Raw genomic sequence first — 144,179 nt, forward strand, 5'->3', positions numbered from 1 at the left:
AAGGTGTTTATGGAAGTGCATAATCTCAGAGAGATGCAGTTAACAGGGCTACTAAAATAGTGGCTTTGTCTGAATGGAGGGATTTTTTTTTTTGGATTTTGGCTCTGTTCTATAAGAGAATCATGATGTTAGGATTTTACATTATTGACTTCCTTGTATCAGATATAAGGTGCATGATTATCTTGTTATGTGATTCTGTCATTCTTTCGATGACATTAAAACTCTCTGAAACCCCTGAGGAAACATTGTGTATTTTATTTTGTTTGAGTGTGCACCATTTACTATCTTGTGATACATACTCTCTCCTGGGCACGGGCGGCATGGTGGCGCAGTGGTAGCGCTGCTGCCTCGCAGTTAGGAGACCTGGGTTCACTTCCAGGGTCCTCCCTGCGTGGAGTTTGCATGTTCTCCCTGTGTCTGCTCCGGTTTCCTCCCACAATCCAAAGACATGCAGGTTAGGTGGATTGGCGATTCTAAATTGGCCCTAGTGTGTGCTTGGTGTTTGTGTGTGTCCTGCGGTGGGTTGGCACCCTGCCCAGGATTGGTTCCTGCCTTTTGCCCTGTGTTGGGTGGGATTGGCTCCAGCAGACCCCCGTGACCCTGTATTCGGATTCAGCGGGTTAGAAAATGGATGGATGGATGGATCTCATGGGCACCACTTATATCCAATGCATACCACTTACTATCCCATGATCATCACATACCGTCTTGTGGCCACCACTAACTATCTCGTGTGCACCACTTACTATCTCCCAGCCACCATTTACTATCTTGTGTCCACAGCTTATTGTAGCCTTAGCACCACATACAGTACTTTAAGGTCTCACCAGCTGATACTTTCAAATGATCACTAAACACCATAACATAAAAATGTACATCATTTTCTATGAGCAGGAAATATTGCTTAACATTTTGATGTTACACACACACTTACACTCCACAGAAATGGATTTTGGTAAGTTTATAGAAGTAGACTAGACATTCAAACCCAGGTTGTTGGATTCACAAAGCAGCAGCTCTAACTGTTGCACTACTGTGCACTAAATGGAAATGACATTAGTTAGCTAGCTACTCACAGCTGTTTACTAGCTCACAGCCAGCTTCCTATTTGCACAAGTTACTCACAAATAAGCAAGTGTGCCAAGTTTACCAGAGAATTAAATTAGTGTACCCGCATTGGACTGGGCAAAATTCATATGCAATCAAAATGTGAAATATGAATTCTTTTTGTAAGTGGAGCACACAAAGAAAAGTACCTTCAGGGTCTCTGTACCATTCCAACATCCTCAATGATTTTTATTTTTTTTTTTTGCCATTGTGTTAGTTTATTTAAGATGTCTACATACAGTTTTCTCTATCCCTGCTTTACATATAAAATAATAATAATAAAACCTTCTGTAGTGTTAGTCAGGGTTAACTACCTAAGTCAGTGTTAGGATCTTTCAGCAACAATTCTCTCTTTCATCCAAGACTCCATTTCTGGTTTTGCCCTTCATTCACAGTGTTTAATTGCTCCTTATGACTTTGTCCTCCTCCTCCTTGAACAGTCACCTTATCGTGGTGGAGGGGTTTGCGTGTCCCAATGATTCTAGGAGCTATGTTGTCCGGGGCTTTATGCCCCTGGTAGAACCACCAAGGCAAACTGGTCCTAGGTGAGGGATGAGACAAAGAGCGGTTCAATAAACCTCCAATGAAAATAAAACTGCGGACGTTTTCCCTTGCCGGGCCTGGTCACGGGCCCCCTCTGGAGCCAGGCCTGGAGGTGGGGCTCGATGGCGCCTGGTGGCGGGCCTGCACCCATGGGGCTCGGCGGGCACAGCCGAAGAGGTAGCGTGGGTCCTCCTCCCCATGGGCTCACCACCTATGGGAGGGGCCAAGGAGGTTGGGTGCAGTGTGAGTTGGGTGGTGGCCGAAGGCGGGGACCTTGGCGGTCTGATCCTCGGCTACAGAAACTGGCTCTTGGGGCGTGGAATGTCACCTCTCTGAAGGGAAGGAGCCTGAGCTAGTGCGCGAGGTCGAGAGGTTCGGCTAGATATAGTCGGACTCACCTCGACGCACAGCTTGGACTCTGGAACCAATCTCCTTGAGAGGGGCTGGACTCTCTACCACTCTGGAGTTGCCCCCGGTGAGAGGCGCCGAGCAGGTGTGGGCATACTTATTGCCCCGACTGGAGCCTGTGCATTGGGGTTTACCCGGTGGGCGAGAGGGTGGCCTCCCTCCGCCGGGTGGGGAAGGGTCCTGACTGTTGTTTGTGCGTATCGCGAACAGCAGTTTGGAGTATCCACCCTTTTGGAGTCTCTGGAGGGTTGCTAGAGGGCATACCTTCTGGGGATTCCCTCGTTTTGCTGGGAGACTTCAATGCTCACGTGGGCAATGACAGTGAGACCTGGAAGGGCGTGATTGGGAGGAATGGCCCCGATCTGAACCCGGCGGTGTTTTGTTATTGGACTTCTGTGCTCGTCACGGATTGTCCATAACGAACACCATGTTCAAGCATAAGGGTGTTCATATGTGCACTTGGCACCAGGACACCCTAGGCCTCAGGTCGATGATCGACTTTGTGGTGTGTCGTGGACTTGCGGCCATATGTCTTGGACACTCGGGTGAAGAGAGGGGCGAGCTGTCAACTGATCACCACCTGGTGGTGAGTTGGCCGATGGTGGGGAAGATGCGGTCAGACCTGGTAGGCCCAAGCGTGTTGTGAGGGTCTGCTGGGAGCGGCTGGCAGAGTCCCTGTCAGAAGTAGCTTCAACTCCCACCTCCGGCAGAACTTCAACCACGTCCCGAGGGAGGTGGGGACATTGAGTCGAATGGGCCATGTTCCGTGCCTCTATTGTTGAGGCGGCTGACGGAGCTGTGGCGCAAGGTGGTGGTGCCTGTCGTGGCGGCAATCCCGAACCCGTTGGTGGACACGGCGGTGAGGGATGCCGTCAAGCTGAAGAAGGAGTCCTATAGGACTTTTTGTCCTGTGGGTCTCTGGAGGCAGCTGATAGGTACCGGCAGGCCAAGCGAGCGCGCTTCGGTTGTTGCTGAGGCAAAACTTCGGGCATGGGAGGAGTTTGGAGAGGCCATGGAGAGCGACTTTGGACGGCTTCGAGGAGATTCTGGTCCACCGTCCGGCGTCTCAGGAGGGAAGCAGTGCAGTGTCAACACCGTATATAGTGGGGATGGTGCGCTGCTGACCTCGACTTCGGGCGTTGGGTCGGTGGGAGGAGTACTTGAAGACCTCCTCAATCCCACTAACATGCCTTCCAATGAGGAAGCAGAGCCTGGGGACTCTGAGGTGGGCTCTCCCATCTCTGGGACTGAAGTCACCGAGGTGGTCAAAAACTCCTTGGTGGCAGGGCCCGGGGTGGATGAGATCGCCGGAGTTCCTTAAGGCTCTGGATGTTGTAGGACTGTCTTGGTTGACACGTCTCTGCAACATCGCATGGACATCGGGACAGTGCCTCTGGATTGGCAGACCGGGGTGGTGGTCCCCTCTTTAAAAGGGGACGGAGGGTGTGTTCCAACTATAGAGGGATCACACTCCTCAGCCTCCCTGGAAAAGTCTATTCGGGGTTCTGGAGAGGAGGGTCCGTCGGATAGTGAACCTCGGATTCAGGAGGAACAGTGTGGTTTTAGTCCTGGTCGCGAACAGTGGACCAGCTCTTCACCCTTAGCAGAGTCCTGGAGGGTGCATGGGAGTTTGCCCGACCGGTCTACATGTGTTTTGTGGACTTGGAAAAGGCATTCGACCGTGTCCCTCGGGGAATCCTGTGGGGGTGCTCGGGAGTATGGGGTACGGACCCCTGATAAGAGCTGTTGGTCTCTGTACAACCGGTGTCAGAGCTTGGTCCGCATTGCGGCAGTAAGTCGAGCCCGTTTCCAGTGAGAGTTGGACTCCGCCAGGGCTGCCCTTTGTCACCGATTCTGTTCATAACTTTTATGGACAGAATTTCTAAGCGCAGCCAGGGTGTTGAAGGGGTCGGTTTGGTGGACTCAGGATTGGGTCACTGCTTTTGCAGATGATGTTGTCCTGTTTGCTTCATCAGGCCGTGATCTTCAGCTCTCTCTGGATCGGTTCGCAGCTGAGTGTGAAGCGGCTGGGGTGAGAATCAGCACCTCCAAATCCGAGCATGGTCCTCAGCGGAAAAGGGTGGAGTGCCCTCTCAGGGTTGTGGGAGAGATCCTGCCCCAAGTGGAGGAGTTCAAGTATCTCGGGGTCTTGTTCACGAGTGAGGGAAGAATGGAGCGTGAGATCGACAGGCGGATCGGTGCGGCATCCGCAGTGATGCGGGCTCTGCATCGGTCTGTTGTGGTGAAAAAGGAGCTGAGCCGTAAGGCAAAGCTCTCAATTTACCAGTCGATCTACCTCCTACCCTCACCTATGGTCATGAGCTATGGGTAGTGACCGAAAGAACGAGATCTCGAATACAAGCGGCTGAAATGAGTTTCCTCCGCAGGGTGTCTGGGCTTTCCCTTAAAGATAGGGTGAGAAGCTCAGTCATCCGGGAGGGGCTCAGAGTAGAGCCGCTGTTCCTCCGCATCGAGAGGAGTCAGATGAGGTGGCTCGGGCATCTGATCAGGATGCCTCCTGGACGCCTCCCTGGTGAGGTGTTCCGGGCACGTCCAACCGGGAGGAGGCCCCGGGGAAGACCCAGGACACGCTGGAGGGACTATGTCTCCCGGCTGGCCTGGGAGCATGGGATTCTCCGGAAGAGCTGGAAGAAGTGGCGGGGAGAGGGAAGTCTGGGCCTCTCTGCTTAAGCTGCTGCCCCCGCGACCCGACCTCGGATAAGCGGAAGAGAATGGATGGATGGATGGATGGACTTTGTCCTCACTTTGTTCTCTGACTTGGTTTCTTGCTAACTCCTTCTGATCCAACATCTCCTGGGCAATTTCCTTCTCATATTGTGGATCTTTTGTTTCAAAGTGATCATAATGCATAGCACATGTTGGACTAAGGCCTAACCAAACAGGTTTTAATATAAGTTAGATGGTAGGGAATTAGTATTTGTATTTTAAGGAAATTCCAATAAATCAACTGGGTTAGGCAGCAGCTAAAGCGCGGGAATCTAAAGTCACTTGTACCAAAAACAAGACATAAACCAAAGTCAAAAAATAAATGAATGTTACCAAAGTAAATCCTGTTATATATTTGTTTTATGAACTCCAACACTGCTAGTCTTTTGTGAGATTTTTGCTTTGCTTTGATCCAAAGTTCAGATTCTGGCCTTAGTGTGCTGCCATCTTTTAACGCAGTAACATGTTGACATCATATGCCACACAATATGTCATTGGCAATAGACATTTTGGACAACAATATAAACCTGAATGACAATAAATTTAGGTAAAGACATTAAATAAAGTGAAGCAACTCTACATTTAACTGGTTTGGATTGTCACAAATGGGAGATAACTGACAGACCAGAGAGTTTATAACTGTTAGTACACTCAAATGGACATCACTAAAACTTAACGAATTTCTAGAATATTCTATGCATGTGTGGTGATTATGAAATGCAGATGCATAGCTGGCACACCTTGTTGTTTTGCTTAAAGCTTCATTATTAGGAGGTGTATGATATTGAAACAGAGACAACTGGTGATATACTGCATGAGAAGGTGAAAAGGTTGGAAAACAAGGGTGTATGCTGAGGTACCTGATAACAAAACCAATCAAACACGCTACATGCAAGGACCTTTGTCAATTTACTGATAATGGTAGGTTAGGACACTAAAGGACACTGCTGTTAAAAAGGTGGACTTTCTAAGAAGTGAACGTTTGTATATGAAATGATTAATCAGGATTAATGGATTGACATATTTTGTAATCTACTGAATAGCTTGGAAAACGCGTGTGTTGTCAATTGCATTACATGTGATGCTGGAAGTGGTTTGCATTTTCTGCCAGACACATTTCGACGTGGCGCTCCATGTTCCTGAATGTATCAGCAAGCGTCTCGTGGGGTAGTAACAGCAGCAATTTCACGTAGGATGTTTTACTTCAAATCTTCCACAGTGTGAGGCTTGTTCCGATAGACTTTTCTTTCGAGCATACCCCAAAGAAAGAAGTCTGGTGGTGTCAGATCCAGTGACCAAGGTGGCCAACGCTCCTTTGAAATTACCCAGTTGCCAAAGAAGGACTCAGTTTCTGCCATGCTCCTTGCCAACGTGTGACACGTTGCTCCATCTTGCTGGCAGTAACCTTCCATTAACGCACGATCATCCAGTTGATTCAGACATTGCTTAAACGAATTGGTCAACCAATAGGTTTGCACCATGAAGATGCACTGCTCAATACTGTACACCACCATCCTGATGAGAAGTCGAGTGACTGAGTGAAGGGGTACGGGCGGTATGCACCCAGAAGTTGCAAACGGAGGTTAAATGTCACGACAGCTGTCCCGCACCTACCTCATCATTCTGACACAGGGGCATCATGGTTTGTTCAAAGCTCTGAGGAGCACATTGCACATTGTTTTATTCAGATTGCTTCATCCTAGAGAGATATTACAGAATATTTGGGGCCTCTTTCGTGTGAATCCCCCTCTATATTTTATGGGGTAAAGACAGCACATGTTTTGGAAAAACATAGCTGCAGCTAAACAAAGAGATGCAGCTTGTAGAAGATAACAGCTATCAGCCTCCAAGCAAACCGCAAATCTAAATTTGAAGCAGAGCACCCCATGCCACTTCCTGCATGTGGATGTATATGTCTCCCTTGGCTGCTGTATATCCTTTGGGGATGTATACTAAAATATTTCACTGCTCTTGTTCATTAAATGTCATACTTTGCTATGTTTATCAGAAGTGTAATGCTTAATTCTATTAACAAATTTGAAGGTCATAGATGAATAAGGATGGATAGGATTAAGAACGAGTACATTAGAGGGTCAGCTCAAGTTGGACGGTTCGGAGACAAAGTCAGAGAGGCAAGATTGCATTGGTTTGGACATGTGCAGAGGAGAGATGCTGAGTATATTGGGAGAAGGATGCTAATGATAGAACTGCCAGGCAAGAGAAAAAGAGGAAGGCCTAAGAGAAGGTTTATGGATGTGGTGAGAAAAGACATGAAGGTGATGGGTGTAACAGAACAAGATGCAGAGGACAGAAAGATATGGAAGAAGATGATCTGCTATAGTGACTCCTAATGGGAGCAGCTGAAAGATGAAGAAGAAAATGAATAAGAAGATTTAAGCTCTTGTCTTGTGAGAGGGCACTCACTATAAACATAAAATTATTCAGGCTAAGTGGTCCAGAAGGTATGACTGAGTGTCAGGTTAAAGGTAAGGTTAACTTGGTGCCTGTCGGAGGGATAAGATGCTATCCTTGGTAAGTGAACTGAGCAACTCTTATGGTCATGTTACATTACACATTTTTCTAGCTGTTTTCAGTTTTAGTCTTCATTTACATAATCTCAGGGAATTTGAAGGAATCGGCACCTCACTTCCATGAAGGTCATTCGCATAATTTGACATAATCAGTGGACTCACTTCATCTAGTCCATGATCAGCTCAGATTAAATCACACATGAGGAAGACATGTACATGTTTTGGACCTCTCAAACAGAAGAGAAGCTCATCTGTCTGATGTCAAATATTTTAAGCATCACAACAGAATGGGAAAAAGATTTAAAAAAAAAAGGATAGAGATTGCAGCCAAACTCGCTATACCTGTAAACCCTTCATACAATACAGGCTCCGTCAGGCAGCTCACTATTAGCCAGTAAGAAAAAAGTCTAAGCATGACTATGCTAGAAGGTCAGCACATGATCATTAATGTGACATGTCCAGTGATTTACAGTCATTGAAAAAGACATGGTCTGTCAACAAGACTGACATGCAAACAGTGTTGTGCAAGCTCACACCTCACAAGAACTAGCTCAAAGTTCAGTTCACACAGGTTAAAATGAATACATTCACATTCATAGTTGACCATTTCAACTTTGAACTAGTTAATGTTCAGTTCATTTTGTATTTTTTAAGGAGTGAGAATAAATGACCCATGAGTTTAGTCAATTTTGCATGCCTTATATTAAGCTACTAGCAAAATACCGGCACTTTGCAGCGGAGAAGTAGAGTGGTAAATAATTAATGTATAAGAAAAGGAAACATTTTAAAAATAATGTAACATGATTGTCAATGTAATTGTTTTGTCACTACCAACACTGGGTGTTGCTGTCATATATATATATATATATATATATATATATATATACATATATATATATACATACAGTATATATATATATATTGTGGACTATGCCCGGCTGTTTATCCCGGTCAAGACCCCCAAGCCGCTAGATGGAGCCCTCCCTACAATGTGGAGATGCCCCAAATTCCAGCAGGGCATCATGGACATTGGAGTTGTAGTGCACAGCCCTGCTGGATAACGTCGGGGCCGCCAGGGGTCGCTCCAGGGAGAACCAGGGACTGCTATTTGCCCTATGCCCCGGGTGCCTATTCCAAGTCACATGAGCGGAAGGGATGATGTACTTCCGGGGTGAAAAAAAGGACTTTTATCTGACCCGGAAGTGATAAGGAATTATGGACTGAAGGATGAGAAACGCTTCCGGGTCAGGAATTATAAAAGGACTATGGGAGCTCCCAGACAGCGAGCTGAGCTGGGAGTAGGAGGGCAACGCATCTGGGAGTCGGAGGATTGGTTATTGTTATTGTATTGTGTTATTTATGAGTAGTGTGGAGTGGAGGGTGCTTAGTGCACATTATTATAATAAAAATAATTATTGTAGCACTTTTACCTGGTGTTTGGCGTGGTACCTGAGGGTTCAAGGTAGTGCTAGCGCCCCCTACTGCTACTATATATATATATATATACACACACGCACACACACACACACACACACATATATATATATATACACACATACATCCACATATATATACATTGTAAAAAGAACACAACAACAAGCATAAAGGTTTGGGGTTTTCCGGCCCCGTATACTGTAGAAATATCAAAATATATGGAAAAATACATCCACAACGGTCAATGTGTGAATACATCAGAGTTGACCGCCCAAAGATGGCGGAGGAGGAACATTTATGGAGGAGGGACCGGAAGAAGAGAGGTATGCTGGGTAGGAGCCGAGTTGAATGGTGGGATTGCTGACGTCACAGGTAGTATACTGAGGAAGGGCGGAAGTAACGTAGTGCGGGTAATTGTGCAGGCAGATTCATGGCGGCAGTGCATCTTTCTTTCTGTGAGAAACAAAGAGAGAAAGGTTAGTACCCCGCCACTCCCTCCTGACATATGATTTCGCGATATCATTTGGGTCCGTCCGCGGCCCCCCACTCGCACGTGCGTGACAACATATATATACATATATATATATACATATCTACATATATACACACATACATATTGTGGAGGACTGCCGGCTTCATACTCCGGTCCTCACCCCCAGGTCGCCAGGAGGAGCTCCCCCGATAGCAGGATCGTGCCCCGACTTCCAGCAGAGCATCATGGACCTTGTAGTGTTTATACACAGCCCTGTTGGATACCTTTGGGGCCGCTGGGAGTCGCTGTAAGGGGGCTCGTGGGCTCATATGTGCCCTATAACCCGGGACTACCCGGTCATGTGACAGGAGGAAACGACGTGCTCCCGGGTTGAAGAAAAAGGACTGTCTGCCCTTTGTAAGTAAGCTGTAAGGAATGAGCCTGCCAAATTTCAGCCTTCTACCTACACGGGAAGTTGGAGAATTAGTGATGAGTGAGTGAGTGAGTGAGTGAGTGAGTGAGTGAGTGAGTGAGTGAGTGAGTGAGTGAGTGAGTGAGTGAGGGTTTTGCCTTTTATTAGTATAGATTACAGTGTTCTTGAATAAAATACAATAATTATGAAGATTTTTTTATTTGAATACACTTTATTGAGTTATAACCAGCAAAAAACATGTATAACCATATATGCTAATATCCTCCCAGTCAAAAAAGAAACTAAATAGATGCAAGTATACATATACATTACAGCTCTGTTTCCAACCATGTGACATAAAATGGTGACTGCGGAACCATCATGTAGGTGAACTAACCGATTACGCTGCTGGTCAAAATTCTCGTCACATATTGCATGTCCAACGGGAAAAATATAAAGTGGTATCATGAAGTACAATGTGCAGCTTAAGCACAAGCAGACAGACACAGACAGTGCCTATTTAATTTCATGTTATTTTCCTGAATACAAATAAATGGAAAAACATTCGTATGAAATAAATATTTGTAAAAATCCACTATTTCTGCTTATCCAAATACTGTATTTGGATTTGGCTCCACCCCTACATTACAGGGTAAGGGAAAACGTTTATTTTGGACCTAAACCAGATCCAGAATGTCACGTAAAACTGAAGTAACTCACGTTCAAGTTCTTCACTTGCATATACGTTACGTTAAGTTCGCCGTTCTTATAAAAATGAGCTTGTTCGATGAATGTGGTCTTTTGAACTAATTTATGCTGAACACTACATGCAACACCACTTAAAGTCACATAATGTGACATCAGCTTTAGGGACAGAGAGGGGGAAAATCACTGCTGTGATTTACATTTACCTCAAAATAAAAATAACACTTTTTAAACTACTATACTATGCCAGTAACAGACAGCTAGTATAACGAACATTCTGGGCATAGATAGGTATATAGCATAAAAAATATTGCTTTAACCCTTCAATAATGAAAATCAGATGAGAGATTAAGTGTTAAAATAGGATGAAGACAGTGAAGTTTTTTTAGACACAATATAATACCTGAAAACAATGAATAGTTAATTGCAGATAAAATTCTAAGCTTAACAAATTTAACAAACTTATTCAACCATTGAATAAAAAATTTTGATAGAAGTAAATCAATGATAAAATGAACAGGAAGATTAGTCCCTAGAAATGAACCAATAAACTATTTTTTTCAGATGTTCTGCACAGTTCCCAGGTTTATTCATATAATTTTATATCCTTTCCACTCTTCAGTTATTGAAGGAAAACAAAAAAAGGTACTGATAGTCAGATTCATTCTACATACCACTGAATGTCCACAACAAGAGATCTGAGCCGCACTTCAGTGACCATTGACGGTTTCTTTGTTATGCCAAAGCATTTTTCTTTGATCATGCTTAGCAGTTGCCATTTCACAGCACTAACCTAAGGCTTGTTTAAGCTCTCAGCCTCATTATTCATACTAGCTTCTGGCCATCGTTCAATGCTCAGTCATTTCTGTCTTTTATCTAATCTCGGCATATTCCTGAATTTTTTGATCTCTGTTACATTTTTGACTATGCTTTTAATTAAGATTTTGCTCATGCTCAGCATGTGTAGCTTATAAACTTTATAGTTGCATTTTGACTATTTCTTCACCTCTTCCATGTATTTAGTGAATTTATACTTCTTAAATGCTGACTTTTATTTCATTTCTGCCATATGCCTTTGTTCTCCAGCTGTCAGCTTTATTAACATTAATCACTCCTTTAACAGTTTTGGGAGCTGTCTCTGTCATCTCAGGTACTATTAAGTCTTCCATCCTCACGAATGGCCCCACTGCCAGTAAGTACCGAAGAGCAAGTGAAGATCTGTGGGCAGGACTAAGCATTCAGCCTACATGACATTTCTCACTTGATACGCTTTACCAGTGAGCACAGTCACAAACCAGTTTACACAGCAATCTAGAGCATTTTTTAATTAATTATAGTGAATAAAATCAATTATCTACCAATGTTCCTAATTATCAGTACTACACAGAACTTTACACAGCAATTTAAATCACTTACAGCACAACCAATCATTGTTAATTGTGAATACAATTACTCATCTTCTAATAAGAAATACTACAAAGGAAATTACAGAGCAATTATAGCTCATAGCGCTTGTCATCATTTTGGACTTAATAAAAAAAAATTCTGTATTATTTTAAACGTTTTCATTTTTTTCCTGTAAGATTTTGTTATGTGCAGAGTCTAATTCTTTAATTAGTTTTTCAGTTTAAATCATTTTCACAGCTTAGTGTGTCACAATAATGTTTAATACTGCTTGTGATTGCTACCCTGGACAACTGGAAATCACTGTCATAACAGCATAAAGGTCAATGTATGCGCTTGATGTTGAAGATTCTGGGTAATAAACAAAATACTTTTCACATCTGGTGTCTGCTTGAACAAAGGGTTTGAATTTTTTTCCATGTTTTCTTAATTCAATTTCTGGCTTGCATATTGGGCTTAGTTCTTTCAGTACATTAGACCTTGAGATTGACACTCCATTTATGCTTTTGACGCTGTTAGATTGTTTACCTCTCTTTTAATTTTTTGTCCCTGCCCAGGCAGAACAACTTCATAAAAATGCTCAACAATCATTAGTATGAAATATAGATTTGGAATTTTAGAATAATTCAATTTATTCTCCCAACCTTATGTAATGAAAACTGTCTCTTTTACAAAATTACTAGAGTGCTAAAAATGGATTAGATAGATTATTTTAACTGCAATATAGATGATGGTACTTCATTTAAAGATTTCATTTCACATGTATATATACTAGCCGATGGGCAGCATGGTGGCGCAGTGGGTAGTGCTGCTGCCTCACAGTTAGGAGACCCGGGATCGCCCTGCATGGAGTTTGCATGTTCTCCCCATGTACACCGGTTTCCTCCCACAGTCCAAAGACATGCAGGTTAGGTGTATTGGTGATCCTAAATTGTCCCTAGTGTGTGTTTGGTTTATGTGTGTGTGTGTGCCCTGCGGTAGGCTGGCGCCCTGCCCGGGGTTTGTTTCCTGCCTTGCACCCTGTGTTGGCTGGGATTGGCTCCAGCAGATCCCTGTGACCCTGTAGTTAGGATATAGTGGAATGGATGTATGGATATACTAGCCTTTTCATCAACTAGCCAATTAGTCAATCATCCACCTTAATAAAAGTATCTGTGTGTGTGCATCTGTGTGACCGTCCATTGCTATGTCTCTGTTATATGCCATTTGGTATGGAATTCATAAAATCAGTGGTAATGTTTGTGAGGCACCACCTGTTAAATGAAAAATGCAATGCATTTTACTACAACATGCATTATAAAATACATTCAAATAGATGGTGCACAGTAAAAATTAACTCTGAATATTCTGAGGTCTTTAATTACTTAGATTTCAACCTATCATAGACAGTTAGCAGGACTAATTTTATAATCAGGCATATAATCAAGAATAATTAAGCATTTTTTCAATATGATCCCATTTATCTGGTCTTAGTTAAAGATTGTGTTATTGTTTATATAGAATTACTAGCTTTTCCTAATTTTATTTAATCCACCTGGAAAGTACTGCTCAGTACTCCATAAATATTTCACAGTGCATTTTTTTCTGTAAAACAATGAATCACAGTGGATTTAATTGAGCTCTTTTGACACTGATCAACAGAAAAAAGACTTTTCATTGCCAAAGGCAAAGTGAAAACACATCTATGAAAATGAGGTAAATTAAATAAAAATATAAAGCAAAAAATAATTGAATACATAAGTATTCAGCTCCTTCTAATCAGTTTTTATCCTGCAGTTAGTAGTAAGTCTAAGTAAATAGGACTGGGTGAGCCTCTTTTGGGTTTGTCTGTGGAGTTACTGGTCAACTCTGTGGCTGTATTTTGGAGACCTCACAACCATCTGCCATGTTTGGAACTCCATGTCACAGCAATAGTTAGATTGTGCTGTTTTTGATTTGCATGGAAAAATTAGCCTTGAGCTAAGTGATAATGATTCTTTCCATTTCCTGTGTTTTAAGAATCTGTATCTGAAAATGTCATGCCACATACTGCTAACTATGTACTCATTCTGGGAAAGAGGACAGGAGAGTGGATATCTTTTTTGTTGTAAAAGAAGACGCTTTTCTGTCCTGTCAGCTGACTGACACTTGTTAGTAGACATTCTCTCTCTGCTCCTGAATGCTTTCCAAAGGGCTCTATCCCCAACCGAAAATCATTTTCTTTTTCTTTTTTGATTATCCATCCATCCATTTTCTAACCCGCTGAATCCGAATAGGGTCACGGGGGTCTGCTGGAGCCAATCCCAGCCAACACAGGGCACAAGGCAGGAACCAATCCTGGGCAGGGTGCCAACCCACCGCAGGACACACACAAACACACCCACACACCAAGCACACACTAGGGCCAATTTAGAATCGCCAATCCACCTAACCTGCATGTCTTTGGATTGTGGGAGGAAACCGGAGCTCCCGGAGGAAACCCACGCAGACACGGGGAGAACATGCAAACTCCACGCAGGGAGGACCCGGGAAGTGAACCTGGGGCTCCTAACTGCGAGGCAGCAGCGCTACCACTGCGCCACCGTGCCGCCCTCTTTTTTGATTAAGGATATGTAATTTGCAATCAAAGGAATTGACCCACGCTAAATAAAGACTTGACCCACCTAGGCTGTACAATTCTTTGTACTGCTTTATATTTGGTTTTGATGCAAATAAATATAATATTTTAAGTGAAAGTTTCAAGTGTCTCTTTGACTGCTACTACAGATTGATCATTCCTTGTCTAAATGCAATTCCTTATGGGCATGAGAAGACACTTCTGAGAATTCCTCTATTGGTGGTAAACCATATTAAAGTAAAGGAGTGAAACAAAAGACAGTTCTGGTCGGCAAGCTTCCTGCAATTAGAGGTCTGCGATGGGGCGGGTTGAATCCATGTTCCCACTCAACTTTTTGGAAACCACTTGAACCTGCATCACCTGTAACGTAACCAAGGTCTGACCTGGGCAAATGAGGCCACACATTTATGGCAAGGGGTAGATACAAAAAGGTGCTCTGTGTCTTTATTAAAACAAAGTCAAACCAACAGTAATCCAAATAAACAGTGCAGTGCAAACATTCTTAAAAAATAAATTATCTTTAAAAACTGGGATGATCCGTGAGTTTAAAATCCAGAATTAAAATGAGTAAAAACCAATAATACAGTCATTGGGTCCTTGGTGTTCCTTCAGAAGAGCTCAGCACAACTTTAACTTTGTCTCCCTGGCTCACCCATCGCTTGCTCAGCTGGAGGAGACACTAGCAGCCACAGTCCTCACCACATGACCCCCATCTTAGCTGCCTCACGCAACGTCGGTCAGACCGCTCGGGGTCGGTTGTTCTCCTGTCATCCTTCTTGCTCTCCTGGTATGCCTTTGGAGGACTCTGCAATGATCACGCACACTCCTCGACAAATATTCAGTTAGGATGATCTCCTAGAGCACTGATTCTTCAGTCATTCACAGGGCTTACAACTGGCTTACTACTTATCAATAGCACCTGATGACCCCGATTCTATTGATTCACTAACACAATGTCTGACTAGTATCTCAAAATGGATGAATAGTAATTTTCTCAAGTTAAATAAAGAAAACTGAAATTTTAGTGATCAGCAATAATGGATACAATGAGGCTATTAGAAATAAACTGGATACATTAGGATTAAAAGTCAAGACGGAGGTAAAAAGCTTAGGGGTGATTGTTGACTGTAATCTGAATTTTAAATCACATATTAATCAGATCATTAGGACAGCATTTTTTCACTTAAGAAACATAAGTAAAGTTAGACCTCTTTTATCACTGAAAGATGCTGAGAAATTAGTTCACGCGTTTGTTTTCAGTCGACTAGATTACTGTAACGCACTCCTCTCAGGACTACCCAAAAAAGATATAAATCGTTTGCAACTAGTGCAGAATGCAGCTGCTAGAATCCTAACTAGGAAAAGAAAATCAGAACACATTACTCCAGTTTTGATGTCACTACACTGGTTACCTGTGTCATTCAGAATTGACTTTAAAATTCTGCTTATGGTTTATAAAGCCTTAAATAATCTCGCCCCATCTTATATATCGGAATGTCTGACACCTTATATTCCAAATCGTAACCTCAGATCCTCAAATGAGTGTCTCCTTAGAATTCCAAGAACAAAACTTAAAAGAAGTGGTGAGGCGGCCTTCTGCTGTTATGCACCTAAAATCTGGAATAGCCTGCCAATAGGAATTCGCCAGGCTGATACAGTAGAGCACTTTAAAACACTGCTGAAAACACATTACTTTAACATGGCCTTTTTATAACTTCATTTTAATCGTAATTTAACTTAATCCTGATACTCTGTATGTTCAATTCATCATAACAACTATTCATGGTGGCTCTAAAATCGGTACTCACCCCTACTCTCTTTTCTGTTTCTTTTTCCGGTTTCTTTGTGGTGGTGGCCTGCGCCACCTCCACCTACTCAAAGCTTCATGATGCTCCAACAATGATGGACGGATTAAAAGGAAGAAGTCTACGTGACCATCATCATCATCAAGCCCTTCCGTGAGAACCCTAAATCCAAAGAGGACTGTTTCATTTATGTTAGGTAGAATGCCCAGAGGGGACTGGGCGGTATCATGGTCTGGAATCCCTACAGATTTTATTTTTTCTCCAGCCGTCTGGAGTTTTTTTTTTCTGTCCCCCTTGGCCATTGAACCTTACTCTTATTCGATGTTAATGTTGATTTATTTTTTATAATTATGTCTTTCATTTTTCTATTCTTTAATATGTAAAGCACTTTGAGCTACTGTTTGTATGAAAATGTGCTATATAAATAAATGTTGTTGTTGTTGTTGTGCTGCCTCTCCCATGCTTGCTAGCTGGACCATTCTGTCTCTCAAAACAATGCTCTTCTTGCTGCTCTGTTTCTGTTCTCTCTTTTCTTTTATCTCTTATACAGGCTCTCCCTTATATGCCACGGATGGTGCATCAGCTCATTTGCGGACCACAGAAAGCCAACGGAGGAATCAAGACAGACAACACCCTCATGTGCAGGTGTGTTCCGCCTCAACTACCCCACCAATCTCCTGCAGCCACGGAGATCGAGCCGGCTATTTAATTATTTATTTATTTAAAAACGAACCCCATGCTGCTTAGCCGCGGACCCACTATTCCAAGACGTTACGAATAACAGTTACAGCTTTTGACATTTCTTCCTATGTCCCATTTAGAATAAAACTTAAGAGGTTGGTTGGTTCCTTTAGTGTTAGTTGCATGTCATAGATTATCTGAATATTTATTTATTTAGCTCATGCCTTTATTCAATGTGACTTACAATGCAAATGAAGTTCTGAATATCTGGAAACATTAGTTGTATGAAAATATTGCTTTTACAGGAAGCAAACTGCAATAACAGTGATTGAAATGTGCATTCTTCAGGCATATTTCACCTGAAAGGTAGAAATGAAGCACTCTGACACTAGGCAACTAGAGGATTGTCTGCACCCCGGACTACCAAGGGTCATCCAGGAAAATCTTGACAATCTGGAGCAGCAGCTGATTTTATCAGGTCTGTTATCAGTATATAATCATGATATTCAGGTGTTCATTTGCTTCATTCCCCTAAAAAACTTGTTAAAACAGCGCTGTGCATCTAAGAAGATAAATTACATTAATAACTGGGACACCTCCTGAGTGAGACCTCAGCTATACAGGAGGAATAGTCTTAATCTGTTAGAAGAAAACATGTCAAAGTTTTTCAAGTTTTTATGACTACAGAAGGAGTAGAATATTCAAGGTGCATGTGCTATTACTGCTGAGACTGCTAACCACTGTAAGAATAACCGTATTGTAGAAATAATTTCAAATAGGTTTCCCACATAGAAGAATGTCAGAGGTAGGAAGAACTTGAAAACTATTTCAACATGTCTGAAAATTTATGTACTTTTAAAGAGTCTTTTTTGAACATCAAATCTATTTAAAAAAAAGCTTTTATTAACCGACTGATTACTAATACAAAATTTTGATATGCTGTGTTTGACTGACCAACAGTTCTTATTGAGGCTACACCTCCCAATTTTAGGTTTTTGAATAAGAACATATGAGCAAGGAAAGATGACAGCATGACAGATATTTTTCTGGAGGAATTTAAATGTAGTAATGTTGACCAAGACGCTTTTACATCTTTTGAGTATGTATGTGCTATAGTAAAAATTAAACCTCCTTCTGTGTGATAAATGTTTATCTATACCAAGTTTATTTTAAACTTTCATGAATTAATTCTCCAATTTTTTTAGCAAGGGTGTGCATTAAATTTGATTGATTAATTATTTGTAGTGAAGTTAGTTTTCACATGGATGATGTTTTAGTCCGTATGGCAAATGATTTGAAGCATCTCCTTGGTTATTTTAACTTTGTGCAGCATGTAACTGAACCGACGCACAGCCATGGGCACATTTTAGATCTTGTTATGTCAAAAATTATTACTGTAACAATTGAAGACTAAGCAGTATCAGACCACTTAATGGTGCATTTTGATGTGAGTACATTTTAGAAAACAGAACATAGAAAAACATGAAACAGCACAAAATTGATTGTGTGCAAATCTTCAGAGGTCATTGTCACTAAAGGTGGGAAGCAAATGATGCACCCATACATGATGCGACGTTAAAATTTAATAGTACATTAAGAAATGAATTGGATGAATTGGCCCCAGAAAAAAAAAATAACATCAGGATATAATAGTACTGTTCACAGTACTATTATATATACTGCAGTTAAAAGGAAGGAATATGAAAGCTGGGAACTCGTGGAGGAAAACAAGATTGGAAGTCCATTGAGATATATAAGGACAGCATTTCACTGTATCAGAGGACTATCAGCAAAGCATGACAGGACCACTTTTCAAAAATCATCACAGTGAACAGTAACAACACTAAGTTCCTTTTCTCAGCAGTCAACAGGCTTCATGGCCCTCTATCACAAACAGTAAACAAACTCTCTGTTGCTTAATGCAATGAATGTGTATACTCTTTTAAAAACAAAGATTACTGATATTTGCGCCACGATAATACCGCTCACAGAATAATAAGATTGATACCAACATAGCTACCATTAGAACTATACATATCGATTGACTAATCAAAGTTGTTTTGCAATTACAATTGTCAACATGTTCCTTAGTGCCTACATCTGCTGTGATGTTCAAGCAAATGTTTTCCTTATTTACTGAATGGGTACTTCATATTGTTAAGACATCACTCATTAACAGGCATTTTCCCAGAGGCATTTAAATGTGCTAAGGATGGACCAGTACTTAAGAAAGCTTCCTTAGATAACACTGTTCTTAATAATTTTTTGGCCAATTTGTAACCCTCCGTTTTAAGTGAAACTTTAGAGAAGGTTATTTTCCTCCAGATCACTGCATTTTTGCATAATAATTACATTGCTGAAAAAATATGGTTAAATTGTAGAGCTTGCCATAGTACAGTAACAGCATTATTAAAGGTTGTCAACAATCTTAGGTTAATAGTGGTTGCAAACAAGACATCTATTTTAGTTTTATTAGATCTTAGTATATTGCCTTCAAGCACTGGAATTTTCTGGATTGGTTTTAAATTGGTTTAAGACACGCATAACAGACAAAACGTTTTCAAGTTACAACAGGTAGCCATACATCCACTGTAAGAACTTGCTATAGAATAGCACAAGGTAGCATCCTTGGCCAGATACTGTTCTCCCCTTATATACTACCACTAGGCAATATCATTAGCATCTATGTGGTTGATTTTGACTTTTATGCAGATGATATTCAATTGTATGCATCAGTTGAGGATAGATAGATAGATAGATAGATAGATAGATAGATAGATAGATAGATAGATAGATAGATAGATAGATAGATAGATAGATAGATAGATAGATAGATAGATAGATAGATAGACTTTATTTGCCCCCAAGGGAAATTTGGCTTTTTACATAAGCTCATTAAATAAATAAATACACACACACACTATAGTCTGAACAAATACCAGAATGACTAAAAAGGAAAAAAAATCACACGAAAGAAAGGTTCTGACTTGGTTGTCACAGTCCCAGTGAGGCATAATGCAGACATTTTGTTGTTGGTATAAAGAAGCCCCAGTACCGTTTCTTGACACACTCCTGGAGAATAATTCTTTGCCCGAATGTACTCAATGTTAGTGTGTCAGAGAAAGGATTTGCAGCATTGTTCTGATAATCTCTAGATCAGGGGTCCCCAACACATCGCACATGAGCTACCAGTAGCTCGCAAAACCCTTTCCAAGTAGCTTGCCAAAGGGTTAATGAATCCTACATAAATTTGAAAACTTGATTAGTCAAATTAGGGGTGGGAAATCTTTCCAAAAAATCATATCACGATCCTTTAAACACAAAATCACGATCCACAATCTGAATTGCAATCTATCTTTTCAATGTGGCATACACTTAAGAGAATAGCCGGACTCAAACTCATCAAGACCTAAGTAACACTTTATTTTAAATATTAAACACAGTTGAATTCAATTGTTCTCTCATTCGTTAGCTAAGCGGAGTTAATGAACATGCCCCAAAGCTGGCTAGTGAGTGAGGAAGGCCCCTCCCCGCTCGGCCAGCCACGTGTTTCTTGCATTTGCGCAAATAAATTGGTATCGCAAATGAACTATGGTACTTAGTACGATGAAAGAAGTCACAGACGTAACCAGAATATTCAAGCAAATTATAGAAAAAAACCTGATCTAAATCCATTAAGTAATTCTCTTGTAAAAAGCGGACAGACATACAGACAGAGAGACATTGGATTTTATATATTATATATTAGTAAACTGTTAAAATAATGTGCAGTTGAAGTCTCAACAACATTCACATCATTTCTGTAGCTTAGCAGAGCCAGATAACTATAAGAATCTTCACCAAGCAGCTCTGAAAATGTCTGCTTTGCTTGGGTCTACATACCTTTGTGAGTCTGCCTTTTCTGACATGAATGTCTTGAAATCAAAGTTCAGAACAAGACTGACAGATGAACATTTAAATGACTCCATAAGAGCGAACCTAAGTGGCTACACTCCACCATACTCCTCTGTTGTTGACTCCATGCAGTGCCAGTCATCTGACTAACTAAAAAACACAAATCACACATGCAACTGGACATGTGAAGGGAAACAGTGACATGTAACAAAATGACAAATGAATAAGTAATATCTGTGTATTTGGAATTGAATTGTCCATTGCATGCTTTAATTCAATAGTATGAGATACACTAGAAAATGCATACAGTCATACAAAATGCACTTGCAGGTGAACTAAATATTTTTTGTAATGTTTAAATGCAAAATGTGAGTTGTGGACACCAACATTTTGTAAATGTTCAGGCAAAAGAAGCTTATTCAGTTTGTTTGGTTTGAAATAAGCTATGAGAGTAAACGTTAGAAAATATGAGTAGCTCTCGGCCATTTTCATTTTGTAAAAGTAGCTCTCAGGGGAAAAAAGGTATGGAGACCCCGACATAGATGGAATAAATAATGTTGAACAGTGCTTAATTGCTATTAATGAATGAATGTGTAACAACTTCCTAAAATTTAATGAAATGATGGTTATGGGAGCCCGGGTGCTGAGGGATAATCTGAAGTCAAGGCTTGACAAGTGGTAACACAAACAAAAACTCATGTTAGAAATCTTAATTGTGTAATTCTTGATTGTGGACTGAGTTTTAAAAACCATACTCAGCATATTACAATGACAGTAAACAATCATCTGAGGAATATAGCAAAGAACGAGTGTTTTTATCAGTTAATGTCACCTTGGCTGTTTAAATTCTCTTTTTAGCAGCTGTCTTATGTTGACCATTAATAAGTTATAAATAGTTCAGAAGGCTGCTCCCAGAATATTAACAGGAATGAAGAAAACAGAACATATTACACCAATCCTGTGTAATCACTAGTTGCTTCTGCTATCTTTTAGAATAAATTTTAATAATCTATGTATCACTTACCAAGCATTAAATGGACCAGCACCTTCTTATTTGGTATTTATATCCCCAAACTTCTTAAATGTCATAATCCCACTGGAAATCTGAGATCCTTAAACTCTTGGCTTTTGTCTATACCAAGGGGGAAACATAAATACAGTGCTGAGGCAGCTTCTAGCTATTATGCTCCCAAACTGTGGAACACACTGCCAGAGGAGATTAAAGAAGCTGAGTCAATTAACATTTTAGAAAGTTATTAAAATGATGTCTTCTTATATTGGCTTTTTAGCATTTTATACTTTTTATCTACCATTTTATTGTATTTCATTTCATTTCATTGTTATTTTATTTTCTTGTATAAATGTATTTCTGTTTTATTATAAGTTACTTTATGTGTTAGTGATTTATTTCTACATTCTACATTTTAATAATTTTATCTCCTCTTTGTCCCATTTTTGAAATACTTTGAGTAGCATTTTAATGTATGAATGAGGCTATATAAATAGACTTTATTATTATTATTATAAACCCATTCATCCAGAGCAGGATCACAGTGATGGTGTTAACACATGGTGATTTTGTAGTAGCTCTACTAGTAGTACACAGAGTATATTAAAATTCCTACTTGCCTGTCTGAAATGGGACTATTTATAATTTTACACATTTTATTTTGCCTTTATGTATATTGATTCATTTCATTATAATTGCCATATTGTAGGGTTGTCCTTTAATTAGATAGTGACAGAATATGTCACATGGCACAAATATAATCACCGAAATTAAGAAGTGGTTAAAAAATATGTACTGTATAAATGAAGTTGGGGAGTAGTAGCTTACTTACCTGTTTGTAGCAGTCCACTAATGATCCAAAAGACGGAATGTCTGGAGTTTCCAAAGGGCACTATAGAGTCATGAAGCTGTACAGTAATGGGGCATCAAGTGGGAAGTTAGTAATCAGACTATGGATGCACTTCATCCCTAAACTTGCAGACATCCCTGCTCTCAACAACAACAACATTTACTGTACTTATATAGCACATTTTCATATGAATACTGTAGCTCAAAGTGCTTTACTTGATGAAGAAAGAGAAAATAAGACAAAATTAATAAGAATTAAAATAAGGGAACACTAATTAACATAGAAAACAATTAAGGCCCGATGGCCAGGGAGGACAAAAAAAAAAACTCCAGACAGCTGTAGAAAAAAAAAATCTGCAGGGGTTCCAGGACACGAGACCGTCCAGCCTCCTGTAGGTATTCTACCTAACATAAATAACCTCACAATCAGTCCCCATTGTATTCAGGATTCTCATGGAAGAACTTGATGATGACAGTCATTAAACTTCTGGCCTTTAATCAATCAATGTAGGGACATCACATTGGCGCAGATCGCCACCGCAGAAAACCAAAAAAAAGAACAGAAGAGAAAGTAGGGGTTAATACGGAATGCCAAGAAAACCAGGAATAATCATGATTATTAATTGAATATACAGAGCATCAGGATTCAACTAAGATGAAGCTATAAGAAAGCCATGTTAAAGTAATGTGTTTTCAGCAGTGTTTTAAACTGCTCCGCTGTACTAGCCTGGCGAATTCTTATTGGCAGGCTATTCCAGATTTTAGGTTCATGACAGCAGAAGGCCGCCTCACCACTTCTTTTGAGTTTAGCTCTTGGAATTCTAAGCAGACGCTCATTTGAAGATCTAAGGTTACGATTTGGAGTGTAAGGTGAAAGACATTCTGAAATATAAGATGGAGCGAGATTATTTAAGGCAGTGGTTCTCAACCTGTGGGGCGGGCCCCCCTAGGAGGGCGCGAAGTAACAAAAAGTGGGCGAAGATGTGAAAAAAGAAAACAAGAATCAAAAATATGAAAAAAACATCTGTTGAAACCAAAACAAATTAACTTAAACTACATTCTGATACTAGAACAATAAATATAGAGTTAGATAAATGTCGATAAAAGTTAAGTAGGTATAATAAAATATGCATCTACATTTCAAAAAAATGGTAGGGGGGGGTGTGATTAAAACTGTTATGAAAACTCGGGTCACAAATACTTAAAGGTTGAGAAACGCTGATTTAAGGCTTTATAAACTATAAGCAGTATTTTAAAGTCACTTCTAAATGACACAGGTATGTAGTAACATCAAAAGTGGAGAGACGTGCTCAGATTTTCTTTTCCTAGTTAAGATTCTAGCAGCTGCATTCTGCACTAGTTGCAATCGATTGATGTGTTTTTTTGGTAGTCCTGAGAGAAGTGAGTCACAGTAATCTAGCTGACTAAAAACAAAAGCGTGAACTAATTTCTCATCATCTTGCAATGTTATAAGAGGTCTAACTTTTGCTATATTTCTTAAGTGGGAAAATGCTGTCCTAGTGATCTGATTAATATGTGATTTTTAAAGTTCAGGTCAGAGTCAATAGTTACCCCTAAATTCTTTACCTCCATCTTGACTTTTAATCCTAATGCATCAAGTTTATTTCTAATAACCTCGTTATATCCATTATTGCCAATCACTAAAATTTCTGTTTTCTCCTTATTTAGTTTGAGAAAATTACTACTCATCCATTCAAGACTTACCGGGACACCTTATTTAATGAATTGTAGCACAAAGTGTCCTCTGTTGGTGGTATCCATGTCAGCTATAGATATTAAGCACACTCTACCAGGGCTTATTATAGTTTCAAGTCAATCCTGTGGTATATGGGTCCTCTGCGCTACTGGGGGTCTACATAATGCCTCACTGTGACTGTGACATCCAAATCAGTTTTATTTATTCATTAATTTTTAATTTTTATGCTTATAAGTCATTTTGGTGTGTATTCTTATCATAGTGTGTGAGTGTGTGTATATAGAATACTTAGATAGTTTCCTAATTCCTAAAAAAGAGAATTGAAAATGAGTGGAGTAGACACCAGGCCAAACAACACTGAACGATGAAAGTTGTCATATCCACTAGCATGTTTACTAGTAAAATTATCTGTTAAATACACAGAACATCTGAAACAGTAGAGTCAAAAGGCTAAAAGCAAAAACACACACACACAAAATACCCCTATGTAAAATACATTCAGTATATATACCCCAAAAAGTTAACCACGGGAATGTTTACTTTATATATCTATTTTAAGTTCAATTAACTTTAAAAACATCATGTTTGCTGGTATTATGCAGCTGTTTCTTGTTATACTGACATAAATGTCTTAGATGTCACATTAGCAGAATTAATTGACTTTGAAACAAAGCCATCAGCTTATTTTCTTTTAAATACTTTGCATCGGGGACTTGTGTCATTATTTAACTATTTTATGTTAATTTTACTCAAAACTAATACCTTTTCCTACTCAAAACATGGTATGCCCATTTTCTTTATATTACAAAGTTGAATTATGGTACACTAATTTAACTTAAAATAAACATGTTTTATATGAAAGACTATCCTGTTTTTGCATAAAGTAGGATTATTTGCATGAACAACTGCTCTTTTGCTGACTGCGTGCTGCAGGTGTTCTAAGGGGTCCTTACACTTTTCTACAGTTGGAAGGAAAGTTAAAGACTTTTAGTAAACTGATTTTCTCTGAGCTTCATGTGGTTGTGGAAGCTGATCGATGATACTTTTTAATACACTGGTAAATCTAATATCATAAAGCAATTTTTCTTCTTTTCTAGTGTAACATGGCAATTAATTGTAGGAGTATGTTTAAAGTGTAATCAATGAAAATATATCATGTTTACCTTAAACAATAATGTATGAACCATTACACGGTTTTGAGTAAAAAAACAGTCGTGTATTCTTTCTTTCTGTAATTTTAATAAATCAATTAAATTAGCTGAGTATGAATATATTAAGTTAATTAAAATATAAATGTCCCTTAGGGTTAAATAAATCAAAGCATTTTAAAGCTACAAAACAGCACAAACATAGACTAATATGTTTACCTTAAAATTGCAACAAATGCATTTTTACAAATTAATTATACTATTAATTTCAATTTTACATTACTAATTATGTGGACACTACTGACATACTGTAAGTAATTCCAACATTTTGTGTTCCTAAGAGTGAGTTCTGAGCGTTTTGTGATTTTCTTTAATTCTCTCAGGCACATCCTGCCTCACCGGTATGAGAACCCCCAACCACACACACACACATACATATGACGTTCCATTTGACTTCCTGATGTCTAGATATGGTAGACGTTCAGCTTTTTGGGTTTCCATAGTAGTTTTATTAGATCTTGGTGTTGCATTTGACAATATTGATCATCAAATTTTAATATATTCCCTTGAAGCATGGGGATTTTCTGAGATGGTTTTAAATTGATTTAAGACATACATAACAGACAGAATGTTTTCAGGTTACAACAGATAGCCATACATCATACCCTGCAAGGACTTGCTATGGAATAGCACAAGGCAAAATCCTTTGCCAAATACTATTCTCCCTTATATACTACCACTAGGCAATATCATTAGGAACTATGTGGTTGATTTTCACATTTATGTGGGTGATATTCAATTGTTTGGTTTGGTTGAGCTTAAATAGATAGATAGATAGATAGATAGATAGATAGATAGATAGATAGATAGATAGATAGATAGATAGATAGATAGATAGATAGATAGATAGATAGATAGATAGATAGATAGATAGATAGATGATGTGCAGCATTATTCTGATTTCTCTATATGGAATAAATAATGTTGAACAGTGCTTAATTGCTATAAATGAATGAATGTGTAACAACTTCCTAAAATTTCCACATCAGCACAACCCAGAGACTAAGATCCTAATGGGATAAGAGGAGTCAAAACTTTGGAAAAAAAAAAAAGGATCGGTAATATAAGGATGTAGAGTGTTATTTTGTGGTACTTAGAGGTTGCTGATCACTAATATAATAATATTAAAATTTGATTCATTACTGGTGGTGGGTGGCACGGTGGCGCAGTGGGTAGCGCTGCTGCCTTGCAGTTAGAAGACCCGGGTTCACTTCCCAGGTCCTCCCTGCATGGAGTTTGCATGTTCTCCCCGTGCCCGCGTGGGTTTCCTCCCACAGTCCAAAGACATGCAGGTTAGGTGCATTAGCAATTCTAAATTGACCTGTGTGTGCTTGGTGTGTGTGTGTGCGTGTGCCCTGTGGTGGGCTGGCACCCTGCCCAGGGTTTGTTTCCTACCTTGTGCCCTGTGTTGGCTGGGATTGGCTCCATCAGACCCCCGTGACCCTGCAGTTAGGATATAGCGGGTTGGATAAGGAATGGATGGATTACTGGTGGTCATAGCCCTCTAAGAGCCTCTAAGGCAAATTTCAAACATACTGTAAGCATGTGGAGTATCATTTTAGGCTATTTCAATATCAGTAAATATGATTATGATGTGATTTTAAATTCTTTACTACCAATATAGCTCTCTTTGGCCTCTATCAGAGGGTGAAAAACTGCTAAATGTTATGAAATTGTGAAAATGTAGACTCTAAACATTTACACTGAAGCACATATTTTAATATCTGATGCAACTATTCTTGTTTATTTTATACCTTATCATTACAACTCTTATGAAAGCCCTGAATTATAATGGCTTACACTATTTCAGACTTTTTACTTTGTCAGTGTATTCCAGTAAAAATTCTTCCGACCCAGTTTTCTAATTAGTGAATTAAGATCAACACACAGAAACTTGGAAATATCAACTTGCTTACTTACCTAAGAGGCCAATTCAAAGTGAAGTTGGGATGAAAACCAATGGATCCCTGAGACTGAGCTTGAGAACCACTACTCTAGGCTCACTCTTCTGACACTTTCTCATCAATTAAATGTCATCTTTCTTTTACAAGCATATTGAATAAAAATAGGTTAGAACCATACAAGCACTACTTTTGCTCTGGCTGATGAGTTTGTTTTTGTTGGATTTTTTGAGGTTCGGGCAACTACATATAAGCACCTTTGTTCATAACACTTGAATCTGTAAGTGTGGGATAAAGTTTCAAGGGTGACACCTGCAATCACTGCACTTTCCCATCAGCAAAAGACAAAGCATGGATGCTCTCAAATACATAAAAAATCTTTGAATTGTCCTATCATCATAGGCTGGTTTTGTGATAACTGCTTATATTCTATATATTAAATATTTTCTGTGGGTTTTCCCCTGAATACAGTGACAAAGAAATGGTTGCTCAGGATGACTGGCATTTCCTTTGAAACTTGAAAGAAATGGGTCATTAGGCACACCAGTAAATGAAAACAGAATGTGATGTAGTGAGCAAGAGGTACAATCTGTTTTACCATTAGACCACTCGGCTTATCCAGTTATAGTACCTGCTCATCATCAGTCTCTCAGTCTAAGTGGGTTAAATAGCCACAGGTTGAAAATCTTCACACTTACACTTTACACTTATATTCTGTCTATTAAACAAATGGAAGAGGAAACCATTTCTAACAAGTCACAGCCCTATGTGAACCATTAAAATGAAGGAAGCTACAGTCAGCAATGTGGCTTCCAGGCCAGCAACCATGCCAAGCACCTGGAGTGTGCTTCATTTAGTTATTATTTATGGCCACTTAATATCCTATCGACATGGAATGAATAGTGTAGTAAGTCATTTAAATAAAAAAAAACTATAAATAATTATACGGATAAGAAAGAAAAAAATGTAAGGGGGTCGTTCAAAATGTTTCCGCTCTTTTTTTAACTCTGTTTATTAAGAATTTCAAAAACAAATCACATCAGTTTTCTACATACCGTATATACTTACGGATAAGTTCTCACGTGGATAAGTAGGGACTTGATTTTATCATATAATTTCTGGTATTTTATAAAGTCGGTCGTATAGTTCGAATATGGAAAACTCACGCTATTGGTCCAAGAGATTATGATATGCTAACACCCACCTGAGAGAGTAACCACGGAGCACACTGCCTTTTATTTCTATGTGGGTGTGGCAATGCGCTGTATCTCTGTGCTCCTAACCTCTCTCGCTCTCTATTGTGCCTATGCGACCACACAGTAATACCCAAACTATTCCGAAACAGCCTTTGCACTGATTTGTCTGTCTCACACCCTCATACACCTTTATGTTAAGAGCATCCCTTATCTATGATGGAGCAATCGATCAGAAGAAAATATGAAGCTGACTTTAAATTAAATGTCATTGAAGCAGCGAAAGAAATCGGTAACTGAGCTGCTGCAACAAAATTCAATGCATCTGAGAAACTGATGCGAGATTGGAGGAGGCAAGAAGATATAAAAAAAAAATTAAGTGTCGCATTTTTGAACAGGCGTATAAGTTGGGGTCTGATTTTATAATTGATTTTTTGGGTTTCAACTTATACATGAGTATATACGGTAGTCACCTTCCTTTGCAATGTCATTGTCCAATTACTACCCCCATCTTCACCGTTTCCAACGAAAATATAAAAGTGCAGAAACTTTTTGAATGTCCCTCATATAAGAAAGCTGTCAGAAGTTAAGTCCTGTTGGTTGGATGTAGTAGTTATGTTATTAATATTAGTTGTATTAGTATCACTATTATTGTATTTTAGGCAGATGCTTTTAAGGTATACATTGTAAAAGAGGAAGGCACAGTATATATTATTCATACTTCATACTTGTTGCTTTACATTTTTTGTACCTTTAAATATTTACCTCTGCTACTTTATATTTTTCTAAAAACATATTAGACTGAGCTGGATACTTCCATCATTTCATCAGCAAACAACTTTTTACAAATCATGGCTGCTCCAGAGATCAGCACTGTCTTTTGAAAGCGCTTGTTCAAGACCATACCCATGGGAACTCCATGATCTCTGCAGTGCTATCCCAGCAAACACATTAAAATATGGTATTATTTTACCAGCCTACAGTCATACCACATGCACATGTAATCCCCCTGAAACTAAATATGTTCTTAGAACTTGGAAGGGAAAACATCTAGGAAAAGCTAGAGAGATCAACAGGGGGTGTTTCCCCTGTGGTCTTCATCTGGTTACTTGTGTCCCAGTGCATGGACAGGGACTCTCTGCTGTAAAAATGGCGCAGTGTTTCGGATGAAAAACCAAGGTGCAGACTGTCTGTGGTTATAAGAGATTCCTAGGTATCCTTTGGTACAGAGCAGAGGGTATCCTGATGTCCTGATGTCCTGGTTAAATTGCCCTCCATGGCTTAGTCCTTCTGGACCCCTAATAATCCCCTATGTCTAATTGGCTATCTCTCTCATCTCTCGCCTTGACTACTTAATAGTTACTGTTTGGTGAGAGTACTGGCGCAAAATGGCTTCTGTCACATCAACCAGGCAGATGCTACACATCGGTGGTGGCTGAAGTGGCTTCACGCTCACTGTGTATATTGCTCTGAATAATGTGAAAAGAACTATATAAATGTTAATAATTATTATTATTATTAGATATTTTATTCAAATAAGATTAAATATAATACAAAGGTATTATTAACATTTTCTTTTCTAAAACAGACCTACTAGTTTAGAAGTATATTAATGTAAGAGGAGGCCATTCAATTTATATAGCACTAGTGTTCTCAGTACTGGCCAGGATGCATCCAGATTTTCTAATTATGGCATATGCACTACTATAAAAAAAAAAAGGAAAAGAAACTCCTCATTAGTGGTAGGGAAAAATGTTAGCTAACAGTGTACCTTATTCCCAGGGTAGACAAGAGCTGTAAGTATACTTTGGACTGGAAACATGTAGTGTTTATAGTGGAGGAATTGTTATCAAAATGTCATTGGAGTACAAATCTGAGCACAGATACAGTAGCTTCAGTTTAGAATGGCAGCTGCTGCCCGCCTCTAGATCAGAAAGAGCCAATGCTGACCCCTGCTGGAAGGCAGGGATCCTTGTTCACATGTTTTTATTACAGGCAGCTGCTGGATTGTGTGCTTCCCAATAATAAACACCTAATGAGTTAAACCTCAAAGAGTCTGCTAAGGCCTGTCGTCAGTGTATTTATTACTGGCACTTTGAACGTCTGCTATAACTGATTTTTATTAGGACAATATAATCTGCAATTCTTGTTATACCGTATACACTTTCTGGTTAGAATAAACTACCCTTATAAGAAAACTGTTATATTGAAAGTTACATTTTGGTGAAAAGTGACAAATTACTAGTAATATCTCCTTATAATGCATCAGTGACTAAAAGAGAAACATTTGGCCTTCCTTTTGAAAAAGCTGATGCTTCAAGTCAGAGGCCACAAGGGTTTCTACTGGGTTCTTGTGGATCATCATCTCTAAGGGCCTTTCTTGGGCAACAGACACTTCCAGTCTGGTTAAAAATGCACAATGCCGAATTTACTCTCTATGAAAGCTAAAGAAAGCCTGCCTGTCTCTTTGGATTCTGTTGAACTTTTGTTGCTGCTCTGTTGAGAGCATATTGACAAACTGCATTATGGTATAGTATGACAACTGCTCCATAGCTAGTGGTGAAAACTGCCTAGCACATCATCAGTATCCTGCTGCAGACTATTGCTGACCTGTAGCATACACGGCATCTGTGACGGGCTCAGAGTATCATCAGGGATGCTATTCTCACTCGAACCATGGACTGTTTACCCTTCTCCCATCAGGGAGGCCCTACAGGAGCCTTTGGGCCTACACCAGCAGGCTCAGGAACAGTTTCTTTCATAACACCATCACCATTCTGAACTCTCAACCCTTACCACTCAATAGCTGACCCTTCTAAAAATCAATAACTTCTGATTGTACTCTATGTTGGGAGCATGCGCTGTTAGCGCCTTCCACACCCACCACACGATGAACCACCTGGACTGGGACCTGTTTGTAGCGGGTGACACCTCAGGACCATATTGGAACAGTGTGAGGTTTTTTTATGGTGGCTGGAGTGCCAATCTTTCTAACAATACCTGAGTTACCCTGTAAGCTGGAGGACCTGCTTACAGGACTGGATGCAGGTTAACATCATACCCAATACGAAGCAATTATCTATTCTGTATATAAGTTCCTGCCTTGTGCCCTGTGTTGGCTGGGATTGGCTCCAGCAGACCCCCGTGACCCTGTATTCGGATTCAGCGGGTTAGAAAATGGATGGATGGATGGATATATTTATTTCATTTGTATGACGCCTTATTGCTCCATACTGTTCATTGCACTTTAATGTACTATTTGCCCACACTGTTTATTGTACCTTATTCTATTATTTGCACTTTCTGGTTAGATGCTAAACTGCATTTTGTTGTACTTGTACAATGACAATAAAGTTGAATCTAATCTAATCAGTGTGACACATGGAATGGTTGGAAAAGTGAAAATTAATTGAACAATCTCAATAGAGACTTCTTTTCATATTAGAAAAGCATTAAAAAAGTAAACAAAAATTCAATTAACACTTTCGAAGTGCATTGTATTTTTGAATTTAAATAGAACTAGGAATCATTTACTGTATATAAATCAAACATACATATATTGTATAAGACATTATAGAGTCTTGTGTATTGAGTTTATGAGATATTATGGGTATGGGAAAAGAAGGGCTTTACCGATTTCATTATTTTATCAAGTAATGCAAAAATAATTCAGGACAGCATAATTTAAAGTGAGTGTTACTTTCTATACTATGCAAGGTGTGAAGATTATTATTAAAATATTAAAAAACACAAATAGAAGGTTAGAAGCATATATTGACTGCTGAATTTTCATCAGATGATTGCCTGGAAAGGAATCGGCAGGGAAAGGGCAACAACAGGGAAAGAAATTGAAAAGAATGAAAGGGCAAAAGTGAGTCCACAAACCAGGCAGAGAGAAGATTAAATGGCTGGACGGTTGTTTAATGCTGGAGGAATATGTGATCCACATTTGGGATTGGGCTTAGCTTCTTCTGTGTTTCTCTAAATTGTGTCTTTGAAGCTTACGGAAAAAACCTGAAAAGAAAATTCAGTGTGATTATGGTCAACCCAGGTAAAAATAAAATAAATTTAATGATACTAAAATATTCTTTAATTACTTAAATTACATTTCTAGCATATTATTGTTTTTGTGTGCTAAAAATAAGTGCAATGAAAACATAATACAAATGTGCTAATGAAAGGTACATTTGTACCTCAGTAGTATTTCAGTGCTGCGGTGGGCTGGCGCCCTGCCCGGGGTTTGTTTCCTGCCTTCGCCCTGTGTTGGCTGGGATTGGCTCCAGCAGACCTCCGTGACCCTGTAGTTAGGATATAGTGGGTTGGATAAGGGATGGATGGAAGATAAGCTGATATTTATTGCATTCTGATATACTACCTTGAAAAAGTGTATTGTTAGTGTTACTTAATAGTTGGCTCTAAAAGCTTTAACGTCAAGTTGAATTTTAGTGGATTTTCATATACTACTATCAAGTCCTTTTTTTGTTTGTTTGTTTGTTTATTTTTTAATATTCAAAATGTAGTAGTTACAATTATATTTCTACCTTCATAATACTTCGGTGTACTTAAAATAAGCACACAAAGTCGATTTGGACACAAGAGTTTGTATGAATGCATGAAATGTAATTCAAATCCCACTGAAGTGTTACGACAGAACGACTGTTTAGATTGTTATTTGGCGCTTATGTACCAAACATAAAATGCAGAGCACTTTATTGCACTTACTTACGCTTATCTGCAGAGACCTGGGAAAAACGTACACTGAAGTAAACTTAATTTAAGTGGGCTTCCATAATATACCAAAAGTGTGCTATGTCTGAGTTGTAAATACATTTGAAATATATCACAAATGTGTTTTCAGTATATTATCCTCACATTTTGATTGAAATATAAATCTATGTCCTATATAAATGTATTAGGTATCTGAAAGCTGGATTCAAATATACAAAGTACATTTATGAAAGTACAGAAATAATAAAATAGTGTGCTTAAACATATTTCAGCAGATCTTATTGGTGTCTCAAAACAACACATTCAAGTACACTTAGCTGTATTTAAGTATATTTTAGTTACGCTAATGACATAACATTAGCACACTAAATACAAATTTAGTGCTTGAAAATAGCACACTTTTAATGCAACAAGTGCACTTAAATTGCAAAAAGTGTATTTTTTTTGCATGTTTTTTTTTTTACCTGGGAAGAGAAGTAAACTTCCACATTAGGCTTGGTAAGGCCTTTGACCCAAATAATTCAGCCATGTACTATAAGAATATCTGCAAACTATCTGCCTGTTATGCCAATATAGATTGTAGGACACTATCTGAAGGTTAGTTAGTTAAATACAGGAGTATCAGTAAGGGATATTGCAACATCCAAAGGCACAATATGTGGCTCTATTAATGGCAGTATGTAATGTGTGTTCTGGCGTCCCTAATTTATCCCTAGCCCATCTGGACCCTCATGTTCTTTTGTCTCAGTCTTTGTGATCACCTTGAATGCAATTACTTTGACCTGGCCCTTTTTATTTTAATGCATTTCAAATATTCAGTTTACATAAAATAAGATACCCCACATGTAGTTGCCCCATACAATGTAAAATGAGCAAGTTAAGCACACATTTCTTATTCTAAGTGTACTTTTTAGTTCCAAACTGTACACGAAGCTTTCCTGTTACTTTCTTATGAGTCCATTATACTGTAACAATACACGAGTACATGGTAGCTGCTTATGTAATGACAGTTGTGTCAGTGTACCACACTCGGGCCAAATGATTCTGGATCTTCACCTTCTCTTCAGCACTGGCAGCTAACCTTCTATGTGGCTAATAATGAACATGGAAAATTAGGTCAAAATGTTGGAGTGCAGGGATGGAGAAGATTTGTGAGCTATGTACATATTCAAACTGATAAGATCAGTAAGCCAGTCAAGTGGCAATAATAAGAGAAAGGAAAAGGTGTAGTCCAAAATATTTACAGTAAGCTAAAGGCTAGTAAGAAAATGTACCAAACTCTTAAAAAACCTGTAAACAAAAACTGAAGCAAAATCATCGTGAAATAAGAATTCACAAAAGTGTGCCACGATTAAATGTCAAAATTCTCTTAAGGACACCACCTGAAAGTGAGTGCTGTGTAGGATTTTAGAAATGGATTGTGAGATGAGAATGCCAAAGTGGGAAGACAGACAAACAGACTCACTGAGAAACACTGAGAAAAAGAAAGCAAAACAAATACCAAAACCCAATAGGCAAAGCAGAGCCAAACTCAGAAAAAGAAAGATAAACCCTAAGACAAAAGTTTTTTTAGGAAGTCCCATCTAGTTTTCTCTAATGCTAAAGACAAATGTAAAACAAATAATTTGATCCAAAGCAGTGATGCTAAAACATGCACTTTTAAAGAGAGGGATGTGATGACATAACACATTAAGTGACTTGTGCGTTTTGTAACCAGCAACAGAAATTGCTAAAATATGCCAATGCATAGAAAAATGCAAAACATAATGGATGATATCAAACAGAAAGATAAAAAATATCAAAATTCCAAATATCAATTAGAAATTAACAACAAATGCAAGTGGTTAGAAAATAAGAGACCAGAAAGGCTGATTAGGATAGAAACAGAATGATTAGGATTAAAAACAGAAACAGAACAGAACAGGCCAAAACAGTCAGATGACTGCCGGGTACATGTAATAAACTTGGAAGCTTCAAAGAGGAGAAACAGCTAAGTCAAGCAGCAAGTAGATGATATAGCCTTAATATTATTATTATTATTATTATTATTATTATTATTATTATTATTATTATTATTTGTTTTTTCATCTTTACAATTAATTTCTTTGAATATTTTGAACTTTGATTGCTTTTCTGATCAATATGCTGTATTGTTATTTTGGCGATGTTAAAACTCAACCATACATCTATATTTTAATTAGGATGACTTTTGGCTAAAGAATAACACCACCCTAAGAAAAGACAGGATGTCATAAGTGCCAGCAAGGTGCATGACTTTACAGTACCCATCTTCCGAAAGCTTTTGCTTTTTTCATTTTAGCCTTTGGAAAGGTTTATGTCTACTAAAGGACCAATTATTGTCTGTGACAAAGAAACAGACCAAGCAAAACCCTCCAGTGTCTTCAAGTAGCATCTTGCAGAAAAACTCCATTTTAAGCTTCCATCCATCCATCCATAATCCAACCTGCTATATCCTAACTACAGGGTCACAGGGTCTGCTGGAGCCAATCCCAGCTAACACAGGGCGCAAAGGCAGGAAACAAACCCCGGGCATGGCGCCAGCCCACCACAGCCATTTTAAGCATCCATCTATTATCTTTACCTTGTTTTGTCCAGCTCATAGCCTATTCTGCCAGACTCAGGGTCACAAAGCAGAAGCCATTGCTAAAATGTTTGGTTTAGTAGATTCTTTGTGTTTTGTTTTTTTTTTTGTTTGCAGCTTCATTCACCCTTTAGGACTATTTACTTGCTCTCATAGTGAAATGTACCCCATCTGTCTGTCTACTCTTGGATCTCATTTTTAACAAAATATTTAGAAGAAATCTTTTCCCGTCTCACTGTTTCTGTTCTGCAAAAGCTCTTCAGATTGCTAAATTGGCATGGCATCAGTTTCATCACAAGGCACATTTGAGGCTATACCCATACTTGTTCATACTTGACCAATTTCATTAATGATGGCATTTATTGGAGGCTGTATCTGAGCTAGGGTTCGGGCAACAAATTAATATTTGTAAATAAGAACTGCCTTCATAAAATTTAAAATGTCTGACCTCCCTGTTATGATCTCTTATTTTCAAAAATGTTTATTTATTATACAGTATATTGATTATAGAATTTCGAAAAACAGAGATTCCAAATCCAAGTTTTGTTTTTGTATTATTTATACCTTAACAAAGATTAAAATTTTTATATGATGTCATTTTGTTTTTGTTTTTTTCTCGGGTGCGTTTTGTGAATCCAATTGCCATGATGCCTCATCTGGATGCTGAGGGTGTGTTCTCAGAGGTCGTGGGATTTAATGATAAGGTTTGAATCCCTTAAATGAATGTTGCTTTTGATTTTTCAAAGTTAATGAATCCTTGGGTTTGTCAAAAGAATTTTTTGTCTTCCTGGTTGCTGAATACTTGATCTTGGTTCTCTATCCATCCATTATCCAAGCCATTATATCCTAACTACAGGGTCACGGGGGTCTGCTGGAGCCAATCCCAGGGCAGGAAACAAACCCCAGGCAGGGTGCGCACACACACACACCTCCAGCACACACTAGGACCACCTAACCTGCATGTCTTTGGACTGTGGGAGGAAACCGGAGTACCCGGAGTACCCCCAAACAGACACAGGGAGAACATGCAAACTCCATGCCAGGAGGACATGGGAAGCAAACCCAGGTCTCCTAACTGCAAGGCAGCAGCGCTACCACTGTGCCACCGTGCCACCCTGCTCTTGGTTCTGAGTTCTAATTTTTTGATTATGTCCCAGTTTGTTTGAAAGATAAGGCCTACTTTTTATTTCTATCCTCAGCTTCCTTTTGATTTCATATTCCTCCTGGTTGTTACTTTTTCTGTCTTCCTGTGGGACAGTACACTGTCTATTTGTAAGAATAAGGAACAATGGGAAGCAAAACCGTCAATTATTATTAAAGGTAAGTGAATTAAAACTAATAATGAGGTAAGATCTATCAGTATCCCTTGCAGTTGAAACTAATACAATGCAATGCAATACAGCTTATTTTTTGTATAGCGCTATTCACTAATTGCAGGCACAGAATGCTATGAACAATTTTCAGTTAAAATACAAGTATAGAGTATACTAATTACTAAATAAATCACTGGTACAGATATAAATGCACATTTGCTAAAACACACAAAGAACAGAGTAGAAACAAATTAAACATAACTGAAATTAATCAATATCTGCCCTTTAATTAAATGATGATCTATCAGAAGTTGACAACAGTAGAGATCAAAATCAAAAAACAAAGACAAAATAACACTCTGCTTCCAACACTTCTTTATCTGAGAAGAATTTTCCAGCCTGAAAAATAGTGACTTTTGAGCAATGCAGTACCTCTGCTACCTTTTATAAAACATGTCCTCATTTTACTAAAGTCAGATAGTGTTGAGCGAAACAATTTATGTGAAATTGAACTTGGTGTCTTGCTTACTAATAAAAAATTAGCAAAATGAGTTTTGATTTGTTTCCAGCGAAATTTAAGTCATTGACACAAGAAGTAAAATGTTTAGTCCTGTCTGGAAGCATTTGCATGCTTTAATTCTGCCTTAATGTACCTATTATATAATATTTAAATTAAGCTCTTTAGTAAATAAAAATCACCTGTGAGAAGTACACATGTAGTACTGGTAGTACAATCCCAGACTTTGCCAGTGTGGACCACGGGGGCACATAATTCTGCCCTAACCCAGCACAGACAGACAGAGGCACAAGGATTGCACAGCACACACGTTTTATTTACGGTTCTTCTTCACTCCCCCAAAATACAGCACAATGTTCACAACGCCAGCACCAAATATACAGTTCAGCACAAAAAGCTTTCCTTCTTCTTTCTCTCTTTCCCCCTCTACTCCTCCTCCAGTAAGCTTCTCTGGATCTCCGAATAGAGTAAGGCCGCACCTTTTAAGCTGTTCCTGGGAATGTACCTGGAATCACTCCCAGATGTGGTGAGAGCCCAATGTAGGACTCTGCAGCTCCCCCTGGCAGCCCCCATGGAACCCAACAAGCCACAGCTGCCCAGGAGAGCTGCCCTCTAGTGTCCTGAGGAAAGTATTGCACTGCCAATGCTCTCCCCCCAGGTCTTTCCACGGCGTTGGCATCCCGGCCAGGTAATGGCTGTGGCTGCCTGTCACACTAGTTATGATGATAGTTTTGGTGACAGAAAAGAAACTTGAAGTCCCACAGTGTATCCTCAGCCTCTTCTGCAGGAATCAAGAAACAGGCAAATGGCTGCTACTACATAACATCCACGTGGAGGAGGGTGGTGGGGTGATACGGGGCAGCTTCCCTTGAGTGAGTAAACACAGTAAAGTGAACAGTTATGCATTTCTGTGTATCATTTTGCAGAAAATAACACAGCACGACACAATCTTAAAAATGCACTGTGCTCCTCTGTGGTGATGCATTCAAGAGGCATAATCAGAATCAGATTACACGCAGTATTGGAGCCACAGACATGAATCCTGGCAAACAAGGAAATGTGAATAAAGCTTTAAGTAGTACTATTCCCATTTCCCAGCCCAAAATACTTTAAAACTTCCAGAAATTCTTTTTTTACTGAGTTTCCTAGTTTTAAATTGCAAAATCACATGCAAAACAAATTTTAATATCAGTTTTACATAACTGTATGTGAATCGAAATTTGCCAGTTTCATTCCTTACAAAGTCATGGAAACAATGTCTTCTCTGCTGAGATAAACGAGTGGAGCTACAGACAGAATTAACAACATCACTTCAGATCTCAGTAGAGCAGGGCCAATCCGTAACCTTTGTTTACACTCACCTCTGCCTAAATTCAACATTTTAGAGAAGGTTATGCTATTCTAATTTTAAATATTTGAAAGTCTAACTTTGGAAAAATGGGCAGTGTATCCTATAATATTAATTCTCTCTTTATCTGTCATTGATGCAGATTAATAACTTCTACATGTTCTGAACAAGTCAATGAACAGTGTTTAAAAAGATTTGGTCATCATTCTAAATTCATTTTAATTATCGAGAGAGCAGTATGGTAAAGCTGGAAGTGTGCTGTGGTAGCTAAAACTTTAGGCATTTAAAAGTAAATATAAATGACTGACCTGTGACTTTTTATTACTAATACACCTTTTAATACTATTCACTATAGAAACAAGAAGTATCAAATAGAAGAATTAAAGTAGCACTGCTTTATTGTGCAGTAAAAGAAAAACAAATCTAGAAATATGTTCTGGGGATTGACCCTCATTAGTTGTTCTGTTTCCATATGCTAAGAAACTTATCACAGTCACTTTCAAAGCAAAGACTTATTAATTACTTAACAGGTTTTGCTAAATGTCAACTCCAGCCAGTCAACACAAGGAATGGATTTTCATGGAGGTCAGCTGTGCTTGAAGCTCTAAAAACAGCCTGAACTGTGGCTATTCCCATGCCCCCATAGGTCATTAGCAACACAGATGTCAGAAATGTAGGCAATGTGAAGGTCCTCAGAATCGGCAGGTGATGACCTTCCATAATTAATTCCTCCAAAGAAGAACAGAACTGATATAGATCTGATAACAGTTTGTTATTTTAAATTATGTTAGGGCAGAAATCATTAGAGTCCACAGACTGTTTTGTGGCTAAGCATCTGTAGTCCAGGAGCGAGTGGAATGCTGGATATCAGACATTGACTCTACGTCAGTGTGACAATACAAAAGACCAGTAATGTGCCCTACGGCTATGGGGTCTTGCTAAAAGAAGTTCCTTAGAGAAGAGACCAAACTGCAAGCTTTGAGAGGAAATATATAATTCCCACTTAATTAACAGTTTGTTGTGCTCTCTGAGTTGTGAGCAGCCTTATTGAACATGATGCATTGTAAAAAGGCCCTGGTCATGTGGTACATTTATTGATATGGCTGAAAATAGTTAATTAATGTTTCTTCAGTTTGGTTTATTTTTATGCACAATTATAAAAAAAAACAACACGAAATATAAACAAGAAAATATAATATATAAATTGTAAAAAATTATTGAGGATCAATCAAATACTGTATAAGCCATATTATATACTGAATGAACTAAGAATTCATTCTGGGTTTGTGGAAATGTGTGGCAAAAACTCCAGTGTTCCACCTTCACTAACCCATTGCATTAACAGGAGCTTTGAATCGCCAGGGATCAGGACTTTTCTATATCATAATCTCTTTTAATTCAAAGTTGACCTCCTAAAAGTAACATTTTTCAAATGAGCCTCAGTATTAGCAAACTTTTCAATGCAGATTAGAGGATATCATTGTTTATCACTCTGGGCTGTTTTTTCCAAAAAATGAAGAATCTCAGCAATGAATGAGCAACTTTATGATACACATACATAATTATGATTAACTTTTCATACATTTCTCAAAAGTCTTCTTAAGCAGCCTCTTCACAAGCCATTACTCAGTTTACCCCGTCTCTGGAGTCACGTACAAAAAAGCATCATAAGTTGATTAAAAAGCAGTTAATTGGAAATAATATCATTCTATGTCATTGCAATTTTTCCTTCAGTGGAATGAAATAAGCTTGTGTGTGTTCTTCGTTTTGATGACAGTAGGGTGGTGTTTTTCACTGGGACATGCATCAGCAAAACAAAATTGGGGTGATAAAATGAAGAGAATAAGTCCGCACATCACAACCTATTTAACTCTGCTTTCAGGCACACAGACAAAACCCGTACAGCCTGGTGTACATTTCATTTATGTAATCTTTCATTTTTCTAGAAATTAAGTTCATAAATTCCATTATGCATTAAAAGTTCCCATACTACTATAGACACTGCACAGTGTGTCTGAATATATTATATTATACTAGAAACAGGACAAACGTTAAAAATTAATAAACAAAAATGTATTGCTACCTAAGCGGAGGCAAGTTATGCTCCAAAACAAAGAGGTAGACTGACTCCCCACTCCTGACGTCACGATTCCCCTCCACTCAGCCCGCAGCCTCTCTCTCGGATTAGTGTAAATATATTGCTCCTGCAAGCAAACTATGATTCTTAGCACAATGATAGAAAAAAAACAATCAACCAAAATCAACTGGAATATTCAAGCAAATTCTAGAAAAAAAAAAATCAGTTACCTAGTCCTCTCATTCGCTAGCTAAGCAGATGTAAGATACGCCCCGAGGCTGGCGCATGAGTGAGGAGGGCCCCCCATCCCTCTCCCTCGGCCTGCTGCGTGTCTCTCGGATTCGCTCAAACAAATCGGTACTGCAAGCGAACTATGATACTTAGCGCAATGAGAGAAGTCACAAAGTTAAACGGAATGTTCAAGCAAATTCTAGAAAAAAAAAAAAACAATCTAAATCTGCTCTAGTGAAAAGCAGACAGACAGACAGAAGTTGGATATTATATTATATTATATTATATTATATTATATTATATTATATTATATTATATTATATTATATTATATTATATATTGGATATTTAATAAGGGTGGCACAGGGGGTAGCACTGCTGCCTCCCGGTTAGTAGAACCGGGTTCGCTTCCCGGGTCCTCCCTTCATGGAGTTTGCATGTTCTTCCCATGCCTGAGTGGGTTTCCCCCGGGTACTCTGGTTTCGTCCCACAGTCCAAAGACATGCAGGTCAGGTGCACTGGCGATTCTAAACCGTCCCTAGTGTGTGTGTGTGGGCACACCCTGTGCAACCCTGTGGTTGGCTGTCGCCCTGCCCAGGGTTTGTTTCCTGCCTTGCACCCTGTGTTGGTTGGGATTGGCTCCAGCTGACCCTCATGACCCTGTATAATATAGCAGGTTGGATAATGGATGGATATTTAATAAGAAACAATTCATTATTTACAGAAATGAATATACAATTATAAAGCCAAAACTTTCAATAGGGGAAATGTAAAAAGACAAACTGAAAATAAGAACAGAGCCTTACCACTGGTGTGCACTTTCATGACAGCCCTGAAGAGCTGGAATGGAAAACATACAAGCCAACAATGCCTGGACACACCAAGGCCCAAACAGTGAGTCCCAACAATTAATAAGTAAGAGATGAGTGATGATGAGAACAGCAAGATACACATCTTCCACTTAAGTGCCTTCTAGCAAAGTTACGGCCAGGAGAACCGCTATGTTATATGGGTTGGAGACGGTGGCACTGACCAGAAAGCAGGAGACAGAGCTGGAGGTAGCAGAGTTAAAGAAGCTAAGATTTGCATTGGGTGTGACAAGGATGGACAGGATTAGAAATGAGTCCATTAGAGGGTCAGCTCAAGTTTGACATGTGCAGAGGAGAGATGCTGGGTATATTGGGAGAAGAATGCTAAGGATAGAGCTGCCAGGGAAGCGGAAAAGAGGAAGGCCTAAGTGAAGGTTTATGGATGTGGTGAGCAAGGTTATTATAGTTAACGAAAACTAAAATCAAAACTGAAACTATTATTAAAAAAACATTTTCGTAAACTGAAATAAAATATTTAACAAAATTGAAATGAAACACTAAAACTAAACGAAGCTATTAAGTAGCTAACTGAAATAAAATAATAATTTACTATAATTATTTTAGTTTTTGAATGAATATTCTTGTCGTTAGTCTTTAATCCTTGTAACTTTTAACTCTAAAACAGAAAGTAATCCACCATGAACTGCCCACAAACAGTATACCCAGTATTCATCCAGTGATTGGCGGCTAATGACGGAGGGCGGGTGTTCACACAGCATTGGCGGTGACAGAGCATACTGACTACAGGCATGTAGACCGTGTGAAATAGAAAGCGATTCACTGTGCCGCCTTTCTTTGCGCTTGTTGTATATCAACATGTAAATTCAAATACCTGAAGTCGGAATGTGCTGGTCAACAAAACCTTTACCGTATAGACAGAGAAATACCGAGTAACATTTCAGTTTATTTCTCAGGTGCCTGCATTTTGTTGTCAATAATTCACCTGCCACTTCACGCAGGAGAAATCCTTTTTGAACATAAAATGGCACTGATAAAGAGAGACTGACAGTCAACATACAAGATCAGCATATTGTTGCTGACCAATCATTTTTGCTTTATAAAAGTAGTTTAACAATGAAGCGACACAAACCTACTCTCTACTGAACTACAGATAGGTAGGCGAAGAGATTCTGCCAACTGGTGAAAAAATAAGGATACTAATATTGTGAAAATAATCCAGTAGCAGAATTATGTTTTAAAATATTTGTCACCCTTTTTTCAATTTTTCTCTGTCTCTCTTAAAATAGATAGTTAAAATATCATATTCTTTTTGTTCTTAACATCAGGCATATCATACAAATTGCATACTAGGGTTTTTCCTGCCTTGCATCCAGACCTGCTGGGGTAGGCTCCAGGTTTCCTGTGATCCTGCTCTGGATAAGCAGATTTAGATGATGTATATATTGTTCTTAATCTCAGATGCTGTCTGTCATTTTGTGGCTGTCCACACTCTTATTACCTCTGCTCATTATGGGTTTATTGTTCTTATGTATGGACTATTCAAGTCTTCTGTCTGATTGTGACACAAAACTAAACTCCATAGTAGCTCTTTAACCATATCATAATTATTAAAACTAAACCTGAAACTAATAGATATAAAAATAAAATAGAAATATCTTCGTAAAATAAAAACTAAATTAAAACTAAAAATATATGATGAAGGAAAACAAAAACTAAACTGAATTTCCAAGTAAGGTCAGAAAAAATATAGAAATAAAAACTAATATAAAAAAGCAAAACTATAATAACCTTGGTGGTGAGAGAGGACATGCAGATGGTGGGTGTAACAGAACAAGATGCAGAGGACAGAAAGAAATGGAAGAAGATGATCCGCTGTGGCGACCCCTGATGGGAGCAGCCAAAAGAAGAAGAAGCTGACAGTCTGAGAAGAAGAGTAAAGTGGCTAGATGGAACCACTCTTGAGGGAAAAGGTATAAAACAGCCTGCTTGGAGTTTGTTAAATGACAACTAAAGGACTCAGAGAACATACAGATGAAGATACTCTGATCTGATGACACAAAATGTTGAACATTATGTCTGGCAAAGACCAGGCACTGGCACTGGTAGCATCATGCTATGATGGTGTTTCACAGTGGCAGGGACATGAGGACTAGTCAGAATTGAGGGAAGGATGAATGCAGCCAAATACAGAGAGGTCCTTGAAGAAAACCTGCTGAAGAATACAATCAACCTCAGAGTGGGGCAAATGTTCACCTTTCTGGACAACAATAACTAAAAGAATTCAGCCAAGACAATGTTGTAGTGGCTTTGGTCAAGTCCCTGACTTAAACTCCATTGAACATCAGTGGAGTGACATGAAGATGGAATTTTCCAGAAGCTTTCCATCCAGTCTAACAGAGCTTGAGAGGATCTGCCAGGAAGAATGTCATATGGTGCTGAAATCCAGGTGTGCAAATATTGTAGCGATTTCCCCAAGAAGCTGTAATTGCTGCTAAAGTGACTCCTACAAAGTACTGAATTAAGAGTCAGAAAACTTGTGCGAATGACAGCATTCAGTTTTTGATATTTTAAGTCTGCAAACCTGGCTGAAAATATGTTTTTACTTTTTCATTATGGATTATTGAATGTAGATTGATATGCAAAATTGCCACATTTATCCTTTTAAAATGAAATCTACAACAAAACGAAGTGTGCAGAAATTGAAGGGGTCTGAATCCTTTCTGAATCGACTGTATGTGTGACATACAGTAATGGCTATGCAATCAAATCATTGTGTCCAGCCATAGATCTGCTTATACAGCATTTCACATTGCACATTATACACCAATGAGTTGAAAAAAGAAGAAAAAGCTGTCACAGCCAGAAACACTCGGCATTGCCTTGGATGGATGGTACTCTTCATACTCTCTCTGGTTTCACATTGTGCCACATGCTTCCAATGTAAATGGCTTATATTAATTTAAAGCGATGCCGACAGACTTTCTGAATATTCCGACAACAGTCCAGCAGTCATCGTTCTTATGTTGTCTTCAGTGGTGCATAAACGTCCTAAATTTGGGAGGATTTTTTTATCTTAAATTGAGCATCTACTCTAATAGCTTAAGTGTTGCCTGAGTACTGTTTTTCAAAGTAAAAAATTTAAAATATTTATTTTAACAATTGTTTTTAACAGAGAACATCAGAATTTGCTTAGTTATCTGGTGTGGGCTGGCACCCTGCCCGGGGTTTGTTTCTTGCCTTGCGCCCTGGGTTGGCTAAGATTGGCTCCAGCAGACCCCCATGACTCTGTAGTTAGGATATTTACGGGTTGGATAATGGATGGATGGATAGTTACCTGGCACTTTCAGGGAAGGCAGATTACAAACCTCTAATGCATAATACATTTGTTTACTTATTTCTACTATTTTAGCTGAAATAACTACTATGGGTCACACAATGCACCATTAGCAAAGATTAAAATGGCAGCTTTTGAGTTTACAGCTCTGAAAGACCAACATACACGATTTATGACATGTTGCAACAAAAAAAGAGGAAAAATGAAAACAACTCCAATACTTACCACCCACTGCAAAGGAAAAGGTATGCTGTCGTTTGTGTTTGAATAGTTCAAACCAAGCAAAATGAGCCACACCTTAGTAATTCATAAACTATGTAATTCTGTTAAACTGGGCTTCTTGATTCCTTATTTCATAATGCCAAGTATTTAAAAGTACACTACACTGCATTGCTTATCTCAGATGTGCTCCCAGCCCATTCAATGTACTACAAAAAATTGCATTCTTTAGTTCATTCATAGAAGAGACTGCTCCTTTATTTGTTTAAATCCACAATTCTTCTTAAAGAAATCTGTTTAAGATATGCACAGGGAAGCAAAGAACAGCTGTAGGTGCTACTTTTTTCAAACTTTGTTGGAAAATCGAATTAAACAAATTTAGTGGTACAAAAAGAGTAATTTATCTTTATGTAATAAAATCTACTCTTTATTATAACACACACATTGCAAATGTGCAGTATAGTTTTTAAGAAATGGAATGAGGACACAACACGTAAACATAGGAAGGGGTAGGTGAAACAGTGCCAGTGCTTTCATTCAAACCTTCAAAAAACAACAGTGTTCAAAAAGTGCAGTGCAAAAAAAGTTCAATAAATAAATAATCCAATAAAACATGGAGGTTGAAATGTTCCACAAATAGATCCCATAAAAATGAGTGTTAAAAGCACAGGCAGGAAACTGTAATTTACAATTTTGAGCCCTGGTGCCTTCCTTTCAAAAACTGACGTCTCTTCTATTTGGATCTCACAGCCCCGAGAGACATCATACAACAGGGGCAGACAACCTTTTAACCCAACCCGCACCGTCACACCTTCTTGGTTCTTTCAAATATAGTAAAAGGTAAATGATGTTAAGGGTAAATCTGGGATTAATTTCCCAAAAGCTTTGTAATGCTGAGAACTTTGTTATCTCATCTTTATATATAATACGATACCGTGGCTGTTCATTTGTCTGTCCAGGATTTTAAATCACCTGTAGCTCGCAAACCGTTTCACCTGCAATTTGGTACACAAATAATACGTGACGTCTACTATCCACTATCGGGGTTTATGATTGACCTCCATTTTATTTTATTTTATTGTAGAATCAACTCTCAGCAGCGGCCAGCAGGGCGGATATGCAGCGCATGCACCGTTCTCATCCCTGGCACTTTCACCGTCACATCACATATCTTTTCAAATCTTAAATCATTCTTGAGGCAGATTGAAGACTTAAGTGCTAGCTTAAGTGAAAACTTAAGGATAATGTACTAAGTAATTGCAACACAACAACAACAAAATTTATTTATATAGCACATTTTTATACAAATAATGTAGCCTAAAGTGCTTTACATGATGAAGAAAGAGAAAAAAAGACAAAATAATAATTAAAATAAGAGAACACTAATTAACATAGAATAAAAGTAAGATCCGATGGCCAGGGAGAATAGAAAAAACAAAAAAAAACTCCACACGCCTGGAGAAAAAAATAAAATCTGCAGGGGTTCCGAGACCACGAAACCACCCAGCCCCCTCTGGGCATTCTACCTAACATAAATGACCTCAATCAGTCCTTATTGTATTCAGGGTTCTCATGGAAGAACATGATGATGACGGTCATGTGGACTTCTGGTCTTTAATTCATCAGTGTAGGGAAATCACGGTGCTTTGACCAGGTGGTGATGGCGCAGATCCCCACCACAGAAAAACGGAAAAAGAACAGAAGAGAGAGTAGGGGTTAGTACGGATTTTGGAGCCACCATGAATAGTAATGATAATTAATTGAATATACAGAGCATCAGGAATTAACTAAGATGAAGCTATGAGACAGCCATGTTAAGGTAATGTGTTTTTAGCAGTTTTTTAAAGTGCTCCACTGTATTAGCCTGGTGAATTCCTATTGGCAAGCTATTCCAGATTTTAGGTGCATAACAGCAGAAGGCTGCCTCACCACTTCTTTTAAGTTTAGCTCTTGGAATTCTAAGGAGACACTCATTTGAAGATCTAAGGTTACGATTTGGAGTGTAAGGTGTCAGACATTCCAAAATATAAGATGGAGTGAGATTATTTAAGGCTTTATAAACCATAAGCAGTATTTTAAAGTCAATTCTGAATGACACAGGTAACCAGTGTAGTGACATCAAAACTGGAGAAATGTGCTCGGGTTTTTTTTCCCTAGTTAAGATTCTAGCAGCTACATTCTGTACTAGTGGCAATCGATTTACGTCTCTTTTGGGTAGTCTTGAGAGGAGTGTGTTACAGTAATCTAGTCGACTGGAAACAAAAACACGAACTAATTTCTCAGCATCTTTCAATGATAAAAGAGGTCTAACGTTTGCTATATTTCCTAAGTGAAAAAATGCTGTCCTAGTGATCTGATGAATATGTGATTTAAAATTCAGGTCACAGTCAATAGTTGCCCCTAAATTCTTTACCTCCTTCTTGACTTTTAATCCTAATGCATCAAGTTTATTTCTAATAACCTCATTATATTCATTATTGCCAATCACTAAAATTTCAGTTTTCTCTTTATTTAGAGAAAACTTCAGTGGGCTGGCATCCTGTTTGTTCCTGCCTTGTGCCCTGCGTTGGCTGGGATTGGCCCCAGCACACCCCCGTGACCCTGTGTCAGGATATAGCGGGTTGGATAATGGATGGATGGATAGACAGTTTGAGAAAATTACTACTCATCCATTTAGAAACACAAGTGAGACATTGTGTCAGTGAATCAACAGAGTCGGGGTTATCAGGTGCTATTGATAAGTACAGTTGCATGTCATCAGCATAGCTGTGGTAGCTCACATTATGCTCCGAGATAATCTGATTACATGGAAGCATGTAAATCGAAAATAGCAGTGGACCCAGGATAGAGCCTTGTGGAACACCATATAGAATATCATGTGTCATAGAAGTGTAATTACCACAACTAACAAAGGATTTTCTACCTGTCAGGTAGGATTCAAACCAATTTAAGACACTGCCAGAGAGGCCCACCCACTGACTAAGGCGATTTCTAAGAATATTGTGATCAATGGTGTCAAATGCGGCAGTCAGATTTAAGAGGATGAGTGAGAACAGATAAAAGGCCTCTGTCTGCTTTTACCTGCAAGTCATTTACTACTTTAACAAGTGAAGTTTCTATACTGTGATTTGTTCTGAAACCCTACTGAAACTTATCAATAGCAGGTTTATTGAGATGTTCATTAAGCTGCATAATGACTATCTTCTCTAGAATTTTACTTAAGAAAGGCAAGTTAATTTTCAAAAGCAGAGGAGTCAAGATTATTTTTCTTGAGTAGGGGTTTAACTACAGCAGTCTTAAGACAGTCTGGGAAGACCCCCATATCTAATGACAAGTTTACTATGTCCAGAATACTATCAATTAGCACGCCCGATACTTCTTTGAAAAAACTTGTTGGTATTGGGTCAAGGACGCAGGTGGAGGGTCTCAGTTGAGAAATTATTTTACATAAATCAGGTAAATCTATCCTGGTGAAAGAATTTAATTTGTTTATAATGGAGTACTGGGGCTTAAGAGGATCAGTGTTGGGGAGATATACTATATTATTTGTAATATACATTTTTTTATTAAAAAATACAGCAATAGCCTCACAAGTTTCACTCGAAGTATTTTGGAGGCATTCCATTGAGTGGCCTGGGTTTAGCAGACAATCAATCGTAGAAAATAAGACTCTGGGATTACTAGCAATGTTATTTATAATTCTTGAGAAATAGCAGTGCCTCTCAAGATAGACTATATTGTTGCATTCTATTATTTTAACCTTCTATATCTCATAGTGGATAGTTAGTTTAGTTTTTCTCCATTTACACTCAGCTCTCCAGCATGTTCTCTTTAAATCAGACACACTTTGGGTCTTCCATGGGATAACAATGCTAGAAGATTTTTTAACTGTGTTTCCAGGTGCAGCTCTCACCTTGAAAATTTTCCACCTTACTATTTACATTATCCTCGCTTTTGTAGTTAGCACTACAAATGGACTGGTTGCTTAGAACGTTAGTAAATTTTGAAGCTGTTGATGAATCAAAGAAGCATATTTTAATATATATGAATATTTTCTTTCATTATTTCTATATTAAATAGTAAGAGAAAATGGTCTGATAGACCAATATCAACAATCTGCTTTACATAAACTTTTAGTCCTTTAGTAATTACTAAGTCTAACGTATGACCTGCTTTATGTGTAGGCTGACTAACGTGCTGTCTCAAATCAAAAGAGTACACAAACACTGACTTAATCATTTTTAACGCATAAAGATGCAGATGAAAGAAGAGAAGAAGCGGGCTGTTAGAGTGGAGAAAAGAAGAGCTGCTCAGTAAGCAGCAAGTGCATCAACCTCTGAGCAAACGAATGCTAAACATACAGAGAAAGAGGATGAAAACTAGGAATGCTCAAGTCAAGTGTATTCACTGCACGTTATCGTTAATGGTAATTGAGATTGTTCATTAATTAGAAAGTGTTTCCTGAAACCCTTTATGTCTAAAGTAGTGCATAATTCAATTCAGAAATTAATAAGTTAACCAACCCGTTTGTTATTTTCAACATCAACCTTTATTTGGACTTTTGCTTGTGATTCTGTCACTCCATTTAGATCATAAAAAACACCCTGACTCTGTTATTTGGAAATTGTAATAATAATAATAGTTATTATTATTAATAATAATAATAATAATAATTCCATGTTGCAATATAAATATACAATTATAATGTAGGCTATAAATTATCACAAAAAGGGGATCTTTGTAGCTGTAATCCCTTGTCACACACGTGCGCATGGGAAGCAGCTAGAAGGACAAAAAGAAGGTAATTCCACTGCAGGCCAGGGGGTGGTGGGGTACAGTAACCGTTTCTCTGCTATCCTTGTAGACCAAACACTGGGAATTCTGCCTGTGTCCAATGACGTCACTTCTGGTCCCAGCCCCGAAGAAGTCACTTCCAGTGGTCTGCTTTAAAAGCAAGGCAACCTCCATCAGTGCTCAGTTCTGTTTTGAACACATTCTGTACAATACTGTACTACTATTTCTTCAACTTTTCAGCCTGATTCAAGTATACTGGTGGCTGTCCCAAACCTTTTTTTCTGTGTCAAGGTGCTTTATTTTCACAACCTATACAATTTGAGCACATAATGAGTTAACCAAACAAACTCAGTAATTTACTGTCCTTTGAGTCCCATGATGAGGTCCACTTCTTTCTCTATCAGTGAGTTCTTTGGTAGCTGAATAGTCCTATCCTGGGCCCACAAGTCCTATTGCAGATTGTGGTTGCAACAACCATAGCTGTGTTCCTCCTGAGTCTTCTCTGCTGTCTTCTGGCTACACTTTCCTTCTCCTCCATACGTATCCCATCCAAGTACACCTGCCTCCAGGTGTTGCGGTCAGTAGCAATATGCTCCAGGTCCTCGGGCCTAATTTTACAGCTTTTTAACATGAACTTCAATTGACCCTGATAGTGCTTCTTCTGAACCCCAAAGCAGGAGTGTGTCTTTCACAATGTAACTGGCCACAGAGCACTCAGAAAGGCAGCCGATTTGGGGACATCCTTACCACATGTCACAAACATTGTAGCTGGTGCTGTGTGATCTTGGCCTCAATACTTTTGCAGTTGGATTTTCTGAGTATTTCATAGTGAGACAAATGATCATGTCAGCTAATTCCCAAGATGCGCTGTGGGCAGCATTTATGGCAGTGCTCCAGAAGCTTAATATGGCAGCTGTGAGTTACCTAAGCTTCACAGCTGTAGAGGAGGGTGTTAATCCAGATTATTTTGTAGATACAGACCTTTGTGCAAAGATGCAAATTCTTGTTTTAAAAGAGTCGGCACTGAAGTCTGCGAAGGCAAAAGTTGCTTGCTGTATTCGGTTCTGGACCTCATTGTCAATGCTGCTATCTTTGGAGAGAATGCTTCCCAGATATCTGAAAGATGAAACTACTGACAGATGTTCATCAGCAGTAGTGAAAACTGGTGGTATTGGGGGAATGTCTTTTGTTGTTAATGGTCAGTCCCATCCTGCTGTATGCTCTCACTGCTGCATCAAGGAAAGACTGGAGGTCTTGTATGATGTGAGAAACAAGAATGCAGTCATCTTCATGCTGCAGCTTCCAAGAATCCTCACTCTAAGCAATTTGGTAGTTGCTTGGAAACTCCTTATTTTGAAGAGGTTACCATGCAGAAGTCCACTTCCACACCACTGCTGTCCTCAATCTCTTTGTGCAGAAGCTAGGTGACACATAAGAAGAAGCTATTAAAGAACACAGGCATGAGCACACACCCCTGCCTGACCCCTGTATGTACAGGGAAAGGGGAGGACTCGTCCTCCTATTGTCAACTGAGCAGTCATTCCATCGTGAAATTGGTGGAGTATGTTAACAAATTCTTTGGAGCATCCAACCCTAATGAGGACTTCCTACTCCTACTGACATTCTCTCTGGACAGTGTCTAAGGCTTTGGAGAGGTCAGCAAAGGCAATAAATAAGTGTTCACATTGTTCCCAGCACTTTTTCTGAAGCTGTTGGACTGTAAAAATTATATCAACTGTCCAATAACCGTTAACAATCAAACTCAATACAGTATGTAGTCACATCCTTTAAAGTAGCAAGGTGAACAAAAATGGTGTCTTTCCAGAGATGCCATTTGAGACAGTGCTATCCAACTGTCCAAGAAGCCAAGGCGTGGGTCTAAATGCTCTTTTACAGGTGGACATGAACCCTTTGGACAATCTCAGTAATTAACAATTAATAGAGAACTATAGGCTGCCCGGGGATTAAATGATAACTCTCATTGGCCTGCTGCACAATGAAATGGAAAGAGGAGCACACTGGAATTTTGCTCTAATTCTCACTGAAGCTTCTGGCAACTCTCAATTTCTGCGTTAACAGTTGACTCCTGCAGAACATCAATGGTGCACATGGCCTCAACAAGGCAGTTGAGTCTAAATCTGTGCATGCAGTAAACAGATTACTATTGTGCTATTGTGCCATCCATGTAACGACACACAATTTCCAGCAGAAGGGGACACCTTGCATGACACCAAAATTGGTTTTAATGCCATTGCAGGAATATATTGCAGGTGCAGTTAATGGAACTTTCATCCTTATTCATACTTTCAGCCTCATGAATGCCATCTACACATGTCAAAAACGGTTCTCAGCGCTAAATGTACAAGTGATATCCAACTGATGATCACATTGTGACTAAGCAGCCTGGGAGTACATCTGGTTCAACTCTGGAGTGTGTCACATGGAAGGGGACAGTGAGTCTGCTGGTGGCTTGCACTGCTAACTCCAGTCTTGAATCCCCAAACCGTGATTGCAATATTGCAACTCCGCACACCAAACCACATGCACTGATGTAGAGTGCACTCTGGCATGTGGATGATGGGATTCTGGTGCCTACATATGTCCTCTGGGGCTTCCAGAAACTTTGAAAAACAACACTTCCTTGTTTTTAGACTCCTCCTCCTCCTCCTTTTATGTGAAGTATTGCTTCCCTTTCCTATTACTGCTTGGCATTGTTCTTTATTTGCAAGGAAGCCACGTCACATTTTAAGCCCACTTATTGATTTTCAAGTAGCAGGTTGATTTAATTTGTTCTTTATATAGTGTGGTTTTACGTGTTTCAATTGATTTTTTTTTGACATGTTGCTACATTTGCACACGTCTGGTGAGACAATATAATGCTTTTTAATCATTGAAATGTGTGGGATTTGTTTTCTTGTTATCAACAGTCTGTGCTTTTCTGATGTGATGCTGTGGAGCAGCCAAAAATGAAGAACCTTAAACTCGTTCATTATATGTCAGATAACAAAGGGCTTTGGCAAACACTTGCTAAACTCACCCGTTCTTTACCTAAGTCATTTGCTATCTTGTTCATTATTCACTAATATTGATCATTTTCTGGAAACAATTTTGGTTGGAATTTTAAACAAACCTATTTTTTGGTATCTTTTGAATCTTCTTTAATACAAGGGGGCTTTGCCCCCTGCTCACTTCGCTCGCCCACCCCTGGGTTTGGTTTACTGGATATACAATTTAAAGGGATATACATGGGAATTATTGCATTAATGCATATGCATTATTTTCACTTTTACTTTAAAACTTTAGTATAAACAATACTTGGAATTTACTTTTCTTCATGATCGCATTTAATCTTGATTCCGTGTTTGGACATACATCGTGACAACGCAACGTACAGTATAGCTGCCTGTGAGTGAATATCGTTTCTTTCTCTCTAATAATTAAAATGACTTTCTCGAATGTTTGTCCATGCTCTTTCTTCTTCTAGAACGTATAAATTATTTTTCCTGATAAAATTTATAAGAACTGAGAGCGCAGGAAGTGTGTCTAACAAAAGCATTCACATGACTGAGGTTAGATGACCGTGGTCTTGTTTAAAAATATTTGTAAGTGGGGCGTGACTTGAAAGAATCTCGTGTTAAAAGTTTCCGTCTCACGGGACTTCATACTGTACCAACATTTTTGGAATCTTTTAATTCTTGCTAGCAACACAAATTAGACAATCTACAAGTCTCCAACTTAAAGTTTAAATCTGAACAATATATTCGATATACTCTTTTCGCTGTTCCGTAATTTCCGTTTATTTGCGCTAATGCGATCTTTCCTATGCTTTTTTTGAGACTGGAATTTTAGTACTTCCATTGTCTCTAACCTGTTGTGCATGTGTACTGTGCCAACATTTTTGAATTCTTTACAACATTCTACTTTGTCATCTACTCTTTTTTTCTTTATTTCCGACCTCTGACGTGATTAAATCTCTTTCTCATGGGATATATGAACGCACACTAAGGAGATGCGGTTGGATCAGCTGCTGGCGAGCTGCATGTTCTGCTTGTTGTGCTGTGTGTTGATCATTTAAAAGCCTGTACAGCAGCTGTCCTTTTGCCACTTGGCATCTCTGCTGCTCGCATTGTTGGGGGGAATGAACACACGCTATGTAGATGTGGTTGGATCATCTGCTGGCTTGCTGCTGCTGGTGAACTGTGTGTTCTGCTTGTTGTTCTAGTCGATCATTTAAAAGCCTGTACAGCAGCTGTCCTTTTGTCTCACTTCCTTGTCTGGCGTGAAGTCAAATTGTCTTCCGAGAAGATCACGTCTCGTCTCCCTTGTCTCCATCCCAAGATTTTTTTTTATAATTGAGAGACATATTTTAATATTAAACAAACTTGGGCCAGAGGTTTGTTTATAGTTTTCCTCATCTCTCCCTTTCATATCTGAAACTGAAAAGCTTTTGCCCCATTTTTGGGCTTTCACAGTTGAAATCCTACCTTTTGAGTTTGGAACCAAGCTGTCTAAGGTTTTGAAGGCTAATTGTTTTACACAGACTTGTAGAGTTGATACCAGATCTGGTTTTTGGTTTCGGAGCTTTAAACCCATTTTTAAACTTTATGAGTAGTGGGTTCACAACAGTTTTGTTCTGTTACTTCCTGTTACAGAGTAGATTTGATATTTATAAATCTACCAGAAGATGAATTGCAAGTCTTAATAGCCAGAAAAGGATCAAAATACTATTGCCATACTCCAAACACTAACCAAACTCAAAGTCTAAAGGGAAATAGTCATTTTTTTAGGACCAAAAAATACTATTAACTAATGCACCAACAGTCTTTAGAGTGGTGCTTATTCCTAAGCAACAGCTTTTATACCATCACCTTCATGATGAGATCATTGTGCACATGTCGAAGCCATGCCTATTTCAACAGGCACATCTTGATGATGGCCCCATTTAATGGAAACAGTAAATATTTAATGAAATGAAAATAAAAATCAATATTGATAAATAATCATCAAGAAGGAAAGTAATAAAAAGCCTTAAATCTCAATCATCAAGAAAGCCCTAAAAGTGCCTTTGTAAGCTTGGAGAAAAATGCAGCTGCCCAATTTTAAATTTCACATGGCTGCAAGGACAAGACAAAACCTTTATTCTGCTGGAATCCAGACACTTCCATACAGGTGGCGCAAGTGCATTGAGAAGGGTGGAGACTACATTGAGAAATGACATTATCAGTTTTGTTAAGGTTCGTTCAATTTTCTAATAAATTCCATTTTCTAACTTTAGCTTGACTCCCCCTTGTATTAAAATTACTGAAAAAAGTTATTCAGTAAAACAAGTTAAAAAACTAAGAACACTGGAAATTAACTGATTTATTGTAAAATGGGAACAATTATTTTAAAGATTTTAATTTTAGTCTCAAAATACACCAGAGGCAAAGCTGCTTTTCAAGCCGTAACCCCAATTCTTTGCAGATGTTATACCACTACGTGTTTCTTTTAACATGTAGTTTTGCTCCATCTTTGCTATTTGTGGCACAATCATCCTCTTCATGCAACACAAAAACTGTTAAACACCATGCACACCTTACTTTATGCCATACAACCCAGATCTTAAGCCAATATTATTATATTTATATTATTTAGGGGAGCTGCACCTTCATGCATGATTAATTATTTCAAATACCTTTTACTGTAGCTTCAGAATGATAGCTTCTGTTTTTTAACAATAATAAGGTGCAGATAATTCAGCTTGATGCAGTTTATACTGTGACATAAATACTGAGGACAGTTAGTTCAATCTGTGCGTACTGAGCAATGCTTATAGAATTTCTTTACTCTTCCATTCATTTCCGGATAGCTGTGTACGAGTGGCTTGAGCGCGCACCTCCCTCAGAGTTTTCTACTGAGGTTCTGAGGTGCAGTCAGAAGAGTAAAAGAGGAAATTAAACAAAATATACAAGTTCATGTAACTGTTCTCAGGGTAAAATTGAAACAGTAAACTGATTCATTCTGTTTTAAGACAGACAGGTTTGCAGATTCACAAATGTGTTTCAATGGGAGATTTAGACATTTCAAAACTCTGAACAGCACAATCTATTTAAAATATCTCACTGAAAATTGAACTGTCTCAACACATTTTCTTGAATTATAGATGTTCCACAGTTTAACAAAATTGATCCACTGGGGGTATGGTTTGCACCTCTAATGTGAAGAAATAAGGGACAACCTCAGGAGTGATGCTACAATACATATGACTTTATTGAAATGTGGATGTCCCCTTGATGTTTTTGATCAAGTCATTCAAAGTACATTGTTTATGAAAACATACAACAAATCATGTTCTGTATCAATTCAGTACAGAACATGTCTTTTACTTTTCATATAGACGATTCCGTATTGTAATGGGACAGTTGGGAACCCTAACTGGAGGCCCAGTCGTTTCATGCAGTCAGACAGACAGACAGACAAGGCTATCACAAAAGGTGCTTCTCACTATTGTAAATATTTCGTAGCCAGGAAATATTTTGCTGTGGATCCTAGAAGATTCCAATATGTATATCTGCTACAGTATCAATAAATTATTAAATTACCCAACTTTTGCTTTACATAGTGTAATCTTCAATTTGAAATAGTTAGTTCTGGAAAGTCAACTAGATAGTCCAGAACTATAAAAATAAAACAAGGTACATGTCTTCAATAAAATATGGGCATGTGTGTGTTTAAGAAGATCTGGGCACTGTTCCATATTTAATTTTCATGTCTGTCTAATAACATTTAACATAAACTGTGAGCAAACCTGTGCGTCTAACAAAAGGATCCCTGAAGCAGAAAGGACTCATCAGTACACGTTTCTTTACACATCACAACAGATACCTGTATTTCTCTTAGATGACATCATTCCTAGTCAACTATTCCTCTAAGACTATCAGTTACAAAAATTGGTATGGCCCATCCTTAAAACGTCGAAGTCCATCCATCCATCTTCCTAACTTGCTTACCCAGGGCAGGGTCACCATGTATGTGGAACCTATCACAGGAACAACACCTGGATATGCTGCCAGTCCTTGGCAGGGCACCCACCCAAACACACATACACACACACAAACATATTCAGGCCAACCTACTATCACCAGTTCATCTCACCTGCTTGTCTCTGGACTGTGGGAAGAAACAGGCACACTTAGAGAAAACCCTGACACAGGCAGAAGATGTCAAAGTCATATGACAGTAAAGATCTTCTCTATTTTTTATGATCTCATGTCGTGTTGATGGGTGTACTCTTATAGAGGCATATATTTGTCTGAGAAAAGTCTGACTTTTCATGAAATGGGACCTTGAGACATAACTGTTTTCTGTAATTTTTTTTCTCTGACTGTTTTTATATTTTCCTGTTAACTTTTAGAGTTTTCTAATTACCTGCCAACAATTTTCATTTTTTGTACTACTTCAGTGCTGGATGAAAAGAAAATAATGATTTAAGAGTAAAAGAGCATTGACACTTGCTTCCAAAAGGGATTAGGGTGGAGACCTTGAGCTTTCAGTATCGTCCAGTCATTTGTGGAAAAGTTTACTGGTGCCACGTGAATCATATGGAACAAGCCTGAACACCACTTTGTGTTTACTGCAAACCAGAGCCGGCACCTTCCAGAGAGCAGACGTTTCAGCCTGGGGCACAGCTCCACTCACACAAGAGCTAGAGATGGCAAGCGCCATCATAGATAACAACTACACCCACACAAACACTCTTAAAAAGTGAATGCTAGTCTGTTTTTTCTTTCTTTCTCAATGGGGCAGTGGAATTTTTATTGAAATCTGAAAAATTCCTGTTATGCATTGCATTTGATTTATATCTTCTTGAACTTGCACTGTTTAAGTTTGCATAAGGTGATTGTGTTATAAAAAATATAACCAGAATCTTTAAAAAGCAAAATGAAGTTGCCTATAAGGCAGTTCCAAGCAAACAAAGCCCAAAAATGCAAATCAAGATTCAAAATCCAAGAACAGAACATAAATGCATGTTAAAAACCAGTAAATCCATAAGAAAACAATACTTTAAAACAATTTCAGAAAACATCAATACTCAATGCTGGGTTTCACTTAATGGCTGGAAAAAAACAGAAGCAAGAGGACCCAGAAGTCATGACATCAGAGTGGCCCCGCCTCCCTGGGCTCCACCCACAGAAAAACAACGGGAAATGCAGGCAAAAATAAAAACTAAATAGCAATAAAGTATGAATTCCACATAAATTCAAACTGGTACATAATAACATACCATAAACATTCTTTATATGCTGTATTGATTTTAAAGTAAATGGTTATATCTGTTATTATTATTATTTGTTTCATTGAGTAACATGTCATTGTAATACTGTGATTTTTGAAAGTAAAATAAATGAAAAAATAAATAAATACAAAGATTTCTTTATATGCTGATGACATACTTACTATCTTACTGACTATTTCCATCTTATCTACCACTCCCTTTCACTTCAGAATATTGTAGTACTAGAATGTTGTACCGTGTTAGCCATTATGAATGTAGTGAGAAGTCAAGCAAAATGACACCTTTTATTGCCTAAATAAAAAGATTACAATATGCAAGCTTTCGAGGCAACTCAGGCTCCTTCCTCAGGTTAGCTGTCTTCATTTATCCTTTGAGCCCTATTTTAAGTTTGTTAGCACAATACTTTTACCGTATCCTCAACTGAAGTATTGGACTGAATTTTCTTTTTGTAATTCCAAAAAGTACATCCATTCTGCCTTGGTCCACAATCCGATCTTAAGCAGGGATGTCTCTGCGAGATCTGGGGCTTTACCACTGACCTTTCACAATTCACCTTCTATGTAACTGGTTTATTGCAGCCTCTAGCCCTCCATCATGGTTTTCCATTGAGTTTAAATTCATTTCACCTAACTCCAGCAATGTTTTCTTCACCGCCCTGAAAAGTAAGCCTCATTTTTGCATTCTCAGACCCTGATCTTTCACAATGAAGCCTTTAGAAATGGAGGGCATTATTAATATTTTCTTTCCTGGGCACGACTGAACCCTGTGTGACATTTTTGACCAATGTCAATGTCAATTTATTTATATAGCACATTTTAAACAACATAGTAATGCTGCAGCCAAAGTGCTTTACAATAATAGAATAAAAGAAAAATAAAAAAAACAAAAACAATAAACAATAAAACATAAATAGTAATAAAATATATGAACATAAAATAAGATAGATAATAAATAGAAATAATGTTATATGATCACAAAGAGGAAACCATCAGTATTACTGAAGGTCACTGAATGCAAGTGAAAAGAAGTGAGTTTTTAATCTCGTTTTGAACTGTTCAATTGTAGATGACTCCTGTATGATGAGGTAGAGAGTTCCACAGACGAGGGGCAGCAGCCGCAAAGGCCCTGTCCCCCTTGGTTTTACATTTGTGCGAGGGACAACAAGAGACAACTGACCAGAAGATCTAAGCACTCTGGATGGCTGGTGTAAAACACACAATTCAGATAAATAGGCAGGAGCAAGCCCATGTAAAGATTTAAAAAATCAATTTGAAAACTGACAGGCAACCAGTGTAAAGAAGCTGAAATAGGAGAAATAGAGTCATACTTTCTTGCCCCAACCAGAGAGCGAGCGGCAGCATTTTGGACCAGCTGTAACCTGTGTATCAGAGATTTGTTAATCCCAGAATACAGCGAATTGCAATAATCGAGGTGAGAAAAAATAAAAACATGAGTAGTTTTTTCAAGATCTTTAGAAGATAAAAAAAGGCTTGATCTTACCTAATAGACAAAGCTGGAAAAAGCAACTCTTGACTACAGAATTTACTTGTTTCTCAAAAGAGAGGTTACTATCAAAGGTAACACCAAGATTGCGGACAGAGAAACAGCCAAGAAGTCCAAGACCAATTTGGGTTTTAGCTGATGGACCCACTATAAGCACCTCCGTTTTATTTTCATTTAGATCAAGAAAATTATTAGCCATCCAGGATCTTAGTTCAGACAGACAGTTGTGTAGCTGATTTATTGCAGAGTTGCAGACAGGAATATAAACCTGAGTATCATCAGCATAGCAGTGAAAAGAAATGTTAAATTTCCTAAAAATCGCTCCAATAGGGTGAAGGTATATAGAGAATAAAATAGGACCCAAAATGGATCCCTGAGGAACACCACATTTAAGAGGAACAGTAGACGAAAAAGAGGCTCCTGACATTCCAAACCTTGAGGCCTACCTGAAATCATGTGGTGTACCTTTGTCCTCCCTGTATCCCCTGCACCTATTGTACAAAGCATGAAGTATTTTATTCTTTCTCTTAGGACAAGAGAAATGGTTTCCAAGCTTTACACAATGCTAGTAAAAGTTAATATCACTCTTGTTCAATTTACACTGTTTAGTTTCGTGACCTTACTTCTCATTCCCCGTTATCTTGGTGGGCAGGTAATTATTATCTTCTTTTGGTTGAGCTTTGTTTTTACACTTTTCTTTTATTCTAAGAAAACATGGGTCCAAAATATAAATAAAAATTTGACTGACATGAAGGTTATCTAATCTACATTTTCAATTGAGTGACTGAACGGTTTATTTTAAAAACAAGAAAAACTGGAATACTTTTGAGGAAACTGTTACATTGTTTGTGTGACAAAATGAGAGTTTCTACGAAGCACCACTTAAACATTACAAAACAGAGAGCAGTTGGAGTGCTTCAGGGTGTTAATGATCTGGGCCTTATTAGATGCATTTGTCAGTTACAGCTTGTCACAATTGTGTTCTGGCTTTTAATACTCAAACCTTGACCATGTTAGACATTCTGAGAGCAGCTGTCATAGCAAATCAAGTGTTATTACTGCAAGCTAAGACAAACTGAAGTTATGTTTCTTAATTATTTATTGGAAAAAGACTGAGTTGAGCCCTTTACATTAAATTGCCCCCAAGACTTGAATTTGTTTTTGCTATTACATTTGCATATCTTACCAGAATTCTTTAACCTATTTGCATAAACACATTCGATAATGCAACACTTGTTCAAAATGCATCATTATTCCTGTCAATTTGTTTAGCTGCTAGTTCAAAAGAGACACCTTTCTAAAGGGGTCTCAACCTTAGCCCACAATGTCATTTTAAAACTTTACTTGTCTCTTTTTACTGGACTTTGCACCTTGTCCTCTCTGTTACATGTAAGCAGTTAGCTTCTGTAGCTTCTCCTCCACTACGACAGCATTGCATCTTATGAGTTATTAGTCCTGTGGCCCCTCATGATCTATAAGGTCCCTGCCTGCATTTGCTTTTCTCCAAACCTTCTGTCCAAAAAAGTGCCCTGTTTGCAAAGGATCTGTTTAAGAACACACTATCACAACTAGTTGTAGCTTCTCTCTTATCTACTGTGGTCTTTGGCCGGCTTGTCATCCTGGCCAATACCCCAGGCCGCCAAATGGAGCCCTCCCTGCAGTATGGAGGTGCCCCGAAGACCAGCAGGGAGTCATGGACAATGTAGTTTTTATACACAGCCCTGCTGGATACCACAGGGGCCGCAAGAGGGAGCTGCAGGGAGGACCGAAGAGTCATATGTGCCCTATAACCTGGAAGTGTGTCACAGGAAGAGCGACAACAGAAGTGACGTGCTTCCGGGGTGAAGAAAAGGACTTGTACCTGACCCGGAAGTGATAAAGAATCACATGGACTGGGGATTGGGAACACTTCCAGGTCAGGGAGAATAAAAGGACTGTGGGAGCTCCCCGACGGCGAGCTTAGCTGGGTGGAAGGTTTGGCAACGCGTCTGGGAGTGGAGGATTGTATTTGTGATTTATTATTGTGATTTATATGAGAATAGTGAAGGAGAGGGTGTTTTGTGCACTGAGGAAGATTAATAAAGTCAACTTGTGGACTTTTATCTGGTGTCTGGAGTCTTGGACAGGGGTTCAAGGGAGCGATAGCGCCACCTATCTGTCACACTACGTATCTAAACAAAACCACAAAATGTCCATAGTCCATTCACTATGTTGTAATGTTGTCCGGTGCCCACAAGAGAGCTGCGATGTCCAATGAACAAAGGTTACAAGAAGCACAAAGAAAGAGGGGCATAAGGGCTACCACATCTGGTGACAAGGCTTCTAAAATATATATAACATGACATTTTGCCATTTTTAAAAAAAAACAAACTTTTTGCTGTGCTAATCTTCTTATATAATACGCTACCGTGGCTGTCCATTTGTCTGTCCAGGATTTTAAATCACCTGCAGCTTGCAATCCGTTTGAACTATTGACATGAAATTTGGTACACATATACTACGTGGCGTCTACTATCCAATATTGTGGTGGAGGTTATTCCACTTTTTATTTCTATTTTATTTTATTGTTGAATCAACTCTCGAAGAGGCCAGCAGAACAGCCGTGCGGCACATGCATTCGGACGCCGTTCTCATCCCTACCACCTTCGCCGTCACTTACCCTACCTCTTCATATCTTAAATCATTCCTGAGGCACATTGAAGACTTAAGTGCCAGCTTAAGTGAAAAATTAAGGGATACGTACTAAGTAATTTTAACACAAACACTGACTTAATCATTTTTAATATGAAAAGATGCTGACTAAAGAAGAGAAGAAGCTGGCTGTTAGGGTGGAGAACAGAAGAGCTGCTCAGGAGACAGCAAGCGTATCAACCTCTGAGCAAACGAATGCTAAACATACGGAGAAAGAGGATGAAAACTAGGAATGCTCAAGTCAAGTGTATTTACTGCACATTATCGTGCAGTGCGCCATTGCTGGTGAGTTCTACAATATAGTTAAAGCTTTAGTCACATAGTTCATTCACCTAAAAGCTACATCTTATCTAAATGATCCTAAAATAACAATACAAAATAAAACACATAAATGAAATATTGAGATTTTTGTTTAAGAGAATCATCCTTATTACACTACCAATGCAGCTGCTGTTTGTGTTTGAAAATAAAAATGTTAAAATACAGTAGAAAGCTGCAAACAAACCGATGGCACTGGATCCTTCTGACTGCAATTTAGCCTCTAAAGTTATACAAGTCAAGCCAAGTTGGGGAGCATGCACTGGTACGGCACATTGCCGCACCCACTACATGACAAAGCAGCTCAGGATCCCAGTTGGCAACCCCCCAGGCAGACATGCAGTCTGATCCCACCCTCCGGAAATGTCCACCTATCTGCCGCAGCCAGGTGTTACGTGAGCGACCCCTTGGCCTGGTCCAGCCACTCGGGTCCCCAACAATGAGGATCTTACAAGCTGGATCACCCCCTGGGAAACACGCTACATGGCCGTAGTGCCGTAACTGACGCTCTCTGAAAATTCAGGTAATATACCTCATTCGGGACTCCATGAGCAACCGCTCATTCAACACAAAGTCAAACCAACAGTACCCAAGATTTTTCAGAGAGACACAGTACCAGAGGAGTCCAGTCTTCATCTCAGGTCACTGGATAGCATCCATGTCTCGCAACCATATAGCAAAACAGGGAGCACCAGGACTTTAAAGACTTGGACCTTCGTCCTTTTGCATAGATATTGGGAGCACACGCACCTCTTTCCAGCGACCTCATGACCCCCCTGATGCTCTCCCAATCCATCTACTGGCTTCATAGGAAGAGTCGCCAGAGACATGAATGTCACTGCCGAGGTAAGTAAACTTCTCAACAAGGTCGACACTCTCTCCAAAGACAGACACACTGCTGATGGCTGTGCATAAGAGGTCATTAAAGGCCTGGATCTTGGTTTTTATCCAGGACACTTGAAAGCCCAGACACTCAGACTCCTTGCTTAGTTTCTCGAGTGCCCCTATCAGATCCTCCATTGACTCCGCGAAGATCACAGCATCGTCAGCAAAGTCAAGATCCGGGAATCTTTCTTCACAAACAGATGCCCCACAGCTGCTGGACCACACGCAGTGGGTAGCGCTGCTGCCTTACAGTTAGGAGACCATGGTTCACTTCCCGGGTCCTCCCTGCGTGGAGTTTGCATGTTCTCCCCGTGTCTGTGTGGGTTTCCTCTGGGTACTCCGGTTTCTTCCTACAGTCCAAAGACATGCAGGTTAGGTGGATTGGCGACCTAAATTGTCCCTGGTGTGTGGGTGTGTGTGTGTGTGCGCCCTGCGGTGGGCTAGTGTCCTGCCCGGGGTTTGTTTCCTGCCTTGCGCCTTGTGTTGGCTGGGATTGGCTCCAGAAGACCCCCATGACCCTGTAGTTAGGATATAGCGGGTTGGATAATGGATGGATGGACGGATTTTAATAATTACTCTGTACTTAAAGTGATAAAAATAAGTGGTCTGCTTTGCAATTGTGGATGCACCTGTTTTGCTAGAAGTGTAAAATAATAATTACAATTTAAAATCAATAAGGCTGTTTTGAGGTTTATGGAGATTTTCTATACAAGTTTTTTTTTTGTATTTCACAGAGCTGGGGGCCTGGATGATTCTCCTGTTAATTTGGATACCTGAAAAAATGCATTGTAACAAGATATGTGTTTTGACGATACTTAAAACAAAGCAAAGAAGTGTTATCAAAGTCACAGAGCTCTGTGTTCTATGCGTGGATGCCCCACAGTGGTTGTTTGGATGTCTCTCTTCCTCCATTCTAGGAAAACAGATGGAACAAAAGTTAGTGGTTATGTCGCACTCAAAACAGGTAAAAGCCCTTAAAGTGCTCATTGTACTTGTGTGTATGAGAATAAACTGTATATAGAGTACACATACTGTATGTCATTAATATGCCTTTTCATAAATAAAATCTATTTTGCTGTTTTATAGAGTTAGGTCCATAAGTATTTGGACAGTGATTGAAGTTTAAACTTTCAGCATTAATTTAAAGGGTTTACCAAAAATATTGTACAAACCATTCAAAAATTCATAGCCATTTTTCTGCATCGCACAAACCCCCAAAATTTCCAGGGGCTCAAAAGTAGCTGGATAATTGACTCACAAGCTGTGTCATAGGCAGGAGTGAGCAGTTCTCTCATTATTTTATTATTATTATTTTTATTATTTAGTATATATAATTTTATACTATTAAGCAGGTAGTACTTCTGCAGTTGATTCCAAGTGTGGAATCTGCATTTGGAAGCTGTCAGTATGAACCCTCAAAGATGGTTAAAAGAGTTGTTCATGCAAGTAAAAATAATGTATCATTAGGCTGAGAAAACAAAACATGGTGGAAATGGTGGACACAAGGAGTGGTAAAATCAACCATCTAGCATATTCCTAAAAATAAGGAACACACTGGTGAGCTCAGCAACACCTGAAGGTCTAGAAAACAACAAAAGGCAACTGTGCTGGATGATTGCAGAATTCTGTCCTTGGTGAAGAAAAAACCCCTCACGACATTTTGTCAAACCAAGAACACACTTCAGGAGGAAGTCCTATCATTACCAAAGTCTACAATCAAGAGAAGACTTCATGAAAGTAAAGACCAAGTTTTTATCAGAAGGTGCAAACCACTGGTAAACCTTAAGCATAGGAATCTGGAGCTATGGACAAAGAAAACTAAGATCAATATATGCCAGAATGCTGGAAAGAGAAGAGTATGGAGAAGACCAGAAATGGCTCATGACTGAATGAATACCACATTATCTGTGAAACTTGGTGAAGGCAGTGTAATGGCATGGGTGGGCATGACTGCCAATGAAAGTCAGTAATTCAGGTTTATTGATGAATGACTGCTGGCAGAAGTAGCAGGATTAATTCTGATGTGATGATAGATAGATAGATAGATAGATAGATAGATAGATAGATAGATAGATAGATAGATAGATAGATAGATAGATACCTTATTAATCCCAAGAGGAAATTCACATACTCCAGCAGCAGCATACTGGTAAAAAACAATATTAAATTAAAGAGTGATAAAAATGCAGGTAAAACAGACAATAACTTTAAATAATGTTAACATTTAACCAACCCCTCCCCCCAAGGGTGGAATTGAAGATTTGATAATAAGATAATAAGAATTGATAGGACAGCACTTAACACTACAGAGGTACAATGAGGCAAAACATACTGCAGAAGCAAACCAAGTGCTTCTCAATGCAAAGAAGTTGAATATTCTTCAATGGTCAAGTCAATCAAGTGACCTCAACCAATTGGACATGCGTTTTATTTGATGAAGACAAAACTGATGGCAGAATGTCCAACGAACAAGCAGCAACTGAAGACAGCTGCACTAAAGGCCCAGCAAAGCATCACTAGGGTGGAAATCCAGCATTTGGAGATGGCCATGGGTTCCAGACTTGGGGCAGCTATTGAATGTAAAGGATTTTCAACAAAATATTGAAAATTATCATTATATTTATGATTATATTAGTCTGACCAAACACTTTTGAGTCACCATAAATGGGGGGACAAGTTTTAAAAATGTCTGTCATTTATAAATGGCTCATATGATATTTCTGGTAATCCCCTTAAATTAAAGTTGTCAGTTTTAAGTTCAAGCACATAATGATTGCTTTATTTAAAATCCATTGTGGTGGTGTACAGAGCCAAAATTATGAAAATTATGTCACTGCCCAAATATTTATGGACCTAACTATACTGCTCAAAAGAATTAAAGGAACACTTTTTAATCAGAGTATAGCATAAAGTCAATGAAACTTATGGGATATTAATCTGGTCAGTTAAGTTGCAGAGGGGGTTGTTAATCAGTTTCAGCTGCTGTGGTGTTAATGAAATTAACAACAGATGCACTAGAGGGGCAACAATGAGTTGACCCCCAAAACAGGAATGGTTTAACAGGTGGAGGGCACTGACATTTTTCCCTCCTCATCTTTTCTGACTGTTTCTTCACTAGTTTTGCATTTGGCTACAGTGTCACTACTGGTAGCACGAGGTGATACCTGGACCCTACAGAGGTTGCACAGATAGTCCAACTTCTCCAGGATGGCACATCAATACGTGTCATTGCCAGAAGGTTTGCTGTGTCTCCCTGCACAGTCTCAAGGGCATGGAGGAGATTCTAGGAGACAAGCAGTTACTCTAGGAGAGCTGGAGAGGGCCCTAGAAGGTCCATAACCCATCAGCAGGACCAGTATCTGCTCCTTTGGGCAAGGAGGAACAGGATGAGCACTGCCAGAGCCCTACAAAATGACCTCCGGCAGGCCACTGGTGTGAATGTCTCTGACCAAACAATCAGAAACAGACTTCATGAGGGTTGCCTGAGGGCCCAAATGTCTACTGCACCCTGTGCTCACTGCACAGCACCGGGGAGCTCAATTGGCATTTGCCATAGAATACCAGAATTGTCAGGTCCACCACTGGCGTCCTGTGCTTTTCACAGATGAGAGCAGGTTCACCCTGAGTATATGTGAAAGACGTGAAAGGGTCAGGAGAAGCCGTGGAGAATATTATGCTGCCTGTAACGTCGTTCAACATGACTGGTTTGGTGGTGGGTCAGTGATGATCTTGGAGGCATATCCATGGAGCGACTCACAGACCTCTACAGGCTAGACAACGGCATCTTGACTGCCATTAGGTATCAGGATGAAATCCTTGGACCCATTGTCAGACCCTACGCTGGTGCAGTAGGTCCTGGTTTCCTCCTAATGCACGACAATGCCCAGCCTCATGTGGCAAGAGTATGAAGGCAGTACCTGGAGGATGAAGGAATTGAAACAATTGAATGGCCTTCACGATCCCCTGACTTAAACCCAATAGAACATCTGTGGGACATTATGTTTCGGTCCATTAGGCGCCACCAGGTTGCTCCTCAGACTATACAACAGCTCAGGGATGCTCTCATACAGATCTGGGAGGAAATGCCACAAGACACCATCTGTCGTCTCATTAGGAGCATGCCCCGATGTTGCCAAGCATGCATACAAGCTCGTGGGGGCCACACAAGATAATGAAAAGCATTCTGAGTAGCAGAAATTAAGTTTTTGAAAAAATGGACTAGCCTGCCACATCTTCATTTCACTCTGATTTTAGGGTGTCTACACAATTGAGCCCTCTGTAGGCAGAAAACTTTTATTTCAATTAAAAGACTTGGCATCCTTTTGTTCCTAAGACATTGCCCTGTCGTTATTTGTATAGATATCCAACTTCATATTGAGATCTGATGTATCTAATGTGTTTCTTTAAAGTGTTCCTTTAATTTTTGTGAGCAGTGTATATATTCTGCTTATTCTTACAAATGTACAGCAAGGATATTTGAGGGCTTTTACTAATTTTTTCCTAAAGTAACTAAATTGAGCTTTTACTGGAGTCATTTTTACAAGTCTAGTGTTTCTAAGTCTTTGTAATGTGTATGTAATAATACTTAAAGAGATTTTTCCACTTCTGATTTTTTGTAATGCAAATGATGTATGAACTTGTACTTATTAGCAAATCAGGCCAGATATTATTAGTTAGAGAAGTTAATGCTGATGTTAAAGACATATCGGAAAATTCATACATGGCACCACCAAATTTTCATGGCTAAAATGCCAATGCAAAAGAAGTAAATCTGTTCCCTTGCCCAAATATTCTCCAAATACCTTACCTAGCAGTCATCTTTCTAAGCTCTGGTTCACAAACCAGGGACTTTTTAGAAACACAGGAACTTTTGTAGCATTCCCAACACAGGCCACTTGCAGTTACTAGTACTTTTTAAGCTCCTACTACAGAATATATGCTTTTTTATTCAACCAGGAACTACCGCAGGTGGGACTCAGGTAATGAATTGTGCTGACTTGATGACCATAAGCACTGGTACCATCTGTTAGTAATCTGGACTTTGGAAAGTTATTGATTAAGATGGAGCCACATCACTTTTCAAAACTAGCTCCCTGGTGCGTTGCACTATGCACAGCACTGAAGAAATATTCTACCCTGTGAAGTTACAGTCAGTTTGAAGCAATAAGGTGGACCCTCTAACAATTGATCGCATTGCATTTTGTACCGTATCACTCTCATAGCTGCCTACACCACATTGAAGCAATAGATACCAGTCCCTGATGAACTACTGAAGGCAATCATCCCACTTCTTTGCACATCGCATATTTCACATAAAAGTTACAGGTCCTGTTGTATGATGGGAATGCAATGCATGAAAGTGGCCAGGAGCCACAAGTTGGTCATTGCCTACATCATACAGGAACTCATTGGTTTCTGAAAACAACAATTATGTGGTACCAAAACACCTTACATCAGGAATGGTAGTTCGCCAGGAAGTGTACTGCTCAGAAGATGCTCGCTTCTGAGTGTGGGTCGACACTTTCACTATGTATCTGTCCAATTATCTATTCATCCTCCCACCTTTCCATCCACTATCAAATCAAATGAAGCCTAGTCTAGCTACACTAGATGCAAAGTAGAGACCAGCTTTGGACAAGTCCATCTCAGTACATGATCAGTGACACTCACACTCATTGTCCCTCTCCTCCTGGCAGTTTAGAGAAGGAAATTAGCCTAAACTCTAGTCTTTGAGATGCAGGAGAAAAGGTGTTGCACATGTATCTAATGTGTTTCTTTAAAGTGTTCCTTTAATTTTTGTGAGCAGTGTATATATTCTGCTTATTCTTACAAATGTACAGCAAGGATATTTGAGGGCTTTTACTAAGTTTTTCCTAAAGTAACTAAATTGAGCTTTTACTGGAGTCATTTTTACAAGTCTAGTGTTTCTAAGTCTTTGTAATGTGTATGTAATAATACTTAAAGAGATTTTTCCACTTCTGATTTTTTTTTGATAAGTGAAAGTTATTTTTTTCACTTATTGATTACATTTAATTTTTTAAATTATAAAACAAAAGTTGCCCAACATAACATAGCATTCTCAAACCTAGTTAACCCAGTTCAGGGTTGTGGGACGTTGGAGCCAATCCCGGCAGCACTGCTCACAACGAAGGAAAGTGCCATGTTCAAGATACCAGCCAATCACAGGACCCATTCACACATATGCGTACAGTCAGACTCTCACATGAAGCCTTTCTAGACTTTTTATCACTGACGCTTTTAAACCCTCTAATAACAATACAATTTCAAATGTTCTTTTTCTTTTCAGCATATGGATTCTCCTTCAGTTGTAATCTCCTCATCTTTCAGCATTAGAGAATATCGTTGTGTTGTTCTGGCTGTCACGCTGCTTTCTTAGACAGCTATCTTTTTTTGCCTGATATATTTTGTGTAAATAAAGAAAACAAGCCAGAAGATAATCAGTTCTGGTTCATTTCATTTGGCACATTAATTTGAAAAAACATATTATGAAAAAATAAAGACGAGTGGCAGTAGGAAGTGGCTGATTGCAACAGATGCTAACTGTAACCGGCTGACTATCAGCTGTGCTTGCCGTATTTTTATTTTCACAGATAACAACACTGTGATGGGTTTATTTTGTTAAGGGCAGAGACAATGTAAAGTGGTGAAGCCAGAAGATTTTCCTTCTTTTTTTAGGTCTGCAGTTTGTTTATTGCAGTCAAAGACCTTGAGAACCTTTATGAACTTGAAATTACACACAGATGTCACCAGATTCCCAGGAAATGGATGAAATACAAGGTCACTTCAGAGCATTCGGTTTCTACTGGCACCATGCCCTCTTTGTGTTTATATTTTGTGGTTTAACCCCTCTGGCCTCAACTTTTTCTGAGAAAAACCTACTGAATGAAATGACAGTTTTTGTTTATCACTTGCAGATTTGCTCTCTTTTCTTCCTGTAGATTCTGTGTCTTTTGTGCTTTTGACATCTGGACACACACAGTGGCTTTTAGTCTGCCTCAGCAGCAGCAAAGTCTAACCCTGCTATGTTGCCCAAGGTGGACAGCGACTAGGAGGCAATGCTGCAAGAGAGAAGGGCTCAATTTGGATTCAAAATGAAAGAGCAGACGTGGACAAAAAAAGTAGTGAACTTGTTGAATTTAATACACATTGTTTCTGAGGAGAGTGTGGGAAGACGGTCAATCACTCTTTGGAAGATAATTCATTTAACTTTATGTTAATTTACCATGTGAAATTCACTATGGCGTCGGCCATAATTTAAAATGTGATTCAGAATACAAGGTTCTTATAAAAAATATCCGAAAATATGACGTGCAGTGCTTGAAGAATGTTGTATTTCAATAGATATTCAAGCCAGAAAATTATTGACCATCCACCCACCCAGTTTCAGACCTACTTATTCAAATCAGTGTTGTGGACCCCAAAAAACAGAAACATCTGATTTATAAAAACTTGCGTGCACACATTTGTATGCAATTTAGCCTTTATAATTCGCAATCATTTAGTAAATGTGCAAACATAAACACACCTCAAATCTTGCCCAGTTGTCACTCACAAACAACCACATATGGACCATGCTAATCAGCCTCATACATATGCAATCATGATCTTCAAGCATTCATTGGCTGATAAAGCAGCCTCCCACCTGATGCCTCCAGACACTACCACCTGTATTTGTGGTGCTCTTCATAACTGAGCACACGTGAGCATGCAAGTCATTACAGCACCTCTCCTCTGTGTTCTGGGGGTTGGAGCAACGGTGCAAGGTGCCAGCGTCTGAGCAGGTAATCCCTATCATCTGGCATATGTAATGACATGCTTGCTGTTAAAATAAGTAGTACAGGCCATATGAGAAACTGAGGATTTGTCCAGTTACCTTACTAACATGCCAGCCATCACGTACAACGCCATCAGCAACTCATCTGCTAAAGCTGTTTTGCCTCACAATTACTGAATCATGAGTTGACCCAGGCCTTGTCTTGGCCTCACAGATGGCTTGTGTGTTAATGGAATGTAACTGTTTCGGTTAACAAAAACAGTTACATCATTCTCGCTAGATAGTACAATATGAGTGCAGTAAAGTGTTCCAGTTACGTTAGGAGAGCCTTCTTAAGTCGGCCTATACACCCACACCCACAAATGAATGTAGTAACTAGCAGTGTTGTGCATGAACTAGTTCAAAAGAGCGCTTTCATTAAGCAAGCTCATCTTTCTAAGTATGGTGAACTTAACGAAACATATTTGCAAGTGAAGAACTTAAACGCAGGGTGGCACGGTGGCGTAGTGGGTAGCGCTGCTGCCTCACAGTTAGGAGACCTGGGTTTGCTTCCTGGGTCCTCCCAACGTGGAGTTTGCATGTTCTCCCCGTGACTGCGTAGGTTTCCTCCCACAGTCCAAAGACATGCAGGTTAGGTGCATTGGTGATCCTAAATTGTCCCTGGTGTGTGTGCGCACCCTGCCCAGGGTTTGTTTCCTGCTTTGTGCTCTTTGTTGGCTGGGATTGACTCCAACAGACCTTGTAGTTAGGATATAGCAGGTTGGATAATGGATGGTTGGATTGAACTTAAACATGAGCTAGTTCAGCTTAATATGACATTCTGTATCTGGTTTAGGTCCAGATTGAATGTTTTGCCATACTCTGTAATGTATGGGTGCAAATAAGGTATTTGGATAAGCACAAATAGTGGATTTTTACGAATATTTATTTTGTATGAAATGTTTTGCCATTTTGCCAAGGGGGAAACACCCTTCTTGTTGTGACAATTGGCAGCAAAAAGGTTTTTTTTGTGTTTTTTTTAACAAAGTGAAGCACATACTTCAACTGCCAGTTCGATTTTGAGTGAATAGTTTTACTCATCACTATTCCAGCACCAGTGAGCACCGATCTACAAGCAGGACTGTGAGTCTGGGCACACACAGTGATTTTATCTGTAATTATCATCTGTGGACAAAATATGTACATTTCTTCTAGACTATCAGTCTGAGACTCAGTCTTTTGTCTATCTTGGAATACTAAATGGCTGGAGGGAATGAAATGGAACATTTTACATCATATTCCAACAAGTGTGGGATATGTCCTGGACACAGACAGGTGGACACCGTAGGTTTAACACCACACACACGTTTATTCATATTATATTTACAAGTGACAGCACACAACCCAGTACTCCCGTACTCTCACTCCCAAGGTCCAGACTAACAACAATGCCTCTCTTCCGGTCTACCTCCACTCCTCTCCTCTGTCTTTCTTTCTCCCGACTCCAGCCATCGACTGGAGGGAAGCGGCCCCTTTTAAACCCACCCGGACATGCTTCAGGTGCCTCCCAATGAGCTACTGCCGGCATTCCCTGGTGTGGCAGAAGTGCCGGCTGTGCACCCGGAAGCAGTACGGGTGTCCCTGGTCTTCTTCCCCCCAGCACTTCCGGGTGCAGAAGTGCTGAGGGTCTGGGCTCCACAGGCATCTGGGTGCCCCCTTCTGGTGACCACGGGCCCCTATAGGGCTGAGCTTCCATGCTCCTTTCCCTTGGTCCCCATAGCCACCAAGGCGGTCGCCCCCTCGTGGTCTGGAGGAACCGTAATCCCTCCTCCGTTCCTTCCGGGCGTCCTGGCTGGGTACCACCTCCAGCCACTCGCCACATAAGCTAGTGAATAAATTAAAGAATTAAGTCAACCAATCCTGTGGGTTAGTGGGTCTGATGCTTGTTAATCAAATGGCAGAAAGATGAAAGCAAAACTAGAAGTAATGCAGCTGTGATAAATTGATACACCAAATTGATTACTGGAACATCACATGCTTGGTTTATGCAGGATAACGTGACATAGATAGATAGATAGATAGATAAATAGATAGATAGATAGATAGATAGATAGATAGATAGATAGATAGATAGATAGATAGATAGATAGATAGATAGATACTTTATTAATCCCAAGGGGAAATTCACATACTCCAGCAGCATCATACTGATAAAGAATAATATTAAAGAAGGTATAATAGATAGACAATAATTTTGTATAATATTAACGTTTACTCCCCCGGGTAGAATTGAAGAGTCACGTAGTGTCAGGGAGGAACGATCTCCTCAGTCTGTCAGTGGAGCAGGACAGTGACAGCAGTCTGTCGCTGAAGCTGCTCCTCTGTCTGGAGATGATCCTGATCGGTGGATGCAGTGGATTCTCCATGATTAACAGGAGCTTGCTCAGTGCCTGTCGCTCTGCCACGGATGTCAAACTGTCCAGTTCTGTGTCTACAATAGAGCTTGCCTTCCTCACCAGTTTGTCCAGGCGTGAGGCATCCCTCTTCTTTATGCTGCCTCCCCAGCACACCACCACGTAGAAGAGGGCGTTCGCCACAACTGTCTGATAGAACATCTGCAGCATCTTATTGCAGATGTTGAAGGACGCCATGCAGCCTTCTAAGGAAGTATAGTCAACTCTGTCCTTTCTTACACAGAGCATCAGTATTGGCAGTCCAGTCCAATTTATCATCCAGCTGCACTCCCAGGTATTTATAGGTCTGCACCCTCTGCACACAGTCACCTCTGATGATCACGGGGTCCATGAGGGGCCTGGGCCTCCTAAAATCCACCACCAGCTCCTTGGTTTTGCTGGTGTTCAGTTGTAGGTGGTTTGAGTCACACCATTTAACAAAGTCCTTGATTAGTTTCCTATACTCCTCCTCCTGCCCACTCCTGATGCAGCCCACAATAGCAGTGTCGTCTGCAAACCTTTGCAAGTGGCAGGACTCCAAGTTGTATTGGAAGTCCGATGTATATAGGCTGAATAGGACCGGAGAAAGTACAGTCCCCTGCGGCACTCCTGTGTTGCTGACCACAATGTCAGACCAGCAGTTCCCAAGACACACATACTGAGGTCTGTCTTTAAAATAGCTCACGATCCATGCTACCAGGTATGAATCTACTCCTATCTGTCAGCTTGTCCCTAAGGAGCAGAGGATGGATGGTGTTGAAGGCACTAGAGAAGTCCAGAAACATAATTCTTACTGCACCACTGCCTCTGTCCAAGTGGGAGAGGGATCAGTGTAGCATATAGATGATGGCATCCTCCGCTCCCACCTTCTCCTGGTATGCGAACTGCAGAGGGTCGAGGGCGTGGCGGACCTGTGGCCTCAGGTGGTGAAGCAGCAGCCGCTCCATGGTCTTCATCACATGTGACGTCAGAGCAACAGGCCAGAAGTCATTCAGCTCACTAGGACGTGATACCTTTGGGACTGGGATGATGCAAGATGTTTTCCAAAGCCTTGGGACTCTCCCCTGTTCCAGGCTCAGGTTGAAGATGTGCTGTAGAGGACTCCCCAGTTCCAACGCACAGGCCTTCAGCAGTCATGGCGACACTCCAACTGGACCCACTGCTTTGCTGGCACAAAGTCTGCTCAGCTCTCTGCTTACCTGTGCTGCTGTAATTGTGGGTTGGGGGAAACTCTTTCCTATGCTGGTATCAGCAGAAGGATGGGTGGAGGGTGCTTTACTCCGAGGTGAGAGTGGGTTAGGGTGGTCAAACCTGTTGAAGAAGTTGTTCATTTGGTTTGCTCTCTCCATGTCTCTCTCAATGGTGGCACACCGCTTCGAGCTGCAGTCAATGATGATCTTCATCCCATCCCACTTCCTTCATGCTGTTATTCTGCAACTTCTGCTCCAGCTTTCTCCTGTACTGCTCCTTCGCCCTGAGCTGGACTCGGAGTTCCTTCTGCATGCGCTTGAGCTCATGCTGATCACCGCCTTTAAAAGCCCTTTTCTTCTGGTTCAAAAGGCCCTTGATGTCACTTGTAATCCATGGCTTGTTGTTAGCATAGCAGAGTACTGTTCTTACTGGAACTACAATGTCCATACAGAAGTTGATGTAGTCAGTAGTGCAGTCAACAACCTCCTCAATGTTCTCACTATGTGACCCCTACAGGATATCCCAGTCCGTAGATCCAAAGCAGTCTCTCAGAGCCTGCTCTGCCTCACGGGACCACTTCCTGAATGATTGTGTGGTTGTAGGTAGCTCCCTCACTCTTGGTTTGTAGTGAGGCTGAAGCAGAACCAGGTTATGATCTGCTTTCCCAAGCGCAGGCAGCGGGGTGGCGCTGTATGCATCTTTAACATTTGCATACAGTAAGTCAATAGTCCTATTTCCCCGGGTGTTACAATCCACATACTGGGAGATGGCAGGTAATGTTTTGTCCAGCGTCACATGGTTAAAGTCTCCAGCGATTAGCACAAGCGCCTCAGGGTGCTGTGTTTGTAACTTAGCAACCACGGAATGGATGATGTCACTCGCTATCTCCACGTCTGCACGAGGAGGGATGTAAACAATAACAACAATCACGTGTCCAAACTCTCTGGGCAAGTAATAGGGACACAGACTTACGGCCAACAGTTCGATGTCCCTGCAGCAAGTGGAGATTTTAATGTTTACATGTCCTGAGTTGCACCACTTTGTATTGACATAGAGAGCGAGTCCTCCTCCTTTCTTCTTTCCGCAGGTACTTACGTCTCTGTCCGCTCTAACTGTGCTAAACCCAGGTAGCTCCACGTTAGCATCTGGGATGGTAGTTGTTAGCCACGTTTCACTAAAACACAGCAAGCTGCATTCTCTGTAGGTCCTGACATTTTTCACCAGCGCAGCCAGTTCGTCGATCTTATTTGGTAGTGAGTTCACATTTCCCAGGATCACAGAAGGCACTGAAGGTTTGTAGCGCCACTTTCTCACTAGACGCTTGGCTTTTATCTTAGTTCCGGCTCTGCTGCTGTGATACCGCCTTCTTACCTCGTCAGGTAAATAGGGAACCACACCGGCGTGGGCATTTGTTCTCAGTGCTTGAAGTTGACTACTTGAATAGATGAGTCTCGGTGTGTAAAAAGCCATGTCCAAGTAGTAAAAAAGTGGAGTCCAGGGAACGAGTCCACATAAAAGAAAGTGTAAAAATAGAGAAAAAAGCTAGAAAGATAAAGTCATACACGGAGCTGCTGGAACGGCTGCCACTCGGCGGCACCTGATACTAGTAAGCAAATATATAATTTTAGGTATTCTACAATGCGTAAGGAAAAAACTTTACTTGGAAACTTGCTTCTGTATGGTGACTTGGAAAATGGGGCATTAGTATGTCAAAAAAAAAACTGTGGTGAATGGGGCATTGGAAGAAACGTGTTTAAACATTCAAAATACGCCCATGTCATCACGTCAAAGCAAGATGGTTGCATACATTTTATAAAAGTGTGTATACCCAAAGATATTATTTATTCTTATGAGATTCCGATATTTTAAAATAAGTCCATCTGCCCCCTTCATTTCATCCTCTCTAAGTGTGCAGTACCTTTCACTTCACTGGTGTTGTTACCTCTAACTAATTTATGGAAGGTTACAGTTGCAATCATACTTTGATACACATTGAAGTACTTTTTTCTGGTGAAATTATTACTTTTCTAAAGATTTAGATAAGTAACCTTGCATATTGATATGCCTAACTATGAAAATAATGAAAAGTTTAATCTTGTTGTTGAAACTTATGTGAAAACACCACTGTGGAACCATAAACAATCAAAGACAAGAGAAAAGAGTCAAAATTCGCTGTCTGGTGTTGAACACATGGAAGATGGAAAAGAATGCCTACTGTGAAGGAATGCTTTTGCTGCAGAGCGTGGGTCTTAATGAGGACACCACAGTAAAATGTAGGCACAGCTTTACATGCCAAACTGTCAACTGGAGAAGACATCAAAGCCGGAAGTACCAAATGGAGAGCATTCATTAAAATAAGTTTGTTTATTGATCTTGTTAGCCGCTGTGGCACATGTAATGTCTCGTATCTCACTGGGCCCTCCAGATTGCTTACCACACACCAACAATAAGCAGGTAATAACTTTGACTTCAATTCTGAAGTCAGAACTTTTTCTCCAAGACACTTAGGACCAGCTTGCATTTAAGTGGTAGAAAATTGTTGTGGGAAATAAATAGTAAATGTTTAATTGTTGTTTGTTAGATTTCAAAATTAAGTTCATTATGCTTTTTGCATATTTTACACTTGTTTTTGGTTTTGCTCCTTCTGTTTTATTTAATATTGTGTTGTTAACTATTATTTTCATAGTATATATATTATTTTTATTTGTTTTTTGCCCCATCCCCATTCTATAGAGCGTAAGAGGGCAATTATTATGACAAAACTGACTTATTGAAACAATATGCATGGAGCCCACTGGTCTGTCAACTTCAGCCTTCATAAAGATTTAAACATGAATTTTGGCTTCTAAATGCACATTAAAGAATTTCATTGCATAACATCATAAACCTCTTTATCAACTTTTTAGAATCATTGGTGTGAAAAGATTGTTGATCTACAGTTCTATGCTATACTTAAATCATATTTTAGGAGAACATGACATACCCCACTGTCTAACATGTTAAGAGTTACACTTTGGCCTGGAATCCCTGCAGATTTTATTTTTTTCTCCAGCCATCTGGAGTTTTTTTTTTGTTTTGTCCTCCCTGGCCATCGGATCTTACTCTTATTCTATGTTAATTAATGTTGACTTATTTTATTTTCTTACTGTGTCTTTTATTTTTCTATTCTTCATTATGTAAAGCACTAGGGATGGACAGCAAATCAGTGGAGGTTTAGAAATGCCAGGGGAGATGAGAAGATGGTGCAGAAAATGGGGCAGAAACCTTACCTGTATGTAAAGGATTGTTCACTGTTGTATTAAGATCGTTTTAAATATTTGGCTGCTTTTTGCTACCTTCATCAAATTGTTATCGCTAGGAAAAACATTTTTTTTGTCAGGAATATGTTTTAATAGTGAATTTATATTTGTTAATGCTTGTTACTGCATTTTTTTATTGAATTTTTAAGAATATAAAACTGCCTCTATGTACTGATAAAACTTTTGCATGTGTGCATGAGTCTTATGCTATACATCATCAAAATCATGAACTATAACCTTCACCTTAGGCTTTCATTGAATGTTCAAGGAGGGCTGGGTGGTTGGTTGATCAGGATTGACAGGCCACATTTTGTTATTTTTATAGAGGCTCAATAAGGGCCGGAGATGTTTATTTTTTGGAATTTGTATAGACTAGACTTCTTTCTCTTTCTTTCTTTGCAGTTTGCTTTTGGTTAGTATATTTATTGATTACTGTTTATATTATTACTACTGGAAGATGAAACATCTAAAAATATATGTTTTTGGTACATATATTTGTTATTTTATTACAATTTGTATGTCTATACTGTCAGGGATGCCAGGGGCCATGACCCAGCCGGGACGACATGAGGGACCGGATGTGGGTCTGTGCCCACCCTGGATCACGTGGGGGTCGCCTTCCTGGTTGCTTTGGGGGCCACGGATACAGGGCATGGAAGCTCCACCCTGTAGGGGTCCGTGGTCACCGCCAGGAGGCGCCCCAATGCCTTGGGGACCTGTTACCCCAGCACTTCCGCCACACCAGGAAGTGCTGGGGGGAAGAATTAGGACGGCGCCCGGAGAGCTGCCGGGAGGACAGCCGGCACCAGAAGAGGAATGCCGGGAACACCTGGGGCTCATCCGGGGTCTGTATAAAAGGATCCGTCTCCCTTCATTCGAGGCTGGAGTCAGGAGGCGGAAGGACAAAGCTCAGGAGAGCTGTGGAGGCGGCCCGAAGAGAAAGGCATTGTGGCCAGGACTGTGATTGGGGTATTTGTGCACGTGACTGGGGTCTGAGTGACCAATGAACTGGGGTCTTTGTGACCATATCATTTGTATATAGTGTAAATAAACGTGTGGTGGTGCTTTAACAACATGTCCGCCTGTCTGTGTCTGGGCCGGGTTCACAATACATATATGCTTTTGATACATACTGTATATGCTTATATTGATAAACATTGCGCTGTTTATTGTGTGCAGCACCGTGGCATAGTGGTAGTGCTTGCTCTTTGCTCTAAAGAGACCTGGGGTTGCATCCCATTCCCTTGCTGCATGGCGTTTGTATTTTTTCCCATATCTGCGTCGGTTCCCTCCCACTGTCCAAAGACATGCAAATTAGGTGAACTGTCGACCCAGAATTGGCCCTGCTGTGTGTTTGTTGTTAGTGTGTGTTCTCCCTGTGATGGACTGATGACCTGTTCTTGCCTTGCACTCTGTGCTAGCTGAGTTAGGCTCCAGAACCCAAACCCCTCAAACCAACCACCCCCATGACTCTGGTCTGGATCAAGTGGATTAGTAAATAACAGACATGACTGTTTCTTGTGCTTTTATAAGCACAGTTCTGCCTATTATGCTTTCTAAAGGTTTGGAAAGTGGTAAGCACTGCTTCTTCAAAGCTACAGAGTCATGGGTTCAAATCCAAGCCAGGGGGGTTAAGTTTGCATTTTCCTGTCAAATTTCCCAAGATGGGTGCATCAAATTAATTAACAATGCTAAATTATCATCTATGCTTTGTGACAAGCTGGCACCCCATCCAGTATTTGTTACTGCCCTGTGCCCAGTTCTGCCTGGATGTGACTCGTGGTGACCAATAAAATAGATAGATAGATAGATAGATAGATAGATAGATAGATAGATAGATAGATAGATAGATAGATAGATAGATAGATAGATAGATAGTGTCAGGGATGCCAGGGGCCATGACCCGGCCGGGACAACATGAGGGACCGGATGTGGGTCTGCACCCACCCTGGATCACGTGTGGGGTTGCCTTCCAGGTTGCTTTGGGGGCCACGGGTAAAGGGCATGGAAGCTCCACCCTGTAGGGGCTCGTGGTCACCGCCAGGAGGCGCCCCAATGCCTTGGGGACCTGTTACCCCAGCACTTCCGCCACACCAGGAAGTGCTGGGGGGAAGATTTATGACGGCGCCCGGAGAGCAGCCGGGAGGACAGCCGGCACCAGAAGAGGAATGCCGGGAACACCTGGTGCTCATCCGGGTACCATATAAAAGGGGAGCTGTGGAGACGGCCCGAAAACAAGGCATTGTGAGGCCAGGACTGTGTTTGGGGTGTTTATGCACGTGACTGGGGTCTGAGTGACCTTTGAACTGGGGGTCTTTGTGACCAGTATTGTAAATATAGTGTAAAGAAACGTGTGGTGGTGTTTTAACAACATGTCCGCCTGTCTGTGTCCGGGCCGGGTTCACAATAGATAGATAGATAGATAGATACTTTATTAATCACAAAGGGAAATTCACATACTCCAGCAGCAGCATACTGATAAAGAACAATATTAAATTAAAGTGATAAAAATGCAGGTATAACAGACAATAACTTTGTATAATATAAACGTTCACCCACCGCAACCCCGGGTGGAATTGAAGAGTCGCATAGTGTGGAGGAGGAACGATCTCCTCAGTCTGTCAGTGGAGCAGGACAGTGACAGCAGTCTGTCACTGAAGCTGCTTCTCTGTCTGGAAATGACACTGTTCAGTGGATGCAGTGGATTTTCCATTATTGATCATAAGTACACTACTTATTACTATGGCTATGTCCACACTACTATATTTTCATTTAAAAATACAGACATTATCAGGGGTTGGACTATTGCTTTGTTAGATTTTGTTTTTTTTATTCCTGTTCTCTCTCTTTGTTTTATTCTTGATTTTTGTTTCTAGAGTCACTTTGAAGTTCTTTGTTGTGTTAGTGCTGCAAATTGTACCTGGTTGACTGTATGCCATGTTATTTTCCTAAAGTTATTAAAAATTAAAGAAAAGACATTAGTCCACTCTAACTCAATATTTTGAACTTTGAAAAATGGAGACTTTTGAAAAAGCTCTCCCGATTTCTGAAAACACCATCTCAGTGCTGTAATGTGGATACAGACTCTAATCACGCTCTGATTTGTTTGTGCTTATTACGTAGCCCTTCCCTAATTAGAGCCTGCTCATTACAACATCTTATTCCCTGATTGCTCATCCTCTCATGGAAGAAAAATCATATTCTTACACAGAAGACATGGAATAGTTCTTTTCAATGATGCCTGTTCTGTTGTTTTCATATATGCGTCTAAATTACATTTTGTAAAGTTTGAATGCTGCATACATGTGCAAAAGGCAAATAACTTACTGGTTCCTTGGCTTAAACCCATTGCTAGTAACATTACTTTGCCAATGCACGCATGCCCAGTGTAGACGAACACCTCTGTCGTATGCATTTTCAGTTTTTTAATTGTGGATGGAAATACTTGCATAAATGGTGAAAACACTTGTGTTGATGGAGATCTTATGCCATTTCTAAATGAAAATGTAGTAGTGTGGCAGTATACTATATAAAAATAAATAAAAAAGAATTGGACCTTCTTGCACCTTTCTCTCTCTCGTTCATTCTGTCTGACACAGAGTCTCGCTATCTTGGCCTTTTGTCCTCCTGCCAGCAAGCTCTTGCAAGCTCTTGCCCAATTCTAGAATCAAAGGGTCTTCAGGCTTCAGGTGTCTTTAAACTCCATCCCTTAGTCAGTCCCAGATATACCCTTCTGAGAGTCAAATGGACATTGGGGAGGTGAAGGCGTTTTTTTCTCTGCTCTTACAAATTTTCTAACTGTATGGTAGTTGTCAATGTTCCAAAGTCAAGCACCCACTCCATGCCACTCCCTGCAGGTGTGGTTGGAAAGATGCCCAGATTTCTTTAAAGATGAAAGCCACTGATATGATTCCTATGATAAGACTAAAGGAATGAGACATTTTGTAGCACTTTTAACAAGAACGAGGTCTCTATGATAGTGTATCTGCAGGTGAGGTCTGCACCTTGGATGGTGGCCACGTTCACCTCTCCTCAGCAGACGGGTTTGATTGTCCTGAAAGTCTGGCCAACATGCAGCCAGCACCTGAGTATAGAGTCAACTCCCAATTCATCTGGAGAGCTCTGACCTGGAGATCAAGTAGGATTGAGCACCAAGAAATCATCCTGCCAGTCATGGCACTGTGGCAAACTTAACCAGATTAAATTAAAACAGAAAGCATGAAAGAGAGAACCGCTTCGTTTGTAACTATTTACAGTGGCTGGGTCTCAAAAGATTTTAACAGGATAAGCATGATGCAATTGACTAATGGACTGGTTTACGTCAGACACAAACACTGATTTCCTAATCCTGTTTAACTGCCAGAAAGGAACACAAGAAGTTTCTTTAAACAGATTTGTTTTTTAAAACAACACTCAGATAGCATTCTGAACTGTAACAGTTGCCTTAAGCTGGTGGGCGATTGTACTTATAGTGCAGGGGCAGGTGGTGTGAAGTTAACAAAAAAAATCTAATTATTTAATTTAATATGTTCTTAAGTATTAATCATGAGTGATTTTAAATCTCCTCATGCTTTTTTTTTCTGACAATTCCTGACTTACCGGTTTGGGAGAAATGCCACTCGTTTTAATATCTACAGTAGTTATGCAAGAGGTTGGGCTTTTTGGGGACCCCCCTATTTTTGGCCCTCAAAATTAAAAAACAAACTCTTATATTAGGCCATTTTTAACAATATCTTGAGTAGGAAATTACACCTTTATGATAAAGAGTAAACTAATGGCATTTCTTCAGCAAAAATGATCAGAAATACTGACCTCAGGGGTTCACCACCTAAATGGATAGGAAGGGTCAAAGTTACTCCTTTTCGGAAAACTTTGAGAAACGGAAATTTTCAACATAGGAATGTGGTTTGGCATTTTATGCTATTTCAAGTTTAGATTAGAAAAAAGTGGGCTCAGAATAGATTCTTGTGTTACGCCATATGCAATATAATATAACCAACATAGAATTGTTACTCCAAAGAATTGAATCATCTGCAACACTATCCACTGCACAAGGCCATGAGACACCAGATCTGGATGGAGGAACACCAGTGATACAGAAGCTAAATGGCAGCCTGGAGGACCTACAATCAATAACAACATTCATCCAAGAGGCTGATGTGTCCTTTTCAGTGAACAACAAGAAGCAGATTTGACTAGCACCTTTAATAGCAAATAAAAGTACTAACTGGTAATTTTAAACAAGTCCAATTGCTCTGTAATTATATAATAATGACTATATTATATTTTAAGTAAAAATGCAGCTTTTTAGTATAATATACAAAGAAACAAACCAAACAGTGATTTCAAAACGAAGACAGTATATTACGTTTTCTTGTGTTGCCTGGATGGTAAGGCGTTTGCAGAAACAGATTTGAACTCAGCTCAGAAAAGTAATTGTGGATAAGAAAAATGTGATCCTCCTGGCTTTAAAGGGAGACAAGAATCACCTAGTGCCTCTTTTTACATAAAAGGATGCAGAGACGAATTACCTCCATGGGGCAATACGAGCTATTATGAAACAGCAATCTTGGAATTCAGGAGGACATTTCTAACTAGATATAACCACAGGGTCCTTTCTGCCAGTGCTTAAAGGAAATTGAAGTTTGAGATGAGTTGTTTCAAGATGTGTAGTCTTCTGACCAGGCCTTTTTTGCCTGTCTGGAATAGGCCTCACCCCAGTGGGCTTAATCCCAGACCCAATAACTTCCCTCAGTTCTTCATTGGCCCAAAAAGGGAATAAGCCTTGTCACAAATGTGTACCTGGGGATCATTTTCCTGGCTCAGCAAAGCAATTATAAGGGGTGTTCTTGCCATGTCTTCTCTTACTCCCGCAGCTCCAAGGAGACACCCCATGGTGCCCATAGCTGGTGCCGCCCCTTCCAATTAGAGTTTTTTTTTTTTTTTAATGAATGACCCCAGAAAGTGGCATTTCATTCTTTACCCAGATCACAAATCGGATAGAACTTCTGTAAACCTTGATGACACACTACAATCAGAGAGTCTTTTGTTTGGGCTGGTTTATTTATCATACATCTTTTCAAACATGTCACAGTGCACACTTGTGTTTTCAGTTGTTTATTAAATAGGGCTACCCAGATGATGCCCCAGTACGTCTTGCTGCATACTTGGGGTCTGTCAACTTGGTCACACACAAAAGCCTCATGATTGGAAGGAATGGGCAATTAATCATGATGAGGATAGGATTTATTAACAAAAAAAGCAGAAAATAAAGCCAAAATATAAAGAGGGCAAAAAAAGGGTTTGCCTAAAAGGCAATCCCCAGCAAAGAAGTCCAGTTCTCAAACAAGAAGAAAAATCTAATAACAAAGCGAAAGGAAATAAAAAAAACTAGTATATCCAAACAGAACACAAAATATATACTGCATAAAAAATGTTAAGGCTTGGGGCACTTCAATCTTCATCATGGTCTCAATGGAGAGCACATGAAGTCCATCCATCCATTTCCTAACCCGCTGAATCCGAATACAGGGTCACGGGGGTCTGCTGGAGCCAATCCCAGCCAACACAGAGCACAAGGCAGGAACTAATCCCGGGCAGGGTGCCAACCCACCGCAGGACACACACAAACACCAAGGCCAATTTAGAATCGCCAAACCACCTAACCTGCATGTCTTTGGATTGTGGGAGGAAACCGGAGCTCCCGGAGGAAACCCACGCAGACACGGGGAGAACATGCAAACTCCACGCAGGGAGGACCCAGGAAGCGAACCCGGGTCTCCTAACTGCGAGGCAGCAGCGCTACCACTGCGCCACCGAGAGCACATGAAGTGACACACGTATTGTGACTTATCATTTAGAGGCATGGGACACCGTCGCCACAAAATTAGGCTTTGTGCCCTTTGCTTGACAAGAAATGCCACAGCCGTGTGCACTGGGTGACTGAAATACAACAGAGGCACAGTCATGCCACATGCACACAACTTTGCCAACAGAAACACCATAGTAACCATAGTGACTGACGCTGAGACAAATTGCACAGGGCAATCATTTTCATGCTGAGGAGAAGACCTACAACTGTGACCACAGTTCTCTGTCAACCAGAATGCAGGAGTGACAACCAACGAAAAAACATAAAATGACAAAACATTGCTACGCATACTGACCAAAAATGCTGAGGGTTGTCTGTCTGTTACACAAAAATGTGTTTATCCCTGAGCTTTGAAGCTTGATCATAGTCTTAATCGAGAGCCCAGATACCTGTGAATTGGTTGGGCATTCCACCACTGATTCCTTCCCACCAGCCCAGTTAAATAACCAGATCACCTAGAAAAGCAGAATAAAAACCATGATGATGATGATGAAAATCTTAAAAGCCAAGTTAAAAGTTATCCCCATTTGACATGCATACATGATTTGTGTTTATTCTAATAAAAATTTAGCAAACTTAGCTTTATTATTTCTACATTGATCCACAAAAATAGGAAACAGGAAATAACAGCCTGGTTAATTAGGTTTGTAGTCCAATTAAAAATAGAAGTTGGTTGGACCCAAAACCAAAACCCACTAGCATAAAATGCTTTTATATGTCTTTGTGCTCACTTTGAAAGGTGTTTTTGTGTCAGGGTACTGACAGGTAAGCTTAAGAGTTTGTCCGTAACGTGCACATAAAAAAACAAAACAACACAAATGAAAGTCTGATAACAAAATGAAATCGAAACCCAAAAAGACCCAGGAATTGAAGTCAAAAGAAGAAAAAGGGTCAAAAACAAAAGTAAACCACAAGGCAAGAGTTAACAAAGTTGATTGTTATTTTTTTTAAAGGTGAATAGTTGTTTAATTGACTAACTACCAAGGCATCTGACTGATTGATTGATTGATTGATTGATTGATTGATTGATTGATTGATTGATTGATTGATACCATGACAAGTACATGTTTTGAACTGCAAAGGTATGCTAATAGAAAATTAGCTTTCTTGTTTAACAATGGTTAAGGAAAAAATAATAATAATATAGAAAGTATTGGCAGGAGCTTATGCAAATAATTTTCACAGCTGGCATTTATTTCCCCAAATAGATTAGTTGCCCTGGAAGTAAGGTCATTGCGCTTATCTCAGTGTGGATTAAGTATTGAATTTAAGTATTCCCCATTCAGCCTAATTATTCCTCATTATCAGTTACACTCATCTATCTGCAGTGTTCATTAGTTCAGACAAGGGATTAGAGGAGAGTTGGTTACATTATTATTGTTAAATCTTTATAGCTGGAGGTATCAGGAAATTCCCATCTTATTATGTGATTCTTCTGATGAATGCCAGTATAGATCTTTGTCACTTGAGTCTGTTCATACTGATGCCTTACAGGCTGTCACAAGCCCCCCATTAGACACCAACAGTAATAAGGATATTCTATTTTGAAATTGTTGAATTTTCTATGTGAAAGGACTATCCTGAAAAAAAAATTAAAATTCAAAATTGGCTCGCAATATACCTCATATTGCTTATACAGCATTATTTGTATGTTTTAAGGGCAGCAAATTACTTCTATTTTAATAGAATGATACTCTGTAAACTGTAAATCACCAGCAATGAGTTGTGCCCCTTTAGGTGGATGATACAGTCAGAACTAGGACTGCATGGGATTTCATTTGGTACAGGATAGCAGTTGGGTCATTAGATGCCATATTAATTTTAAACTAGTAATATTTACTCTGGCATTCATACTAGTGTAACAAAACCATTACCAGAAAGGAATGTTATGGTCCTTATTTATGATAGAATCTCTGGAGTTAAAAATTCTGGAAATAACTAAGTAGAGAAAAAATGGCAAGAGAAGCTAGGAATGAAGCAAGAATTCATCCTTATAGTACAGCAGCTGGTAGATACTCATCTATACTAATAAAAGGCAAAGCCCTCACTCACTCACTCACTCACTCACTCACTCACTCACTGACTGACTCATCACTAATTCTCCAACTTCCCGTGTAGGTAGAAGGCTGAAATTTGGCAGGCTCGTTCCTTACAGCTTACTTACAAAAGTTGGACAGGTTTCATTTCGAAATTCTACGCCTAATGGTCATAACTGGAAGGTATTTTTCTCCATTAACTGTAATGGAGTTGAGCTGGAAAGACGTGGGGGGCGGAGTTTCGTGTGACATCATCACGCCTCCCAAGTAATCACATGAACTGACTGTCAACGCAGTACGTAGAAAACCAGGAAGACCTCCAAAAAGCGCTTAAGAAAACATGCATTATATAATTGAGTAGGCAGCGAAACAATAAGAAGCGAGCGAGTGACATATAATACCATATTCATGAGTGCTGCCACCTCGGAAAGAAAGCAAGGTGTAAACCTAAACTTTAAATTAAGTTCATAGACAGGCTACCGCTGGCGTTTCACATGCCCACAGGTAATGCGGGATACAAGTTTAATGAGAGGGCGCAGGATATAAACGAGAGTTTTGATCACTTTGTAACTAAGTTAAAATTGTAGGTGAAGGGGTGTGCTTATGCAAATTCCGAGAGACTGTGTTTGTGGGGGATTGACACTTAAGGCGGGTGGGGGAGTCACGTCATCATCTCCCCTCCCATTCATCTAATTTCGCTCTGAGCTGAGCTCCGCTAACGCCGTCTTCAAGCAACCTCGTCACACTGCCACCAAATACTCACAGAAAAATCCACAAGTTAATACACACGCTGTCTCTAGAGTTTCTCCACACTGAATCCTCCAGGCATTACTTACAAAAGGTTACATTGACAATCGTGTTACGTTATTTTTAAAATCTTTCCTTTTCTTAGCACATGCACAGCTGAGAAGCTTCGATGCATGTGCTCCATAACGCGTTAAAAATAATGCATTTAATCACACTTTGCATTACAAGCAAAGGGGAGCTTTTGTCAATGCATGATTTCCTGGTACACGGATTACATTGATCAGCGCATCCCGATTCATTTTACCCTCGCACCACCTTAGTTTGAGAAGAAGTATGAAAAAATATGAGGTTAACACAGAAAAACAGATCACCAATTCAAGCTTTATGAATAATCGATTCACCATCAATAATTGTTTTGATAAAGCCATACTCAGTGTAATCCTCCTTCCATTTTATAATTTTTCCGCCACTAGCCATGATTAAATGAACGGTAAAAAAGTAAGAGCGAAGCGAGGGTGACTTATTTAGGCAGGAATATATATGATAGCAACACTCATGACAATGTCAATCATGTTACGTTATTATTAAAATGTTTCCTTTTCTTTTTCATTACTTCTTTAACACACTACTTCTCGCTGCGAGGCACGGGTATTTTGCTATATATATAATATATGAATGACCTCCAAAGAGCGCTGAGACTTTTGATATCATGAACGTGTGTACAAAAGGGGTCTCCTGCCCAGCAAAAGTCGAGCAGCCAGCGCACGTGCATAGCTGTGCCGGCCTTTGAGACGCTGACTGCGCTTCTGCCTTAAGTCAAAGTGAGCACTTTTAATATTTTTCTCCCTCCCCCTGCGCTATAGCCCAGACAAGTGCAAACACGGGACCCCTTTTCTACACCACGGCAAACTAATATTAAGGCAATTCACACTTTCTTTTGCACGTATACGATTATGAGGTCCTCAGCTCGGATTATGAAGGCACGCACAGGAGTGGAGGACTGACAGTGCCATCACAGCCGATTAATGGCGGGACGTCTCATCAGTCTACACAAGACCCACTGCGACTGTCCCCAAAAGGCGATCATAACGCCAGCGAACACATCTCTCCTTTTAATCTAAACCAAAGCCTTTCTCTCATAACACTGCAGAGGACACAAAATAATTTTCTTTAATTGCCGGTAATGCCAGTAAGGCACATTACCAGAGGCACAAATTTGAACGTTCACATAGAAAATGTAATTTCTATACCACAGCCGTCGTGTAGCGCCTTTCAAAAGGGATCTACTATCGAGAGATGATCCATATATATTTTAGCTGCTGTTAGTTACTTATCTGTTGTGTTACACAGTCTTTAAAATGTAGTTTACCCGCAACCACTCTAGTAGTGCTCAATGTACCTGTACTTCTTAAAACGTTAATGTTTTACTGTTTAATAACTTATAGACTATATTTTATTATTTTTCCCTTGCACTCACTGACCAAAGCTATACACACACATATAGACACATACAAACATACACACAAATATATGTATGTGTATATATGTGTGTGTATGTGTATATATATATATATACACACACACACCCCTATCTAGATTATATATATATATATATACACACACACACACACACATACATACATACATACATACATACATACACACATATATATAATTTGTGTGTGTGTATGTATGTATGTGTGTATATATGATGTAGATAGGTATGTATATATATATATGTGTGTATATGTAGATATGTATATAGATATGTAGATGTGAAGATATGTATGTGTATATATATGTATATATATATATGTATATATATATATGTATGTATGTATGTATGTATGTGTGTATGTGTGTGTGTGTGTGTGTGTGTATATATATGACAGCAGCAATCCAAGCTGTGAGAAAACACTAAAAAGGAGGCATGTCAGACGTTGTGGTACATTTTCTGATGCAGCTGCCGAAAACAACTTCGTGACGCTGCCGCCAAATACACTAAACAATTACTTTGACAATCATGTTACATTATTTTTAAAATGTTTCCTTTTCTTTTCATAACTTCTTTAACACATGACATCGCTGAATTGGGGTATTTTGCTATATATATATATATCACAGCGACACTCATAACAGTGACAAAACAATTACATTGACAATCATGTTACGTTATTTTCATAATGTTTCCTTTTCTTTCTCTTTCCTTCTTTAACACACTACTTCTCCGCTGCCAAGCGCGGGTATTTTGCTATATATATATATATATATATATGTATAGATAGATAGATAGATAGATAGAGATATACTGTATATATATAGATAGATATGAGAACAACACTCATATCAATGACAAAACAATTACATTAACAATCATGTTACGTTATTTTTAAAATTTTTCCTTTTCTTTTTCGTACCTTCTTTAACACACTACTTCTCCGCTGCGAAGCACGGGTATTCTGCTATTATCTTATAAATGGCTCCCTGCTAAGGAGCTGCTGTGCAATTTGATCACTTTAAGGAGGATGTTAGGAAAAGGTTGTGGGTACACCAACACATCAAATACCACTGAGTAAAGCGCTAGCCTAGTGGTCAATATTAAGACCAGCCCCTCGCTCAGATACAGTTTTGGAGGGACCAGATGTGACCCCAGGATAACAAAATGGCTTATTTCAGACTACTTTGGCCTCCTTAAAGTCATTCTGAGTTAAGTGAAGACACACTATCTTCCAGACTGACACTTCTTTTCTTAATCAAACCTGATGAGAATAAATGTTTGAGTGATTGCATGTGAACATAATGACAAAATATAGGAAACATAATATTCTCCAACCCCCTTAATCCATTTCAGGGTGGTAGATATTGGAACCTATACTGTACTGTGTGATAGAAACTGTCCCGTCAACAAGCCCCAAACCCCGAACACAAACACACAAAGAGTCCCGGGTTCAAATAATGGAAAGTTTATTAACTTCCAAAGTTGCAAAACACAAACACAAATAACAGATTCTCTCTCCTCACAATATTCTCTCTTTTCTCAACACCACGTTGCTCCACGTCCTCCCAGTTCTGACTCGCCTAGATAAGGGAGTGCAGTCCCTTTTATTAAGGAACCAGGAGTATTTCCAGTTCCAGAGCCACTACATGATGGAAGCATTTCCGGGTCATATGGAAGCCCGTATTTTAGAGGGCACATCTCCCTGCAGCACCCTCTTGCCGCCCCTATGGACTTCAGCAAGGTTGTGCTGCCAGACTACAACTCCCGGCATTCCCTGCTGGTTCCTGAATGAGGGCCGATACGGAGGGCTGCTGCCACCTAGCACCAGGGGGAAATAAACATCTCCTAGGGACAGTCCTCTCGTCTTCTTCTGTCATGGCCAGGGAAGGTATAAAGTCCATGTCTAGTTGGGATGCCTGTCCATTTATTTGGAGAATCCTGCCCAGGTTGGGGATCTTCTGGACTTTTGGCCAGGCCACTCATCCATCTTGTGTACCTCCTACAACTGGCAAAATGAGACCCAAAGCAGGAAATAGCCCTGGACAGGCTTTCTGTCTATTCCAGGGTCCACTCACATGTGCAACTACATCAACATTCAAACAGGGTTCTCAAATGAACATGCAAACTCTAAACAATGTCCAAGTGCAGAATTAAACCCCAGGGAGCATGATCTCAGAAGCAGCCACACTAACCACTAAGCTACTGTGCCACTCTCCAAATTTAGGAAACAGCTATGTAAACATTATCAAAACCTTTGGACAACTATGAGTATGCACAACAGTCTCAATACACCTTGGCTTGGATTCTGTAAATGTTTAAAAGTGCACTGGAAATAAAAAACATTATTCACCCATGCAGAAATTACATAACTGGACAGAGGACTGATTCAGTGGTCTGTGTTAGTGTAAGCAGTATAGGCATAGAAACTTTCTAAAGATGTGCAGTGTAACAGTAAACAATTGCCCCTCCTGTACCTCTACAATGATGAACTTTAAAGATGTGAAGAAGATAATAATACAGCAAGTCACTTCAGAAAATAATTTTGTGCCGAAAAACAAACTATGCTATTAAATTAGTAGAGACAAACCACCTAATCTGGCAAGTTGACAGGCACTGTGCCTGTCATTTTCAGGAAATAGATATATTTGCTTATTTTCTCAACTCAGATTTGTTATCCTCAAATCATAACCTCCAGTAGTACTCCCTGGATTGTTCTGGTTCAATGCCAGTAACTGCTTCAAAGCTAATATTCACAGCTGCACTGGTACCTAACCTACACATACTGTATGCCACCCTGATGCCATGTATTCCTCCTTTACCTATTTGGAAAATTATTTATTGGCTGCCGTGGCACTGTTACTTATGATTAATGGTAGAACCCAATCTACAGTCCAGGCTTCATTTAAACAAAGAGTGAAAAGCCTTCAAGTTTAGAAAAAGAAAAATCTTTTAATCTCAATATTCTTAATACAAATCAAGTCTACATCTCCCCAACTATCCTTGGATCCCCAATACATTTAATCCAACCTAGCACTATAGGCCATTGTTATATGTCCTTTGAAATATCCACTAAATTATCAAAATTTATTTTTGAAGACCCTGCCAAACTTTATGCTCAGCAGCCCTAAATGGGCTTATCTGATCTTGGAAAAAGAAACTGGCAGAGCATTCCAGTTAGATGATTTTTTTTAAATATGAAACCTAACAACCTTGAGGGCACTTACTCACTTATTTCTCACGCTTCAGCCCTCTTCTGTCCCAACCTGTGCACCAAAAACCTTTTCTATCACCTTGGACAGCAGCCAGTGCTGGCGGCAGGGAGGCAACAAGCTAGGGCAGGGCTTGGACAGCTTTAGTACCTACATCAAGGCAGGAGGTGCTGGTGAGACACACTTCAGGAGCTCTAGAGCAGCAGGGCATGATGCAGTTGGAAAGTGGAGAGCTGGCAAGCACCTTTCCAAAGTCTGAGTTTATGGGAGCAAGAGCAGAGCGCCAGTCAGATTATATGTACTACAGCGCCACCCACAGGCCACTAGGAATAAATGCCTAAATTAACTTCTCTTCATTATGCATACTTAGAAATCTGTATAATTTTCCTATATTTTTACCTAGAAAAGGCCAGCTTTGGTGTGGTGCAACATAGAAAGACTATTCCAAATCGATATAATGAACTGCTGAGATCTGCCAAGCTAAAAAGAACCTTGTTCTGCCTGTGTCATTCCAACCTGTTAATAACGTCTATTTCTATATTTAAAGATAAGCTGTTATCACTCCCTCATTCTTCAATTCACTGATGCAATTAATTAAAGACACATTAGGAAAACACCTCTTAGACTGAAGGAAAAATATAGCTGAGGAACACATGAAATGAATGAATATATTTCATAACTATGCCTCCCATGGGAAGCATGAGACATTAAAACCATTAACTGTCTAAGCCCTGAGATAAACCAAGTCCAACTTCAGAACTTAGTAACAAAGTACAAAATTATCAATTCTAAATGAACTATTTTAGTGTTACACTATATATATTTTAAAATGGCTTTTTTCGTAGCTACATTTTACTTGTACCCCTATTACACTATAAGGCACTGAATTATCATTTTCCTCTGGGATCTGCAATTCCCTGCTAATATGTACTATTCTCTGCTGTCTTTTCCATTTCTTCAGTGATGGCGATTTGCACCACCACCACCTGATTAAGGTACCATGCTGCCCGCTGTGTTTATGGATTGAATGGCAGGTTTCCCAGATGTCCACATGATCATCATCATCAATTTCTTCCATGTGAAGCCTAAAAACGATATGGACTGATTTAGACTAAATGTGTTAGGTAGAATGCCCCGTGGAGACTAGGTGGTCTTTTAGCCTTGGAACCCCTGCAGATTTTGTTTTTTCTCCAGCCTAATTAGAGGTTTTTTTTTTTGTTTGCTTGTTTTTTCTGTCCTCTTGGCCATTCAACCTTACTTTTTTCTTTGTTACAAACTGTATAATATTATTGTTTAATCTTTTTTGTTTACGTCTTATATTAACTTCCTTTTATTTCATTTTGTAAAGCACTTTGAACTATATTGTTTATATGAAAACATGCTCTATAAATATATGTTGTTTTTGTTATATATGGAAAGAGTGAACTCATATATACGCATAAAGTGATAAATTAACACTTGACATCACATTTCTGTGGATCCTAAAAGCCAATTTGATGAATATCAACTAAACCATGCAATGACGGTGCCAGAGAGTCCAATAATAATATTCTAGTCTCTCTATTATATAAAAAAATCTTGGGACGAGACAAGACCTGTTCAGAGAGACGAGATGTGATTTAACCACACCTGGGGCTAGAAAAAGACAAAGATGACAAAGTAGAATGTCGTGAACAATTCAAAAATGTTGGCCCGATACACAGGCAGTGCAGGTTAGAGATAATGGAAATAGGAAAATTCGAAAGTCTCAAAAAAATTATTTTAAAGATTGTATTAGCATAAACAAATGGAAATTATTACTCGGTAAAATGCTTGAACAGAGAAAAGAGATTGAATATATTGTTCGGATTTAAATTTTAAGTCGGAGACTTGTAGATCATCTAATTCGTGTTGCTAGGAGGGGACAGTTCCGTCACTCAATTAAAAGAATAGAAAATCTTCCTCTTCATAGGGGCGCACCTTGGGAGCAGGACCCCAACAGAAGCAGAGGATGTCTGGGGGAGAAGAGAGACAAGGTAGTGAGACAAAAGGACAGCTGCTGTACAGGCTTTTAAACCTTTGAAGCACCGCATGAGATGCAGATCATGCGTCACAGCAGCAGCAGCAGCAAGCCAGCAGCTGATCAAGCAAAGAGGAGGTAAAAAACAAAAACTGTATATGTTTCCCATTGTATCACCGTTTAAGAAGGGGTTTCGGAGGAGCAAGTATGTCTCCTTGGGGTGCGTTCAGCCCTCCTCTTCTCAACACGAGCGGCAGAGATGCGAAGTGGCTTGCGTATAACGCAGGCCAGGGGCGGGGGGCTGGGGGGTTGGGATAGGTGACCGAAGCAGCGGGGGACGGATTTGGCGAGTGAAGTGAGTTTTCGTAATGGAAAAAATGTGGTGGTCAATGGGGTCAAAGGCTGCTCTTAAATCTAACTGTATAATACAGTAGCATTTCCACCATTAGAAGACAACGAACACTCCTACCATTTCTGTACTGTAACCACTATGAACTCCATGCTGAAACCTCAAAATGAAGTTTTAATGAAGTTGTGATTGATGCTGCAAGGCTACTACTTTCAGATACTTCAAAGAAGAAAATATAAACTTGAAATTGGTCTGTAATCACTAAATATTGCATTTTTCAGTCTATGTCTGATATTTTTAACAGTGATCTAATCACCAAAATTTTCTGTGTATTGAATGCTGTAATATTCACAAGAGATCCGCTTGTAATAATTAGAATGATTAGAGTCCTGGTGGAACAGTGATAGAGCTTCTTAGTATATTTATTTATTTTTTGCAATGAAATAAGGGGCGGGGTTTCATTTTAGAAATGTAAAGTTAAGGTTCCTGTTTTGTCATTATGCTGAAATTTCTAAGATGGTGAGTAAAAGGAGAGATAAGATTTGACAATGTAATACAGTACTCTTTTTGAGATAACTTTTTACACTGCCAGAGTGGTAAGATGACACAACAGCTAAAGTTCATATGAATGCAAACAGGGAATTTTTCCATATTTTATTAGAAAGAATCACAGTAATGGTTATGTAGTTTGATCACCATGTGAGTCTTTATTTGAGAGTATCTCCTAAAGTTAAAGTAAGAGGAGGCCATGAGAGTGGAAATGTGGGTCAGCAGATGCAAGATTGCTGCACGACTCAGAGATTGGTGAATTATTGTGTGGGCAAAAAAAAAAGGTTTGAAATGTTATCTCATGGTTCTGTTTGGGTCTTGACCTTGAGTTTTGTTTGTTGTATCTTTTGCACCTATATTTTTGTCATTAATGATTGATTGAATTATTCTGTTTCAGTTTAAATTTTCAGTGTAAATTATTTCATTTGGGTGGTAGCGCTGCTGCCTCGCAGTTAGGAGACCTGGGTTCGCTTCCCAGGTCCTCCCTGCGTGGAGTTTGCATGTTCTCCCCATGTCTGCATGGGTTTCCTCTGGGTACTCTGGTTTACTCCCACAGTCCAAAGACATGCAGGTTAGGTGGATTGGCGATTCTAAATTGTCCCTAATGTGTGGGTGTGTGTGTGCTGCGGTGGGTTGGCACCCTGCCTGGGATTGGTTCCTGTCTTGTTGGCTGGGATTGGCTCCAGCAGACCCCTGTGTTTGGATTAAACGGTTTGGAAAATTGATGGATTATTTCATTTATGTTAACTTCTCTTGTTAGTTCAAATAAGTTTTTATAATTTTGTTAAATTCTTCATCTTTAAAATTTATTTTCTTCTGTCATGTGTTAAATTAATTATGAACTACACTCCTTTTGTTGATTTCCTTGTTTTGGTGTGCTTGATGGGGGAGTTGCGAGACCACTTATTTGAATTACAGACCCCAGGTGCTTTAATTGAGAGTTCAAACACTACAGATTTTCAGTGTCATTATTCTAGTTTAGTTTAGTGATCCCAGCTTCATTGCTTATGGTCCCGTTAGAAAGTTTTTCTAAGTATTTTTCTAAGTATAGCTTCTATTAAGCGTTTGTCCCTGCTTTTCGGCTTTCACATTTTGGTCTTTTGTTGGCTGCTTTGAATTTTGTATTTTTGATTAACTATTTTTGTTTTTTGGCTTTTCGACTTTAGAATTTTGCTATTTTTTTTAAAGTTCTATAGTAAAATAAATTAAACTAGCCGAAGCCCGCTGTAGTATACGGCGGTGTAAGAATAGGAATGGAAAACGGTGAAAAAGGAATTCAGTATAACAAAGGCTTAGGAAACCACCATCGCAGTATAACGAAAATAGCAAGGAGCAAAACCAATGCCAATGGTCGAGAGAGTACCTTCCTGTAGACATATATAGATAGACTTCACTGTGTTGCCCAGTCGACATGGTTTTCTGATGAAAAAACAATAATGTTTTAAGCAGTATTGTTTACATACAACAGATTTTGGCAAATCGTTTACATGCAATTATTTATATCCATTTATACACTAATAAAGTCAATTATTAAATAATAATAATAATTATTATTAAATAATTCCTCCCGTATAAGTAACATTTCTCAGACTGCTTTCTTCCATCTCCGAAACATTTCTAGACTTTGTCCTGTTCTTATGCAACACATTACTAAAGAATTGGTTAATGCCCGAGTCACCTCATGTATAGATTACTGTAATGCGATTCTGTCATCCCACAAAAACGTATCCATTGCTTACAATTTATTTAAAATTCTGCTGCCAGGATAATAACCTGCTGTTCTAAATCTACTGAACATATTACAATATATTCTCTCTCAACTTCACTGGCTCCCTGTTAACTACAGAATACAATACTAAATACCGCTCTTAACATTTAAAGCTCTCCACAACCTCACTGATCTCCTACAGACTGACACTCGTCTCACTCACTCTGATTCTCATATGCAGCTTTACTTTCTGTACCACACATCAAACTCTGTGCTATGGGAGCTTGAGCGTCTCTCATAGTGCTCCTCAACTCGGGAATTCTCTTCCCTCTAAAAGCATTACAGCTCGATTCAATAACACATTTTAAAACTACCCTCAAAACTTATCTTTTCAAACTGGCAGACCAATTGTGAAATTTGCACTGTTACTGCCAGTTATTTTTGTTTGTTTGCCAATTATTGCTGTTTGATCGAGAGCAACGGTGGATGCGGAAGTAGGATTAGAGATGGCGGGTGGGGCTCTGTTGTGCGTATCCCATGGTTTTAGAGTTGGTTGGCGGGGCTCTGTGAGTTGGCGGGAGTGGCTTTCTGTCTCGTGGTCTGGAGGAGGCGCAAGAGAATCATCTTTTTTCATAACTTTCTGTCTTCTGTATCTTGCTTCGATATACCCAAAACTTTCATGTCCTCTCTCACCATATCCATAAACCTTCTCTTAGGCCTTCGTCTTTTCCTCTTACATGGCAGCTCTATCCTTAACATCCTTCTCCCACTATATCCAACATGTCCCCTCTGCACATGTCCAAAACAATGCAATCTCACCTCTCTGGCTTTTTCTCCAAACCGTTCAACCTGAGCTGATCATCTTATGTGCTTGTTCCTAATCCTATCCATCCTCATCACACCCAATGCAAATCTTCACATCTTTAACTCTGTCACCTTCAGCTCTGTCTCCTGTTTTTTGGTCATCTCCAACCCATATAACAAGGCTGGTCTCACTATCGTCCTGTAGACCTTTCATTTCACTTTTGCTGATATCCGTCTGTTACAAATCACTCCTGACACTCTTCTCCACCTATTCCACCCTGCCTGCACTCTCTTTTTCACCTCTCTTCCACAATTCCCATTATTCTGTACTGTTGATCCCAAGTATTTAAACTCATCCACCTTCGCCAACTGTACTCCCTGCATCCTCACCACTCCTTAGACCTCCCTCTCATTTATACACATGTATTCTGTCTTGTTCCTACTGACCTTCACTCCTCTCCTCTCTAAAGCAGATCTCCAACTCACCAGGGTCTCCTGAACCTGCTCCCTACTCTTGCTAAAGATCACAATGTCATCCACAAACATCATAGTCCACAGGGACTCTGTCTTATTCCATCTGTCAACCTGTCCATCACCATTGCAAATAAAAAAGGGCTCAGAGCCGATCCCTGATGTAATCTCACCTCCACGTTGAATGCATCCGTCACTTCTGCCGTCAACCTCACCACTGTCTCACTTCCCTTGTACATATCTTGACATTGTGCCATTCTGGCTGGTTCACAAACTTGACAAGGTAAAGATCGGAGTATTACATTCATTGGTCTGAATCTCAATCTGATTATTTGGATGGTTAGCTACCAGGTAACACTTATATATGAAGGTAACACGTCATCCTCACTCATAGAACTTCTACCATTTAAGTAATTCTGCAACTGCAATATGTATGACACGGAAAATTAGAATTCAGGAAGCTGCCAATACCATGAAGATAACAGCGATCATGCGGTCAAGTAGTATGACCATGTTGCTAATACAACAGACTGTGAGACTGCTGGGCAGTCAGTTTAGCATGCCATTGGGTGGACCAGAACACTTTGGAAAGGTGCTTCAGAAGATAAAAATGTGGAGTCCTTGCGATTTCCATCAATTTTTGTCCATCTTCAAAGGTATCAAAAGTGTGTATGGCATCTCATTAATCTAGTTGTAACCGTTGATGCCACTGCTGAAAATGTTAGTGATGAACCATTTTGAAATGTGCTATTTTTTATTGAACAAAACCAGTATTCTACTATGGCATTTAAAACTGTCCAGCATGAAGGCAAAGTGCAATGACTTCAATCAAATCATACAGTGGAACAATTTTTTCCTTGTACATTAAATGGTGGTTAACATCCAGAAGCAGCAAGGAGAGTAGGCCACCTGTAATATATGCACAAAATCATTTAAAAAGCACTCAAATAATAATTGAACCTGACATTAAAATAAGGAGCCAGATGCCTTACTGTTTTCACCAAAGAATTAATTTCTCCTTGCTGGTTTTCTTCTTAACCCTGTCATTAACTGATCAAAGCCCAAGGGCATTAGAGTCTGCCAAATAGCATGCACATTTCATCTTTCAACATTGAGCATAGAAATACAAAATCAAGCTTTATTTTAAAAAATGTGCGTGATAATTGCCCTGGAGTCATTCATTTTGCCTTCAAGATTCCTCCACTTTCAGCCTTCCACTGTGCCAAAACATTTAACAACAAAGCCTCCTCATCATTTAGCCTCTGTTTAAAAAAGAACTTGTTTTATTGAGTTAAAAGTTTGATTCATTTCAATGACTGATTTTTATGGATTGTAGACACTGCCACTCTCAACTAAGCAGTAAAACCTATGGCTTGAGATTTGGTCCTGGCTTTCTTATCAACTTCTCTCAGTAAATGTAAACTGTTGAGATTTTTATAACACTCAGTCAGCTGTGGGTGCCTCTGCTTTAATAAGCGGGCACCGTTTCACCACATCTGCCAAGCAAAGTCAGTATCAGGTTGAACTGCACGGATCACTTAACAATAAAAATATTACCCTGTATCAAGAAAGAAAAAGCACTTCACCCATAATAAATGTTTTCAGAGCTAATTGTAAAAACGGTAATCTGTAAGTTTTTTATAAAGCAAACATTATATTTACTTTTTTCAGCTGGCAAATAGGATGCGAACAATGATAGGATCAGTACTTCTTCTTTAGTGTCCTTGGTTCGTTGGATTTGAGGAAACTTTCCTAATTTACATTTTTACAACTCACAGACTCTTATTATGAGGCGAAAACAGGGCCTTGCATTGTTATTTCGGGAACTGAACACAAGGTGGAGCTGCAATATTTTTAGTAGCCATCTAAGTAATGGGAGAGCCAAAGCACCCATACTGTAATTATAAAGTCAGTCAGTCATTTTCCAACCCGCTATATCCTAACTACAGGGTCTGCTGAGGCCAATCCCAGGCAGCACAAAGTGCAGGGCAGGAACAAAACCCCAGGCAGGGGGCCAGCCCACCGCAGGGCACACACACACACACACACACCAGGGACAATTTGAAATCTGCAATGCATCTAACCTTAATTTAACCTAATTTAATTTAACCTTAACCTAACCTGCATGTCTTTGGACTGTGGGAGGAAACCCATGTAGACACGGGGAGAACGTGCAAACTCTACGCAAGGAAGATCCGGGAAGCGAACCTGGGTCTCCTTACTGCAAGGCAGCAGTGCTACCCACTGTGCCACCGTGCTGCCCCATAATTATAAAGTAAAACAGTTTAACATTAATGCTGTCAACTTTAGGAGTTTAATATACTTAATGACGCCATTTTTATATACCACATTCCATTTTGTAGTTTGTTAATTATACACATGCCACAGTACCATGTGCATTATGTTACCAAAGACAACTGGTAGAAGAGTCTTAACTAACATTACAGACAGGAAGGAAATAGAAAGTACACTGGCACAAAGCAGAATTTTATGAACCCAATTGTATTAAAGAACAAAACAGAGATGTGCAAGAGAGTTGGGAATCCTAAACTGAATACCCCACTTACTGCCAGGAAGGCTATAGAGAAGCTATTAAACAAAGAAAGACAACAAAATGATAAGAGTATGTCAGTTAGTTACCATAGTGTGTCTCGGTCATTCATTGGTCCAAAAAGATGCCATGTTTGTTTGCTGTGAGTCCTGGAGACTGGATAATTTGAAACTTAAGGCTGGTCAGAGGTGCGTTTAAAGGAATTCCGGGTGATACTCTTCTCCGCTGTACAGAGGGAGAGACAAAGAGAACAAACATTCCGTTTGCTGTGTAAACTTCATATTCTTCCCTGGTGTCCCCTTGAAATCGGCCTACGTAGGTTTTGCAACACATCCACACATGTAGAACTAACCTTAAGCAATCAAGAGCATCTACTTCTTCCACAAATGTTGATTATGCTTAACCAACTCAAACCTTAAGCTCTTCAATTTTCAATAATCATGCTCAGAAAATGATCAAGAAATTATTTACCAAGTGTAAAGGTATATTGAAAAATTCAAGTTTCCCAAAAAAAAGCAAAGCTGAAACCAGAATCTGTAAACCATTTCTTTTGATTTGCGACAAAGTTCAGATGCTGTTGTGGAAAGCGGCTGGGGGTGGTACCCAGCCAGGGCGCCTGGAAGGAATGGAAGAGGGATTACACCTCCTCTGGACCATGAAGGGGCGACCGCCCTGGTGGCTAGGGGTACCACGGGAAAGGAGCATGGAAGCTCAACCCTATAGGGGCTCGTGGTCACTGCCTGGGGGCGCCCAGATGCCTGGGGAGCCCTGGCCCTCAGCACTTCCGCCACACCTGGAAGTGCTGGGGGGAAGAAGACCAGGGACACCCGGAGTGCTTCCAGGTGCACAGCTGGCACTTCCACCACACCTGAGCACATCTGGGTGGGTTTAAAAGGGGCTGCCTCCCTCCATTCAATGGCTGGAGTCGGGAGGAAGAAAACCCTATAGGTGCCCGTGGTCACCGCCAGGGAGCGCCCAAATGCCTGGAGAGCCCTGGTCCCCAACACTTCTGCCACACCCGGAAGTGCTGGGGGGACGGAGACCAGGGATACCTGGCATTGTGTGAGGCCTGGACTAAGGGTGATTGGTACGGGAGTACTGGGAAGTGTGCACTGTAAATAATATGAATAAACGTGTGTTTGGGTACAAACCAGCGGTGTCCGCCTGTCTGTGTCCGGGCTGCTTACCACACTGTTTAATGCACATGTCCAGTTCTAGTAACATGGCTGTCATGATGTTATGGGACAGAAAATGGTGTTGTAATGATGTCACAATTGGAATTATAAAATGAAGTATAAGGAAAACTAAAGAATTATGAGTAAAATTAATCAGAAATGATGAGAAAAGTAAAAATTGTAACATTACTGGCAACATTATGTTACCTTATCCTTTCCCTAACTAACTTAATTATTTCATAGTTTTGTTTTATTTTAGGTTATGCACTTTGAATCCAAAACTAAGATGTTGAGAACTAAGCATAACCATATTTTTAAGCCTAAGCGTCATGTCACATGTAACAACTTCATGATCACTTGACTCATAGCAAGAATTGTTGCCATAAACAGTATGGCTATGCTCATGCAAAACAAACAAAACAACACTAAAATACCAGCAACTTTAAGATAAATGCCACTAAAGAATGATGCTATTATTCATAACAATAAAAATAATCAACAATCTTCTGTGATTAATCTCAAAAAATGTATGCAAATGAGAAAGATGAAAAAATACATTGGTTTTCTTATCTCTGGACTCTTGACTTGATAAGTAAATGTGTTTATTTCATGCATTTAATTCCGTCCCTTATTATTATCTGGTAGAGTGTTGTCAGGAGTTGAAGTCTATAACAGCTTTATCAAGTGCAAATATCACGTCTCACCCTCTTATACATTAGTATCAATTCTTATAGCCTGCTCTTTCATGCACTTCTTCGCTTCATTTGACTTCACTTAGCTCTCCATCTAGTGGTCAGTTGAGGAGTGCAGTAGCAACATGCAATATTCAACAAACCAGGCCTCCATATTCCTAACAGCAATAACCAGGTACTTCTGAAGAATTCAAAAGACTTTGTCAGACCTTTCAAGAGATATCATTTGTCCTGTGTGTGTTGTATCTGCCCTGGGTTTTTACCCAATAGGCCATGTCTCTTACAACTACTGCAGGAGCCAATAATGGAGTATCCTCATTCTATGCCTAAAACACCTCAATGAGATCTTCTAAACCTAAAGCAATTCAACTTGAAGTTACTTGAAAATCCTTGATTTTTTTTCACTCTAACCTAGACAATGAGCTAGCCACTTTGTAATGGAACTTCATTTCAACCATTTGTACACACAATGTGATTCTTCTAGTCCCAATATTGCTACCACAGCCCGGTACAATAATCACAAAACTACCCCTATTGCTATTGTTGGTCACTCTCAAAATCACCTTTACCCTCACTCATGAACATGACAAAGAGGTACTTGAGCAACTGTTTCCACCAACTGGCTGAGAGTAAATCACACTTTCCTGATAGTGAAGCAGTTTTTGAGGTGTTAATTCACATCCCTCCCAAAACATACTCAGTTACAATCCTCTCCAGTATGTACCTCAGATCGCTGACTTATGAGTTCAAGAGTTGTAGCCTTCTGGTCTATGTTAGAAATACTTTCGAACCTTCTACTATTCCTTGATTTCCTGTTCATGAAAATAATGAAAATATACACACTTTACAAAATCCTGTATAGATCCTAAAGGATCAGATGTAACTCCAAATATGTAAAAACAACTCTAATTGTGAAAATAAAGGGCATTAAAGGCACACAGCATTAACCCCAAATCCTATATTCTTGTGCTATCTGCCACATGATTCTGGATTTTATGGTCATTAGCCTGAATACATAGAGACAGGACTGATAAAGTAACATGGTCTCTCAAATAGGACAAGGAGTGGTTCTACTGTTCAATGGCTAGGGTGGTGTCCATATTGCTCCTATAGCAGTGGTTCTCAACCTGTGGGGCGGGCCCCTAGGGGGGCGCGAAGTAACAAAAAGGAGGCGCAAAGATGTGAAAAAAAGAAAACAAGAATCAAAAATATGAAAAAAACATCTGTTGAAACCAAAACAAATTAACTTAAACTACATTTTGATACTAGGACAATAAATATAGAGTTAGATAAATGTCGACAAAAGTTAAGTAGATATAATAATAATAATAATCTACATTTCAAAAAAAATGTTAGGGGGGACGCGATTAAAACTGTTATGAAGACTCAGGTCGCAAATACTTAAAGGTTGAGAAACGCTGACCTATAGGATCTCAGGCATGGTCTTTCCTTTGAGGGCTGAGGAGTGTGATAGCTTCTTAACTAGTATACATCCTCTTCTTTAACTTTCTGTAAATGATGACAAAACCTGTCATCTATTAATTTCACTATACATTTTACATCTTTTACATCATAAATTGTCATGTTTAATTCATCCGACCGCAACTCCTGATGACAAAAAGGGATACATGACAGTGTTGAGTGTGCTGCCGCGGCTTGTGATTAAGTGAACCTCTGTCCTCCTTGAAATTGTACCAGGTAAATTAAATAATGTTCATGACCTCAAAAGTTAAGAAAATGCAAGTAACTTAATTTATGTAGAAATGAGTGAAGGAGAAAACAAGCTTCCTCGCAATAGTTTGGTGACACATTATGGATATAGTGAATAAAAGTGTATTCAATATTTATGAAATTATGGTTATTGGCTTTACACCAGTCCATTAACCGCTGCACCTACCCTCTGTATGCTGACTCATTGTTGCTGCTGATGAGACCCACCACAGCCGTGTCATCGGCAAATTTTATAATGTGATTAGAGCTGTGCATTGCTGCACAGTCATGAGCCAGCAGTGTGAACAATAATGGACTGAGCACACAGCCTTGAGGGGCTCCAGTGCTCAGTGTGGTGGTTCAGGAGATATTGTTTCCAATTCTGACTGACTGAGGTCTCTCAGTCAGGAAGTCCAGAAACCAGTTACAGAGGAAGGGGTTTAGTCCCAGCAGGCTCAGCTTTTCCATCAGCTGCTGAGGAATAATCGTATTGAATGCTGAGCTGAAGTCCATAAACAGCATTCAAACGTATGTGTCCTTATTGTCCAGATGAGTGAGAGCCAGATGGAGAGTGGTGGCTATTGCATCATCTGTTGAACGGTTCTGGCAATAAGCAAATTGTAGGAGGTCCAGTGATGGGGGCAGCAGGGTTTTCATGTGCCTCATGACAAGCTTCTCGAAGCACTTCATGATAATTGGAGTGAGTGCAACAGGACGGTAGTCATTGAGGTTGTACAGTTGTGACTTTTTTGGCACGGGAACTATGGTGGTGGTTTTGAAGCAGGTTGGGACAATGGTGTTGTTCAGGGAGATGTTGAAGATGTCAGTAAACAAGTCTGCCAGTTGGTTGGGCAGTCATTGCTTCTGCAGAGGAAGGAAGAGAAAAGGCATTAGACAACAATGGCAACCAGAGTGTAATTACCTTTAGACAAGCCCTGAAGTTGTCTCCCATGCATACACATGTGACACAACGAAAACAGAAATGGAGTTAATCTAATTATAACCAAGGCTTTCTGCTTTGTTTTCTGTGAGGGTAAAAAGTATACTGGGTCCTCAGGGCTTCCCTTTTAATCCCCACCATTACTAAGAACAGCCTGAACAATAACCAACTTAACCTTCCTGGGTTGTTGAATAGGTTGGCCACTCATCCTACCCATAAGCTATCATAATGGCAAATTTCTTGGCTTACCTGCACCTTTCACTCAAATTCAGAGACCCTCATTCTAACATTTTATATAAGGTCTCTTTCTTCAACTTCATCAAATGACCTCATCAATTATGTCCACCTATAGGTCTTGGAGCTTCTACCATGACACCTCCACTACTGAGGTCTTAAGCAAAGCAAATTCAAACTCTGTCCATGATTTCATCCAAGATGTCAAAGATACTTCTGGAGGAAAAAGTTAAACTCATCCTTAGCAGAGTCACCCCCTTGCAATTCCAAACATATTCCCAAAATCTGTTGTGGGGTCTTTCACTTCTTTCCAACAGATGTTTGGTTTGTCTGATCCATCCCACCAGCTAACTGCCACCAGTTGACAGGTCAAGTTCTTAATAATCTAAGTGCTGACATTCTTCTTAGCCTTCCTTATTAAAGTAAAGTGAGCAAAAAACTGTTACATAGGTAGGAAAAAGGGACACCTTGCAAAGTTTTTAAAAAGTGTATCTAGTCTAGTTTATTACCTCTTAATCTAACATCAGTGTTCAACTGATTAGGCCCCCCCAATAATACTTTTCCTATGGCTTGTTTTTTAAATTCTTATATTTTTTAAACATTTTGCCTTACATACTTCCTGATCTTGTCAGTGTTTTGCAGTATATGTTATTTAACCTCACAGCACTGAGAGCTGTAGCCTTGTAACTCCACAAACCAGGATTTGAGTGCTGGCCTGATCAATGTTTCTGGGTACTCTGGTTTCATTTCACATCCTATAGATGAACATGGTAGTGTAAAAGAGCTCAGGTTAGTGATACTGTCACAAAATTATTGAATTACATCCCCTCTTTCAGTCCAAAACCCTAATAATCATTCAGAGAAATGGAGTTCTTCTTCAGCTCAACTGACTATGAAGGCTTGGTTTTCACTAATTTAGGGATAGGGCACAACATCAGCAAGGACTTGCATTAACACTCAACAGTGCCCGTGCCAGTCAAATACAGAAACTGTCAGTGTACACCATATAATGCTAATGAATAAATCAAAACTGGACCAGTACTGAGATTTAGGTGGGCACATAAACTGTGTTGTATGATGGAGTGGCTTACCATAATTGGGTCCAGATGCATTCAACCATGCATAGAATTAGCACACTCAGAAAATGTCTTGAGTCAAGGATCAATTCCTTGTACTTCTTAATCTTGATTGTATCATTTCCCCATCTGAATTCATACTTCATATTGTTGCCAGCTCCATTTGCTCCCATGTTTGGCTAAGTGCTGCTCACAAATGCAAATGCTTTAGCTATGAGTTCCAAAAATGTGAGAAAATCCATTATGAGCCAGATTTATAGAGGTGTGACATTGGAAATAATCCTCAGCGATGGACAAATGTATTTTCATTAACATTTACTCACGCAACTAAACTTGTTCACATCTGTCAAGCTAATAGCATTTCAGTACAGTAAATTTAAAAACTGATATCTTGAGCAGGATATTTATGGTTGTAAGAAACAACACAAACAGTGTAAAGTGTTGGGGAACCCAATGGAAAACCCTGTATAGTTGATTGATAAAGAAATAAAATGCATTTTACAAATGAGCGTTAAATATGTCTTCTCAGGTGGAAGTCTAGTCATGACTGACTAAAAATGACAGAGGGCTTTAGATGGAAGTGACGCTAGTGGTAGTAAAAACACCAATCTTCTGGTCTGCAGAGAAAGGAGAAGAAAAGGCATTTGTACACAGTGCCAACCCCTGTATTAACAGGGAACTACCATCTGTCCGCTATGTGCACGCGCGTGTTGATGGAAACATAAATATTCCACACAGCCTGGGAATGTAACAAGAACCCATTGTACACACACATTGTAATTACTTTGTATTACTGTAAATTTTATTTTTACTTTTAATCTTGTGGTATGAAAAATAAACCTAATTATTGTTTTAAAGTCTATCATTGTTGTCAGAAATTACATTTAAAGAGTTGAGAACTGTTCACCTGAAGATGCGCATTGTTTTCATTTCAATATAAATTATGCAATCCACATAGTTGTTTTTAAAATGAAAAAATAATCCTAACCACTCATGTCTCTATTACAGCCATGAGGCTTATTTTAAAGTACAGTTGTCTGCAGTAACATATAAACTGTTGGTAATGATTGTAAAAATACATTTAATTATTTGGTAACACGTTCAAACAAGAGACTTTCAAGTGAATGTCAACCAAGTAAGTAATCTTTCATTTTCCTATATAAATATATATATATATATATATATATATATATATATATATATATATATATATATATATATATACAGTCCCTGACAAAAGTCTTGTCGCTTCTCTATTTTGTAGAAACTCCTGCTATTAACCTGACTTTTAATTAATCAACTGGTGTTAGAAATAACTCATATGAAAAGCTAAAGCCCTCCCAAATGATGTTTAATGCACTGAAATAAATTAGTTTCACTGAAAAAAGATTTATCATTTAATCAAGACAAAAGTTTTGTCGCCTATACAGAAAATGAATAACTTTACTGCAAATCCAAAAATATGTCAGCAAATTAAGTAGTGGTGCTGTGAGATCCAAATTTAATATCTTGTATGACTTCCATGAGCTTGAAAGTCCGCATCCATGCGGTTTGGCAAGGATTCATATAATTTATTGATGAATTAATCAGGAATAGCAAAGAAAAAAGTCTTGCATGCCTCCCAGAGTTCATCAATATTCTTTGGTTTCGTCTTCCATGCTTCCTCTTTCATCCTACCCCACATATGCTCAATGATGTTCACGTCTGGTGACTGGGCTGGCCAATCCTGGAGCATCTTGATCTTCTTCGCTTTAAGGAACTTTGATGTGGAGATGGAAGTATGCGATGGAGCACCATCCTGCTGCAGAATTTGGCCTTTTTTATGGTTGGGAATACAAGAGGTAGCTAAGATTTCTTGGTATTTTAGACTATTGATGTTGCCTTCCACCCTGCAGATCCCTCGCATACCCCCATACTGGATGTAACCCCAGACCATGGTTTTGCCTCCACCAAACTTCATTGTTTTCTGGGTAAATCTCGGCTCCATGCGGGTTCCAGTAGGTCTCCTGCAATATTTGCGGTGACTGTGGTGTAATTCAACAGAAGATTCATCTGAAAAATCGACCTTCTGCCACTTTTCCAGCGTCCATCATTTTAGCAGGCTGTGGGCCTTGGCAAATGCCACGCGGTTTTTCAATTGTCTTTTGTTTAGTGCTGGCTCATGGGCACTGATTCGACCATGGAGGCCATTTCGAGACAGAATCCGACAAATTGTTTTGGTTGACAAAGGGACTTCAGGTGACCAGGTCTCATGGAGCTCTGCTGCAGTGGAAAATGGGCTGGCCTTGGATTTTCGAGCCAACAAACGGTCCTCTTGTGCAGTTTTCTTGCGGGGTCTTCCTGACCTGAGCTTGTCAAAAACGTCTCCAGTCTCTTCAAATCTTTTTTTTATCCTCTGAACTTGACGCTGAGACACATTGAAGGTGTTTGCCACATCAGCAGTGGATTTGGTCTTCAGCCTCTTGATAATCAATACTTTAGTCTCAGGGTGAATCTTAGGCATGTTTGCAGAGGTCTAGTTGCAGTTGATGCGAAGGTCTAGTGTACTGGGGTTCTTTTTATACACACCTGAGACCTAATTGATCCATCATTAGTCACAGGTGAAGCTCATATGACAAGGTGACAACATTTATGTCTTGCCAAAAATTGACTCAATGGGCTTTACCAAGCTGTGAATATTAGAATACTTTTTGTCAGTTTCATTTTGCACTGAAAAATTATTACAAAAGCTGATGGGATTAAAATGACCCATTTCTTGTAACAAAATCTTGATTAGAAATATATTTTAGCGGCACTTCAGGTCAATTTGTACACAAGCGACAAGACTTTTGTCAGGGACTATATATATATATATATATATATATATATATATATATATATATATATATATATATATATAGTGACAGTAGGGGGCACTATTGCTCCCTTGAACCCTCAGGTACCACGCCAAACACCAGGTAAAAGTCCAATAATTATTATTTTTATTATAATAATAATGTGCACCAAGCACCCTCTCTTCCATAATATTCATTAATCAAATAACTCTCCATAATCAAATAAACCAATCCTCCAACTCCCAGACACTTAGCCACCCTTCCTCCCAGCTCAGCTCAACGCTCTGGTGTTTCACTGTCCTTTTTATAGTCCTTGACCTGGAAGCGTTTCACACTCTCTGTCCATGTGACCTGGAACACTTCCGGGTCAGATAAAAAATCCTTCTTTTTCTTCACCCAGGAAGCACATCGTACCCTTTGTTCCCTTTGTCCACGTGACTCTAACGTACTTCCTGGGCATATAGTCTCTGTGCCTCCCTGCAGCGTCCTCTAGCAGGCCTCAAGGTAGGTATCCAACAGGGCTGAGAATAAAAACTACATTGTCCAGTATTCCCTGCTGGCATTCGGGGCATCTCCATGTTGCAGGGAGGACTCCACCTGGCGGCTTGGGGGTATTGGCCGGGATAAGCTGCCGACCATATCCCACAATATATATACATACAGTATATATACGCTCACCAGCCACTTTATTAGGCACACGTTGCTAGTACCAGGTTGGAACCCTTTTGCCTTTAGAACTGCCGTAATTCTTCTTTGCATAGATTCAATGAGGTGCTGGAAGCATTTCCCAGGGATTTTGTTCCATATTAACATAATAGCTTCACGCAGTGGTTGCAGATTTGTTGGCTGCACATCCATGATTCGAATCTCCCATTCCACCACATCCAAAAGGTGCTCTATTGGATTGAGATCTGGTGATTGTGGAAGACATTTTCGTACAGTGAAGTCATTGGCATGTTCAAGAAACCAGTTTGAAATTATTTGAGCTTTGTTATATATCCTGCTGGAAGTAGTGCTCAGAAGATAGGTGCACTGCGGTCATAAAGGGATAGACATAGCCAGCAACAATACTCAGGTAGGATGTGGCATTAAAACAATGCTCAGTTGGTACTAAGGGACTCAAAGTGTGCCAAGAAAATATTCCCCACACCATTACACCACTACCACCAACCTGAACCGTTGATGCAAGGTGGGATGGATCAATGCTTTCATGTTGTTTATGCCAAATTCTGACCCCATCATCCGAATGTTGTAGCAGAAATTGAGACTCATCAGAGCAGACAATGTTTTTCCCATCTTCTGTTGTCCAATTTTGGTAAGCCCGTGTGAACTGTAACCTCAGTTGCCTGTTCTTAGCTGACAGGAGTGGCATCCAGTGTGGTATCCTGTTGCTGTAGTCCATCTGCTTCAAGGTTAGATGTGTTGTGTATTAAGAGATGCTCTTTTGCATACCTCAGTTGTAATAAGTGGTTATTTGAGTTACTGTTCCCTTTCTATCAACTCAAACCAATCTGGCCATTCTCCTCTGACCTCTGGCATCAACAAGGCATTTTCACCCAGGGAACTGCCGCTCACTAGATATTTTCCCCTTTTCAGACCATTTTCTGTAATGATTGTGCATACAAATCCCAATAGATCAGGAGTTTCTGAAATACTCAGACCAGCCCATATAGCACCAACAACCATGCCATGTTCATAGTCACTGAAATCACCTTTCTTCCCCATTCCGATGCTTGGTTTGAACTTCAGCAGGTCGTCTTGATAATGTCTATATGTTGTGGGAAATAGCCCGGACACAGACAGACGGACATCGTTATGTCACCCAACACACGTTTATTTTACAAGTATTTACAAATGTAAAAGTGCCCAACACAGTGCCGCAGCACCAATCACCCCACAAGTCCAGGCCAACACACAATGCCTTTCCTCTCTTCAGGTCACCTCTTTCCTCTCCCAGACCTCGTCCTCTTCCACCCGACTCCAGCCCTGAATGAAGGGAGGCGGCCCCTTTTATTGCCCCCCGGATGTGCTCCGGCAATCTTCCACCGACACGCCACAGTGTCCCTGCTCCTCTTCCCCCCAGCACTTCCTGGTGTGGCGGAAGTGCTGAGGTCCAGGGCTCTCCAGGCATTGGGGTGCCCCCTGGCGGTGACCATGGGCCCCTACAGGGTTGAGCTTCAAAGCTCTGTACCCGTGGTCCCCACAGCAACCTGGGCAGTCGCCCCCTTGTGGTCTGGAGGAGGCGTGAGACCTCCTCCGGTTCTTTTGGGCATTCCGGCTGGGTACCACTCCCAGCCGCATGCCACAATGTCTAGATTAGATATTTGCATTAACAAACAGTTGAACAAGTGTACCTAATAAAGTGGCCGATGAGTGTAAGTGTGGAAGAGACTCTAATCTACATGCTCCATAGAGCATAATCCCATGTGAACATCACAATTAGGAAAATGGTCCCCGATTTCTCTAGTGTCTTTAACACCATTTTGCCTCATCAACTGGGGAAAAAACTGAAGGCCATGTTTCTTCATGCCTCCACAATCTCCTGGATCATGGATTACCTGACCAACAGACAGCAGCTTGTGAGGCTTAGGGACCGTGTGTTAAAAATGGTGGTGTGTAATATTGGGGCACCTGCTCCTGTTCACCCTCTACACAACAATGTCAAGTATAAAACAAGTACTTGCAATCTATAGAAATTCTCAGATGACTCATCCATCATAGACTGCATTAATAATGGAGATGAGTCAGAGTACAGGAGATTTGTGGAGGACTTTGTCTTGTGGTGGCGGGAGAAGAACCTGCAACTCAACATCAGCAAGACAGAAGAGCTGGTGGTGGACTTACTGCATGCCAAAGACATTTTCAGACCAGTCACCACTGAGAGGGAGGTGCAGAGCTACAAGTACCTGTTGGGTTCACCTAAACAACAAACTGGACTGCCACTGTAAGAAGATCCAAAGCAGGCTGGACTTCCTGAGGAGACTCAGTCTTTTCATGTATGCAGAAAGCAGTCTGTATTAATCTGTGTATAGTTCTACACTGTGCTCTCCTAGAGATGCAACTTGAACTCCAATTCTGCAAACTGCCTGAACAAACTTATTAGGAAAGCCTGTCCCATCACAGCGCTAACCCTGGACACACTGGAAACTGTTGTGGAAACGAGAATGGTGGCAAAATTGAAAAATGCCAGCCAGGGCTCCACAATCATCCGGGCACCCCTTTGTGGTGGCCACAGGCTACAACAGGGATAGGCTTCCAAGCTCTGATCCCGTGGCCCCCATGCAGACCAGGGCAACTGCCCTCTCATGGCCCAGTACTCTCCCGGTCCTTCCAGGCATCTTCGTCTGGGTAGGATCCCCAGCCATCCGCCACACTTGTCATTTAATGTCTATGTTTTCATTTCATACAATTTACCACTAAGTTACACTTTTTCTATGTTGGACCAACATCTATCAAACATAGCTAGTCTTACAGTTTTCCTTCTCATTGTGACAAGTAGTGATGCCCGAAACAGGCAAGTTGTGATTGATATACAGTTTTGCAAAATTGATGCTAAAATTCATTTCAGCATCGATTTAATAACTTTGAAATGTGAAACTCATTAAATGATGTTTTGGGGTTCTGAAGGTTTGTTTTTGGATAGAAAGCAAGCAATACTGCCCCCTAAAGCCTGATTCACACTTCTCTGTTTTCCTGTATTCTTTTCTGCAGCTACATAAACCATGTCATCTGTACCACATTGATAAAATTAATTTTCTTATGCCCTTCGTTCATCACTTCTTATTTTCCACACCATTGTGCACATTAGTGTTTTCTCCACTGGAAAATTCTAAATGTTGCAGCTGCAAACCCATCTCTCCCCACTTTTTTCAGTACAGATCTTTATTTAAATACTAAATGAAAGGCAAACCCATGTGGAGTTAATGCATTGTCATAATTGTGCGTTTGGGAGACAGTTTACGGGCTCAAATAGATGGAACCAGGGTTTGGTGCTTCCCTCTAACTCTTTTTCCTCTCTCCGTGCAGAACAACTAAAAAATCCACACAATCCTCAAGATCCCACTTCATCATGATGTCATTTCCAGTTCCAACCCTCAAGACCCCGCCTCTTTATGCTGTCACTTCCTGTTCCAGAATGTCTTTCACCCGTGACATCACTTCCTGCAGCCAACTATATATATCGCCTCCATTTCTCTTTTTGTCACTTTCGTTTTGAGCCCTGTCTGTTAAGACATTATTTCCTTTGCTTGTGCTACAGTATATGGGGGATTCCCATGAATTTCCCTTGAAGTGAAACACAATTTATTCTGTGTTTTTGTGAATCAAGACACTAAGTTTTGTGGCAAAATCCTTATTGTGCAATATTGTTTCACTAGTGATGACTGAACCCTGTTGAATTTGCTTCACCTTGAGTTCAGCAAAAGTGTTTAGGAACTTTTCCAAACTCAGCAAAATGTATTGAAGTCAATGGGGAAGGATAGGAACAGAAGTAGTTTTAAGTGGACTTTAATGGCGTAGTGGTCTGTTAATTTTTCTTGACAGCGAGAGAACATCTGCCAACTCTGCTGGACCAATTATTCTGGCCAAAAATGTGACCTGAGTTGTGAGGCAGCCATGCTAACCACTGTGCCATCATGTCTACCTGAGATAAAATTAAATATCAGTGCAGTAAAATTTCCTGCAGACAGTGATTCACTAGAAGTATGAATTCACTAAGGCTTGCCTCCTTAACTCTCTCGGACCAGAACACTTTTGCTTGTTCATGGCCACTGCTACCAAATAAGCACAACACTAATGCTGTATTACATTTGAATCGGAAAATTGGCATTTCTTAGTTTCTAGTCAAAATTTTAATTTGGAACACCCCCTTGAGCCAAATTTCTAACTCTGGGCTTTTCTGTTAAATCTGAGTCTGTCCAATTTACAGATTATGATGTACGCCATGAAATTTAGTGAAAGCTGTAGTATTATACTGTTTATTAGTACTTCTGTCTGTTTGTTTCTCATTAAATCAGTCATACACACAGTACTGTCCAACTTCTATCTGTGGACATATTGCTATAGTGTTTGGATATACAAAAAAATGCATAATGTGTTGGTGTCAACTGCTATTTATTCTGATGGAGCAAGCACAACAAAGATTTTCCTGGATGCATCCATACTGTTTTTCTGAATGTTTTACTGGAACACAGGCAACTCGGGGGTGAAGGAACAGCAGAGCTGTGAATGAGAGCAGTATTGGGTGCCTGAGCTGAACCAGCTTGAGACAGATGAGGCAGGGTGGTTGGTAGCCATAGGGAAAAACAAAGCAAGCAGCACTCTAGGGGCAGATCTTTACCTGCTGATTTACTGGAGGAGCAGATACAATGGTGGTGGAGTCCTCCTGAGGGATTTAAAGGATGCCAGGAGAGCGTCAGGGAAGACAGGAAGACAGCCGACTCTGAGCCGTCTGGCAGACACTGATGGAGGCAGCTAAGACAGGTGTCAGAAGGGAAGACTGCATCTGCCAGTGTCTCTGCCAGCTGAGCAACCCCTTGGGTGAGCTGGGAGGATAGGAGAGAGGAGGTTTATGCTGGGCTCAGTTAGAGAGAAAGAAAAGCAAGGATCTGATGACTATGTTGATTTTTAATCTTTGGATCATTCATTGAACATTTTACTCATGGATTTTCACTTTGATTTTATGGATTATTTATGTATGTATAGAAGATCTTTTGATGCACTGCACTTTGGACACTTTTGGTTGGTTTTAATAAAAGCACTTCAAATTTTGCACCAACCTCATGCTGTCTATGTGTGTCGTCATTTGCCCAGCTCATTCTCTGGTACGCTATCACCAGTTTCAGGTACAATTGGTTCCCAGATGTAACCATGGAGCGTGGAGCCAACCTAGGTTATCATCCTCATTTTATATACATGTCACACACAATTTCATAGAAAATGGCATTACCTTTAAGACATGAATATACCACCACATTTCTAGTTTCCTTCTATGTGCACATTTTGTGTTTAAACATAATCACAGGTTTTCTGTACACTATTAGGATCAGAGTTATATAGTTGGGTGGAGTTGTCCAATCCAGCATTGGCTTCTACATCTCTGTGACAACACAATGCAACATGGGGTACTGGGGAAACAAATTCAGCCACACAGCAAATTTCCAAAGTATTTGGCGAACAAAATCACCAGCAAACACATAATATTCACTGCCAATAAAAACTCTTCATCAAATTTTGCCAATCAAAACTATTCCTCTCTAGTGACAAGACAGTGTTATTATTTCTTTCAAGAGAAGTGTGTAGGGAGAGTGGATCTGTTAGGTGACATAGCTGGATAACAAGAGTGCCTTCACCAGAGGGGTGCCGTTTATGAAAGGGGGCTCTATGAACACTGAGGGACACCATTTCCATAACTCAAGTGGTGTGTACTCTGGACACCAAGGGGGACTCCTCCCCGACAGTCCTCAGAGTCTAATAATACTAAATGTGTGCTATGGACACAGTGGAGTGCTGAATACGAAGTCAAGCAGTGTGCGCTCCAGATACCCTCCGTCCTGTCCACACTATAGACACTGAGGGCTGCCATTTTGGTAACTCATAGAGGCCATGCTCCAGCCACCAAAGGGAAACCTCTACCTAAGGCTCCATGAGGGCTTTGAATGGCACTGGACGTGTGTGTTCAGTTTATTCATTGTGTCCAACCTAAACAACATTTTATCCGTGTTTTGTATTAAGGAAATAAATATCTTATGTACATATTTGTTTTAACTGCCCTATAGGTATGTTAATCTCAGACAACACATAAAAATGTGTTGGAGCCCCATGTGTCATTTTCGAGTTCAGTAAATTTTATTACACACTTCAACTACCTCAAATAACAGTTTAATCTTAGTAAAATACCAAAAGCATTTTATTTCTGTTCTGTTTTTGTGACCATGTAATGGTTTCCTACTTCAGGAAATTTTATCTGCCTTTTTTCTAAGCCACTGGTTCAGTGTTTAGCACTACTGCTTCAATGATCCAATGTCCAGGGTTCAAATCCCACGTCAGGTCATTAACTGTAAGAAGTCGGCGTATTCTCCTGGGGTCTGTGTGAGTCCCACATTCCAAAGACATTATGTTGCATCTATTGGAATTCATCAGAAAAAAATGAGTGTAGGTGACCCGTGATGGGTGGTGTTGTTGATTCCCACCTTATGCCAGACTATTATGCAAGTCTGCAGGCCTCAGTGACCCCAAATTGGATTAGTTAGGTCTGAAAATGCAGTGGTGGATGTTTCTACACAGCAGTGTTGGAAACAAAAAAGGCCAAAAAAATTGTGAAAAAGGAGTTTGGGGTGTGCTGATTAGTGGGGAGGTTGTAACGTGAGTTTGTAGCTATGCTCTTGCATGGGCATTTACTGTCTTTATGCATGTAAGGATTAAAAAGATTTCTGAGCTAAGCTCTGCTTTCTACTGGACATCCACAGTCTGTTTTACCCTCTGCAATTAAAACATACAAAGCTTACTTTTCAACTGAAGCTCATTAGTCTTCAGAATGCTATAAAGAATACACGCTCTAGACCGCAAGGACAGTATTTCCAAATAAGGTAAAACCATTTTCTTTGCTAAATCCAGAAGATCAACGGGGATATTGCTGCCAGAGGCTGTTCACTAACTTTAAAAGACATTCCCAATTAATTTCATTTTAGAAAACATTTTTGGCAGGAAGGGGAAACTGGGGGTTACACTCGTGACCTTTAATGCCACAACCATTATAAGCACTGATGGTATCTTTATTGGTTTGGGCAAATGGGGTTAGCTTCAAACTGAGAAGCTTCAAATGGAGTAGGTGTGCAGCAGATGGACACTGGCTGTTTCAAGCACAGGGCACCCAGTTAGCACTCCCTTTGCAAAGGTGTTAAAGGAGCCTTACAGTTTTATAAACTGCATCTCAAGGGCCAAATGAACATAACCCTGTGTGCCTGCCAGTAGAGACTGACAGCAAATTCATAATCTTTTAAAACACCTCCCACCACAAACACACATATTAATGTAAATACACTCCAAAGCTAAGTCCCAAGACAATTTTCCCAGGGAACAGAGCCTACATCCCTCTGCATTAATAAACACCAGAGCAGGCCCAAACCTACAGGGTCTGTGTTTCTTCCAAAGAGAGACTAAGTGAGAGTGAGAGGTCTCCATTTAGAGACATTCTCACGCCCTCAGTCTGCACTCACTCTCGTTTTGCTGCCACAGAGGTGGAAGAGGAATGATAGGCCAATCCACTTCTGACTCCTTTGTTTATTTTGTATTACATATTGCTTCTGCTCTGTAAAAAAGTCACATTTACTTTGTTTTTCTTTCCATAATAAGATACTTTTTTTGAAAACCTACCGGTGTGTTCCTTTTAGACCATACACATGGCAAAGTAGATAGATAGAAAGTATAATAAGAGGTGGGGGTCTGTCATTAATAATGTGCAGTTATGGGGATCATTAGCACTTTATTACAGCACACACCATTGGACAAACAGCTACAGTACCTATTAAAAGTATTCACCCTGCCTAGACATTTTCATATTTTATTGTTATACTACCTTGAATCACAATGGATTTTTGACACTGATAAACAGAAAATGTGAAATCAAATCCCTGCAAAGTGATCTAAATTAATTTACTGTATATATGTAATGCAAGGTTTATACACTCACTCACTCACTCATTAATAAAAACACTATTTCCCATTTATCTAAAAAGCTACATCTAGGGCAATACATATCCACTAAGAAAGAACATTTCGATATATCAATATTTAGGGGTACAGTATTCCAAACCCACAATAGAAAAATGAAATACCCCAAAATCTCAAAAATACCTTGACAGATTTGATTATAATTTGGTGATGTAGAAAAAAGAAAACTAGCCAACACAAGTTTTTTATTTATTGATATTTGTCATTTATAATGCTCTAGTGCAGTGGTGCCCAATGCGTCGATCGCGATCGACAGGTAGATCGCAAGGGTAGTGCAGGTAGATCGCGTTGCATTCCAAAAAAGAAAATTTTAAACTTTAGTCTATATATCCTCCCTATGGCAGTTGCCACTTGATTGACATACAGGGCGGCTAGTCTGAGATCTCCTTTCTTCTAACACACTGGTCATCCTGCACGCACAATCAAACGAACGAGCTACTGCAAAACTCCAGCTTGATCTAGTTAGTCTTCCTTTATATCGACTAAAGAAGGTTTTAAAAAAAAAATTGTTGGGGGAGGGTGTGGGCTGGATGTGGAATTGGAAAAGGATTTTTTTTCTCACAATGTCACAATTGAAGTGCGCTTGTTTGATCTGTCAATCTATCATTGCTGTTCCAAAGAAGGCAAATGTAGAAAGGCACTTTCGAACTGTTCATAAAACTACGAAACTGACTTCCTTCCAGCGATATGAGAAAGAGAAAGGAGAGGGAACTAAAATCGCAGTTAATCAGACAGCCGTCATTTTTCACTCCGCTGAATTCAAAAGCTCCTTGACTGCATTATTCGACTCTACTTATTTATGTGAGTCAGCCTTTTCCCACATGAAGATTATTAAATCCAAATACTGTAGTGACCATAAATGTATTGAATTGTCATTGTGCCATAAAGGTTATTCAGTTATGACTGATACAACAACATATATTTTATGTATAAAGTATACTCAGTATATACATATACATATACATATACATATACATATACATATACATATACATATATATATATATATATATATATATATATATATATATATATAGCATTTTTAATGTAGGTAGATCATTTCGACCTGGTCATTTTAAAAGTAGCTCGCAAGCCGAAAAAGTGTCAGCACCCCTGCTCTAGTGAGTGGGCTGTCTAACATACTTCATCCCCCATTTTGCCACAATACTGACAACAATGGTGGGTGCCAGTTTATGCAAATGAAGGCCATCTGCAGAACCGAAGTTAAAGAAGCAAAGTTCGGTGAAGCTCGAAGAAGGCGCATTTAGTGTAGCGCTTGCCAGTTGCTGTGGTTGTGGGCATTGTCAAGTTTATGCAACAGATCCAATAAGAAAGGTATTTAATGTATAGAGCTATTTAAAATGAACAAGCAGATTTCAAAAATGTATTTCAAACAAACCATATAAGACAGAAACACATTCCTCACATCACTGAATATAGGAAAGTTCAAAGTTTGGTTCTATGGCCCTTGAGGTTGCATGCACTCAACATGAGCACCATGTGTAGCGCAACAAACATCAAAATGGTAGACCATCTCTTGCCACACATGAGTCAACTGGTCCCTAGTTACTAAATTCACAGCTTCCTCAAATCAATGTCACGAATCTTGAAGATTAGCGGACATAGTTGGAACAAACACTCTTTCTTTAATGTACCCTCCATAGATAAAAATCACAAGGGGTAAGGTCTGGAGACCTGGGAGGCTATAAACGATGAGCAAGATTTTGTTGTCCACCACTTCCAATCCATCATCTTGGAATGGTGTCGTTCAGGTAACTCCAGACCTCCAAGTGGAAATGCTACTATACTATAAACAAGAAATAGAGCTCGGTGGCATTCACTGGTACTTTTAAGCAGGCTTTTAAACTTTAAACTTTCTTCTATCCACTGATGTGCGAAATGTGTTTCTGTCTTATATAGTTTTTTTAAAATAAGTTTTTGAAATCTACTCTTTCATTTTGAATAGCCTCATATATTACCTTCCCACTCCTCCTTCATCTTACCTGCAATCTTGTGCAAATACTGATGTAGGGACTACAATTCACATCAGTCACTACGTTGCTCCAGATGATTTCATCAGCACTTACAGTACAATGTTTAAATGAGAACATTGATAAAAGTGGCATGTCTTCACAATTAGACCCTGCTGTGTTCTTTTTTTCTCAACCACTTTGGGATAACAATTACATTGTCTCATTGGATTACAGCATTTATCTTTAGAGCAGTGTTTCTCAACCTTTTTGGCCTTGGGATCCAGTTTTACCTTTTTACGTTCCCTTGTGACCCACAAAGAGCATTTGAAAAGTGGGGTGGTTTTCCTCCTTTGTGAATTGAGTGTGAATAAAAAAGAGCAGGGGGAAGACGCCCTCATAATAAGAAACAACCATAGTTAGAAGAGGGGGAAAATATCGCACAGCATTGCTTCAGTGGATTTTTTGTGTCAAATGTGACAATAAGTCTGATATAAACTGATTACAATACTTTTTTTGTTAGTGAGTAAAAAGCCTTGCATCTTTGTAAAACCCAACACTGCTGTCTCCCTACATATCAACCAATGATTAAGTGATTTTGGATGTAAAAAAAAAAAAAACAAAGAGGGAAAAAATGCTAAAAAGTAACCAATGGAGCCTAACCACAATTAAATAGAATGAAGTACCATTTTTCAGATTTTTGTTTTAAATGTGATAAGACAAGAACAGGACAGCATTTTTTGAGTGAATAAAAATAATTAGTACTTTAGTACTATTTGTTCAGACCTACTGTATACTGAGGCAATACTAATTTACAGTCTTGATGCTTATGGAAAGTCTTCAGCAGTTTTTAGCTTTGAATGAAACAATTTTAAATCATCTTATATCATCTAATATGGAATTCTGCTGTAGTCTCTTTCACTATACAAACACCACCAAGGAGTGTATGTTGTATGGTCAACAGTAAGCTGTTCAAGTGAACTAATAATATTAGCCCCTGGAAAAATAAAAACAAATTCTCTATACAAAAATATACTTAGTCAGTTATATAGTACTTCTGATACATCCAATTAACCAATAGTACAATAACTGAGGAGGCCCATCGACTCTATCACGTGAGTGAAGCCGGGTAACACAGCTAGTTGCTTATGTAAAACACAGAATAACTGATTATATACTGTAAGTATTTACCCCTTTTATGTCAGCATTTTGTAGAGGTACTTTTGGCAGCCATGACAGCCTTGAGTTTGTGTGGACAGATCTCACTTTATCTGCTTTACACATCTGGACACTGCTATTTTTCTACCCATTCTTCTTTGCAAAACTGCTCAAGTTCAGTCAGGTTGCAGGGGAACCAGGAGTGAAAAGCCTTTTTAAAGTCCAGCCGCAAGTTCTCAGTTGGATTGACATCTGGATGCTGACTGGGCCACTCCAGGACATTAACGTTGTTGTTTTTAAACCATTGCTATTCAGCTTTTGCTTTATGCTTGGGGTTGTTTTTCTTGATGGAAAACAAATCTTCAAAGATCAAAGGTGCAGGTTCGCACCCTCCCAAGCCTTCCATGACCTGCTGCAGAGAAGCACTTCCACAGCATATTATTGCTACCACCATGCTTTACAACAGGGATGGTGTGTTTTTAATAATGTACAGTGCCTAGTTTAAACCAAACTTTACGTTTAGTCTAACAGCAAAAAAGCTCAATGTTGGTTTGATTAGGGAATAGAACCTTTTTCTGCTAACTACTGAGGCTTCCATGTTTCTTCTGGCAAACTCTAGTTGAGATGCTGTGTGTGTGAGTGTGTGTGTGTGTGGGTATGTGTTTGTGTGTGTGTGTTTTAAAAGCTTCTTTCTCTTTGCCATTCAGAAATAAAGCTGTGACTGGTAAAATAGTTCTTGTATGTAGTTTCTCCAATCTCAGCCACTGTAAATTATAAAATTTCTTATCATCAGAGTTATCATAGGTCTCTTGGTTGTTTTCCTCATGAGTCTTCTACTTGCAGGATAATGCCAGTTATGGCAGATAGCCTGATCTAGGCTGATTTACAGCTGTGTCACTCTTTCCATTTCAAAATTATTAATTTAATTGGACTCCTATGGATATTCAGTAAATTGGATATTTTCCTGTATCCGTCTCCTGACTTGTGGTTTTCAATTGCCTTTTTTACAGAGTTACATTGGAGTGTTCATTTACCTTTAATGTGTAAGTTACGCCAAGATACTGACTCACTACAACTTGGACCTTTCACATACGGTGTACTTATACTAAATAAAATGTATTGCATTTGTCATTTCAATAGATGCTGCATCACAAACATTTGTAGTAATGCATTTTATTACTACAATTGAAACTTCTTGACTACGGAGAGCGGATCTCCATTTAACTAATTCTGTGACCAAAACCAGTAGTCTACACCACTGAGAATTTAGATCTGCCATATTAAAGGAAGTGAATTCTTATGAAATTATTTTGTGATATATATATTTATAAATGATTTAGGCCACTTTGCAGAGATCTGATTTCACTTTGACACTGTAGCAGGACAAAAGACATCCCGGCCAAATTGGAGGATAGTTCATTACCCGGATGGGAGGCCAGTGCAATGAAGCAAGGGGATTGAGGGGCAGGGCAAGGAAATAAATTTGCACCCATCTGGTATTATTTCATGGATGGACAGAGAAAAACCAAGGATCGGGAGTGGTTTCATCCATCATACGCTAACTGGCATAAGGTAACCTAATCGGGACACCCACAAAGGTGTGTTGGACTTAGAGTCTGGAAGTGCAGTCCTGTAGGGGTCTCTGGGAACTCCCCTCCTTTTTCCATGGCCCAGAAGACCTTCCGCAAGGACACAGTGTGACACTGGAACTATTCCCAGGTATGACTTAAAAGGAGTCTGCTGCGTCACTTCGTTTGAGTCAGAGTCGGGAGGCAGCGGGCAACACTTAGTGGAAGACAGAAGGAGGAAGATTTGTTGGCTTATTATTTATTCATTGAATTTATTATGGCTAATTACTGGAAAGAACATTGTGAAAAGTACTGTGAGAGAATAAAAAAAACTTTTATTTTATTCCAATAAAGTGTGCTGTATTACTGTGTCTTGGGTATGGGGCTCACTGGTGCCCCCTTGTGGTTACAACATTAAAGAGTTGATTGATATCAAAAAACCCAAATTAAATGCACTTTGATTCAGTGCTGTCCACGTTAATGAAAGGACAAGAGTCTGTGGATCTTTGTATCTGTGAATCCGTCTGGTTGATATCTCTCTGTTATTCCAACAGATGGTGCATCACAAACATTTGTAGTAATAAAATTCATAACATTTGTCATTCTATCAGATGACATATCACAAACATGAACACTGCTTTAACAAATCCCATAACAGACGGTGTATCAAAAATGTTTAGTAATAATGCATTTTATTACTACAAAGTTTGTGATGTGTCAACTGTTGAAATGGCAAATGCAACACGTTTTATTATTAAATGCATTACAATAGACATTCCAATAGATGGTGTACTGCAAATATTTAAACTGAGATCTACATTGATCAGTTAGATTTCGTTGTTGACGGGTAGCATAACTACTACAAGAATAAAATGTGAATAATTCCAAGAGGCACTTTTATTGGCACTGCAACACATAAGACAAAAGGTGCTAAGGCTACAACATTCTGACCCAACCAATCCCCATCTTAAATTATCTTTTGAAAAATTTTTAAGGAGTCCCCTCCCCTCTCAACTAATGAATGCATACAGACACACTTTATGTGTAATCAGCAGTTCTAATGTAGGACAACCTTATAATCTTATTACAATGTCTATCCAACCCGCTATATCCTAACACAGGGTCATGGGGGTCCACTGGGGCCAATTCCAGCCAACACAGGGCGCAAGGCAGGAACAAATCCCGAGCAGGAATGCACCTAACCTGCATGTCTTTGGACTGTGGGAGGAAACCCACGCAGACACGGGGAGAACATGCAAACTGCATGCAGGGAGGACCCGAGAAGCAAACTCAGGTCTCCTTACTGCGAGGCAGCAGCGCTACCACTGTTCCACTGTGCCGCCCTTGCAATGTCTACAACACTAAAAATAATAAAGTTAATTCCATATGGAAAAATTTTACTGGAATCACTTAAACAGTGGTCTAGCTTGTGAGCCTTTATTAACCATGTGCCTGAAATCGAGTGACCAGAGAAGCTAAGCAGTGGTACGTGGTGAATGTAAAAAGTAGAAGAGATAACAAAAATGGAAGGGTGTAAAAGAGAGCGATCTGAGAAAGCAAAGGATGAGCTTAAAGGTTCAAGGCTGGGCATCAGGAATAAAGCTGTTTAAGGTTTGCTGTATCTTTGGATGTTTATGCCTCATTTTGTTGTGTGTTTGGAATAATTTTTTATTTATTTTTGCATCCAAATTTATTGTGCCATTAATTGTTTCTTTGAACTAGTTTCTGTGGATACTTTACCCTAAATGAGACCACCAGTTTTGGTATAAATTAGTCACATTGTAGTTAACAGGTTACTTACAAGCAAGGGGTTGCTGTTAGGAAACATCTGAACTCTTCACTTTCTTTGAAATAAAAAAAAAAATTCAAATTTTTCATTCAAATTTGTGGGTTTGAACTTTTGTCTGTCCAGTTTATGAAACAATTGCATTCATCTTTGCCATTTAATCTTTGAAATTTCACGTTAGTGCTTCCAAACATCATTAGGTTCACTATCAGCTAATCCTGGATATTTTCACTAATTAACATAGTTGCTGGTCACACTGGGGGAATGTGTGACCAAATGTCTGCTTTTTTTTCCTTAGTTTCTTCATTTCTTTTATAACTCCTAAATGATGAAATTAAAAGAAATACAAGAACATTCAAAACAAGAAATATTCAAAGGCAATATTGAAACCTTTCTAGAATCCATTAATAAGAGCTGATAGGCTACATAACCCACTTAATCCAGTTTAGTGTCAGCGTTGAAAGTGGCTGTCCTGGCAGAAGAAGGTGGAAGGCAGGCATCAACCCGAAACAGGGCAACAGTTCATCAATGGGGTCATTCACACAGGGCTAATTTGGAATTGGCAATTAACTTGACATGCACAGTATTAGGGATGTAGGAGAACAACTGATGGACCCAGAGACAAACCTACAGAAACACACACAACCAGGTTTGAGGTCTTAACCTAGCACGCTAGATCCATAAGACGGCAGTGCTAACCACATCACTACTCTGATAGAACACATAGAATATAAAAATGAAATATGTAAAAATTTAAAAAACCAAATAGCAGACCATAAAACAAAAGACATAAAAAATGAGATGTGATTGTTGTGATCAAAGGAACCTCACAGGGAGAGTTGCTAGTAAAATCTACAAAGGTGAATTTGCATTGGGAATACTGTAGTGCAACTGTAGCTTTGGGGGCTTTGCGATATAGAGAAAGATATCTTCAAAAGATTTCACATACCTAAGAAGGAATATAAATAAGAAGGAACACATATAATGAGAAGGTGCACTTTACTGTGTAATAGTGCAGTGATTAGTCCTCTTTGAACCCTGGTCTGGTCATTGGAGTCTGCATGTTTTTATTGTATTCTAGTTTCCTCCCACATTCCCAAGACATAATTAGAAAAAACAATCCTCTGGCTTTTAAGCCTTCATCAAGTGCGTGCTGAAAGGGAGTAACAAGAGAATATACACCATGGAGTGTAGGGAGTTAAAAATCAAGAAGAGATAACAAAGATAGAAGAGCGTGAAGTAGAACCATCTGAGAAGGCAGAGTATGAGGTTAAAGGTTAGTCAGCCATTCAGTGCCAGGTTTCAAGATCTACCTCTGTTTAACTTTATTTTCATATTCATAAACCTATGTAGAAACGTGTAATTGGTGACTACAAATAGCTCAGTATAAGTCATTGAGAGTTGTACATGAAAATGCCAAAAGTCAAAGAAACAATTAAGTGTAACAATGAATTTAATCCAAAACAGAATTAAAGTGAAGGTGAGGAAATGTTAACAGTCTTATATCTTAAAAATTTCCAAGATTTTGATTTTTCTTAAGTAAATAATATGTTCTGGTATTTTTACTTTAAACCAGTTGAGCAGTCAAATTAAATAAATAGAACAATTACAGCAAAGAGTGGCTTCTCATTTTAAAAATATTTAACATGGAAACCAGTAGCCACAAGCTTTGCCAGGACCAATGAGAGGATAAATCACATATTTTAGTGTTGTCAGGCTGGTCAGCCCAGGAGGATCAAACAAGTCGAAATGGCAGCAGTTAGCCACATTTGTGTTTTTCTCTGCTTTATTACTATTTTGTAGCTTTCCGACCCGATGGTGAATCCGTTTTTGGATTCTGTGTAATAGAACTTTAGAAAAACATGTTCATATTCAAATCGGTTGATGTTGGTGAAATAAATATGAAGCTATGATCTCAGAGTTCGGTCTGATGCAGAAGCAGAAGCTTTGTTGATTAATTTAGACCTCACATTTCCCACTGTGCTGTAACTCTGCTTTAGGGATGCACCACCATTGCCTCTTCATATCACTTGGATCTTGGATTCAGTTTCCTGCTGAAGTTATCTACATAAGGAAAAGTTTCTGTGTTTTTGCAAGTGTTTGATTTCTGTACTTTCTTTTAAATCTGAAATTCTAAAGACAAGGTGTCAGTTGTACTGGAGAAGCTAAACAGGCATTGCTTGAGTCTATATAAGTGTATGCTCTGCAATGGGGTAGGATTGAGATCAGTTCTAGGTTTCCATTACATTGTTTTCTAAAGCAGTTTAGAAAATTCATGGATAGATGGATAATGGACAATACCAATGAAATGAACTCCATTCAAATTGTGAAATATATTACTGCTGCTGCAGGAAGATTATTCTGCAAGGAGCTCATGAACAAGCCTCCATGACATCAAACTGCTCATTTTAAAGAGGAAGGCTGGCATTAAGTGATGGTAGCCATGGATTCCTTAAGCACATGAAGATCCCCCTCTGAACAAGATAACAGCACTATGTTTTTGATTTCTCATTTGCCTTCAATACCATCCAACCATCCCTGTTACGAGGCAAGGGAGATATGCAGGTAGATAAGCATGTAGTGTCCTGGATAATGGACAATATGTCAGGCTCAGAGAGACTCAAGGACTGCCTCTCTGATGTGGATGTGAGTAACACTGGAGCTGTCTCCTTTTCTCTTTACTCTGTGCACCTCAGACTATAAATATAACACAAGTTCATCTCACTTGCAGAAATTCTCAGAGGATTCTGCACTTATGCTGTGTATTGACAAGGGAGATGAGACAGAGTATAGGAGTCAGATGGGGAACTTTGTTTCTTGGTGCAAAGAGAATTGTTAGCACCTTACAATTAGCAAAACTAAGGATCTGATTATTGACTTTCACCACAGCAAAGAGCCACTATATCTCGTCACTCTTGCGGGGTGTGGGCCACTCCTACAAGTATTTGGGGTCCACATCAGTAACAATCTGCACTGGTCTAGTAACACTAATACACTATATAAAAAGGCCAGAGCATGATCTTTTTTCTTGGGAGACTGCATTCCTTCATGTGCATAGTGACATCTTTTACATGTTCTGCAAGTCTATGATAGCCATCCCAATTTTCCATGTTGTGGTATGTTAGGCTGGTAAAATCACTTCAAGAAAGACCACCAAAGAAACAAGATAGTTAAGAAGGAAGAGTCCACCACTAGAAATACTCTCGACCAATTCAAGGTAACATACCTAACCACTACTTTCTCTACTGTTCTTTTTCTGGTTTTCTGTGGTGGCAATCTACGCCACCACCATCCAATCAAAGCACCGTGCTGTCCCTGCATTGATGGATTGAAGGCCAGAGGTCTATATGACCATTATGATCAAGTTCTTCCATGTGAAGCCTGAAAATCATGAGGACTGATTGAGATCATTTATATTAGGTAGAATGCCTAGAAGGGGCTGGGCGGTCTCGTGTCCTGGAACCCCGGCAGATTTTGGTTTTTTTTTCTCTAGCCATCAGAAGTTTGTTTCGTTTTTTCTGTTCTCCCTGGCCATCGAACCTTACTTTTATTCTATATTAAATAATATTGCTTAATTTTGTTTCTTTTTTTGTCTTCCCTCATCCTGTAAAGCACTTTGAGCTACATCTTTTGTAAATGTTGTTGTTGTTGTTGTTGTAGGAAAGAATGAAAAGAAAACTGAGTGCCATTATGAACAACTCTGCACCTCCTCTCTCTTACACACTGACACTAAGGAGTTTCAGCCAACAAATTATTCAGCAGTAGAGTGTCAGGTAATGCTACTTGGATACTTTATACCAATGGCAATATGCCTTTACAGTATAATGTCTTAATGTAACTGTCCCTGCTCTTTTCATCTTTTTTCTTATTTTTTAATTCTTTGTATGTATCTGAGGAGGGTTATTATAATATTTATTGAGCTTCTTTAAAAAGCTAAATTTCTCTCTTGGAACAAATAAAGTACTATCTCTCTATCTAAATCCTTCTATTGTTTTATCAAGATGGAAGCACCACGTCATTCACCAGATGTGGCAAGTACACATCACAGTGCACAAATACTTCTCTTTAAACAAGGCCCTTCAGCCTAAGGTAGAGCATGATTTTATCCTTAGGGAGAGTTGGCTTGGTTTTTGATATTTATTGGCCAATGCCTAACTAAATAAAATCAAGAAAATCTCCAAGCATTTTCACAGCACCAGAATTTTAGTTAAAACTCATTTGTCTGTAGTGTTAGTACATGATTTTAAACAGGGTACAGAGCAGTCACACACATCATTTCTGGACAAGAGTCTGCATAACACTGTTGGAAAGCAGGAAGCATTAAGAAGTCTGTTTTAAAAAGGTGCCTGACCCCCTATTAACAGAAAAGCGGCCAACAAGTGGCAGCCCCGTGACCCAAACTGGAGAAGGTGGGAACTCATTTCCTATTTAGGGGTGAGGGGGTGGTGCACATTGTCAATGATTAAATGATTGCTAAAGGTCAGGATAGGAAGAGCCCGAGGGATTGAAATGTTGTACTAATTTTGTAAAGTGGTTGGTTCCTAAGAAAAAATGGTTGAATTACAATATACTTTTGAAGCTGCTCATGCCGAAGATCTGGCAGAATGTACTGAGATTTAAAACCAGCCAAAACAAAATTAAAGCAAGATTAATTCTGAAAATTAGCATAGGAACCACAATCTTCATTTTTTCCACAACTAAGTTTTTTATCCTAACATTGCTTTTCACATTTAAAAATGACATGAGCCTGTTACAGCATCCTCTACATCCCAAAAATCTAAAGCAACCTCATTTAACGATTTTCCATATGTATTTACCTACCATGTCTCCTACAGCTCTGATGCAAAACCCACCACAGTGGAAATTCATAATTGTAAACATTGCAATTCAGGTTTCAGACAGCGGTGAGTCTGCTTTGAGTAATTTCTTTGACATTCTATTAAGCCTGGTGTGCTATCAGAGTAAGCGTTTTAACTCGTTTCTGAACATGTCATTGTTGTAAACATTATTTTTCCTGTGTTTGAGACTTTGTCAGTCAATATTTTCTGACAATTTTATCATTTTTAAACTGCATTTTGCCTATTGGATAAAGATTGGAATGGAGACACACTTATCTGTCTGTCTTATTCTCACCTGGACAAAGCTGGCAGCACTGTGCGGATTATGAAATTTTGGTTTCTCCAGTGCTTTCAGTACCATCCAGCCATCCCTGTTAAGGAGTAGATATTCATGTGCATAAGCCTATGGTGTCAAGGATAATGGACTATCTGTAGGGTACAGTGTGTAAGACTCAAGGATTGTGTTTCTGATATGGATATGAGCAACACTGGAGAATCCACAAGGAACACTCCTGTCTCTTTTTCTCTTCAATCTGTACACCTCTGACTACAAATGTAATACCAGGTCATGTCACTTGCAGAAAGTCTATGAGGTGTTTTGGAGAAGACAGAGTATATGAGTCAGGTGGAGAACTTTGTTTCTTGGTGCAGATAAAATTTGTCTGCAACTTAACATCAGCAAAACCAAGAAATTGGTTATTGACTTTTGCCGCACCAAAGAGCCTCTATGTCTGGTCATTATTCAAGAAGTGAATGTAGAGGTAGTGCTCTCCTACAAGTACTTGGGGGTCGACATTAATGACAGGTTGGACTGGCCTGAGCAGGTTCTTTTTTCTTAGGAAACGGTGGTTCTTTTATGTAGATAGTGACATCATTCCGGCCAGTGCCTTTTTCTACCCTGCAGTGAGCTGGGCTGGTAACATCACTTCAAGACAGACCCACAGAATAAGCAAGCTAATTAGAGGGATAGGCTCCGTTATGGGGCACACTCTGGACACCATGAAGGTCATAGCATAAGAGAGAATTAAAACAAAACTAAGTGCCATTATGAGCAATGATGTGCATCCTCTCTTTGACACACTAACACTGAGGACTTTCAGCTAATGAATTTTTCAGCAGAAGTGTGTCGAGCAACACAAATGGGGCTCCTTTATACCAAAAGTAATGCATCTGCATATACCTCACAGTGACTGTGGCAGGCAAGTGAGAAGTTTTCTATTTATCTATTGTCACAGATGGCCGGGATGCCCCTTCACTGTATAGACCGGGGGAGCAAGCCTGGTAAGGACAGTACCTCCGCCGGAATGCTAGATGGCAGCCCCCCTGGGTTGCAGCAGTGCCTAGAACTCCTGCAGGGCATCATGGGAGTTGGAGTTTGGTGCAGCCCTCTTGGGATCCGTGGGCATTGTGAGGGAGTGCTGTAGCTGCTGTTGAGCCCTACAGAGAAGCTCTTCTGCCACGCCCAGAAGTGCTGCCGTAAATAGGTCATCAAGCACCTGGAGCACTTCTGGGTGCATTATAAAAGGAGCCAGCAGCCACTACTCCAAGAGCCAAAGTCGGGAGGAGGGAGATGAAGCTTGCCGAGGAGGAGTGGTGGAGAAAGAAAAGAATTATTACTGTGTGGTATGGTGTTCGGGACTGTGTTGTGTACTCATGGGAATAGGTAAGATGTTCTCCAAACGGGCAGAAAAAAGGAAATAAAAGCCCTGTGTACTTTGAACTTGTGTCCTGCGTTTGTCTGTATCAGGGCTGGCCTTTACACTATCTATCTATCTATCTATCTATCTATCTATCTATCTATCTATCTATCTATCTATCTATCTATCTATCTATCTATCTATCTATCTATCTATCTATCTATCTATCTATCTACAGTATCTATCTATCTATCTATCTATCTATCTATCTATCTATCTATCTATCTATCTATCTATCTATCTATCTATCTATCTGTGTTTAAGTAAAGCCAGTTTAGAACAAACTGAAACTCAGCCAATTGCTTAATCAAATGATAATGAAACTGATGCATGTGGCATTGTACAACCAAACCATCATGATTTGTCTGATGAATTCGGTCATCTGAAGATTCACCATCGTATAAGTAAGTAACGCTACGGAGGCTACAGACTTCCCTCACTCACATACATCTATAACACAGATAAAAAATGAAATTTTATGGACAGGTCTCTCCTGACATGATACTCTTGTACTTTCAGTTTTACTTCATGATTCATCTTCAGCTACCATATTTTACATCATGAATCCCCTCGAAGATCTTTCATATTAATTTCCCTTCAATTCCAGAGAGTCTTATTCAGAAGTTGAAACTGGAAAAATCTCTTGGAACTTTTACTTTTATATTTCTCTTTTGCTGAGTTTAAAGCATCATTACTACTCAACACACCTTTTAATTGGTAGAACTTCCCTACTATCTTATATGTACATTTTTACATTTTTAATAATGACATCAACATTTGGCAGACATCAACATTTGTAGACTATCAGGAGTATGACCATCTTCCAGCAGCCTGTGTACTGAATAGAGCTCATCTCAACAACTTTACTGAGTATACGGCATGGCTGTGACCTAGCCTCCTAGAAGTGCCTTCATTTTATTTAGATGCTGAAGTTATGCAACAAAACACAAAAAAACAAAAACTTAGTTATGCAAAGTTCACTGTCAGAAACAAACTCAAATAAAATTGAATGGATAAACTCAAAGAATGGAAGATTTGGTTTATAACAGATGTGTGTGTGAGTTGTGTGTGTGATGGTTATTGCCTTGCATTGACTACAGAAATCTACCTCCTCTGTGGCTCTTTTGTTATCAACAGAAAAAAGACCTTTCTTAATGGGGACTCTTTCTGCTTCCTTTTAACTGGGTGCGACGGCACACCATTTAACTTGAATGCACATTACAGAGTTCATATTTTAGCAGACATAGATGACAGTTCTTTCAGCTTCACATCTACTCTGAATGTTTCGCTGGAATTGTGAGTGACGGAGAACATCTATAGCCAGCAGCAATACATTGTTCATTTTTAACACTAGTTCAGTCATAGCTTCAAATGCCAAAGTATGACATGGTTTTACAGAATGCTTTTTTCCTTAAAGATAAATAAATATATGTAGGTGGCACATCCATGGTATACAGAGGCTTTGAAACAAGCTGTCAATTGACATTAACTCAATAAGAGTTTAGGACTGTGGAATGAATAAGAATGTCCAAGCTAGGCTTGTCTGTTTTCATCAAAACCCAACATCAGTTAATGATCTGGTCGCCTATCCATTGTATTTACAAGACTTCACCAAGAGTGTTTTGAAAAAATGTCATGGAGGCAGGAGAGCAGCCCATGTTGATTCCAGTTTGTCCAAAGGCTGTCAGAAGGCTAATGGATCTCTACTAACAAAGCTACATTGAACATATTGTAGGTAGGCATTTTCAGATACATAGTGACCTTGAACCACTGCTCAATTGTTTTTTAGCATTTCAATTAATTTCCTTACCATGGCAATCTATGACAGTCTGTTTTGATCTCTTCATCACAAATGAATATAGCAGTGGAGGCAAAAGAGATGAATGTTCTACATTAAACATCCACATCCTTGAAGAAAAGTTGTGAATTGTTGGCCCACATTTTAATATATTGCTGCTAAAGCACTTATAACTAAACACTTTATACCAATAAAATAAACAAACACTAATTAAAAGATGTTAAGTCTCTTCTGGGTTACGATGACAAAGAATAACTTGTTTAACTTGGCAGCAAACAATATAAAAATGGCAGAAGAATGTTAAGTCCTCAGGCAAATAAATATGTTTAATAGCTCTGATATACTGTGTGCCAAATGCCTTTCCCAAAATTCAGTGGGAGAAGTGCCAGAACCAGTCGCGATTGGTCCACAAGTGCATCACAGAGCGCAATCTCACGTACTCACACTGGCCTGATTAAAGAATGCCAGTAAACGTGGTAGCATGTTTTTGTAAAGATTTCAGACAGAAAACACCATGGTCAGAAGATGAAGCACAGTCAATGTGCTAGGAGGAAAACTTCTACCTAAACTTTAGCTTTTTTGAATGTCCTTCCTTTTTTATCTTGTTTGCTTAACGTTACTGAAGTCATTAAATCTAGAAACAATGCATTTGTTTGCATTTTGTATCATATTACAGATTTTATTTAGGCAGACTGTGTCAGAGCTGGGTCAGGTCACAATTGGTTAGTTATTAGGTATGTGGTTTGTGGGTCAGGTTGGTTTTATTATTTTTACTGGGTCAGGTGCAGATGTATAAAATGAAACGTGCACAGCACACCTGAGCATCAGCCATCTGCACTAAAATGCCCATCAAGCCATTCTGACAAAACTACATGCTCTATCACTCCCTAGGAGACCTAGTACCTCCTTCCATGGCCTGATAATTGTTCACAAATTTAAATTATTAAAGAAAAACACTTGATTTACCCTTTGAGACTTGACTAAATGTGGTGGGCAGTTATTGATCAAGTATGAACATAAAAAATGCAACAGAAGAAGAGATACAGAATGTTCTTATTTGTATATGCTGAATGACCCCCTGTCGAATTTGTATGGAACCTTCTAGTTTGTTTTTGTTCAGATGTAATTGGGCATCCTTGAAGAGAAATGACCAGCACTGTGACTCCTAGCTTCAGAGAACTGGGTAGAAATCCTATGGAGTTTATACATTCTCACCTGTGTGTTTGTTGGAAGGGGCTCATTAGTGAGATTTGCATTTTGCAATTTTTAATTTGCCTGCCAAATTAATTTTAGTGTCAGTTTTGTGAAACTGTGAATGAATTGAAACTTACTTGTTTCACTCATCACGTTTTGTTAAGAGTCACACTTGAACCTACAGTTTTATGTTTTCAGAGTGAACACATTAGTGATCTGCTGTCTAAACCAGTTGATTCACATAAGGTAACTCATAGACATATAAATGCACAATGGCATCTTTTCCATCTTTTTGTAGATGGAAGTTTGTGTCCTGACTCATTTATGTACTTAATATTCCATCCTTGCACTATACTATTTATTTGGCTTTCCTAATATATTCCTATCTAAGTACACTTCATATAAAGTCATGACCATGCAGTGTAGGATTTGGACTTTACCAAGAATGGGTCTTGTCTCCTCTCCTTTCTTTTCCTGTCTTCTTCTCTTCATGGTTTTCACACACATGATATCAAGGCACAACTGAAGTGTACTCTGGAACAGTTTGAAACAGTGTGATGTTGTTGGGATGTGAATTAGCACCTCCAAATCCAAGGTCACAAATGGGTGTAAAACTGATTGTGAGACTGACCAATGAATTGGTGTGGTGGTGGTTTCACAAATGTTCTATTTGATTGTGGTAATGAATCATGAAACTATCATTGTGAAGGATTGCTCCCACCCTTCACACAGTCTCTTTGTCACTATTCCATCTGGCAGAAGGTACTGTAGCATCCAACACAGTTCTGCCAGGTTTGACAGCAGCTCCTACCCCTTGGCTATCCTAACTGTGAACTCTGTGCTTCTCTCCTGATTTCAGATCTACCTCTAGTAGCTTATTTATGTGCAGTACATTTGTTGCAAATGTTACTACTGTTGTTTTTTTATATTAGTAGTAGTTATTGTTATTTTTTATTTATTAATATCTATTTCAAACTATTCATATCTATTCACTTAGCTATTATTTATATTTATTTAATTATCTAGTTATAGTGTAGTATAGTTCATTACCTGTCTTGCCCTGTGTTTATGTATATGTTACACCATGGTCCTGCAAAATGTTATTTTGTGCTACTGTATGCTGCAATACCGTGTATGGATGTTACAACAATAAATCGTCTTAATTTGACTAGATTGTCATTATCCAAATAGTGACTGAACAAACAAGAACATGACAGTAGGTGACCATAGTGAGGTTCCTGGGCAAGGCTCCCATGACAGGATGCCATGGATTTCTTTTAAATAAATGTTCTAAAGTCACACTGCAAAGCATTCAGTGTATATACTTTAATGGCAAAAGAGAGGAGTCAAATATAGGGTTTAAGTGCCACGACAGTAAACTCCATTTAAAGATGGTTGTTAGAAAATGGTTGGAAAGAAAATATGCACACAGGTACAAAAATATGGCTGGTCCAAAAGAAAGAAGTGATTCTCTCAGCCACAGATATGGAATGAATACCTATTTCTGACGGCATCCAGGTCCTTAACATTATTATTAGCTTCAGCTAAGGATGCAGAACTGAGGTCACTCGTCATACAGCTGGCATCTCTCTGACCTGTAGGCAAAAAAACAGATTAGATTAGATTGTGTTGGCAGCAGAATCCCCTCTCGACTCAGGGTGGTATTGCTTAACTTTTCAGAGCACTGAAGCACACATGCTTAAAGATATATATTTATTTTCATTCTGTTGGAGAGCAGGAAGCGAATTCTCTGTTCTACTTAAGCCACCCTGACTGGACAAAGAGATGCTTAAGCTTATGTTGACATACAAAAGAAAACAAAGGTAAAAAGTAGTAAATCTTCCTACAGACTGTAAAAGGAAAGTTAGAAACTTAAAGTTCACAACTCCTCACACGATTGAAGCTACGCCTTATTTTAGGTGAGGCTAAAGTAATGAGAAGTCAAACAAAATGGCTAATGTCCTATAACAGAAATATATATATTGTAACAAGAGGGGACCAGAGACGTAGAAAGGTTTGGGGCAGCCACCCGTTTAATTCGGTTTCCCGGCTGCAAAAGTCTTTGAGGCATAATTAACAGTTGTTACACAACAGAGTCCAAAACAGAACTGCCTGCCTAAGCAAGGCAGTGAGCTTTATAGCACAGAGGGCGGAAATGATGTCGTCCTCTGGGCCGGAACTGGAAGTGACATCATCCTTGGGGCGGAACCGAAGTGACCTCATTCTTGGGGCGGAACCGGAAGTGATGTGTCCTTCCTGGAAATGGCGGCTCCTGGTGGGATTTCCCGGGTAAGACCTGCAGAGAACTCAGAAAGAGCGTCAGTGTACCCCGCCCCCCCCTGGGCAGATGTATAAACAGTATTTCCTAAGCCCTTCAGCTGCTTCCCATGCACACGTGTGTGACAAGACTCCCCCCTCAGCCCAGACCCGTGGGTGGGCGACCTGCACCGAGAGGTCGTGGGCCGGGAGAGGGCATCGGCGTTGGCCTGAAGAGACCCCTGTCGATGAGCGAGCGTATACTTGTACTGCTGCAGGTCAAGAAACCACCTCGTGACCCGTGGATTCGCCTCCTGGTGAAGGGCCATCCACTTCAGAGGTGCATGATCCGTCACCAGAGTGAACACGCGACCCAAGAGGTAGTACCGCAGCTGAGTTACCGCCCATTTGATCGCCAGAGCCTCTTTCTCCACCGCCGCGTACCTGGTCTCCCTGTCCAACAGTTTCCGGCTCAGGTACATAACGGGGTGTTCAACACCGTCGACGCTTTGGCTCAACACGGCACCTAAGCCTGTGTCCGAAGCGTCCGTCTGGAGGATAAAAGGAGAGAGAAGTTAGGGGAGATCAAGATAGGTGCTGAAGTCAGAGCCCTTTTAAGTCACTGAATGCAGCCCCGCTTTATCAGACCATACCACCGTATTAGGAGCTCTTTTCTTTGTCAAATCGGTCAAGGCGCTCTCGGAGAAGCGAGGCACAAACCGGCGGTAGTACCCGCCAAACCGAGAAAGGATTGGACTTGCCGCTTGGTTTTGGACGGGCCAGGCCATTATGGCTTGCAACTTGGAACACTGTGGCCTCACAGTACCCGCCCACTAGGTAGCCCAAATATTTGGCTTCCCTCAATCCAAAGAAACATTTCTTGGGGTTGATTGAGCCCGCCTCTCCCAGCGTCCGTAATACTGCTGTGACCTGCTGTATGTGTTCCTTCCAGGTGCTGGAATAAATGACGCGTCATCCAGATAGGCAGCACAGAGCGAGTTATGGGGCGGAGCACTTTGTCCACCAGGCGCTGAAAAGTCGCAGGCCCGTGTAACCCGAATGGAAGGACACGATACTGCCAGTGTCCGCTAGGAGTGCTAAGCGCGTTTTTCCTTCGGACTCCGTTAAAGGAACCTGCCAGTACCCCTTTGTCATGTCAAGTGTAGTCAAGAATTTGGCTGGTCCCAGTCTCGAGGAGGTCATCCACGCGAGGCATGGGATAAGCATCAATTTGGAAACTTGGTTAAGCCGGCGGAAGTCATTGCAAAACCTCCAACTGCCGTCAGGCTTAGCAATCAAGGCGATGGGACTGGACCAGGGACTACTACTTTCCTCGATTACTCCTAGTGCCAGCATTCGCGATTTCCAGTTCCACTTCTACTTTCTTTGCCTCCGGAGTCTGTAGGGTCGCTCACGGACGATCACCCCGGTCAGTCAATATGTCATGCGCAATCAGAGAGGTCCGACCGGGTTTTCACTTACCACCTCTGGGACAGAGCGGATAGCTGCTTGAGCTCTTGTTTCTGCCTGGGGATAGCTGCTCGCCGAAATTAAGGGAACTTACTTCAGCGAAGAGAGCAGGGCTGTCGGAGGAGGGATCGGGATCCCTCTCCTTCCACGGTTTCAGCAGGTTTACATGATATATTCGCTCAGCTGGTGGCGATTGGGCTGTTTCACCAAATAGTCAACCAATCCCTTCCTTTCCTTAATTTCGTAGGGGCCTAGCCAATGGGAGCAGTTTAGAGTGAGAAGTTGGTACCAATACCATGGCGATCCCCGGTTGGAACTCCCGGAGAGTCGTGCCACGGTCATAAAGGCGGGCCTGTGCTGATCGTGCCTCCTCTATATGACTTTTTAGAATCGGTCTTATTGCATCAAATCTACGCGCAATTGGGCGATATATTCCAAAATATTAGTGGAGGGCTGTGCCTCCCCTTCCCAGCCCTCTTTTAAAATATCCAATAAACCCGGGGTTGTCTTCCGTACAGTAATTCAAATGGAGAGAACCCGTAGAGGCTGAGGAACTTCCGATATGCAAAGAGGACAAGGGGGAGGAGTTGGTCCCAATCCCTCCCATCCTTGCTGACTACCTTACGTAGCATTTGCTTGAGAGTTTGATTAAATCTCTCCACTAGGCCATCGGTTTGAGGATGATACACGAGGTCTTTAAATGCTTTATTTTCAGTAACTTGGCAGTCTCCTTGAGCGTTTCCGAGGTAAAAGGCGTTCCTTGGTCCGTCAGGACTTCTCTAGGAATGCCTACTGCGAAAAGACTCCTACTAGTTCCGTGCAATATTTTTGTGGTAGCGGCAGCGGAACGGCTTCAGGGAATCGGGTAGCATAATCCACGAGGGCGAGTATATATTTATATCCTCGGGCTGAGGGTTCTAGGGTCCTACTATGTCAACCCCAATCCTATCAAGGGAACGTCAATAAGGGGAAGGGGAATCAGAGGAGCACGGTCCCTCCTAGGAATTTGCCGCAGTTGACATTCCGGACAGGAAACGCAAAAGCGGCGAACCTCCTCGTTAATCCCCGGCCAGAAAAAACGGAGCTTAATTCGCTCTAATGTTTTATCGGGCGAGATGGCCTCCAAGAAGGTGGGAGTGTGCTAACTTCGCAAACCTGCCGCGGTAGGTCAGCGGGATTAGCAACAACTTCGGACCTTCCCCTCATGTTCAGCGACCCGATACAACAAATCATTATCAGCGACAAAGTGAGGTCCCTGTGGCATGGGCAAATGCGTGCGTTGGCGTTAACGAGAACCACTGCATTCTTTATGTGTTTCAGAGAGTCGTCATTCCACTGTTCTCTCTTGAAAGAAGCGGCGTCGCTCTAAACTGAAAGTGCAACTCAGAGAGCGGGTCGGTCTGACCTCAAGGCGGAGATTCCTCCCTCGCTGCGGGCGCTAGTGGATGGCGTAGTAGCCCGCGACGGTCCGGGAGTGTCTTCGTCACTCTCTTGGCCTACCGCCCCACTCCCTGTCGGCTGATTACGGTGTGGAAGCAGCTTGAGCTGAATCGTTGTCATCTATAACGAGGCCATAAGGTTTTTGGGGAATGCTTTCTAAACTAACGCCGTTACTATCAGACCAGTCTCGCCCGAGGATTACGGGAAACGGAGGATCCGGATGCACCGCCACGGTAAGCTGTCGAAGGGTTCCTCCGAGACATACGTAACACCGGGCGGTATTGTATGCGGATATCTCCGTGTATACATTTTAGACTGGTCTTCTTTTAATCCACTGTTGCGGTAGAATAAAGCGGCGAGCAACGACAGACCGCTTACTGCGGAATCGAACAGCGCTGTTATTTTATGACCATTAATAAGAAGCTCCCCCGTATGTCTATCCGCCAGGGGATTGCTAAGGGCACACAAACAACCCGCCATTGTCCCCTACGGTCCGCCTTGTTCCCGACAGGTCGCAAGCCAGGCGGCCCGGCGACTTGAACAGGCTCTGGATTGCGTGGAAGGGACTGCTTTAGTAGGACATAGCTCCCGGTAGTCCACAGAGCGGCTGTTCTGCCTCCCAGGTTTCACAGCCGGCCTCTGGGTTTGCAAGGTTGTAGCAGCTCGTCCATAGAATGGAATTCGCCCCAGGCGGCTGGGCAAATTCCTGGGGTAGCTTTTAGCAGCAAAAACAGGCCACTTGCTGCACTATCTGTAGGGGTCACCTCGAATGGCGTTAGCCACTCACCCACCTTTTGCCAGAGAGCCATAGCCTGCTCTGACAGCCCTTTGTTTGGGTTAAACTCCCAGTTTATTATTTCTTCACCTGCCAGCCTGGGGACAACCCATCGTTAACAGGGACCTTGGTCCCGATGGGCAGCTCGGCTTTCCTGCCAAGGAGAGCATACTGAGCCACTCGAGTGTGTTCCCCAGAAGCCAGCCCACGCCTGTGGGTCCCCTCTACCTTCTCCACGAGATGGGTGGTCAACCCCGGGTTATGCTCATGGAGCAGAGCCTGCACCGCGTCCTTCCTGACCCTCTGGCGCACTCCCTGCCCTGAAACTCGGCCCCGGTACTCACCCACCTGGTTCCATGAAGTTCGTGTCCCGGTTCATCGGGACACCATCCTGCCGACTCGCCACTGTAATAAGAGGGACCAGAGGCGTAGAAAGGTTTGGGGCAGCCACCCGTTTAATTCGGTTTCCCGGCTGCAAAAGTCTTTGAGGCATAATTAACAGTTGTTACACAACAGAGTCCAAAACAGAACTGCCTGCCTAAGCAAGGCAGTGAGCTTTATAGCACAGAGGGCGGAAATGATGTCGTCCTCTGGGCCGGAACTGGAAGTGACATCATCCTTGGGGCCGGAACCGGAAGTGACCTCATTCTTGGGGCCGGAACCGGAAGTGATGTGTCCTTCCTGGAAATGGCGGCTCCTGGTGGGATTTCCCGGGTAAGACCTGCAGAGAACTCAGAAAGAGCGTCAGTGTACCCCGCCCCCCCCTGGGCAGATGTATAAACAGTATTTCCTAAGCCCTTCAGCTGCTTCCCATGCACACGTGTGTGACAATATATAAGTGTACATATGTATAAAGCTAGTAATAGAGAAAGATACTTAAAAAGACAAAAAATAATTTCTCTCACACAAGGTGAAGACCTTTCCAATACAAGGGCATCTCAGAGTAGAGCTGCTCCTTCTCCAGATCCAGAGGAGCCGACTGCGGCAGTTTGGACATGTAGTTATGATATTCACTAGTAGTTTCCCACACAATGTGTACCAATAGGCATGGTGGTAGACTCAAGACACTCTGGTGAAGTTATATCTTTTAACTATCCTGGGAGCATATGAGTATATTTGGGCTGAAGGAAACTTCTTTGGACAGGAAGGCCCATACAGTCCAACTCAATGTGTTATAACCATGACCAATCTGAGAAAAAGCAAAAAAACAAAAAAAAAACAAAAATGAAAATCATAATGATGATGATAATCATGATCTTTGCTTAATGCTATTCATAACTGGAAATAAAAGATTTTTTAATAATATAAAAACTGTGTATTTGTTTATGCTATTTTTTGAAATTCCAGGGTCAGGTTGCATTTTATGGCCTACTGATACAGCTCAATGTAACCCCCTTTGAAGTTCAAAGCCCAAAAAGTGAGAGTGGCATACTATTCAGCCTTCAATAATGTATTGTATTTTTTCACCCACTATCTATATTTAGCCAAGTTCTGTTTTTAAGCAGATTTATAACACTTTAATAAAAATGCAAAGGTGTTTGAGAAACTTTAACTTTTAACCTTGAAATAAGAGTACTGCTCCCTGAGTCACGCTTCAGAAGAAACACGTTATCTGTGCTAATTATCTGTGGCAGGCAGAGAGACTGCTGGATTAATGTGGGAAAGTTGCTGACAGCACAGGGGCAGATGGTCTACTTCACGTTTTTATCAATAGACATTAGAGGTTGGCCCAAACAATCACAAAGTGCTTTGCAGTTGACTGAGTTTAAATTCTCTCCTGAGGATCAGTGAATTAGGAGCCAAGCTCAGTCCCTTTAGGCACCACCCACAGGTTCTTATGGTGGATTAATGGGGGGAAGGGGGTCAGACAGACATCCAGCTGGCTGGCTGCTCAGCACCCTGTATAAGTGAGCCTGAAAGATTTTATTCATAGAGATAGTAAGATGAGCACAAACAGAAAGACTAAGGTACAGAGAAATATTAAATTCCCAAACTTCCTTAATTCAAAACAGAGTTATAAGGCATGGAAGCTGCATGGGTCCATCACAGAGTTGACTCACATGACACCCATACCTGCATTAATCTAAAATGCATGTCATAGGAAACTTCAGAGTAAATCCACAAATTCCAAATTGACAAAGCTAAACTCTGTGTCATCATGCCACCCACCATGGGCGTTGTAGTGAGGGAAAAAAGGTAATGATTACCCATGGCGCACTGATGTGGCTCTAAACCTGGAATGAAAAGGATGTCTGACAGACATGGAACAAGAGGAAGGGGCCCACAGAGACTGCTAATGTACAGTATCTCACAAACGTGAGTACACCCCTTACATTTTTGTAAATATCTCTATATATAATCTTCATTTGGATCTTGATCTTTGTTTGTCCGCAAATGAATTAGAAGAAGAAGCACTAGATGGCAGTAGAGACAGCTAAAACATAGGCATTGCATTAAGAATCTCCTCCAGGCTTATACTACTGAAGACTGTAGTACTCCAGTCACACCTCAAAACACAGACATTCAAACTAAACAAATTGTTGTGCATTAAATTAACTAAAGAGATCTTCATTTAGATCTTGATCTTTGTTTGTCTGCGAATTCCACGCATGCGTAGACCATCTTCCAGTTTGTACGTTGTTGTTACTCACGGATGTCAACAATGTGCCGGAATAACGAAAGGGGTGGTGGACAGTGTTACGCTGGTTAGCTCCTGAGGCCTAGTTAGAGAATGAGATTGCCGAAGATAAAAGGCACGTGTGTACATAACATATGTATGAAAGAAAGTCAGTAAGTAAAATGAATGACAATGTAACAGCACGTTCCAGAAATTATTATTATTACATTGTACCCGGCGAGTGCTGCGCGTCTCACAGTTGTACCGTGGCTTGCTCACATGTCAGTGAAGTGATCCCTATTTATGCTTTAAAGAGCCTGGATACATATGTGTACCCCTTTTATAACCATTGCTCCGTATATATTGCCTTACTCTTTGGATTGCCACAAAGCAACCTGTGAGATTAGAGAAAGGTTGAGAAGACATCGTGAGAGGAAACGATAGTGTTGTGA

General features: G+C 40.0%; 1 long non-coding RNA gene across 1 annotated transcript in view; it reads right to left on the bottom strand.

The window, feature by feature from the left end:
* Positions 1-136,480: 136,480 nt before the first annotated feature.
* The window catches only part of LOC120535788, a 60,106-nt gene continuing 52,407 nt past the window's right edge, over positions 136,481-144,179 (bottom strand). The window contains exon 3 of the long non-coding RNA XR_005634972.1: positions 136,481-136,764. This is a non-coding gene — a long non-coding RNA (uncharacterized LOC120535788). The remainder of the gene's footprint in view (positions 136,765-144,179) is intronic.

Source organism: Polypterus senegalus, chromosome 9 (assembly GCF_016835505.1).
Source record: "Polypterus senegalus isolate Bchr_013 chromosome 9, ASM1683550v1, whole genome shotgun sequence".
NCBI classification, from domain to species: Eukaryota; Metazoa; Chordata; class Cladistia; order Polypteriformes; family Polypteridae; genus Polypterus; species Polypterus senegalus.